General features: G+C 34.1%; 17 protein-coding genes, 4 long non-coding RNA genes and 2 pseudogenes across 37 annotated transcripts; 15 read left to right on the top strand and 8 right to left on the bottom strand.

Annotated features, from left to right (window-relative positions):
* Positions 1–4,740: 4,740 nt before the first annotated feature.
* On the bottom strand, positions 4,741–6,258 carry LOC106394884 (transcription factor SCREAM2). Of its 2 annotated transcripts, none has more exons than XM_048755200.1 (4): positions 5,987–6,258; positions 5,534–5,665; positions 5,259–5,429; positions 4,741–4,916 (listed from the first exon to the last, which is right to left on the bottom strand). In XM_048755200.1, exons 1-4 carry the CDS (start codon positions 6,062–6,064, stop codon positions 4,815–4,817), a joined length of 483 nt encoding a protein of 160 aa, XP_048611157.1. In that variant the 5' UTR covers positions 6,065–6,258; the 3' UTR covers positions 4,741–4,814. The 2 variants fall into 2 exon arrangements, with proteins under 2 accessions (XP_048611157.1, XP_048611158.1); XM_048755201.1 differs by having other exon boundaries at positions 4,741–4,913.
* Positions 6,259–9,615: 3,357 nt separating this feature from the next.
* LOC125586233 lies at positions 9,616–11,816 on the top strand. The gene is made up of 3 exons (XM_048756090.1): positions 9,616–9,882; positions 9,931–10,158; positions 11,697–11,816. The coding sequence occupies exons 1-3, from the start codon at positions 9,616–9,618 to the stop codon at positions 11,814–11,816; spliced, it is 615 nt and encodes a 204-aa protein (XP_048612047.1).
* A 12,484-nt stretch (positions 11,817–24,300) lies between these two features.
* LOC125585684 lies at positions 24,301–26,200 on the top strand. The gene is made up of 4 exons (XR_007322677.1): positions 24,301–24,994; positions 25,170–25,286; positions 25,377–25,429; positions 25,541–26,200. It is a non-coding gene; the product is annotated as an uncharacterized LOC125585684 (long non-coding RNA).
* A 2,085-nt stretch (positions 26,201–28,285) lies between these two features.
* Positions 28,286–30,539, bottom strand: LOC106447527 (transcription factor SCREAM2-like). Of its 2 annotated transcripts, none has more exons than XM_013889467.3 (4): positions 29,607–30,539; positions 29,148–29,279; positions 28,873–29,043; positions 28,286–28,530 (listed from the first exon to the last, which is right to left on the bottom strand). In XM_013889467.3, the coding sequence occupies exons 1-4, from the start codon at positions 29,682–29,684 to the stop codon at positions 28,429–28,431; spliced, it is 483 nt and encodes a 160-aa protein (XP_013744921.2). In that variant the 5' UTR covers positions 29,685–30,539; the 3' UTR covers positions 28,286–28,428. The 2 variants fall into 2 exon arrangements, with proteins under 2 accessions (XP_013744921.2, XP_013744923.2); XM_013889469.3 differs by having other exon boundaries at positions 28,286–28,527.
* An 8,476-nt stretch (positions 30,540–39,015) lies between these two features.
* On the top strand, positions 39,016–41,359 carry LOC106391594 (ribosome biogenesis protein NOP53-like). 3 transcript variants are annotated; one of them, XM_048755197.1, is made up of 10 exons: positions 39,016–39,291; positions 39,525–39,700; positions 39,798–39,849; positions 39,949–39,974; positions 40,048–40,131; positions 40,212–40,450; positions 40,532–40,654; positions 40,712–40,901; positions 41,007–41,086; positions 41,177–41,359. In XM_048755197.1, the coding sequence occupies exons 1-10, from the start codon at positions 39,123–39,125 to the stop codon at positions 41,181–41,183; spliced, it is 1,146 nt and encodes a 381-aa protein (XP_048611154.1). In that variant the 5' UTR covers positions 39,016–39,122; the 3' UTR covers positions 41,184–41,359. The 3 variants fall into 3 exon arrangements, with proteins under 3 accessions (XP_048611154.1, XP_048611153.1, XP_048611155.1); XM_048755196.1 differs by having other exon boundaries at positions 39,023–39,291; positions 40,532–40,901; XM_048755198.1 differs by lacking the exon at positions 41,177–41,359 and having other exon boundaries at positions 39,023–39,291; positions 41,007–41,090.
* Positions 41,360–41,756: 397 nt separating this feature from the next.
* LOC111197884 (amino acid transporter AVT6D-like) lies at positions 41,757–44,163 on the bottom strand. Of its 2 annotated transcripts, XR_007322676.1 has the most exons (6): positions 43,664–44,163; positions 43,031–43,183; positions 42,740–42,946; positions 42,200–42,665; positions 41,855–42,117; positions 41,757–41,824 (listed from the first exon to the last, which is right to left on the bottom strand). XR_007322676.1 is itself a non-coding variant. In XM_013832274.3 (5 exons), exons 1-5 carry the CDS (start codon positions 44,034–44,036, stop codon positions 41,949–41,951), a joined length of 1,368 nt encoding a protein of 455 aa, XP_013687728.2. In that variant the 5' UTR covers positions 44,037–44,163; the 3' UTR covers positions 41,757–41,948. The 2 variants fall into 2 exon arrangements, 1 of the variants encoding a protein (XP_013687728.2); XM_013832274.3 differs by having other exon boundaries at positions 41,757–42,117.
* A 2,207-nt stretch (positions 44,164–46,370) lies between these two features.
* On the top strand, positions 46,371–47,285 carry LOC106394109 (cytosolic sulfotransferase 18-like). The gene has a single exon (XM_013834712.2). It carries the CDS (start codon positions 46,371–46,373, stop codon positions 47,283–47,285), a length of 915 nt encoding a protein of 304 aa, XP_013690166.2.
* A 1,286-nt stretch (positions 47,286–48,571) lies between these two features.
* LOC125585681 lies at positions 48,572–50,535 on the bottom strand. 4 transcript variants are annotated; one of them, XR_007322673.1, is made up of 6 exons: positions 50,042–50,535; positions 49,796–49,941; positions 49,540–49,691; positions 49,305–49,451; positions 49,066–49,125; positions 48,572–48,983 (listed from the first exon to the last, which is right to left on the bottom strand). It is a non-coding gene; the product is annotated as an uncharacterized LOC125585681 (long non-coding RNA). The 4 variants fall into 4 exon arrangements; XR_007322675.1 differs by having other exon boundaries at positions 49,066–49,217; positions 49,540–49,686; positions 50,042–50,493; XR_007322672.1 differs by having other exon boundaries at positions 49,540–49,686; positions 50,042–50,467.
* Positions 50,536–51,189: 654 nt separating this feature from the next.
* Positions 51,190–55,135, top strand: LOC106447533 (annotated as a pseudogene).
* Positions 55,136–56,527: 1,392 nt separating this feature from the next.
* LOC106391587 (protein RETICULATA-RELATED 5, chloroplastic) lies at positions 56,528–60,925 on the bottom strand. Its single transcript, XM_013832272.3, has 7 exons — positions 60,151–60,925; positions 59,484–59,613; positions 58,842–59,372; positions 58,392–58,499; positions 57,758–58,306; positions 56,915–57,028; positions 56,528–56,832 (listed from the first exon to the last, which is right to left on the bottom strand). Exons 1-7 carry the CDS (start codon positions 60,765–60,767, stop codon positions 56,671–56,673), a joined length of 2,211 nt encoding a protein of 736 aa, XP_013687726.2. The 5' UTR covers positions 60,768–60,925; the 3' UTR covers positions 56,528–56,670.
* Positions 60,926–61,573: 648 nt separating this feature from the next.
* Positions 61,574–62,322, top strand: LOC106394107 (annotated as a pseudogene).
* A 5,813-nt stretch (positions 62,323–68,135) lies between these two features.
* Positions 68,136–70,941, top strand: LOC106395888 (laccase-5-like). Its single transcript, XM_013836214.3, has 6 exons — positions 68,136–68,494; positions 68,598–68,749; positions 68,831–69,075; positions 69,158–69,286; positions 69,481–70,431; positions 70,542–70,941. Exons 1-6 carry the CDS (start codon positions 68,393–68,395, stop codon positions 70,670–70,672), a joined length of 1,710 nt encoding a protein of 569 aa, XP_013691668.2. The 5' UTR covers positions 68,136–68,392; the 3' UTR covers positions 70,673–70,941.
* Positions 70,942–74,473: 3,532 nt separating this feature from the next.
* LOC106392375 (dehydration-responsive element-binding protein 2C-like) lies at positions 74,474–76,400 on the top strand. The gene is made up of 2 exons (XM_013833195.3): positions 74,474–74,645; positions 75,470–76,400. The coding sequence occupies exons 1-2, from the start codon at positions 74,623–74,625 to the stop codon at positions 76,260–76,262; spliced, it is 816 nt and encodes a 271-aa protein (XP_013688649.2). The 5' UTR covers positions 74,474–74,622; the 3' UTR covers positions 76,263–76,400.
* A 4,576-nt stretch (positions 76,401–80,976) lies between these two features.
* LOC106391643 (abscisic acid receptor PYL6-like) lies at positions 80,977–82,922 on the top strand. The gene is made up of 2 exons (XM_013832337.3): positions 80,977–81,796; positions 82,672–82,922. Coding segments are annotated over exons 1-2 (612 nt in total). The 5' UTR covers positions 80,977–81,185; the 3' UTR covers positions 82,673–82,922.
* A 1,516-nt stretch (positions 82,923–84,438) lies between these two features.
* On the bottom strand, positions 84,439–86,814 carry LOC106394679 (protein trichome birefringence-like 33). The gene is made up of 6 exons (XM_013835250.3): positions 86,408–86,814; positions 86,091–86,313; positions 85,839–86,010; positions 85,534–85,733; positions 85,276–85,434; positions 84,439–85,069 (listed from the first exon to the last, which is right to left on the bottom strand). Exons 1-6 carry the CDS (start codon positions 86,601–86,603, stop codon positions 84,730–84,732), a joined length of 1,290 nt encoding a protein of 429 aa, XP_013690704.2. The 5' UTR covers positions 86,604–86,814; the 3' UTR covers positions 84,439–84,729.
* Positions 86,815–87,539: 725 nt separating this feature from the next.
* Positions 87,540–89,717, bottom strand: LOC106448958 (exopolygalacturonase-like). The gene is made up of 4 exons (XM_048755188.1): positions 89,028–89,717; positions 88,624–88,935; positions 87,951–88,469; positions 87,540–87,848 (listed from the first exon to the last, which is right to left on the bottom strand). The coding sequence occupies exons 1-4, from the start codon at positions 89,169–89,171 to the stop codon at positions 87,609–87,611; spliced, it is 1,215 nt and encodes a 404-aa protein (XP_048611145.1). The 5' UTR covers positions 89,172–89,717; the 3' UTR covers positions 87,540–87,608.
* A 4,871-nt stretch (positions 89,718–94,588) lies between these two features.
* Positions 94,589–109,556, top strand: LOC125585680. Its single transcript, XR_007322671.1, has 4 exons — positions 94,589–104,524; positions 104,601–106,140; positions 107,197–108,888; positions 109,183–109,556. It is a non-coding gene; the product is annotated as an uncharacterized LOC125585680 (long non-coding RNA).
* Positions 109,557–109,658: 102 nt separating this feature from the next.
* Positions 109,659–114,036, top strand: LOC125585678 (WUSCHEL-related homeobox 14-like). 7 transcript variants are annotated; one of them, XM_048755194.1, is made up of 8 exons: positions 109,659–111,138; positions 111,600–112,420; positions 112,553–112,629; positions 113,100–113,147; positions 113,221–113,294; positions 113,368–113,400; positions 113,472–113,570; positions 113,684–114,036. In XM_048755194.1, the coding sequence occupies exons 1-2, from the start codon at positions 110,982–110,984 to the stop codon at positions 112,157–112,159; spliced, it is 717 nt and encodes a 238-aa protein (XP_048611151.1). In that variant the 5' UTR covers positions 109,659–110,981; the 3' UTR covers positions 112,160–112,420; positions 112,553–112,629; positions 113,100–113,147; positions 113,221–113,294; positions 113,368–113,400; positions 113,472–113,570; positions 113,684–114,036. The 7 variants fall into 7 exon arrangements, 6 of the variants coding, with proteins under 6 accessions (XP_048611151.1, XP_048611147.1, XP_048611148.1 ...); XM_048755190.1 differs by having other exon boundaries at positions 112,553–112,658; positions 113,368–113,570; XM_048755191.1 differs by having other exon boundaries at positions 112,553–113,147.
* Positions 114,037–114,138: 102 nt separating this feature from the next.
* On the bottom strand, positions 114,139–115,350 carry LOC125585679. Its single transcript, XR_007322670.1, has 4 exons — positions 114,793–115,350; positions 114,661–114,729; positions 114,476–114,569; positions 114,139–114,369 (listed from the first exon to the last, which is right to left on the bottom strand). It is a non-coding gene; the product is annotated as an uncharacterized LOC125585679 (long non-coding RNA).
* A 167-nt stretch (positions 115,351–115,517) lies between these two features.
* On the top strand, positions 115,518–118,029 carry LOC125585677 (factor of DNA methylation 3-like). 3 transcript variants are annotated; one of them, XR_007322668.1, is made up of 5 exons: positions 115,518–116,036; positions 116,109–116,224; positions 116,439–116,672; positions 116,741–116,833; positions 116,925–118,029. XR_007322668.1 is itself a non-coding variant. In XM_048755187.1 (2 exons), exon 2 carries the CDS (start codon positions 116,951–116,953, stop codon positions 117,485–117,487), a length of 537 nt encoding a protein of 178 aa, XP_048611144.1. In that variant the 5' UTR covers positions 116,237–116,833; positions 116,925–116,950; the 3' UTR covers positions 117,488–118,029. The 3 variants fall into 3 exon arrangements, 1 of the variants encoding a protein (XP_048611144.1); XR_007322667.1 differs by having other exon boundaries at positions 116,439–116,833; XM_048755187.1 differs by lacking the exons at positions 115,518–116,036; positions 116,109–116,224 and having other exon boundaries at positions 116,237–116,833.
* Positions 118,030–121,390: 3,361 nt separating this feature from the next.
* LOC125585676 lies at positions 121,391–123,193 on the top strand. Its single transcript, XM_048755186.1, has 2 exons — positions 121,391–122,349; positions 122,787–123,193. Exons 1-2 carry the CDS (start codon positions 122,124–122,126, stop codon positions 122,903–122,905), a joined length of 345 nt encoding a protein of 114 aa, XP_048611143.1. The 5' UTR covers positions 121,391–122,123; the 3' UTR covers positions 122,906–123,193.
* A 565-nt stretch (positions 123,194–123,758) lies between these two features.
* On the top strand, positions 123,759–124,871 carry LOC125585675. The gene is made up of 2 exons (XM_048755185.1): positions 123,759–123,893; positions 124,007–124,871. Exons 1-2 carry the CDS (start codon positions 123,786–123,788, stop codon positions 124,313–124,315), a joined length of 417 nt encoding a protein of 138 aa, XP_048611142.1. The 5' UTR covers positions 123,759–123,785; the 3' UTR covers positions 124,316–124,871.
* Positions 124,872–129,431: 4,560 nt separating this feature from the next.
* On the top strand, positions 129,432–131,657 carry LOC125586232. Its single transcript, XM_048756089.1, has 2 exons — positions 129,432–129,862; positions 130,061–131,657. Exons 1-2 carry the CDS (start codon positions 129,432–129,434, stop codon positions 131,655–131,657), a joined length of 2,028 nt encoding a protein of 675 aa, XP_048612046.1.
* The last annotated feature ends 9,770 nt before the right edge of the window (positions 131,658–141,427 follow it).

The raw sequence follows: 141,427 nt of genomic DNA, 5'->3' as shown, positions 1-141,427 counted from the left end.
AGAGAGTAAATGATCAAAAATGAGTGCACTAGGGTTAAGGATACGTTTGAAAACGATTTGACAAGCTTGCTCGTTGGCTACATATTGCAACTTGCTGAGGGTTGAAACATGATCTTGAGGTAACTTTAGCTTACCTATAAAGATATCTATGAGAAGGACATTGAGAAAAATTCAAGGGTTCAAATACGTATAACCACTAATAAGAAAAGATTCTTTATCACTTCATATTATACTCTTTACTTCTCTTGACCACAACATAGTCAGTGGCAAAGTGGTACATACTGTTAAAACTATTAAGGATAATGTTTCCTACAGATTACTCAACTCGACAGGACCTTGTTGGTTCCACCATTCCAAAATTCCTAAGCTTTCTATTATTATGATTTATGGCTCAGCTTCTGCCCTTTCACGTCTATCTACCACCATATACGCAAAGTTGGGCATGCGTGTATTAATGGGCCAATTAAACAGAGGCTATCACGAAATTTTGCTTGTGGACCATTGTCTTGTCTTTTTTAGGATGAGAAAAAAAGGAAATTTTTCTTACTCTATAATTCTAGGTTGAAAATATCTGTGTCAAGTAGAATCTGTCCCATACTTTTGCAATTTCTTGAATATGGCATCGGAGGAAAGAGCTGATCTCGACCGTGGTCCTTCAACTATATCTTCTACACATAGAGTTCTGTTAGTGACATTGTTTTGTGTAAAACGAAAGATGAGACTACCAATTAGCATTATTTTATAAGGAGGATACGGCATCAGTGAAGTCAATAATGATTAGTTTGTGTACTGTTTTTCCTTACATGCTGAACATACAATGAAGTCAATGTTAATTTGCAACGGTATGTTCAACTATTTTTACATTTTAGAGTCGGAAAGAATTCATAACACTGAAAAGTTTATCCACAAAATGTAACCTTACTCATTACATCAAAATAACTAACATGAGCATTGCTTTGTCTCTCAGCGTCGTTGATGGGCAGATCCATATTGTTTTGGGGCACATGACTGCAATAACTCTTGTATATATGACCCATCTTAACAAAATCTGAAGAAATAAGCAAACTTTCTGATACAAAACAAAATATATATTATATGCATATAAACATTCATAGATCTTATTACAAACCATGAAACATGTCGTCAAACTAAAACGTTTGTTTATTTGACCACTATCTGTATCAGAAAACTAATGTAGTTAAAAAACATATCAAATGAAAAAGTAACATTAACGAAATATTAGGAAAAAATCTTGTTTAAGAAAGACAAGATCCACAAATTACAATGTTTCTGTAAAAATATTGCTTACTAACCACCACTAAGAACATATATCTCATAAACATGCATAACGAGGAAACTCAATAATTACTAAATTATAACAAAAGAAACTCATTTTGGTTTATACACGATATACAAGAACGTAAAAATTATAGAGAGCTTAAAAACCCATAACCATGAAATTATATTTAAAAATCAACAAAGGGTTTTGACAATTAGATGTAATAGTAGAGTGAGAAAGAAATAAACCTCATGAGGACTAATGGTGAAGGAATAAAGGATGCATCACTTCCTAGTGAAATGCATGACAAATATTCAATTATTTTATTTACAAAGAGCACCAACTAATGACTTGCGTGCATACAACATGTGATCCAATGTTGAAAGGTCAATGGATGACTTGTGAGCAGTTTTAGTGCAGATTATGAAGGCTATGTAGTATGCACGTTCAATCCACTTGTTTAATTTGAAATTTCACATATTTTATTATAGACTCGAAGATTTGAAAATTCAGATTTGTCAATCATAAGACTATCTAAAGAGATAATTTTTTAAAATTATCAAAACACAAATAATCTCATGTAAACCTCAGTGTAGCCGATAACCAGGTTCCGTAGCTTCCAAGTCAAGATCCTTGAGAGTCCAACCGCGATCCTCCATTTTCTTCTTTTCCTCCTCATGTTTTCTTCGCCGAGTTTTCTTTCTTTTCCCGTCCGAATCTTTGTTTCTTCTACAAGTCGAGGATGTTATGTAATTGGACCCATGTATTTTCTCTTTTGGGCTCATTTTATTACATTTAATTTTTAAGTTATTTAATATTTTTAAAAAGGCGTTGATTGCTGTCACAAAGCCAGAAATTTCTTCTAATTCCTTCATCCTCAAGCTGTAGATGAAATTACCCATCAACACTTCAAAACAGTCAGAAACAACACCAACCAAACCCCAAGCGTGCGACTTGTGCTGTCTCATCAAAAAGGGTCAATTAATGACTTGTGTGCATACAATATTTGATCCAATGTTGAAGGTCAACAGATGACTTGTGTGGAATGTTTGTGCATATGATGAAGACATGTTGTATGTGTAGTTCAATCCATTTGTTTAATTTGAATTTCACATATTTGATTATAGATTCGAATATCTGAAAGTAATCCATTAGGTTTCAGATAACCCATACAGTTCATTTTAATGATATTCTAGATAATCCTTTTTGAAAACGGATATAATAAATCTAAAACCTAGAAAAATAGTTTTAAAACTCGTTTTCGATTTCCCGAAACTCTTAGAAAATATTTTATTATTATTTTAATCCTTCAGTGACTTCAAAAGAAGTCAGTTTCTAGCTAGTAAAAGTATCAGTGACTTTAAATGAATCAGACAAGTAAGCTAGTCATGAATCCGATACCGTGTTTGACAATAAAAGGACAACTATTATTTGAAAAGAACATTCACTACTGACTTGAGATAAGTCTCATGAACCAACACACTTGGAAACCATTATTTGAATTGAACTCTTTCTACCTAGATTCTGCTTTCAGAATCAAGACAACAGTTGGGAACAAGATTTTGCTCTAAGATTACTGAATTTCTGAAATGAAGTGGAAAGTAACACTCATTGGGAATAAGAATCTATCTGTTTTCAAATTGTCTCAGCAAAGGCAATAGTAAGCAACTCTTGGTCTGCAAACAAACGCCTACTCCTTGGTCTTGTTACGCGTCTAAGACCTCTAGGTACACACTCCCTAAGCAACAACACTCTTTTCCAAAGCAGATGACATTTTTATGACCACTTCCTCTAATTATTCCAACTGGTTCATCTCCAACTTGTCAAAAGCACAATCATCGATCACACCCATGCATTTGAATTATAGAGTTGAATTAATAAATGTAATTAACTATAGATTTGAATTTTATTTTTAATTATAACAAAATCTGTTGAGAAAAATCTAACAAAATCCCACTAAACTTTTTAATTATGTTTTATTAGATAATAAATTAATTAATTTCGTAAGTAATAATATAATATTAATTAATATTTTATTATAGTCTGTATTATATTATTATAAAAGTACTATCTCCAAAATTATATTAAATTGGTAAGTTAACCTATTTAATTTTTTAAAACTCTTTCATTTAAATTAATTATCATTTATTAAGCGGGTTAAAATTTGTTAATTACATAATATTTTATACCAAAATAAAGTTATTAACATATGTTGAAATTTTATTTTTACAGCTATATATTTTTCAAAGATCATATGTTGAAGAAGATTCTTAATTTCATTATTTCAAATTATATATTAATTGTACCAAACTCAAAAATGCAATAACAATTTAAAAAAGATAAAATACAAAAAATAAATTAATATTAATAAAAGAATAAGAAAACTAAACAATAAGATTTAAGAGTTATACAATACATAATACTAGAATATAAATCATATATTCTAAAAATTTATGATAATATCAAAGTTTATAAAATGAAAAAAATACTTAACCGAATTTCTTTCTTTTATTTTTGTTATTCTAAAATCCAAGCAACATAATAGTATTAAATTAATTATAGAAAAGGTTAATTGCACCAAATTTTGTGTGATAGCTGGCTTTGGATCTGCACAATACGAAAACATAGTGTTTACTGGTTGGATGAAGTGTCAGCTGTATGTTAATTATTACTAACTCATTTAATTTAATTTATTTTCGTGGTTTCCTTAGCGTATCGTAATAATCAATCCAGCTTATTCATGACCATATTCATGCAAACAATGTTGGGTGGTAATGTGGTTAGTTTAAATTTTAAACATCCCTAGACTATATTTGCAAAATAATTTTGCCACATGTATTTTCTACAATCAATTTCACAAAATAAATATGACATGACTACTGAAATTGATGACATGGCTTCGGAAAAAAATATGACATAGATAATTTTATTTAATGTTGATTTATATTTTTGGCAAATATTTTTACCTTGTTAATTGTTCATGCTAATTTAAATCAAATTATCAAAAGCCTGCTTTTGTCAACAATCAGATTATCAGACCTAGCTAATCATCCAAAAAAAGTTTGTTGTTTATGATTTTTTTTTAATAAAATGTCAGACTGGAACGGGCAAATATATATGTAGGAAGTATGTATTTGTACGTGTTACTTTCCAGGTCTTCTGGAGTTATTTTGCTCACGTGAATAAAATGTGTTTGTCGTCTTCTGTGGTATAATATAAGCTATCTAATATCATCTGATCAAATCCGAAATAATAATAATAATAAAATTTTGGTCTACTAAATTCATAAAATGATGAGTGTTTTCGATTTTCTGATATTCAATTTTGAGAATACAAAATTTTAGCTGTCTCAGATGATATGTACTTTCTCCGTTCCTTAATAATAGATTTTCTAGAAAAAACGTTTATTTCAGAAAGATGTATATTTTGTGTTTTCTAGGGGACAATTCTTGGTAAATTGGTGAACATAAAATAACATAATTACTATAGAAATTGTGTTATTATATTTTGTATATTAAACATAAATAAAGGAGAATCAAAGAAAAGGTGGAACATTGGTTTCACCCCAGCTTGTGATTGCATCTGTCACTGCCTGTTTCACTGCTTCAGCATCCATTCTTTCATCATCTTCATTCTGCTGTTAGTAAAGGTGACGTAATCATTTAGATCATTTATTTATGCCAACACTCACATATAGACGTTGACAACTCATGTTTATATTTTGTATACATATGTGTTCTATGATTTATAAACTTTTCAGCAGCAATTATGACACAAGCTTTATCCATATATATGTAAGTGAAACCAGATAATATTTCATTAAAACATATGATGAAACTATCTCAAAGTGAGCTCATTTGTATTGAGTAAATCATACAAACACTATCCGAAACATATATAAATAGGCACAATAAATAACTGTAATTACGATATATCATTAATGTATACAGATATGTTTGTATGATGATTTGTTAATTACCTTGACTCCCATGGCATGCAAGCTAAAGGAGTCCGTACATGAAACCCTAGCTTCGAGAACGTCAAGCCCCATATCCTCAAAGGCTTCTAATACCGAAACAAGCATGCCTGGCTGATTCTCCCCTGAGAAAACTTTTATCATAAAACCCTTTTCTAGGGTTTCGACTTTTACCTATAAATAAATTGACCATTCAAAACCTCGTAGTGAATCTCTCATATCACTTGCACACTTATGTATATAATGGTTCCAAAGTATATATTTGTGATTGCTTATACCATTGGTGTGGTGGGATCCGTGGGTTCGCTTGAAGATTGCTCTGCGGCAGTGTCCTCCTTGAATCTTTCGACTTTTTTCTTAAGGTTTTGGATATATTTCGATGCATCCATTATAATCGATGTTTCGCTTTGCTGTCATCAAAAACATGTGTGCACGGACATATATTAATAGCATATAAATCATCCCAAAATTATTATTAGAGGTTTAGCAGAAAAAAAAAGAGAGAGAGAAAAAAAAAAAACAGTCTTCAATCCACACGATCATGACTACCCCCCCATATATCTCGTTTCCAATTATATGTTCTTCTATATACACTTGGAAGAGGATAAAGTGATCACCCAAAAACATAAAAGCATACAAGAACAGTAGATCCATTTTGGATTCAAATACCCAAATGGTAGAAAATGATTGCTTTTATAATAAAAAAGGAAGAAGAGGTTGAATATAATTACAGCATGAGAATTAGTGGCTGAACGAAGCAGTTGAAACTTCTCTTGTAAAGAACCTCTATTTTGTTCCCTCGAAACCATTCTTATATTTATAAACCTCTTTAGAGCTTTCTTGATTTATTTGTATTATCTTCTATTTAGAGGAACTATGTGTGTATCTGCAATATATATATGATAAGGAGGAAGCAGAGGACTTAGACTAAATTGTTTATAGGATCCTCTCCCCTCTCACATGTCTGCATTAGTCTTTCTTGATCGCTACAAAATATTACATACGGACAACTCCGATTTGTATCTCGTGAATTACTTCCTTGCCTCTATGTCCTAATATACGAAATTCTATTTAATATTCGACCCTGTTTTTTTTCTTATATTTATGCATTTCGTATATTGATTAATTTCAAAAATATTCATATGATCATTTACATACGTACAAATACAAATATACGTGTCCATACCTTTACCTACCAATACTAATATTGTAAACTAATTACTATGTTTTTATTGACTGTAATTTCTCGCTGTGATAAAATACGTTATCTTAGCACCATAAAAAGTTTTACATTATTTATGTCTTTTTTCCTTTTTTTTTTTTGATAAGAATGTGAATTTCATTAATCAAAATGAGTGAGTTTGTACTAATACAAAAAATAAAAGCGGGAAGCAAACCCAAGCCAAAAAAAAATAAAAACAGGGGACAGCTTAAAAGCAAAAAATTTGTCTAAAGAGATTATGGGCAGCCGTTATTCATGTTTCAACCATAAGCTTATTAGGTGTTTGAATTTCCTTCGATGCTTCCTTGCCAAAATGACGTTCCTAATCTGTCTGTCGATCTCTTTAAAGGTTACTTGCAGTGGTGTTGATGTCCCATTGTGAAGTCTTTGATTTCTCTCGCGCCAAATTCTGTAAAAAATCGCTTGAACGGTAATCTTGCGCAGAGTAAGAGGACAGTGACTGACCCTTATACCAATCCAAGTGATAAGAGCTTCCCAAGTGTGGAACAGAACAGGTCTGTATCCTAACCTTTTTTCCTCTTTGTTTCGATACTATTCTAACGCGTCCAAGCAAAATCACGATAATTGACTACAACTATAGACAGCTTTGAACTTTTGGAAACGGATAAAGATATATAATGGGAAAACTCCATATTTATACTTAATGATACGATATCGATATACTATTCCAATCGCTGTAGTAAATAATAGTATAAAATGGACTTTGTCAATCTATTATTGCTGGTCATTCAGCTATAAGTTATAAATCAAAGAAATTGCAGTCATTCATTTCTTTTTGAACATCATATATTGATCTATCTAGAATAAATTTCGTAAGTATCAAAAAGACATCACCACATCTCTTTTGGATCCAGTTTCTAGTCAATAAACGAATTATAGTATGCAAGTGCTGTTGTGGATAAGCTTCAATAAGATAGCTTAGGATGCAAGTTATTCATTAAGAAAAGTAGAATAACTTATAGATTAGGATAAAAGTTAAGTTTCCTAATCTCTATTGTAATAGGACAAGCTAAGAGCTCCTATATAAAGAGATCTATAATGTAAGTTGATCTCATAAGTTAAGAATAAGAAATAAAACGAAGGAACTGTTTTATACTCTGTTTCGCATACACATACGATCTTTGGCGACTTTATTTGGTATCAGAGCTTGAGGTTAGATTGTGTGATTGCGACTCGAAGAATCAATGGCTGAAGAGAAAGCATTGATAGACACGAAGACGCTGGGACGAAGAGATGGGATTCCCGGGACTGTTGTCTGTCCAATGCTAACTTCAACCAATTACACAGTTTGGGCAATGAGAATAAAAGTTCTACTTCGCGTCCATAAGGTATGGGAAGCAATCGAACCAGGAACAGATAAAGAAGAGAAGAATGATTATGCTACGGTACTTCTCTTTCAATCCGTCCAGAGAATCTAATATTTCAAATCGGTGAACAGAGCTCTCCTAAAGATATGTGGGAAGCTTTGAAAACAATAAATCTTGGCGCAGATCGTGTAAGAGAAGCTCGGCTGCAGACCTTGATGAACGATTTCAAACGTCTAAAGATGTCTGAATCGGAATCAATAGATACCTTCTCAGGCAAGTTATCTGAACTTGCATCGAAATCGGCCTCGTTAGGACAGAGTATTGAAGAACCTAAACTTGTAAGAAAATTCTTAAATAGTCTGCCTAGATCAAAGTACATCATGTTGGTGGCCTCGCTGGAACAGATGTTAGACTTAAATACAATCAAGTATGAGGATGTTGTTGGAAGAATTAAAGCATATGAAGAACATATCAGAGAAGATACAACAAGCGACCAACAAAACAAATTGCTGTTCTCAAGTTCAGAAGGATCTAACGATCAGAACTCGAGAGGACAAGGAAGAGGTAATTATAGTGGACGTGGCAGAGGCAACAGAGGAAGAGGACGCGGCAGAGGCAACTCCGGAGAGTGGAACAAAGAGAAGAGAGACTACTCTCAGATCACCTGCTTCAACTGCAAGAAAAATGGTCACTTCAAGTCTGTTTGTCCAGAGAAGAAAGAAGATAATCAAGAGCTCAACAAAACTGAAACAGAAGTTGCTGATACTGTGCTCTATATGCATGAGGTTGTTTTTCTGAACGAGGAGAAAGTCATACCTAGAGCACTCGAGACAAGCAAGAAAGAGGAAGGAATATGATACTTAGATAATGGAGCGAGTAATCATATGACGGGTGAAAGAGGTTATTTCTCTGAACTGAATCAAAATATTAAAGGTAAAGTGAAGTTCGGAGACGGCTCATGTGTGGATATAGATGGAAAGGGATCGATTTGTTTGAAGCTAAAACAGAGGAGCAAAGACTTCTTACTGATATCTACTATATTCCGGATTTGAGAAGTAACATTCTCAGCTTGGGACAGGCAACAGAGCAAGGCTGTGATGTTAGGATGAAGGATGATTACCTAACTTTGAGAGATTCAAACGGAAGACTTCTCACCAAAGTTCTAAGAACTTCTAATAGACTCTACAAGGTTCCACTTAAAGTCGGTACACCTAATTGTCTTCTCGCGAAGATAAAAGAAGAACCGTGGAGTTGGCATGCGCGCCTTGGTCACATTAGCTTCAAGACAATACAAGCTATGGCAGCAAAGAACATGGTTCATGGACTACCTGAAATCAAAGAAGAGAATCAGTTGTGTGACTCGTGTTTGGTCGGTAAACAAACTAGGCATAGCTTTCCTAAAGCAACGTCCTATAGGTCAACTAATGCACTAGAGCTACTGCACGCAGACCTCTGTGATCCAATCTCACCCGCCACACCAGCACACAACCGCTACATATTCGTTATAATTGATGATTGCACGAGATATATGTGGACTATTTTGTTGAAGGAAAAGAGCGAAGCTTTCGACAAGTTCAAAGATTTCAAAAGCCTCGTTGAGAAAGAAGTAAACAAAACAGTAGGAACGCTCCGTACAGACAGGGGAGGGGAGTTCACATCAAGAGAGTTTCAGGAGTTTTGTAACAGAAGTGGGATCAAACGTCATCTAACGGCACCGTACACTCCTCAACAGAATGGCGTAGTAGAAGGAGAAACCGCACCCTCATGAAGATGACTCGAAGCATGTTAAAGCAACAAGGTTCCAAACTACATGTGGGGAGAAGCGGTTCGACATGCTACTTATGTTATTAACAGAGTCCCCACGCGAGCACTTAAAGATAGTACTCCATACGAAAGCTTGAGAGGAAGAAAGCCAAGTACAGCTCACATTAGAGTTTTTGGGTGTGTTGCACACGCAAAGATTGACTCTCATCGTCTGAAGAAACTAGACGATCGATCACAGGTTCTTGTTCATCTAGGAATTGAGCCTGGCTCAAAAGCATATCGGCTCTATAATCCTACAACGAAGGCAATTATGGTAAGTCGAGATGTTATTTTTGATGAAAGAACTTGTTGGAATTGGAAGGGAGTTGATAAAGAAGCCAACACAAACTCTGGTATGTTCAGTATGACTTGGGGAACTACACTTGATGAAGGTATGGTCCGTTTACAGATGGTAACCATCAGAGAAGAACCTCTGACGCAGAGTCAGATCATCAAGAAGAAGAACCAGCGACTACACATGTCGAAGAAGTCAATGAAGAAGCAACAACTCAAGAATCAAGACACTCAACTCGACAGAGAAACAAACCAGGTTATCTTGATGACTATATATTATTTGCTGAAGTGGAATGTGAGTTGTTACTTCTCTCGATCAACGAAGAGCCAAGAAATTTCCATGAAGCAAAGGGAAATAAGAGATGGACGAATGCATGTGAAGATGAGATTGACTCCATCAATAAAAACAACACATGGGAGCTCGTAGAGGTTTGCCAGCAAGGAGGTCAAATCATTGGCTCAAGTGGTTTTCAAAGTTAACAGAAATGATCATTAATGGTTTATTTTCTTACGTATTAGGAAAAACATGACCTATCAACGACATCTTGAGTCTAACTCTCGATTTGATTTTAATTCATAAGTGACATATCTCAAACTGATCAACTTGACTCAATTTGTTAAAAATACATACCATTGGAAAAAAACGATCATTGGTTTATTTTCTGAATAGTTCCACTTGAAAAACGATCATTGGTTTATTTTCCTACGTATTAGGAAAAATGATTCTGACTGCTTGAAAATTTACACGTCCGACTTATGAACCACCATTATGAAACATTAGTTATTATATCAGCTCAAGATTGAAATTTTATGAAGACCACGCCCTTTATAGACGCCGTTACTTCACAAGTGATTCATGTTATTGTTATGTCGTTAACTTCACTTGATCTGTATGCTAAGAGTACTAGTTATACATTTATTTTTTATGTTTTTGCTAAAAACTATTAATTTATTTCCTTTTCTTGTTTAACATCTTGATTAATAGACTGTTTATTACATTAGTTTTGCTAATCTTTTTTTCTTTTCCAGGTAAACAGTTGATACCTAGTCTCAATTCAATCAGGTGACAAAATAATCATGACATTACAGTACACATATTTATCTCTTGCTGTTTATTCTTCATATTATCTAGTCAATGTTTTACTAACCTCGAATATCCTGATTTATAGAATGATTCATACCAAACTTCAAAGAGAAGTTTAGACAATAGATGGATCTTTTTTTAGATATTCAAATAAAGTTTAAAACGTGGTTTATATTCGCGTGGTAGGTTTAGTATCGTGGAGTTGCTTCGAGTCCCAATACATCAATGTTAATGACGACTTATTAATTAAACTCCAAGATATAATATATTGGATGAACCATACATGGGAGAGCTACTCGCACCATTTGCAAGCTTGTCCATATAGTATTTTTGTGTTCTTGGAATATGTCTGATCCGGAAGTTAGGGAATAAAGTCTTACTGCGTCTAAATTCTTTATATAATTTTTGTTATATTTTCTCAGTTTTTACATTTTTAATTTATACATATATAATGTTGATGTGAAAAACACATCAAACTCATATATTTACAAAAAAATAAAATGCTAATTTTGAAAATTTAAGTTACTAATTTTTAGATAATATTATAAAATTTTGATTTTGGATTTCTAATGGTAAAGCCTCTCAACTATGTTTACTTAATGTAAAAACTCCTAAACTAAAGATTTACCGATAGTATTGGTAATTATGACATGTTAGGGTTTACTTCATTAAATAAAGTTAGTTTTTGAGTTTTTATGTTAAATACTTAGGGTCTGACTGGTTCAAACGCAGCAGTTGTGGTTGCGGTTACGGGAGTTTGTGGATGCGGGTGGTTGCAGTTCCCAGCGATTTTAAGAGATTTTACGACTGGTTCGGTGGTTAGAAATTAATGCGTTTGCGGGATACTTATGACTGGTTAACTACCAAATACAACAGCAGTTAAATAATAAATTAACAATATTTATATTTTATATAATTATAAAAAATATCAAAAATTATAATATTATAATAAATATGAAAATTATATTTAGAAAGTTATTGTTTTACATTTTTAATATTATAGAAAATATTTTATGTATATGTATGTGTGTAGCAACTCTGTTCCTCTGGCCTCTGGTCTGGACCAGCAATGAGCACAAAGCAAGCCAAGATCTCTTGGGAGAATGTTTGCAGACCAAAAGCGGAAGGGGGCTTAGGACTACGGTCCTCACCGAAACAAACCGAGTCTGCTGTCTTAAGCTCATATGGCGCATATTGTCGCAAACCACTCTATGGGTCAAGAGTTACCTGATACGTAAAGGATTTTTCGGGGATATTAATGAAAAAACTTCGCTTGGCTCTTAGACCTCAAGCCTTTGATCAGAAAGGTATTCTAGTTTTGTAAGAAATAACTACATTTGTAAATGTCTTTTAACGGCATTCTGAAACAACAGATGAATATCTCATCAGTGCTGTCAAACAGCCGTCATGGTGATGTAAAAACCCATTAATTGTCATGCAGAAATACAAACTGTACTTTCGTTTAATTTAGTAAATATGCAATTCTGCACCAAACATATCATTTTGGGTGTAAATGTTAAAAACATTACCATTCCCTTACTGCCTAACATTAACTGCTACGTATATACATATTTATACATGTATACATATTTCAATTTATGAATATGAGTAAATATTCACGGACCTTATCGGATCGTACGTCCAGAACTCGACAAACACACACATCTCTAGTACTTTATCATGACGAAACAAAACAATTTTTTCTTGAAGTAAATATAAAAATATATGGGAGGAAAATCAGAAACATACCATTATTAAGGGAAAATAAGTCTTTAGAAATGGTGAGTATAAAATTCAAGAACACCCAGTGTCGTAGAAATTTGGGACAAATTAAACTTATAAACTTTTAGTGTAAAAAAAAAGAAAACTATAGATTGTATAGGAGTTCTCATTGTATAACGTAACTGCATAGATAACTTTGATTTTTTTCTTGAACGTTGCGAAAGCGTTACTATATAGTTTAGCTAATTTAAATCGAAATTTATCACTCATAATAAAAGAAAGAAGAAGAGATTGTAGAAATACCAGGACGTAGATGAGAGAGGAGGCAGTAAAAGTCCAGAAGCAGCCGATGTATGAGTCGGCGATGTAAGCTCCAGCGATCGGGGTGATCCAAACGGCACCAGACCAATTATTCACATTTCTAACCGAAGAGATAGTATAGTGTCTTCGTGTAGTCTTGTTGTCAAATAATTCACCAAGTTCGAAGCTATTCCGTAAAACGCCATCCGCTCAAACGCTTCATACCCTTCTCATACACATGTGAGACCAATGTTCTAAAAATCGCTAGGCGGTAACTAGGCGCTTTATAGAGGACTAGCGACTAGGCGGATTATTCGGGGCCTAGGCGAGGCCTAGGCGTTAGTAAATTATTGATTTATTTTATATATTTTATACATTTGTATAACATATTTTAGTTTTTAAGTTTAATTATAAAATTATTATGATGAATTATCAAAATTAGATATACAAAACATAAGAAAATAGACAAATTTGTAGATTTGTAATAATATTATTGCTTTATTTAACATATATAGACAATTTTAGATCGATTTTAACCAATTTTAACCGATTTAGAACAGTTTAAACCAATTTGAACATATAAATCGGTATAAATCGGATTTTAAGAAAATCGTTTCGGATAGGACCGAGTTGCTGCCTAGGCCCCCGCCTAGACCGATTTTTAGAACCCTGTGTGAGACTATATAAAGATTGTGAATAAATTAAACTGAAGCGATTAATATGTTCTTTAGTCCATTAAACTCATTTTAGCTGGTATAATAGGATGAGAATAGTGACTTGAGATTACTAAAGTACCGAGGAGGAATGAGCAAGCCTTCCAGCGGCCGGTCTTGGATGCGAGGACGGGACGGCCGTAGAGGTCGACGGTGCCATCTTGTGTGTAGACATTATCATCCTCCATTAATTTTATTAATTTTTTGTAAAAGTTTGATAATTTTGGGATATTATTGGAAATATTGTGAGGATTAAAAGAGCTATGAGAAGTCAGGTCTGTGAAGATAGACATGGTGTTTCTTCTTTTTTTATTAATGAGGATTTGAAGAAAAATAATTGAAAGACAAGGTTTTAAAGATAGCTTGGCTTAGCTCTTTTTTTTTTTTCTTCAACGCCAGCGCTAGATTTTTTTGTTTCCTTTTCATTAATGCCGTCATCATCATCATCTTGGTCATGTAATCACCACCATCATCATCACAATATAAACCTTTGGATGGTATATACAATATTTAATTGGTCCATTCTATATTATACGTTAAATATAGTAGAAAATACAAAATAAAAGTCATATATATTGAGCCGAAAATTTCTGGTCAGCAACAGGTTGCGATGATGACATTTTTTTGGTTCTATTGACAAAGATCATTCAATAAACCTATGCCATCCTGTCTCTAAAGAAAAAGGAAACAAACTCAATAAACCATATGATTTCATTCTTTTCCTTGTACAAAAGAACTACCTAAATTTATTTGCTTTCGATGCTTATATAAAAGGTTTAAAGGAACAAAATAAAGAACTTCATTTTCTCTTTACATATTAATAAAATTAATTTTAAAAGTTATCTAAAGATAAACTTGATATATATTTGTTTCGCCTATCTTGTTTCATTCATATTCATTTTAGTTTTCCATTTTATACTAGCTCTTTAGTTGTTTTGTACGTGATTTTTTTTTTTTAAATTCGGATTTAAGTAAATGGAAAAGATAGGAGGAATTATTTTCCCTCACTAAATTAAATTTTCAAGATAAATGATGCTATATTGGTGCGAGTTGTTGGGAAAATTACCCAATATCGATGAGATGAAGATGAGATTGGACAACTAAAAGATTTAAGAAGAAGACTCTTTATAATTTTGGAAAGGGTTTACAAAGATTTTATTTTGAGAACTCTCTCTTACAAATGTTTTCTCTCTTTGTTTTCTTGATTCTTGGATGATGTTACAAAGGGACTCTACACTCTTATTTATACTAGTGGAGGGTAACTACAAGCTAATTCTAGAGACTTCTCCATCTTCTTTTCTTAAACACTTCAACACACTTCTACACACTTCTCAATCCACACTCTTCTTCTCCTTCTAGATATTTCTTCTTCTTGGACTAAGGCTTGATTTGTTTTGGGCTTAAGGAGGGAATTCCAACAAATCTCCCCCTTCCCGATTTAGCCCGAAACAATTGCCATACCCGTGCCTTTGCAGCAATCTTCAAACTTCTTGATCGGTAATATCTTGGTCATAAAGTCTGACCAGTTTTCATTGGTGTGTACTTTGTTGAGATGTAGAAGCTTCTCTTCAAGAACTTCTCGAATCCAATGAATCCGAATGTCGATATGCTTCGAGCGAGAGTGAAAGCTTGGATTCTTTGCTAGGTGAATGGTGCTTTGATTGTCACATAGCACAACATACTTATCTTGATTTACTCCCAACTCAAGTAAGAAGTTCTTCATCCATAACATCTCCTTGCACGCTTCCGTTGCTGCGATATACTCTGCTTCTGTGGTGGATAAGGCAACACACTTTTGTAGCTTCGATTGCCAGGAAACAGCTCCCCCTGCAAAGGTAGTCACATATCCTGATATTGACTTTCTTGAGTCTTTATCACCAGCCCAATCTGCATCAGTATAACCGCTTAACTCTAATTTTCCATTGCCAAAACATAGACACTTTTTCGTTGTGCCTCTTAGATAGCGTAGAATCCACTTAACTGCTTTCCAATGCTCCTTTCCTGGGTTTGCTAGAAAGCGACTCACAACTCCTACTGCATAGGCTATGTCCGGTCTGGTGCACACCATAGCATACATGAGACTGCCTACTGCTGATGCATATGGGGTAGTCTTCATTTCTTCTTTCTCTTTCTCACTTGTTGGACTTTGCTCCGAACTTAACTTGAAATGTCCACCAAGTGGAGTGTTCACTGGCTCTGCCTTATTCATGTTGAATCTCTCCAACACCCTTTCAACATATCGTTCTTGGGATAACCACAAAAGCTTCTTTGGTCTATCCCGAGTGATCTTCATTCCAAGAATCTGTCTCGCTTGCCCCAGATCTTTCATCGCAAAGGACTCTCCTAAGTCTTTCTTCAATGCGGCTATTTTGTTGCGATCTTGGCCCACAATCAACATATCATCAACATAGAGTAATAATATGAGAAAGTCGCCGCTTTCGTACCTCTTTATAAAAACGCAATGATCGTTCTTGGTTTTCTTGAAGTTGTGATCCACCATGAAGGAGTCAAACTTCTTGTACCATTGTCTTGGGGCTTGCTTGAGGCCATAAAGACTTTTCTTTAGTCGGCACACCAAGTCTTCTTTTCCTGGAACCTTGAATCCTTCAGGTTGCTCCATATAGATCTCCTCCTCGAGTTCACCATGTAGAAAGGCCGTCTTAACATCGAGTTGTTCAATCTCTAAGTCTAGAACCGCTGCTAGACCAAGAACCACTCGGATAGAGGACATCTTCACCACTGGAGAGAATATTTCTTCGAAATCTATACCTTTCTTCTGATTGAATCCTTTCACAACCAATCGGGCTTTGTATCTTGGATTTAAGCTTCTCTCCTCATACTTCAACCTGTACACCCACTTGTTCTTCAAGGCTCTCTTTCCTTTTGGTAGCTTCACTAGCTCGTAAGTGTGATTATCATGCAAAGATTGCATTTCATCTTGCATGGCTTCAACCCATTCATTTCTATGAGTGTCTTCTATGGCCTCCTCATAGCTTTGAGGCTCCCCCTCATCTGTAAGATTAACATACTCATCTCGATAATATCTTACAGATGGTCTTGTCTCTCTTCCAGACCTTCTTGGTTCATGTTCTTCATCAGGCTCCAATTGATCTTCTTCTTCACTTTCATCACCATTTGGATCCATGATAGGAATATCTTCTTCTGGATTAGCGCCATCTCCAATCGCTTGTTCATGATCTTGGGGATTATGAGCTTCTTCTTTCCTTACAACCCTTAGCTTTGGTCTCTTTGAATTATTGATGTCTTCGATTGTTTGATCTTCGAAAAAAACAACATCTCTGCTCCGGATAACTTTTCTGTTAACCGGATCCCAAAGCCGATAGCCGAATTCGTCTTTTGGTGATCCAAGATAAATGCACTCTTTAGTCTTAGAGTCTAGCTTGGCTCGTTCATCTTTAGGGATATGGACGAATGCTCTGCAACCGAACACCTTCAAATGGTTGTAAGAGACCTTCTTACCCGACCAAACTTCCTCCGGGACATCGCCTTCCAAAGGAACTGATGGTGTAAGATTTATGACGTCCACTGCAGTCTTTATGGCTTCTCCCCAAAATGGTTTGGGTAGTTTAGCGTGAGAGAGCATGCACCGAACTCTTTCTGTGATCGTTCGATTCATTCTTTCAGCTAGCCCGTTCAGTTGTGGCGTCTTTGGTGGTTTCTTCTCCATTCTAATTCCATGAGCTTTGCAAAACGTTTCAAAGGGACCTCGATACTCACCACCATTATCAGATCGAACGCACTTGAGTTTTTGACCCGTACTTCGCTCTTCTTGGGCTACAAATTCCTTGAAAGCATCAAGAACTTGATCTTTTGACTTCAAAAGGTATACCCATACCTTCCTTGAATGGTCATCAATAAAGGTGACGAAATATGATGCCCCTCCATTGGATTTCTCGGACATGGAGCATACGTCAGTATGCACAAGATCAAGAATATGCTTTCTTCCCATAGGCGTAGATGATCTTCGGAAAGCGACCCTATGTTGTTTTCCGGCTAAGCAATCATGACATGGTGAGAGAGAAATACCTTTCATATCAGGAAGAAGTTTCTTCTGAGAAAGTATATTTAAACCTTTCTCACTCATATGCCCGAGTCTTTGGTGCCATATATCCATGTCATCACTTGCGACATTTACTTCTTCCTTGCAAAGCTTGGCTTGAGTCACGTATGAGCCTTCTTTTCTTCCTCGAGCCATGATCAGACTCCCTTTGATTAGCTTCCATTTGCCACTGCCAAAGTGATTGTCCAAGCCGGCATCATCGAGCTTTCCAGTTGATATGAGATTGAGTCGCATGTCGGGAACATGTCTCACATCCTTGAGAACTATCTTACATCCAGTGTTTGATGTAAGAATAACATCCCCCTTTCCAACAATTTTGCTTCTTCCTTGATTTCCCATTTGAACATTACCAAAGTCACCACTTTGATAGGTTGTGAAGAAGCTTCTATGAGGGGTGACGTGAAAAGAAGCACCAGAATCAACGATCCATGAGCTATCATCAGAGCTAAGATTACATTCTCCAACGAGATATAATTCTTCACTCTGGTCTTCCACAATGGTGGTAGTCTTGTCTTCATGCTTCTTTGTAGGATTGAACTGGTCTGGTTTGATATTACCGGCTTGTTTGTCTTTCTTGAAAAACCGACATTTCGACTTCATGTGACCCGGTTTGCCACAGTAATAGCAAGTAACTCTCGGACGTGACTTAGATCTTCCTCGAGACTGGTCTCGTCCTCTGCTTCGGTTTTGACCACGAGTCTCTTCTCTACCTGGTCTATCAACAATGTTAGCTTCTGAATAAGAGCTCGAACCTCGCTCCTTCCTGCGAACTTCTTCGTTTAGAAGGCTATCAGTGACGGTATCCATGGTAAGCTTTCCCTACGGTGCTGAATTGCTTAGAGTGACAACTAGTGTGTCCCAACTCTCCGGTAGTGAACTAAGGAGTAAAAGGGCTTGCATTTCGTCTTCAACCTTCATATCAACTTTGTTAAGCTGATTTACGATCCCCTTGAAATTGTTCAAGTGCTCCATCATGCTTTGGCCATCCTTGTACTCCAACTTTACCAATCGTCGAGCAAGAAGAGCTTTGTTTCGAGGTGTTTTCTTTTGAATCATGGATTCAAGTTTTGTACATAATTCAAAAGCATTTGTGTAGGTAGAAACATGTTCAAAGAGAGATCGGTCAATGTACTTACGGATTACAGCAACCGCCTTTCGGTTTAGTATTTCCCATGTTTTGTCATCCTTTCCTTCCGGCTTCTCCTTCATGATGATGGATTCATGCAAATCCTTACAATAAAGGTGATCTTCCATCATCGGTTTCCAATAAGAGTAGTTGTCCGTCGTGAGTTTGAACATGTCACCTTCAACGGTAACGGTAGCCTCCATCTTGAATCTCACGGGTCTTGATGTTATGTTTGAGCCTAGCTCTGATACCACTTGTTGGGAAAATTACCCAATATCGATGAGATGAAGATGGGATTGGACAACTAAAAGATTTAAGAAGAAGACTCTTTATAATTTTGGAAAGGGTTTACAAAGATTTTGTTTTGAGAACTCTCTCTTACAAATGTTTTCTCTTTTTGTTTTCTTGATTCTTGGATGATGTTACAAAGGGACTCTACACTCTTATTTATACTAGTGGAGGGTAACTACAAGCTAATTCTAGAGACTTCTCCATTTTCTTTTCTTAAACACTTCAACACACTTCAACACACTTCTCAATCCACACTCTTCTTCTCCTTCTAGATATTTCTTTTTCTTGGACTAAGGCTTGATTTGTTTTGGGCTTTAGGAGGGAATTCCAACACGAGTTATGTATTCTACGTGTTCCAAGTTGCTTATGAGCTTCTTTAGCCTCATCAGAAATACAACCAACGATCTTAGTACCGCACGTGCACCATCTTAAGAGGACTCACATGGAAATGTGATCTATGCATAACATGGGTTGGATTTGTACGAGATACAAATAAACATATAGCTTCGATATTTTATTTTTTTAAATAATGGAACTAACAAAAAATGAATGTTGAGATAATGAATTCGGGTTTTAAGTCTTGTTTGATACTATCGCCTAAAACTGTTTCCTACGAAGTCTCATTGCAAAACGAGTATGTATGAACTTTTTACTTGCTGATACCTTGAATTGAAAGTAAATTTTCTGAGACATTCCCATCCTGTTTGAAACATGAACGAAAAACTTGCAGTGAAAATCAAAAGCAACTGACTGTGGTCCAAAGACGCATTTGATACATCCAATGGAATTGGAACGATAGAGAGCGTGGTCCAAAAAGCTGTTGATTGATGGCCCTCTGTCTTCACAAAGAGAGAAAGGGAAAAATGCATAGAGCTTGATGAGGTATTCTCAATAAATGCATCTAACACCTTAAGATCATTTGGTAAACCTTACATTCTTTTTTTGAAACACTGTATACCTTACATTTACATCATAAATTTTTTAAGTGAATTCTAGCAACAAATTCCCTATTTACCATTTACCTGAATCTGATAGCTGGAGCTGAGCTTAATTCCAAATTTACCATTTACCTGAATCTGATAGCTAGAAGCTTAGAACTGACCTTAAATAGTTATAGTCTACTTAATAGTATTTCAAATAGGTGATAAATATGTTCAAATAATCCCAAAATTGTTTGCAAAATGACGAATATGGTTTGGTTATTTGATGACCTCAGATATTATGGAGCAAGAGATGCTGAGAACAACACGTAATAAACATAGCTAAAGAAGGAAAGATTTCAAAAATGGTTCTAACCATTTTAAAATTTGACTTTACCGTAAAAAAACTGCACACTATACAATGACATTGGGTCCAAAATCCAAATCATGAAACCATGTGATTTTTTGGATGCGATAACTTTACTTCTCTTTCTTTTCCTCAATGGTACCACTATCTTATGTGGGTTGTAAATCTTGTGAAGAATATCTATATATTGTAATAAATTATTTTTAGCAAAAATGTTTATGAGAATTACGTAAATTAGGTTTGTAAAACAGAACATAAACTCTTCATAATTCCTTAAATTCAACATTTCCGACAATACTGAATCTTTCCATGACGTTTTCCGGTCCCGTGGGAATCTTATGTGGTCGCTATTTACTGCGACTGTCGTGAACAATCCACGAAAACAAGTCCAGAAACACACGAGGAAAACGAGAGACGTTTTGGTAGCATTTGATCAAGAGTTGTGATAATAGAGCAAACAGTACAAAAGAGAGTAAATGATCAAAAATGAGTGCACTAGGGTTAAGGATACGTTTGAAAACGATTTGACAAGCTTGCTCGTTGGCTACATATTGCAACTTGCTGAGGGTTGAAACATGATCTTGAGGTAACTTTAGCTTACCTATAAAGATATCTATGAGAAGGACATTGAGAAAAATTCAAGGGTTCAAATACGTATAACCACTAATAAGAAAAGATTCTTTATCACTTCATATTATACTCTTTACTTCTCTTGACCACAACATAGTCAGTGGCAAAGTGGTACATACTGTTAAAACTATTAAGGATAATGTTTCCTACAGATTACTCAACTCGACAGGACCTTGTTGGTTCCACCATTCCAAAATTCCTAAGCTTTCTATTATTATGATTTATGGCTCAGCTTCTGCCCTTTCACGTCTATCTACCACCATATACGCAAAGTTGGGCATGCGTGTATTAATGGGCCAATTAAACAGAGGCTATCACGAAATTTTGCTTGTGGACCATTGTCTTGTCTTTTTTAGGATGAGAAAAAAAGGAAATTTTTCTTACTCTATAATTCTAGGTTGAAAATATCTGTGTCAAGTAGAATCTGTCCCATACTTTTGCAATTTCTTGAATATGGCATCGGAGGAAAGAGCTGATCTCGACCGTGGTCCTTCAACTATATCTTCTACACATAGAGTTCTGTTAGTGACATTGTTTTGTGTAAAACGAAAGATGAGACTACCAATTAGCATTATTTTATAAGGAGGATACGGCATCAGTGAAGTCAATAATGATTAGTTTGTGTACTGTTTTTCCTTACATGCTGAACATACAATGAAGTCAATGTTAATTTGCAACGGTATGTTCAACTATTTTTACATTTTAGAGTCGGAAAGAATTCATAACACTGAAAAGTTTATCCACAAAATGTAACCTTACTCATTACATCAAAATAACTAACATGAGCATTGCTTTGTCTCTCAGCGTCGTTGATGGGCAGATCCATATTGTTTTGGGGCACATGACTGCAATAACTCTTGTATATATGACCCATCTTAACAAAATCTGAAGAAATAAGCAAACTTTCTGATACAAAACAAAATATATATTATATGCATATAAACATTCATAGATCTTATTACAAACCATGAAACATGTCGTCAAACTAAAACGTTTGTTTATTTGACCACTATCTGTATCAGAAAACTAATGTAGTTAAAAAACATATCAAATGAAAAAGTAACATTAACGAAATATTAGGAAAAAATCTTGTTTAAGAAAGACAAGATCCACAAATTACAATGTTTCTGTAAAAATATTGCTTACTAACCACCACTAAGAACATATATCTCATAAACATGCATAACGAGGAAACTCAATAATTACTAAATTATAACAAAAGAAACTCATTTTGGTTTATACACGATATACAAGAACGTAAAAATTATAGAGAGCTTAAAAACCCATAACCATGAAATTATATTTAAAAATCAACAAAGGGTTTTGACAATTAGATGTAATAGTAGAGTGAGAAAGAAATAAACCTCATGAGGACTAATGGTGAAGGAATAAAGGATGCATCACTTCCTAGTGAAATGCATGACAAATATTCAATTATTTTATTTACAAAGAGCACCAACTAATGACTTGCGTGCATACAACATGTGATCCAATGTTGAAAGGTCAATGGATGACTTGTGAGCAGTTTTAGTGCAGATTATGAAGGCTATGTAGTATGCACGTTCAATCCACTTGTTTAATTTGAAATTTCACATATTTTATTATAGACTCGAAGATTTGAAAATTCAGATTTGTCAATCATAAGACTATCTAAAGAGATAATTTTTTAAAATTATCAAAACACAAATAATCTCATGTAAACCTCAGTGTAGCCGATAACCAGGTTCCGTAGCTTCCAAGTCAAGATCCTTGAGAGTCCAACCGCGATCCTCCATTTTCTTCTTTTCCTCCTCATGTTTTCTTCGCCGAGTTTTCTTTCTTTTCCCGTCCGAATCTTTGTTTCTTCTACAAGTCGAGGATGTTATGTAATTGGACCCATGTATTTTCTCTTTTGGGCTCATTTTATTACATTTAATTTTTAAGTTATTTAATATTTTTAAAAAGGCGTTGATTGCTGTCACAAAGCCAGAAATTTCTTCTAATTCCTTCATCCTCAAGCTGTAGATGAAATTACCCATCAACACTTCAAAACAGTCAGAAACAACACCAACCAAACCCCAAGCGTGCGACTTGTGCTGTCTCATCAAAAAGGGTCAATTAATGACTTGTGTGCATACAATATTTGATCCAATGTTGAAGGTCAACAGATGACTTGTGTGGAATGTTTGTGCATATGATGAAGACATGTTGTATGTGTAGTTCAATCCATTTGTTTAATTTGAATTTCACATATTTGATTATAGATTCGAATATCTGAAAGTAATCCATTAGGTTTCAGATAACCCATACAGTTCATTTTAATGATATTCTAGATAATCCTTTTTGAAAACGGATATAATAAATCTAAAACCTAGAAAAATAGTTTTAAAACTCGTTTTCGATTTCCCGAAACTCTTAGAAAATATTTTATTATTATTTTAATCCTTCAGTGACTTCAAAAGAAGTCAGTTTCTAGCTAGTAAAAGTCTCAGTGACTTTAAATGAATCAGACAAGTAAGCTAGTCATGAATCCGATACCGTGTTTGACAATAAAAGGACAACTATTATTTGAAAAGAACATTCACTACTGACTTGAGATAAGTCTCATGAACCAACACACTTGGAAACCATTATTTGAATTGAACTCTTTCTACCTAGATTCTGCTTTCAGAATCAAGACAACAGTTGGGAACAAGATTTTGCTCTAAGATTACTGAATTTCTGAAATGAAGTGGAAAGTAACACTCATTGGGAATAAGAATCTATCTGTTTTCAAATTGTCTCAGCAAAGGCAATAGTAAGCAACTCTTGGTCTGCAAACAAACGCCTACTCCTTGGTCTTGTTACGCGTCTAAGACCTCTAGGTACACACTCCCTAAGCAACAACACTCTTTTCCAAAGCAGATGACATTTTTATGACCACTTCCTCTAATTATTCCAACTGGTTCATCTCCAACTTGTCAAAAGCACAATCATCGATCACACCCATGCATTTGAATTATAGAGTTGAATTAATAAATGTAATTAACTATAGATTTGAATTTTATTTTTAATTATAACAAAATCTGTTGAGAAAAATCTAACAAAATCCCACTAAACTTTTTAATTATGTTTTATTAGATAATAAATTAATTAATTTCGTAAGTAATAATATAATATTAATTAATATTTTATTATAGTCTGTATTATATCCTACTATATAAAAGAGACTATTTTAAGAGTTTCTAAAGAATGCCACATGGGCAGAAATATTCTCCACCACTCATTTTACCATGTCATCACGTCCAAACTTAAAACATTTTATTTTCTCTTTAGCCCAATAATAAAATTCAAGACTAAATTCAACGTGACACATCAGTACTCAACTAAAACTCATTCTCCGTATATTATCTTCTCGGACTGGGCCTTTTGTTTTGGAATGGCAAAGCTTAATGTTTACAAAATCCAACTTAACCCAATATTTTCCAAGCTCGCTCAGTCTATTCTCATGCTTCGTTTACCCTATTCTTTTGACATCTCTGTAATCCTCTACAGCTTCAGATTTCTGTAACGCTTTGCCTAGATGACACTACGATGAGTTAAATTACACTACAATGAGTTAAATTACCTACCTCCTTCCCAAGAATTCAGATGAAATCCCTAAAAAAAGAAAGAGAAATATATCTCTACAGATCACGCTGCTCCAACAGAAATCTAATTTTTTTTTTGTTCTTACAACTCGATCTTCAACAATGGTGGCTTACCAAACCTTTTTCTCTAATGTTAAACCGGTCGTTGTTACAATACCGCCGTGAGGCGTCTTCTGCGGTATGGGAAGCCCGTAACATCACCAAAGGAGGGGAACTGATGGGCGTGGACATGCTTCTTCTAGATGAAAAGGTTTGTGTCCTGAAAATCTAGATAATTATGATCTTCAGTAGATAAATTTATGGAGCTTAATAGGCGTTTCCATTATTTTATGATATCCTAGACGATGAGATGTGTCTTTACTTCTCACCAGTCACACAAGCTCCAATAATGAAAAATTTCCATATTTGGAATCCGGTCATTGTAGGAGAATGTTTTCACACGTCTGCTTCGTTCCTCTTTCACACATCACAATGGTCACTCACCGTAGGTTGTGTGGCACTGACGTCAGTTGCTCCATATCCAGAAAATAAAACATCTGATGGTGTGAGAGCTTAACACATATGTCCCCAATTCTCCTCCGCAAATCCCTCGCCTAACTAATCCACTTTGTTATATGTACTCCTAATTCTAGGACTTTTGACGTTCCTAACGCCATTGCACTGCATACTGCTGAGTGGTGATCAGGTATGGATACTGCTACCAATTCAATCTCTATGCTATGAACTATGTTTTTATGAGCTGTTGCTGTGACTGAGGTTTCCTCTTGAGATTGTATTGTATCTTCACGTTTTCCAGATTATTTTTGTTCATCGTATTCCAGTAGAGAAGTGTGGTACATGTAAATTAGACATGCTATTAGCTACAATGGTGACAATAAGCTAATGGCGGATGTCAAACCACCTGAAAGAGACAAAAAGCTTGAATATTTTGGTCTGACAATGGATTTGATCGGTGGGTTTGGCAAACGGCATGAGTGTTTCTATGGAAACTTTCTCAAAAAAATCTTGCTTTGAAAGTTTCGAGAACCAAAATCAAACCAAGCATCAAAAGCTTAGCCTCTCTGATGTAAGATTCGTGCTAGGATCAATAACATTAGCTTAACTGGCAGATACCGAGACATCAAAAGCATTTGTTGCTGTAAAGCTGAGTAGTTCAGCTGATCCCAAGACACCAAGTGAATCACATGAAAGCTAAGGAAAATCAATTTTGATCACATGTTTTGATCAACTCTTAGCGTTGATGTTATTAGTAGTTGGTGAATAGACCAAACGTGAGCGTATCAGACAGTCAATAAAAAGAGAAGGAGCCAAAAGGGATGATAATAAAATTAGGGAACAAAGTGTCGTTAAGTGATAGTTCCGGTCTGTGGGATTTTCTCATTTTACGACTCATCTGATTCTCTTTGTTTTTTCCTTTCAAACTAATCTAATTTACAGTAACATGTTTTTATTTTAAGCAAAAGGCTTATGGGTACAATATGTTTTTTTTCTTATATATAGATATGGTGTACATGTGCGTGTTTGTTAAACTACTGAAACAGAGAAAGGAATACTAGCTTCGAGAATCTTATGTGTATTTCATTAATTGAGAGTACATAGTAGTAGTAAGAGTAGCATAGAGAAATCAAAGGAAGAAGGAGGTGGACTCAGTGTCCAGCAACATTTGAGTCAGAGAAAAGCTGCGGTGATGAAGATTCTGTTGAAGAGGAAACATGGATGCTTTAGTCAAACGGTAAGGCTTACAAGCCATGGATTCTTCATCAAATACAAGATCAAATTGATTCAAGTAGCCGTGTATAAAATTGGATTACAGGTTCAATATCAGAGCAGCAGCCACGGCTGAAAAGATAGTTTGTGAATGACGTTATTCCAGATACGTCTACAAGATCTCGAAAACCCATGGAAACTTCTCTTAAAGTTTTATCCTTTGTTGGTTTTATAATAGAGACATTTATTTTTGTATTTGAATGTTATTTTCTCAGCTAATCTGAGTCAGTTTCTGAGGTACTTTTGTCCCTTTGAATATATATTGATCAACTTTGCAAGAGATTAATTTACACTTTCTTAAACTAAAAAACTCTATGGTTAATTATACAACAAAAAAAAAATTTACATACAATTTATTAAACTAAAAATATCAATTAAATATAAATTTACTGTAATTAAACGTGTTATCCGCGCGGAGCGCGGACACCGGCTCTAGTTATTATAAAAGTACTATCTCCAAAATTATATTAAATTGGTAAGTTAACCTATTTAATTTTTTAAAACTCTTTCATTTAAATTAATTATCATTTATTAAGCGGGTTAAAATTTGTTAATTACATAATATTTTATACCAAAATAAAGTTATTAACATATGTTGAAATTTTATTTTTACAGCTATATATTTTTCAAAGATCATATGTTGAAGAAGATTCTTAATTTCATTATTTCAAATTATATATTAATTGTACCAAACTCAAAAATGCAATAACAATTTAAAAAAGATAAAATACAAAAAATAAATTAATATTAATAAAAGAATAAGAAAACTAAACAATAAGATTTAAGAGTTATACAATACATAATACTAGAATATAAATCATATATTCTAAAAATTTATGATAATATCAAAGTTTATAAAATGAAAAAAATACTTAACCGAATTTCTTTCTTTTATTTTTGTTATTCTAAAATCCAAGCAACATAATAGTATTAAATTAATTATAGAAAAGGTTAATTGCACCAAATTTTGTGTGATAGCTGGCTTTGGATCTGCACAATACGAAAACATAGTGTTTACTGGTTGGATGAAGTGTCAGCTGTATGTTAATTATTACTAACTCATTTAATTTAATTTATTTTCGTGGTTTCCTTAGCGTATCGTAATAATCAATCCAGCTTATTCATGACCATATTCATGCAAACAATGTTGGGTGGTAATGTGGTTAGTTTAAATTTTAAACATCCCTAGACTATATTTGCAAAATAATTTTGCCACATGTATTTTCTACAATCAATTTCACAAAATAAATATGACATGACTACTGAAATTGATGACATGGCTTCGGAAAAAAATATGACATAGATAATTTTATTTAATGTTGATTTATATTTTTGGCAAATATTTTTACCTTGTTAATTGTTCATGCTAATTTAAATCAAATTATCAAAAGCCTGCTTTTGTCAACAATCAGATTATCAGACCTAGCTAATCATCCAAAAAAAGTTTGTTGTTTATGATTTTTTTTAATAAAATGTCAGACTGGAACGGGCAAATATATATGTAGGAAGTATGTATTTGTACGTGTTACTTTCCAGGTCTTCTGGAGTTATTTTGCTCACGTGAATAAAATGTGTTTGTCGTCTTCTGTGGTATAATATAAGCTATCTAATATCATCTGATCAAATCCGAAATAATAATAATAATAAAATTTTGGTCTACTAAATTCATAAAATGATGAGTGTTTTCGATTTTCTGATATTCAATTTTGAGAATACAAAATTTTAGCTGTCTCAGATGATATGCACTTTCTCCGTTCCTCAATAATAGATTTTCTAGAAAAAACGTTTATTTCAGAAAGATGTATATTTTATGTTTTCTAGGGGACAATTCTTGGTAAATTGGTGAACATAAAATAACATAATTACTATAGAAATTGTGTTATTATATTTTGTATATTAAACATAAATAAAGGAGAATCAAAGAAAAGGTGGAACATTGGTTTCACCCCAGCTTGTGATTGCATCTGTCACTGCCTGTTTCACTGCTTCAGCATCCATTCTTTCATCATCTTCATTCTGCTGTTAGTAAAGGTGACGTAATCATTTAGATCATTTATTTATGCCAACACTCACATATAGACGTTGACAACTCATGTTTATATTTTGTATACATATGTGTTCTATGATTTATAAACTTTTCAGCAGCAATTATGACACAAGCTTTATCCATATATATGTAAGTGAAACCAGATAATATTTCATTAAAACATATGATGAAACTATCTCAAAGTGAGCTCATTTGTATTGAGTAAATCATACAAACACTATCCGAAACATATATAAATAGGCACAATAAATAACTGTAATTACGATATATCATTAATGTATACAGATATGTTTGTATGATGATTTGTTAATTACCTTGACTCCCATGGCATGCAAGCTAAAGGAGTCCGTACATGAAACCCTAGCTTCGAGAACGTCAAGCCCCATATCCTCAAAGGCTTCTAATACCGAAACAAGCATGCCTGGCTGATTCTCCCCTGAGAAAACTTTTATCATAAAACCCTTTTCTAGGGTTTCGACTTTTACCTATAAATAAATTGACCATTCAAAACCTCGTAGTGAATCTCTCATATCACTTGCACACTTATGTATATAATGGTTCCAAAGTATATATTTGTGATTGCTTATACCATTGGTGTGGTGGGATCCGTGGGTTCGCTTGAAGATTGCTCTGCGGCAGTGTCCTCCTTGAATCTTTCGACTTTTTTCTTAAGGTTTTGGATATATTTCGATGCATCCATTATAATCGATGTTTCGCTTTGCTGTCATCAAAAACATGTGTGCACGGACATATATTAATAGCATATAAATCATCCCAAAATTATTATTAGAGGTTTAGCAGAAAAAAAAAGAGAGAGAGAAAAAAAAAAACAGTCTTCAATCCACACGATCATGACTACCCCCCCCCCCCCCATATATCTCGTTTCCAATTATATGTTCTTCTATATACACTTAGAAGAGGATAAAGTGATCACCCAAAAACATAAAAGCATACAAGAACAGTAGATCCATTTTGGATTCAAATACCCAAATGGTAGAAAATGATTGCTTTTATAATAAAAAAGGAAGAAGAGGTTGAATATAATTACAGCATGAGAATTAGTGGCTGAACGAAGCAGTTGAAACTTCTCTTGTAAAGAACCTCTATTTTGTTCCCTCGAAACCATTCTTATATTTATAAGCCTCTTCCCTTCCAATAGAGCTTTCTTGATTTATTTGTATTATCTTCTATTTAGAGGAACTATGTGTATATCTGCAATATATATATGATAAGGAGGAAGCAGAGAACTTAGACTAAATTGTTTATAGGATCCTCTCCCCTCTCACATGTCTGCGTTAGTCTCTCTTGATCGCTACAAAATATTACATACGGACAACTCCGATTTGTATCTCGTGAATTACTTCCTTGCCTCTATGTCCTAATATACGAAATCTATTTAATATTCGACCCTGTTTTTTTTCTTCTTATATTTATGCATTTCGAATATTGATTAATTTACAATATCCTACTTTCTGATGTAAAGCAAAGTTTCAAATTCTTTTGAGCTTAAAACAAGCAACTTTGGTTGTACAGTATTTTTTGTTTGAATTAATTTAATATTTTTTCAAAAAATAATAATAATAATAATAATAATTTACAATATTCAATTATTCATATGATCATTTACATACGTACAAATACAAATATACGTGTCCATACCTTTACCTACCGATACTAATATTGTAAACTAATTACTATGTTTTTATTGACTGTAATTTCTCGCTGTGATAAAATACCTTATCTTAGCACCATAAAAAGTTTTACATTATTTATGTGTTTTATTTTCCTCTTTGTTTCGATACTATTCTAACGCGTCCAAGCAAAATCACGATAATTGACTACAACTATATACAGCTTTGAACTTTTGGAAACGGATAAAGATATATAACGGGAAAACTCCATATTTATACTTAATGATACGATATCGATATACTATTCCAATCGCTGTAGTAAATAATAATATAAAATGGACTTTGTCAGGTATATATCTATTATTGCTGGTCATTCATTTCTTTTTGAACATCATATATTGATCTATCTAGAATAAATTTCGTATCAAAAAGACATCACCACATCTCTTTTGGATCCAGTTTCTAGTCAATAACGAATTAAAGTATGCAAGTGCCATTTACATCTAATTCGTTATGATCATTGCAACAAGAAGAAAACCATTTGAACTTGGATTAACTAGATCCGCGGTATATATATTTATGTAGTACTTGAATAATGTTAATATGATACTTGAAGAGAGAATGATAGTTATGAAAAAAAAAGAGGATAAAGGAAATTATATGAGCTCGTGAATTCGTAATATATGGGAGAGGAACTAATATTGTGCAATTTTTTTTTAAAGAATAAGTTAAAGCTTGGGAGCATCGGGAGAATAAAAGCAAACAAAAGAATGTTAGTTGTGATTTTGGAATGCCACCAAACACTCCTCACGGGGATCTTTATGAACACAAACCCACTGATATATGATCCTGATCTCTCTTCCCCTATTCACCATCTCTCCTTGTCCTCCATATCGCTCTCTTTATTTCTTTCTCTCTCGAGAAATATATATGCGTAACGTATACATTGATCTGTGTACGTATATGGATGACTATACTCTACGTTTATATGTATGTAGTTGTGCATCACATTTTTGAACAAACACCAATGTAAAGTCACGTCTCTCAAAACACTTATCATATATACATATATATATATATATAGTTTGATGGCCAACAATTTGCCTTACGCATGTAAAGAATGATTTGATGGATCAGTTTCAAATTAAAAACTCATCTATTTCATTCAAAAAAAATAAAAACTCATCTATATATGTATGTTAGATCAATATGCTCCACCCACTAAAGTAAATATACGAAGTTGTACATGTTAGAGTTTATAAATACATGTAAGTATATAAGTTTGGATAGATTAGTATTGATAAATGATGCAGAAGATTGTCTATGTAAGAGACGGACAAACAAACGTACCCACCAATTCACATGCGTGCCACTTAATCATCACAACAAAACAACACTCTACACACAAGTCCCGTTGCTTCATCAAACCCTTTCTGTCTCACGTCTGTAGCTTAATTCGTTTAGACATCTCTTTTTTTTTTTTGTAACACAAACTTATATTATAAAAGGTTCAAAGAGAAACGTTTACAACTGAAGCATAAAGTTCCGGAGCCCTGTTCGACGGTAGAATGAAACTAGAAAACAATACAGAAAAACTAGAGATAGAACCATCTAGGGGCGAGTCACGCTCAGCGAAATGAAGAAACCCAAAGAGAAGCTTCACTTTTGTTCCCATGGCGATTGTTCGAAAGAACAATTGATAGTCGAAAACGACGTTGAAACACCTATACGAAGAGGTTGGAATGTTGATTGGCAAGAACTTTAGGTGAGAAGCTCCAGATCCGTAGACAACATTGAGAGAACTAAGTCCTATTTGACTTGATTTGGCGCTGAAACAAGTACGATCAGCTTTAAACCCAACATGGCTTACCGAATAGACTAGGTGAATCTCAAGCTCTAACTTCACCTCCAAAGAGGCGCTTGGGGAAATGAGGTTTGATGACAGAGCTGAAGGTTTAATTGGGTCCAAGACTCGAAACTCAACATTACCGTGTCGAGCCCAACAAGTTGTAACCGAAGACCTAAGCAGACAGTCATCACTCTCGTTCAACCAGAGTGTGTGTGAGCAAACATCGGATAAGAGGTAAAAAGCTTCGGGATGGATTGGTCTCCGTGTAACAACTCCAGTGTGAAAGTCGCATAGTTGTGAAGAACCGTCGATGCTTGAGACGGCGTAATGTGATGGAATCACAGCGGTGATGGAGTTAGTAAATCTGGCGAGTCCACACTCTTGCATAATAGTTCCAGCGACGAGGAGATCGGGAATGCCACAAATCCGGTTTTGCGAAGAACCGTCGATGCTTGAGACGGCATAGTGTGATAGAGACGCAATGGTGAAAACTTCGTGAGGAAATCTGGCGAAACAACACTCTTGCACAATAGGTCCGGTGGTAACTAGGAGACGAAGATCTAATCGATGTAGCTTAGCTCCATAGAAACCTTGGTGGGATGGAGCTGCCTCAATGTTGGGTGTATAATCGGTGGCATAAAGACATGTGAGGAAGCTAGCGGGAGTTGGATGGAGGCGGTGGCTGGAGTTGGTGACTCGATCCGGCGAAGGGGAGAGACGAGATAGAGGAGTGCTCTGACACAACCTCCGAACTGGCTAAAACCCAAGACGAGGTTGACAAGGAGATCTGGCTCAAGGGGCTCTGCATACGTCGGATCTAACTGAAGATTTTTCATGGAAAGCATAGATCCGCAGGTTCGAGGCTTGACTATCCCGGGATGGAACGGAAGCACGGAGAGTGTTAGCAATGGAGAGCGACCGTGGTTGGAGATGGTCTCAGGAAGTGTGGAAAGGTGGGAGCTTTTCATCACTGTTAGAAGCGGAGGCGGAGGGGGAACCTGGAGGTAGGTGGAACTGAGAACAGGGGCGGTGGTGACGGAGAAACTCGACGAGACGGCGTTGTTAGAGACGACGCTGACCACGGAACAGAGACTGAGAACCACGAAAAAGGAAGCAGAAGACGGTGAGGAGCGAGCGGTGGTGCAAATGGCCCGACGCCGGCGGCCAAAGGCCTCTCCGGCGCCGAGAGAGATGATGTGCGGCGGAGTCTCTATCGGGAGAGAGTTAGGGCGAGCGTACTAAAGTCCACTCTTCTTTTTCTCCAACTCTCGTCCACTCCGAGATCCTCTTTGGTTAGATATATTGTTGGAGATATGTACTTATGAATTAAAATCAAATCGTAGAGTTTAGTACTCAATATGTCATATAGTATTATATACAGCATATATTAGAATCTGATTTAAATGTATTTAACATTTGTGTTGTGTGATATTCTTGCAATTGCCACCATTAAGGAAAAATTAGGCAACACAAACAAAACCAAGAGTTCCAAGACTATGGTATAACTTATATACACTGTAGTTTTATATTAACACTGTAGATATTATGCCTTCCGACAATCGCCATGCTATTTGTAATCTTGTTATAGAAAATACCGATTGGAAATGAAAATGAAAATATATGTGGGAGATATATATGTAGGGTCGCTATCTACATATGAATTATAAGGGATACAAAGAATTACCTTGTCATTGATTCATTTTCGAAAAAAAATGGCTTAGAAATTATCATTTTAGCAAACAGGTAAAATATTTTTTCCCTGTTCCATATTATATATTAATATTTGTACCTTAAAATTTTGTAAAAGAGTCTCGTGTCTGCAACAGCTATATCTCTTTTGTCTTATCTCCCTCATGAATTAAACTTTCTTGCACTAAATTACTGATTTAAAACATCTCTAACCTATCTCTAAAATAGAGAAAACGATAGAGATGAGGTTTTTGCTCTAATGTCTCTCTATAAAAATGTTATATTTGCCTCTATAAATAGATGAATACTATTTTTTCTTCTATATTATGAGGTTTTTGCTCTAATGTCTTTCTATAAAAATGTTATATTTGCCTCTATAAATAGATGAATACTATTTTTTTTCTAAATATAGAAAAAAATAGCATTCATCTATTTATAGAGGCAAATATAACATTCTTCTATTATAGAGAAACACATTGGAGCAAAAATTTCATCTCTATTTTAGAGATGAGTTGGAAATGGTCTTAATATAGTTCATAAGCAAAAATCAACGAGATTCAATATTCATAGAGTAGTTCCACTTGAAAAACGATCATTGGTTTATTTTCCTACTTATTAGGAAAAATGATTCTGACTGCATGAAAATTTACACGTCCGACTTATGAACCACCATTATGAAACACTACTTATTATTATCAGCTCAAGATTGAAATTTTATGAAGACCACGCCCTCTATAGACGCCGTTACTTCACAAGCGATTCATGTTACTGTTATGTCGTTAACTTCACTTGATCTGGTATGCTAAGAGTACTAGTTATACTTTTTTTTTTTTATGTTTTTGCTAAAAACTATACATTTATTTCCTTTTTTTGTTTAAGATCTTGATTAATAGACTGTTTATTACATTATAGTTTTGCTAATCTTTTTTTCTTTTCCAGGTAAACAGTTGATACCTAGTCTCAATTCAATTAGGTGACAAAAATAATCATGACATTGCAGTACACATATTTATCTCTTGCTGTTTATTCTTCATATTATCACGTCAATGTTTTACTAACCTGGAATATCCTAGATTTATAGAATGATCCATACCAAACTTCAAAGAGAAGTTTAGACAATAGATGGATCTCTTTTTAGATATTCAAATAAAGTTTAAAACATGGTTTATATTCGCGTGGTAGGTTTAGTATCGTGGAGTTGCTTCGAGTCCCAATACATCAATTTTAATGACGACTTATTAATTAAACTAGTCCAATACATCAATGTACATGGGATTTAGATGAGACCAAACAGACAAAATAATATTGAACATATCTGAAGAAGAATTTGCAATAGTATGTTGTAGTCAGGGTTTATCAGTTTGAAGTACCCCACTTTCCTCTTGAATGTGACAAAGGAATCAAATGAGAATTAGGTCACGGGGGCGGCTTTGTGCTATCAAACATCACTCTTTTTTTGTAATATCTTTTATTTTCGATTTTTGTATAGTATTTGATCAAATAATATACATTGCTCAATCATTTCCATCCTCATATTTATACATCAGAATAATGTAGAAAATACGTATTTAACATTAAATTTATGACTAAGTATATATGCTCACAGTTACATGTCTGACGTGTGCATGTCTAGTTGTAGACTTATAAACTAATTATACGTGCGGGTACATTTTCATTTTATAAATATATAACGGATACCATCGCAAAACTTTAAAAGATATTTACATTTTAGTGTTATATATTGTGTAAATCTATAATGTTATTGGTTATGTTTCTTATTCGATATTATTAATGTATAATGATTTGTTTTAGATATTTTACTTTATTATTAATTGTTATTATATATTAATATATTTTCGAGTTTGGTAAAATAAATTCATAGTATGAAATAAAAAAATTGAGAATCTCCTTCATTTTTTCTAATTTTTACAGACTGAATACAATACATTTTAAAATTTTATTTAGTTATACTATAAAATTGATATTTTTTTAGCATAATTTATATTTCTATGTTATTTATTTTAGTATATTGTGAGATTTTATAAGTAAATACATTATAATAATATTATATTATTAATTTTGAAATCAATCGCTGCATTAATTTAAAAATATTTTAAAATTTTATTAAGATTTTGTTAGTTTTTTTTAACATATTTGTTATAAGTAAAAATAAAATTTAAATTTACAGTTAAAATTTATTTATTAATATCTATATAATTTATAAGATTTTTTAGAAATGTTATATATCAAATAGATTAACTTAAATAGTCAAATAGATGTAATTGATGAAATAGACCTAGTATGATTTTTTATGGTATTTCTTTTAATAAAGAAGATATAGAATATAATTATAAAATTTAAAAAATAGCATACACTTTTATTTTATTTTGTTTTATAATAAAATTTTATTTAAATTAATGTATAATAGTATATATTATTAATTACGAAATTAATCAATGGTACTAATTTAAATAAAATATTTTAAATTTTTAAAAAGATTTTGTTAGATTTTTTTCTCAATATTTTGTTATAACTAAAAATAAAATTTAAATTTACAGTTAAAATTGGTTTATTATTAATATCTTTATATATTGATAGACTAATATAAATAATTAAATAAATGTAATTAATGAAATGGACCTAATAAGACTAATATGACTTTCTTATGGTAGATAAAAATGGTACAAGATTAAGGGGGGCTTATTGTACTCATGATTTGAGAGAATTCTAGTTTTTGTTCAAATCTCTCTTTATTGTATCTAGAATTTATAAAACTTCTATCAAATCCACCCTACCCTTATTGGATTGATCATTTATTCAAACTCCTTCAAATCTCCCCTTATTGAAAAAGAAAGATTTCACTCCTAATATTATCAAGAATTATTAGATAATTGGTTTTATAGACAAAATTCACTAAAACAAATACCATGAGAGGTATTTCAAAATAAATAAGTAGAAAAATTGTTTTTTCTTCGTTTAATAAATTCTACGTCGTCTGTCTTCTTCATGAGCTTGTCCTCTGTTTCGAACTAAGAGAGGCATACATCGCAATCAAAAGGGGTAGTTCTTGAGACCGATGATGGAATGAAAAACAGTTATGTGTCGATGAAGGATTGGCCAACTACTGATTCGTGGAGGTGGAAAAGCTGGCCTTGAAGAGCAGTGACGTTGTCGAAGTAATCTTCTCTGTCTCTTCTCGGTGGTGTGAGGAGGAATCTGACTAACAGATTAAGGAGACCTGAGATGAAGAAGATGATCGATAGGATTATGATTATCAGGAGAATGCTTGGACTGGTTTGCTGTTGAGGTTGAAGTTTGTGTTGGATCAGATAGTTAATGGTGGTGGTTGTGGAATTGATGAAGGAGAGAGGCGATTCTGGGTTTTGATTTCTGAGAAAACCCAATTCATATTTTCCTGAGAAAATTTCATGGGTTTTGAAAGAAACAGGAAATTTGAGAGGAAGAGTCAAGCTTTGTTGTGTTTGGTTTCAGACATGGAAGCTCTCAGCGAAAGAGCGAGATAGAACTGCTCTGTTTTTGATTCTTACGAGATATTTTTCGTAAAACGAAAGAGATAGAAAGAGAGTGATGAATAAGAGCAATACATGTTGGAGACAATTGATTGATGACGGAAGATAAAAATTTCATTTAAGATTTCCAACAGTTACACCAAAAAGGACGGTTCCACTTAAATTTTCAGATTTTCCAGTGCTATAATTAGTCGTATAAATAATTTTAACTCCTGCAAAGTGTTTTATGGAGACTGGAAAAGGTGTGTATGCTTTGTTTTTGTGTCATGCGGCAAGGTCAAAAGAGAAGAGACGAGTGGAATATTTAGCTTGAGAGATATATACAACTTTTGTAAACAGAGATGAAGCTGTGAAATGATCTTTCGTAGTTTTAAGCTGTGAAATGATCTTCCGTAGTTTTGATGAAGCTGTGAAATGATATTTCGTAGTTTTTTTTTTTTTATTATTTTTTTTATTTTATTAACCAGGTGTTGACCAGCTTTCGGCCAGCCCACCACCTAGGCCCGGAGCCAGCCGGCGTCTGTACCTTCTTACGGGCCCTGGACACTCCTCCCCGCCCGAGACTCGAACTCGTGACCTCTCAGACCGAAGCCTGAGGTGTTACCAAATGATATTTCGTAGTTTCGAGATGAAACAGAGATGAGGCTGTCAAATGATCTTTTGTTTTATGTTGTTTTAAATATTAAAAATCTTATAAATCTCCAATTTTTAGAAAAAAAATCCTATCAAAATCACTCATCTAAATTCCTACCAAAAACTTCGAAATTCTTACAAATTCAATATAGGTTCCTAAGCTTTTCACAAAACTTATTTGTCGGAATCCACAAATATGGGAGAGCACACTGCACACGTTAACAATATATATCTATATAATTTATAATAGTCAGAGTAGACAATCAACAACTTAATTAGACACACATAATCATAAACGTTATATGAAATTAGATATGATTTTACACAAAATACATAATAATCACATACATTGGTTTGCATAGGCCTGGGACTTATTATCCGAGATCCGGATTCGATCCGAGATCCGCTCCGGATCCGCTCCGAAAATAGGATATCCGGAGTGCCCGGATCCGAATCTGGATAGTAAAATCTTGAATCCGTGCAAACCGGATCCGAATCTGGATAGTAAAATCTTGGATCCGTGCAAACCGAATCCGGATCCGGATATCATAATTTTTAGGTCCGGATATCCGGATCCGGATCCGTGTTTTTAAAATACATTAAATTTTTAAATTTTATTAATATTTATATTTGATATATTAATATTTATACATGAATTAATCTTATAATATTATATTTTAGATTTTACAATATTATAAACATATATAAATATATTTATAAATATTTAATTTATGTATTATATTAAAAAAATTAGTATTTTTTGTTAAAAAAATTATTTTTCATTATTTTGACGGATCCGGATCCGGATATCCGCGGATAATAGAATATCGAGACGGATATCCGAAACCCGGATATCCGGAAACCACGAATCCAGATCCGGATATTAAATCCACGGATACGACGGATCCGGATCCGGATATCCGGATCCGTCCCAGGGCTAGGTTCGCATATAGAAATTTGGATATTCATATTATTTTTTTAAAATACTTTTAATATTTAATTATCAAGAATATGTATTAGCTATTGAATGAGACTGAGAAATGTACAAGCCCATCTCATTTCTACTTAAAGCCCATAAAAGCAACCTAAGGCCCATTATGTTCTATCTAAAGCCCTATCCCTAGTATCCTCCTCTTCTTCGAAGCACCTCCTTCCTCCTCTTTCGACACCAAAACCAACCTTCACGCCGCCGAGAGAAACCAACACAGATAAAGAGAGAGAGAGAGAACGAGATGGGGAAGGGTTCTAAGAGTTCAAGAAAGGGTAAAAAAGCATGGAGAGCTAACATAAGCACCGAGGACATCGAAGACTTCTTCGAGAAAACCACCAAAGACGCTCTCTCCGGTGGAAACCTCTCCGCCGCTCCCAGCGAGGACCTCTTCCGCGTCGAGAAGTCTCACGGTTCTCTTCTTAACTCCCTCTATGTTTAAGGGTTTTGCTTAGAGTGTGTCTGCTTAGCTTCCTTTACGTTTTATGAGCAGCAAAGTATTCACCTTTACGATACATTAGAATCAGCATAGTGATGGAATCTCTCCCGTTAGAGTTTCTGAGTCGTCTTAGAGAGCAAAGGAGTAATCTTTATATGTTATAGAAAGGAAAGTTTTAAACTTTATTATGTTCTTTTTTTATATCAGACCTTCCGGTGAAGCGTAAGATTGAGAAGAGCAGAGAGAAAGTGCTTCGGTGTGACAGTGTTTTAAAGAAGAACCCATTTGTCCAGGTGGTGTCATCTTCCAAGCCCAAGTCAAAGATCAGTAAGAAGAAGAAGACAAACGCTGTAGAAAGCAAAACACCTAAACAAGCTCAAAGTGTAAGTGATAATGAGTTAGCACAGTAGCAAAAGCTCACCGGTTATTGTCTGGACATGAGGTTGATTTTCATATGATTTTTTTTTCTGTTCTTTGCAGAACGTTGATGATGATTCTGTAATGATGGACTTGTGGGGCGATGATAATAAAGGTTTGCTTAGTGAAATATTATACTTTTAGTTCGGTCTGAATCCTTTTGATTCTTTTGGATAGAGATGTTAACATATAATGTTTGGTGTAAAACTTGCAGGAGAAGATGAGAGCAACCCTAGAAAGGTAACAATGTCTCCCTGTAAATAAAATTGTTGATTTGTTTTTGAGACTGTAACACTTTTTATTGTTTGTACAGATTTGGAAAATGACTACGACTATTCCAGCAGTAGAAGTTGATCCTGCAGGATGCTCATACAACCCTACAGCTGAAAGTCACGAGGTACAAACTCTTTACTCTATAGATTAATGTCTCACTGACCTGAGCTTTATTGTCTTCTCTCATGTTCTATTGTGTTGCAGGATATGTTGGCTGAAGCAGTTGCTCAAGAAATGCAGAAAGTTTACAAAACTGAGCTAGGACCTGAGCCTGTGCCTTTGACTATCGATGGGAACAACAATATCGAAGACGAGGCGGGTCTTTTGAGTGTGTGCAATAGAATAATCAACGGAAAGAGTGCCTACTTTCTTGGTGTGGACAATGGTAGCGAAGGTGAAGAGGAAGCAGACGCTGCAAATGATGTGTCTGAAGCTGGGAACAAGTAAAACTCTCCCTCTCTCTTCTTTATTGTTGTTTTGTTTTACATTCTGCATTGGCTAAGACTTAGATTCACATACTGCAGAACCGCAAGAACAACAAAGAGAGTGACACGTGTGGTGTTGAACAAGCGAGCTAGACAAAAGGCTCTACGTAAAGAGGAGACGAAGGAGAAGCATAAAGAGAAGTTATCAAAAGAGATTGACAGGTATTTTGAATTAATGCTTCTCAAAATATTATTCTTACTATTTTTTTATTTTTGTAGCTTGCCGAAAATTATAAAAGAAATAGCTGAAGATGATAAGGAGAAGCTGAATAAAAAGATAAGACAGACCATTGCTAAGGAGGAAGTGCTTAAGATACGTCCTCCTCGTTTGGGAAAGCACAAGTATGAGGCTCCTCCTGTTCAGGTTCTCTTAACAGAAGAGATGACCGGTTCACTTCGTAAGCTGAAGGTAATATATATACGCTTGTTTCCCTGAAACAAAAAGTTTATGGTCATTGTGAGTTTTCTTGGTAGACAAGAATCTGATGAGAGATCATTCTCTTTATTTTGGAAGGCGTGTTGCACACTTGCAAGAGATCGATTCAAGAGCCTTGAGAAGAGAGGAATACTTGTTCCATCAAAGACCATTAGAAGGTAAGTTCTGATAGTAAATTGAATCGATACAGTGAAACAAAGTAGGTTAATGTTGAGTTCTTAATAAGATCATGATTATGATTTGTGCAGGAACTAGGAGTTCTTTCACTGTAACGGCTGGTTTTAAAAACAACTTTTTACTATGGTAACAGCAGCGGATACTATAATCATATATGTTGTGTTTTGACATTAAGTTTTAATCTTTGGCATTTTGCTTCAATCTTTTTTATAACAAATCAGTAATGAAATAATATTCTACTTTGTTTGGTTTTATCTCCCCTACCCCATATAAACATTTAAATTCCTTAAGTCACTATAACAGTACAGCATTAGGCGTGGGCACAAGCTGAAGCTGAGTATTTGATATTTCTTTGGTACGTTTTAAGTATTTGCTAAAATATGGTGGATTTGCAAATTACTTACACAACTGTCTAAAGCTTTTTTCTCAAAGCAAATGGTCTCATACTGTGAACAAAGTAGGTCATGTTGTGTTCTTGCTATCATATGATTTGTGCAGTATGGGAGCTAATAAATGTTGTGTTTTCACTTTTAACATTGAGTTTGTTTTTAGTCTTTGCTTCAATCATTGGATAAACATTATCTTCGGTCATAGCTGGCAAAATAAGCATTATCTTTGTTTTTAGTCTTTGCTTCAATATAGCTGGCAAAATAAGCAAAGAAATAATATTTAATCTTCTTATTTGTTTGATTCAATCTTTTCCCCCAATACAAACATACCAATTGAATGTGTTACAAAAAAAAAACAACCAATTCCTGAAGTTCTGCTATTACACCACTCATTCACAACCTATTTTACATTCATATGAAAAAATACAATGCAATCTTGAAACTCCTACCATCTTTACAGATTCTTGAAGAGACTGTGACTGCTTAAAAAATTTAATGCTTCTTCTGTTTCTGTGAAGCTGTATATGTTTGTTGAAATGGCAATGATGCTTGTGGCAACAGCAAGAGCAAACATTACTGAAGCAACAATCTTCTCTTTCAACGTTGAGATACCATTCACATTCCTTCCATTATTCCAAAAAACAGTTAATCAGATTTGAACCTGAATCAGTTAGAAGTACAGAAGACGAGCTAATAAATGTGTACCTCAAGACAATTGCAGCTGGAAAGATGAATGCTATAGAGACAGTAGAAGTTGATCCCAAGAACTGAAAGAAGTACCAAATGTCCGGTATAGCAATAGCAGCCAAGAAACAAGATATGAGCAATGGAAAAGTGAGTCCGAAGAATCTTTTATTGTCATTCACCAAAGAAACCTTCTTAGGGAACAATAGCTCGTCGAGGTTGGCTCTCAAGGAGAAGTTGAGCAGAGGAAACACAAGCATGAGGTGAATCGCGTAGCTGGCTCTAACGATGTCGTTTAGCAACGAACCTATTGAAGAACCGGAGCTTTCATCAAAGTTCATAAGAACATCAGTCATTGTTGCATCCCCAAAGAGAAGGTAACAGAAGAGACCAGTCGCTGAGTAGATCGTAGCGCATAAAATCACAGAGACTCTTGTTGCTGAAAGCACTTGTAATGGATCTTTGAGCTCGAATCCAACCGGATGGACTGCAGAAACAATTTACCATAATAACTTCAGAATCAAAGAACAGTAAAAAGAGTGTAAAGGTTCGGTTTCTTACGGTTGAAATGAAACGTAAAGGCTGTTACAATCACAGGTGAAGCAGTGAAGAGGTTGAAGAAAGACTGTCCTCCATTGTTGAGATCAGGGAAGAGTCTTGGACTCTTTGTTCTCCCTTGCACGAGTGCTACAATCGCTAGCACGGAGCTTATGATAACAAAGAATAGCGCAAGCAGAAACGAGATCGCAGAGCTTAAAGCCAATCTATCTACAGAAACATACAAAAACCATCAGAACAACAAACAACAAAAGCAAAGTCTTCTTTAAAGATTTGTGGTTTAAAAAAACGTACCAACGCGTCTGCATAAGACTAAGGGAAGGAAGAGGAAGACGAAGATGAATAACAAACTAAAGAATCTCGTGTTCCACCAATGAGAACCAAACCATCCTTGAAGAAGACCCAAATGTATAACTCCTCCCTTTTCATTACCAGAGAGAACATCACCTAAGAGAAGTAAAACAATGTTATTAATTCTCTAAATACACAACTGGAACCAGAGCTTAATAACCACTTCTGGTTACTATTTCTCTAAATCCAAAACGAAAACCGAACCGAACAGTTAACCAAATATCCCAAATATAATTTATATATTTAAAAATCTTAATTATTTCACTTTTAAATTAATAATAACTATAGTAATATAACTAAGTTATTCGATAACACAAATTATCTAAATATTTTTTTTTGGATTTAATTCGGATTTTCTGGCTTTTGTCGGATTTAAAAACCAAATCCAAACTATTTCTACTTACAAAATAGAAACCCGACCAAACTCGGTCCGAAAAATGTTTAGTTCCTAAAAGTGTCCTAAATAACCCAACCCGAATAACCCGAAACCGCAACGACCTGACCCGATTAACAAACAACAAGTCACCAAACCAATTTAATAGTTTAAGATTCGTAAGAGACTTAAAAACTTTTTACCTATGATAATAGAGAAAATGATCATTGACCCAAACGTCACCACCATCGTGATAACCTGAACAGCGACGGATCCAGGCTTCCCGAACGACTCCTTCATCACGCCGGCGTAAGTCGTCGCATCTCCGGCGACCGTGGATTTCATCAGAAACCCGGCCGACACGTTCGAGAGCCACGCTATGATCACGATTATCGATAGAGACGGGATTACGCCGAGGACTTTGAACGCGGCGGGAATCGACATGATCCCGGCTCCGACTATGCTCGTTGAGACGTTGAAGATTGCTCCGGCGAACGAGCCGTGCTTCTCCTCGGGTGGTGATGATGAGGAAGGGTCGTGGCTAGGTAATAGAGGCGCTTTAATCGCCGGGGTCATTTTTCTCTCAGCCGCCGGAGATGATTAAACAGAGAATTCGCGGCGATGAGAGGGATGATTTGATTTGATTTGATTTGATTTGTTCGAGGAGGGAGCAGGAAGAAGATGGCAACGTCAAAAGGACGTGGCATCGTTATCATATATAGCCTTTTTGTCGTGAACGCTTTCGTTTTTAGAATTTTTCAAGATATTTTGTCCAAAAAACAAAAAGAAAGATTTGTAAAATATAATGAAAACGATGTGAATACGTATCTTGGGCTGCTGCTGCTTTATAACAAATAAAGCCCATTATAGTGTATATCAAGGCCCATGTACATCATTTGTAAAATATATTGTGAGCTAGGAAGGCCCAGCATGCATGGCTAAAATATTTAGTATCTCAATCAAAAGGTTGTATTAGAATCATTTAATCAAGACTTTTTCTTGGGTTCACCCTAGAAAGTTGTCATTTTAGATCTAATATCTTTTAATTAAGGAAACAAAATAACTTACCAAATTATATTATGCTTTTAAAATAAAAAATAAAAAATTAAATAAAGAGAAATAACAATAGTTCTAAAAAAAGATTATTTAAAAAAATATTTATTTTTAAGATTTAGAGTTTAGTGTTTAAGATTTAGAATTTAGAATTTATCCAAATGTTTAGTGTTTTTCCAAGGGTTTAGGGTTTACCTAAGGGTTTAGGGTTTACCCAAGAGTTTAGGATTTACCCAAGGGTTTAAGGTTTTCCCAAGGGTTTAGGGTTTAGGATTAGAGTTTAGGGTTTAGTGTTTTGTTGACAACATGTTTAGTGTTTTTCCAAGGGTTTAGGGGTTTACCCAAAGATTTAGGGTTTACCCAAGGATTTAGGGTTTAGGATTAGAGTTTAGGGTTTAGTATTAGGGTTTAGTGTTTTGTTGACAACATTTTTTTTTTTGAATTCGTTTTTTATATATTATTTTTATTTATTTTTAAATTTTATTTTGAAAAAATAATATAATTTGACAAGTTATTTGGTTTCCTTAATTAAAAGATACTAGATTTAAAATGACAATTTTCTAGGGGGTGAACCCAAGAATAACTCTTTAATTAAACTTTGGTTTATGAATAAAGTGACATGCCTAAATTGAGTTTTTTCAAAAGTATCTCGAAGCTTTTCAATGAAAATTCAAATATAATAGTTGATTTTACTGTTCAGCTTATCATCATTGAATTTAAAAAACAATAGCCAACACCGCAAAGCCTTACTTGTTTGCTCTTGTTTGAGATTTTCATTGCATAAAATGAACAGGGCATTGCTGGAGCCACTGATGAGGAAGATGTTGCAAAGTTCTCAGATCTTGTCAAAGAATTAATTTGATAGCATGACGACAATCTTATCTGAAGCTCACAAAAAACATCGAATCAAATGGTCTATTAATTCAGCTTATACAGTTATGTTTTGCAGGATGCATGGAAGACAACATTACTTAATATTTTCATGATTACAAAAAAACATTACCGAATAATACTATCAATTTGCTATCTCTACTAGTGATATGCCTCGTCAAAGATATGATGACTGGTCATTTACACACATCTTACAGTGAAATGTTTCAATGATCCAGTAGTGTTAGTATATTTTCTGCATTTCAAGTTGAAATATTTTAACTGTATTATGTACTATGGGGGTCTTTAAAAAGACAAGGTAGGTTGGTAAAGTACACTAGATGGACCACAAATAGTGGGATTATTTAACAAAAACTGTAGATGTCAAAAAAAAAAAAAACAAAACAAAACTTTAGTAATTGAACAGAACCTCCACCAAATTTAAACCTTCTGTTTTTTCTTCCAGCAATAAGGATCTTATATGTCTGTTGAATGGTAAAGAGACGGAAATTTGACACTAATACGTTTGAGGTTTGATTTATATGATGTACGAAACTAAGTTATATTGTTCTTGGATATCTACATAATTATGACTTTATGCTTTCGCTCATTTGCACACCTAAAAAGAGTGTATTCGTGGAATGCATTTATTTTTACAAATTAGTTTCTAAATTCTTCCATAAATCTAGGATATCTCCGTGTTAAATCAATAAAATCTTGTATGAAAGAAAAAGAGAATATATTTGTATAGTGTATACGTTTTCGAATATGTTTGGTAGGAAGCATGAGGTCTCCAGATCTTTCGGGTACCATCTGGTGCCTGGTTAGGCCAAAAAACTCTTACTACGTGTTCCTATAAGCGAAAAAAACTCATGCTACGTGTTTTCTATAAGCCAAAAAATTCATGCTACGTGTTTCTTTCTAAGCAAAGCCTATATGAGTCACTGACTTGCTCAAACTTCAAATCTCAAAACACATCCTTTCTTCATGGGCACTCCACAACAACAAGAAGACAGACTCTCACCACCAGAAGCCAAGTGGTGGGTCGACGGACAACGCATTAGACACAAAGGCTTCTGGTTCAAACCAGAGTTCATCACTGCCTCTGAAGCTATAAGAGCACACTACACACCTCTTCCTTCCGACATAATCCTCGCCTCTTTCCCCAAAACCGGCACTACTTGGCTCAAAGCTCTAACCTTTTCCATTCTCAGACACAGCTCAACCATACACGACGACCGTGACCATCTGGATAACCTCAACCCCCACGAGGTCGTACCCTTTTTGGAGATCGAGTTGTTCGGTGAAAACCCATCAAAGGACACAACAAAGATCTCTTGTCCTAGAGTGTTCAACACCCATCTCCCTCTCTCGTTTTTACCGGACACTGTCATGACCTCAGGGTCCAAAGTCATTTACATAACTCGCCACCCAGCTGACACTTTCGTCTCTCTCTGGCATCTCTACAACAACAAGTTCGGGACCGAGATCTCCATCCAAGAAGCCTTTGATGACTTCTGCAAGGGGATTGTCCCGGCCGGTCCCTACTTCGAACACGTACTCGAGTTCTGGGAAGCAAGAGACCGAGACGGTGTGTTGTTCCTCACTTACGAAGAACTGAAAGGAAAACCAGAAGAGAACGTGAAGAGGATAGCAGACTTCTTGGGGTGTAAGACGATGGTGGAGAAGGTGGTGAAAGAGTGTAGCTTCGAGAATCTGAGGGGTGCAAGTAAAGAAACAGGAGAAGGAGTTCACTGGAGTGGAACTAAGTATAAGATGTTCTTTAGGAAAGGTGTGGTTGGAGATTGGAAGAATCATCTTACACAAGAGATGATGAAGGAGCTTGAAGACATTGCTGAAATGAAATGGAGAGGATCTGGTTTGGATCTCAACATTTTTTAATAATAATGCTTCATAATGATCATATAGTTTATGTTGTTGAGTGGCCATGAGTAAGCTAATTATAAGTTAACATTAGAGCAAAAGTGCCAAAACAATTCTCCTAGTGAAAAATATATATATTACAAAAGAAGTAAGCCTGAGAAAACTTGGACTCAGCAGACCACTTCTTCTTTGGCACCTTCTTATTATTCATCTTCCAACCAACTAGATTACCAAGTTACACCTGTCACACAGTCACATGTGAAACCGTAATCGTCACACAAACTCTTTTTACTGTTTGAGTAGTTCATGTTCACAGGGAAGTAACTCAAACAGACTTCTTGTCCTTCTTAACAATTATTTTATATTTTAAATGTATTTAAGTGGGGTTAATAACTCTAGTTAAGAAATTCCATTTTGAGCAGTCCAATGGGAGTTTCATAATTAGGGGTTCTTAAAAAATTTATTTATTAAATAAAACATATTAAAAGATAACATTTAAAATATAGATTTAAAAAAACATAAAAACAAAGATTAGTACAATAATCGAGAATAATTCGAAAAAAAAATCTGAGCTTGAATGGAAAAATTCTCGGGCGAATCTCTAAAATAGCACATTTCTAAGTTTATATCACAAAAATAGCACTCAAAAACTAAAATGACCAAAATAGCACCTTTCTAAGTTTATTCTTTGAAAATTTTAATTTTTTTATTTTTCAAAATTTGAAATCTTAAACCCAAAACCTCATTTCTCAACTCTAAACCCTAAACCCTAAACTCTAAACCCTAAACCTTAAATTTTAAACCCTAAACTCTAAACCCTAAACTCTAAACCATAAACCCTAAACTCTAAACCCTAAACCCTAAAATTTAAACCCTAAACCCTAAACTCTAAACCCTAAACCCTAAACCCTAAATCCTAAACCCCACCCTTTAACTCTAAACCCTAAGTTTGTGACTTTTGATAAAACATTAAGTGCTATTTTTGTGACTTTTGACCTTGAGTGCTAGTTTGGAAACAAAAACTTGATTTAGTGCTATTTTTGTCTTTTTCTCAAAATTCTCAAAGGTAATGAATGGAAAAAATCTCAAAGGTTTGATCAAAATGTTGATCAAAATTTTCATCAAGTGATCGATCCCTCAAAAATATTTTGAGAAAAAGAAACCATGAGATGATTTTTTTTATAAAACTTGTTTACAAGTCGAAGGAAACTTGTTTATAAACCTGTTTATGAAACTTGTTTTCAAAAAAGAACTTGAGAAGGAACTTGAGAGAAGATGTGTGATGAATGAAGAAGAGTGTTGTGTTGTGAATAAAAGTTTGGTATACAAAGTTTATATAGACAAGACTACAAGAGTTCAGAAGTTTATATAGACAAGACTACAAGAGTTCACAACACTACAAGAGTTCACAAGTTTATATAGACACAAAGCTTTACAAGTCCGTGACTGATGACTACAAGAGTTTGCAAGACTACAAGACTACAAGAGTTAGTACGTAAGCATTGCACAAGTGATTACTACACAAGTCTGTGACTGATGACTGATGACTGATGACTGATGACTTTACACTCTTCTTGACCTGAAAAAATGAGAACATGACACCCTCTATTCTCTCTCAAAGTGACAAGCCATGTGACCACAAAGAGCTTTAGAAGAAGTGACACCTTTACCACATTCTCTGTGAACTTCCTCTCTTTGAACTGCTCCATCTTCTATCTTAAAGACAAAAGATCAAACCACTATATAAGCACAGATCAGAAGAATGGAAAACTAGTGAGAACCCATTTATTTAAATTACCTCAAATCTTGGAAGAACACAATGAACTAGAGAATCATCAAGCTCAAAGCTTGATACTTTCTGCCAGAGATCAGGTTTTAGCTCAAAGCTTGATACGTAAACGTTATACAAAAGAGAAATAACTTGTTTCCAAGTAATTTACACACTCATCACTAAGAAAAATACAAACAAACAAACACGAATTGTTGATACTCCATATACAACGGAGACAGAAGTGAAGTAGCTTGACAGAAATTTACCTTACAAAATGAGCTTTGGTAGTTTGATTTTACCGTCGTGGTTCGTTCATAGACTTTCCTTCAAACAACTCATCCACCAATCTCTCAAGATGTTCAGCTGTATACTTTATGTATCTCTGAGAATTCTTACCACTCTCAACCAGAGGCCTACAATTTAAATCTCTTTAAGGTTTACATCTTGACACTAAAAATATGTTGAAAAGCTTTTGCAGGTAAGAGAGAAAAAGGATTTTACCCAAAGCGTTTGAGGAATGATCTATAAGCAGGCAATAATACTTCAGCAACAGCAAGTCTTAGTGACTCTCTTAGCTCTGTGTCTGGAACCGTCCATTGTGATTGTCTCTGATGCAACTCATCAAATTGCATATTGAACATCTTGAACCTGCTCTATTTTTTTCAATATTCTTTAATCATTCATATATAAACATTTTTAGGTAATTAATATATAAACATTTTACAATAACTGTGTTTTTGGTTGGATGAAGGCTTACCTCTCTTTTGGGGAAAACAGATTCAGGAATGTGTACACAGGTTTTAGAAGTAATCATAACAAAGTTTCGTGAGGCACCTTCATCCTTTGCCATATCAAGGAAGGCCTGGAGCTCCAAAGCCCTTCGGTAATACATCATGCCTCGCACTAGTTTATCAAAATCAGTCACAACATGTATATAGCAAGGACAATATCACAGAGCTAAAACGTGAAGCAGAGTTTGTCTAATGAAAAAACTACCACATACCAGTTTTGGTCAGTGTTTGGCCTCTGTAAGATGCCAGCAGACGAAGCTCTTCTTCCAAGTCTTCTCACGTGACAGTTTTCACCATTTTCACTATCAGCCCTGGGAAGCACATACCCCTTCTCCTTCTCCGACGGCTTCTCAAACAATCCATAGATCCTGCTCAAAAGCCGACTTAGTCCACACCACAAGTCGCAGCGATTGCAGACACAATCTTCGTCGGAGCGTCAGACACGATCTTGGTCTGGCGGAGAATCGGAGAAGACGGAGAAAAACAAGAGAAAAGAAAAAAAAGAAAAATAAATGCCTTTCGTCTCAACGATCGGTAATGGCTTTTTAATTTTATTTTGATTTAATTAAATCTCTCAATAACTTAAAAACCCATACTAAGAAATTCCTATAATCATGGTCTAATGTGATAAATATTGGTATGGGCTTAAAGGAATTAGTATGGGCTTAGCAAGAAACCTGTACTTGAGTTTCTGAAAGAAAAAAAGAGGTTGGCCCAAGCCTCGTCTTCACATGAGTAATTGAGTGCATCATCTGAGTCTCAAATGGTGGGGACGAGATCATTTGTATCCATCCATTCACAGACTTGAATGCTCACTTATTGGCAGCCAACTATTTCTAATCTACAACAATATCTCAATCTCAAAGGGATAAACATCATTTCATGTGGTCTTGAGTTACAATATCCTGAAAAAGATAAAACACTTTGAAAATTCCTGTAAGAAATTAGAAGAATAAAAAAGGGCAAATCTCCAAAATAGCACATTTCTAAGTTTATATCACAAAAATAGCACTCAAAAACTAAAATGACCAAAATAACACTTTTCTAAGTTTATCCTTTGAAAATTTTAATTTTTTTATTTTTCAAAATTTGAAATCTTATCCCCAAAACCTCATTTCTCAACTCTAAACCCTAAACCCTTAAACCCTAAACTCTAAACCCTAAACCCTAAACCCTAAACCATAAACCCTAAACCCTAAACTCTAAACCCTAAACTCTAAACCCCACCCTTTAACTCTAAACCCTAAGTTTGTGACTTTTGATAAAACATTAAGTGCTATTTTTGTGACTTTTGACCTTGAGTGCTAGTTTGGGAACATAAACTTGATTTAGTGCTATTTTTGTCTTTTTCTCAATAAAAAACCCTGAAAGAAATCAGTAGCTCAGAAGAGAAAAGCTTCGTATCATGGAAGAAATAAAGATACCATTTCACGAACATCTTGTCAGACCTTGTACTCGCTTTCTAAAGGCCATATGGTGTGGTGCATGCGGCGAAAATCAATACCGCATATACGGAGGCTACCGCTGCAATGAGCTTGGCTGTGATGAAGCGTTCCATAATGAATGCGCTGAAGCCTTACCTGAAATCATCAACTCTTTTCATCCCGAGCACCCTCTCACACTGATCCAGGATGATGATTTGCATAATGCTTGCAGTTTATGTCAACAAAGGTTCATACTTGGGTACAGCTGTTCAATATGCGACTTCCAGATAGATATGAAGTGTGTGAGGATACCACCCCCACTTGTTATTTCTGAAAATTCATGCCTACACGAGCATCCACTCAAACTATCATATGGAGAGCCGTCAGACAGCTTGGAATACGATTGCGCAGTGTGTGGCTTTAACATTGGCTATAAACATAAATATTATTACAGATGTCATCAGTGCAAATTTGCCATCCATCTTCGATGTGTCGATAAAGCTCCAGGAGCATACCACACTTCCCATCCCGAGCACCCACTCAAGTCAATTAGTTCTCCACCTGATTATGCCGACAAAAAATGCCTTCTTTGCGGGGATGAGTTTGACGACAGCAAGCCCTGGCATTTGGAAGATAAAAAACTGCACCATTGTGATGTTTGTAATTTCAGCATATGCAGAGGTTGTAAGACAAACCCACCACCAGTTTGTGTGGTAAGCTCGACGACACATGAACATCAACTTCATCTTGTCCCAAGACGCATGGACTTCACTTGCAATGCTTGTGGGGCGTTAGGTGACCGAAGCTCTTATTTTTGTCTTCAGTGCAATTTCATGATTCATCGAGAATGCATCGATCTACCACGCGTTATAAACATCAACCGCCATGATCACCGCATCTCTTACACTCGCCGCCTGGGACATGGAGAGTCTCCATGGAAATGTGGAGTTTGCCGTAAGAAAGTGGATGGGTTCTACGGGGCTTATACTTGCTCCAAATGTTCTACTTTTGTTGTTCACGCAAGATGCGCAACGAGAAAAGATGTTTGGGATAATGTGGAGCTGGAAGGGATGCCCGAAGAAGAAGTGATTGCGCCATTCGAGGTGGTTGATGATAGCACAATAAGACATTTCAGCCATGATCATAATTTATATATCAACAAAGATGGCCAGATTCTACATGAAAACATAGTTTGTGAAGCATGCGTCTTCCAAATTGGTTCAGAATCGTTCTACAGTTGCAGGAAATGCGACTTTATTCTCCACGAAAAATGTGCTAACCTTCCTCGTAAGAAACGTCATGTGTGCCACAACCAGCCATTCACACTAAACACAGTTTCTCGCTCTGAAGAATGTTTTCTTTGTGATAAACGATTCTCCGGCTTCAGGTACGAATCTAATGTGTCATTCCAAATTACGCTAGATGTCCGATGCTGTTCAATTTCAGAACCATTTGTACATGAAAGCCATCCACATCCGTTGTACCATGTATCAGATTCAACGGGTTATATGGTTAGACGAATGCTTAGCTGTGATAAGCTTAGCTGTGATGAGTGTGACTTTAGCTTGGAGTTCAAGGACGCTGTTTTGCCGAAAAAAGTAATGCGGAACAGGTATGATGATCATCCTCTTTTCTTGTCTTACGGTGAAAGCAATGTGAATGGAGAATATTATTGGTGTGAAGCATGTGAAGCAAAACTGGACCCAAAGAAATGGTTCTATACATGTAATGATTGTGGGATCACACTGCATGTTCCCTGCGTTGTGGGAGACTTCTCATACATCAAGCATGGTACAAAAGTAAGCTATGAAGAATAGCGTCATTCTTTTGAAGTGTGTTATGTATCCAACACCTCTATTTGTAGACCATTTTGCTTTGAGTGTGGTTCTCGATGCATGCTCCCTTCCATTCTTAAGGTTTTCATGTCCGGAGGTTCTGTATACATTTGTTCTGAAAAATGTTTAGGTAAAGACTGGAAGCATTAACGGAATGGGCCACGCTATGATGAATAAACACTTTGTAGTCATTTTATTCGAATGAATATTATAAATTAAGTTACTCTTAGTAAGGCTACCATCTTAGTACTAAACAGATTACCTTGAGAGGAATGCCACAAGCAATGAGTTTAACTCGCGGCAGTAAGTTAAGAGAGGCTCATACTCTTGCCAACGTTGAGCAGGCCAATGCGACACATACGACTTCAATGCCTCTCCGTCCATCCTGCATCCAATCCAAGAATTGGAGTTAATATGCTGAGTAAGCATGGACAGGACATTTGTAACTGAACCTAAGATCCGAACCAAAGAGAACTCAAATCCAGTATCCGATTCGAACAATAAAAATATCCTAATGGATCTTGTGGGGTGGTATTTTGGGATATCGGATATTATTTGAAACAAACCCGTATCCAAATGGATATTCGAAAAACAACCTGGAAATTCGAATTAGTATCCAAAACGAGTTTATGAAACCAAAATAAATAATTCAAATACTAATCCCATGTTCATTTTGATCTAGCAGTAAAAAAACTGATTCCGAAGTATTATTAGTAACCCGAAATGAACTTGAATCCCGAAGTACTATTATAAAACCTATCCGAACTCAAAGTATTATTAACCAAACTCAGTCCAAACATATGTATACCCCGAATGAAGCCGACTAGGCTGACCCGGAAACACAAAAAATTCAATCCCGACCTAAACGGGTATCAAAACGACCTAAACGGGTATCAAAACGCTCATGCCTAACACAGAGAAAAGCAAGAAAATAGCTTTTTGCATGCACGTGCGAGGAACTAGACTCAAACCTCTTATCCATGTATTGGTTCAACTGCTCCTGCAGATCAACAGGGAACGCTTCCAACGCAAGAGATAACTGACGCTCACTCTCAACGACCCCTTCCTCAAGTTCCTCACGATCTCAAGCTCCAAGTCTTTATCGTCTCTAGTAGGCAACTACTCCGCCTCACCTAAGTACACAATCCTCGCGTTCAGAAGCTTCTCCCACACTCTGTTGTAACAATTGTGAGAAGAAACAGATGCGGAAACAGATGAATAAAAACGATGTAAAAACGACACAGAGATTTAACGTGGTTCACCAACTTGGCTACATCCACGGGCAAAGAGAGATCTTATTATTGGAGGCGATATTGAGTTTACAGAGTACAAGTTTAGGGTTACTTCGAATACAAGATATATATAGTAACATCTCGTATCTAAAATCAGATGTAACATCTATAATAACTTGATGCAACGCTCTTGATGCAACCGAGTCGGTATGATGTACGTGATGTAACATCCATCGCCTAGATGTAACATCCAGATTCAAGGCATATCAACACACTTTCTTCTTATCTTTCCCAACTGCCATCGGTTCACCTAGCGCCGTCGCGTCGTAGATCCTAGACGTTATCTCCTCTACAGGCGGAGGAGGAGAAATTTGAACGCGGTAATAGACATGATCCGGCGAAGGAGCCGTGCTTCTCGTTCTCCGATGATGATGAAGGTTCTTGGTTAGGTAAGAGAGGCGCTTTAATCGCCGGAGTCATTTTTCTCTCAGCCGCCGGAGATAATTAGCGGAAAATTTGCGGCCATGAGAGGGATGATTTGATTTGATTTGTTCGAGGAGGGAGCAGGAAGAAGATGGCATCGTTATCATAGCCTTTTGTCGTGAACGCTTTCGTTTTTAGACTTTTGCGAGATATTATTTTGTCCAAAAAACAAAAAGAAAGATGTGCAAAATACAATAAAAACGTATAGCTGTGTGTATAAAGTCCCATGTACATCTTTTGTAGATATATATTGTGAGCTAGGAAGGCTCAGCATGCATGGCTGCAAGATGTTATGAGCATCTCAATCAATAAATATTTTTTTGGTTAATTAATTACATTATTTGTGGGTAGTGTACACTTTTCCGAATGTGTTTGGTGCTCCTACTATGTACGTGTTCCGACGAGCCAAGAAACATCATGCTACTTGTTTCTTTCTAAGCAAAGCTTCTATAAGTCATGACTTACTGAAACTTCAAACTTCAAATCTCAAACACACATCCCTTTCTTCATGGACACTCCACAACAACAAGAAGACAGAATCTCACCACCAGAAACGACGGAAATGCGACTTTATTCTCCACGAAAAATGTGCTAACCTTCCTCGTAAGAAACGTCATGTGTGCTCCAACCTACCATTCACACTAAACACAGTTTCTCGCTTAGGAATTTGTTGTCTTTGTGGTAAACGATTCTCCGGCTTCCGGTACGAATCTTATAACTCATCCCGAAAGACTACGCTAGATGTACAATGCGGTTCAATTTCAGAACCATTTGTACACGAAAGCCATCCACATCCGTTGTACTATGTATCAAGTTCATCATCGCTGTTTGAGAAAAAAAAGCTTAGCTGTGATGAGTGTGACTTTAGCTTGGAATTCAAGGACGCTCTTTTGCCAAAAAAAGTAATGGGGAACAGGTATGATGATCATCCTCTTTTCTTGTCTTACGGTGAAAGCAATGTGAGTGGAGAATATTGGTGTGAAGCATGTGAAGCAAAACTGGACCCAAAGGAATGGTTCTATACATGTAATGATTGTGGGATCACACTTCATGTTCCATGCGTTGTGGGAGACTACTCATACATCAAGCATGGCACAGAAGTAAGATTATATATAGAAGGGCTTGATCAATTACATAAAGCGTGTTCTGTATCCAACACCTCCATTTGTAGACCATTTTGCGTTTGGTGTGCTTCTCGATGCATGCTCCCTTCCATTCTTGAGGTTCCCATGTCCGAAGATTTTGTATACCTTTGTTCTATAAAATGTTATGGTAAATATGAGAGTCATGGATAATGGGACACGATATGATGAAGAACCACTTTGTAACTATTTCATTCAAATGTATATTAGCAAGTACAAGTCTACATGTGCCCGAGAGGAACAAACACAATGCAAAACTATCTCCAAGAAGCTCAAATTCTTGAATTCATCTGTTAGGTTTTGACTTAAGAATCATCAAAGCAGGTTCTGAAGTTAACGCATGAAACTAAGCATCGCTTAGAATGTAGAAGTCAATGTCTCATACGTCTCGACGAGACCCCAATCTGCGGCTACAAATGTGCCGGTATAGTCTTCTAGTGTTTCTGCATCCAGATCGCCCTAACTACTCTTCTGCCTTTCACATGTTGTCTTTGTAAGAATATGAGATAATTTGATGAAAATATCGAAGAACAATGAACAAGGATGAAAATCTCCTAACAATATCGATCTTGAAGATCAATATTAAATTTAAGAAAATATATTCATTAATGAATCATTATTTCACAGAAGCTATGATACAAAAATACAACTCAAATGAAGATACATCAAAAGCTTTTATACACATTTTACCAGTTTGATACCTAGTAGAAATAGCCGCATAAAAATCATTGGTTCTTGAGATCATCCATAGTTGCCTCTTCTGTAGTAGTAGTACTATATTCCACAATCTCCACTGTAGGTTGGCTCAAAGCCTCTGGGATTTGATTGGAAGCCGTGGCACCTTTTTGAGCTTGCAGACCCGTAGAGCGTGCAAGATCAATCCATTGCTGCATTTGTACGAAAAAAATGGAATGAATATAAGAAAAAAAATCAATAAGAGATGTTGGTTAGTACAGGCCTGATTCTGACCTGAGTTCCATAGTAGGAGTTAGCTACTCTGACCACAAACGAAATCATGTTTACAAGTAGTGGTTGAGAAGAAAGCTCGTCAGAGATGCGATGCTCTATTAGACCAGCAATTATCTGCAAAATTGAGGTTAAGTTTGATGTTAGACTCAAACATTCAAAGCATAATGTCATTCATCAAAAGGCCTTTCATGGCTTAAGATGCAAAGGCATAATATATTCATGTGGTCATTAAACATGGACGTTTGGTTTCCGGTTTGTTTTTCGGTAATCATTTTGGTTTATACATATTAATTTTAGAATATTTGGTAATTTTAAAATTAAATACGTTAATTAATAGAGAAATTCTATAGGATATTTTTTTAGTTTTTTGTCACAAAAATATCCAAGTAGAAAAATGACCTCCTTAAGTTTTGAGTATAATGTTTCAAAAATAAAATTAAAATTTTCTGAATAAAAAGAAGCTATTTTGGTTATTTTCCTTTTTAAGGACTATTTTTGTGATAAAAACTTAAAAAAAAAAGCTATTTAAGAGAATTGCCCTAATTAATATTTTTGGTTCTCAGTTCGCTTTTGGTTTTTCGGTTCCAAAGATAAAAGAACGGTTCGGATATTTGTGAACACTATCCGATTTTGGGTTCTGTTTTTTCAGTTTGGTTCCGGTTTGGTTTTGAGTTTTCGGTTTATCTGCCAAGGCGTAGGTCATATAGTAAGTTTTACTACTGTTAAATTTTAGGTTTGGTTGCGGTTTGGTTTTGGATTCTCAGTCTATATGCCCTACAGTAAGTTTTACTACTGTTCATTAATTACTAAGTGGATAAGTAAAGCAGTGTGAATCAGCTTTACCTGGTAACGAATATTTGAAGATGTCCCCAGATAACCACCATAGACAACGGCCGTCTTCAGCATAGGAGACCTCTTTGTTTGCTCAGAAACAGCCAACTCCGGTTTAATAAACTTCCTTATCGCATACAAAGCATTTGAAGATCCCACAGCTGCAAAACTGGAAACAACACCAACACCAGCAAGCTTCAATCCACCGACAATAACCGAAGCAATCCTAAGATTCAGAGTCCAGTCTTTTCCACCAAGACTTTTCTGAAACGCATTGTCGGGTATGGATCCTAGGAGGCCTCTTAGTGCATCTATGCTGTTTGGTCTAGCTGTCTCATCAGCGTACGAGAGAAAAGACAAGGTTGGTGCAGGCAGCCAAACTGTGAAGAAATCAACAACTGATGCTCTTACGCTATCGGTTATAACGTAGTCTAGTTCCTCGAAGAAGTTTTCTTTCCGCTTCTCGTATTGAGCTACAAGTGTTGTTGTTATTGATATAGCTTCTTCAATTGCTAATCTGTTTAGGAACTTGGGATCTGCTAACAGCCTTTCTCGGAAACCCTGTAACAGAGAGGATCATTATAAAAAAACAAAAGATAAAAGTCTCACTAAACTACTTAAAGAATATCTTCTAAAATGGATGTACCTGGAACCTCTGTGTAAGCTCTGCAATAAGAGGATATTGCTCCAGATCAAAGAAGTTCTGTAGAATCTCAGGTGACACCAGACCAAGGTCTAATCCCTTTTGAATGTCCTGAAAAAACAATGGAAACGGTTATCTCATGATAAACTAATGACATAAAAAAGTAAAGTGAGAGGAAAAAAAAAAATTTAACTCTAGAGTCAACTCTAAAAGCTATAATGTTCTAAAAATCGTTAGGCGGTAGTTAGGCATTTTATAGAGAATTAGTGCATAGTCGGGCATATAGGCGCCGCCTAGACCAATTATTTTAAAATTGTTATAGAAAATTATTTCGCTTATTACCGATTTGCCGACTAAACCGATTTTTAGAACATTGCTAAAAACAATATCAGATGCAGTAAATAACAATCACACAGAGACTCTAGCTTATTAAAGAAATCACAGAAACTCTACCTGAGGAAGAGCATCACGGCTCCTACCAGCAGCATTCATCACCCGAGCAATCTCTGCCCTATCAAAGCAGTTTCTGCTGCATGGTCTAGCCGCAGAATACCACAAGAAATCAGCAACTGGAGATTCACCTTCTTTCCTCAGAAACTGTCTTTCAGGATCAAGCAACACAACAAGTTGACTCTTCTTAGGAATCTTCCTTGACACCCTAGCAGGCAACCCTGTTCCTCTTGAACCATACTCGACATGGTTGGCCCCTGTCACCACTAACAGAAGACCAGTCCCACCTCCGTCCGCAACTGCTTGTAAGATAACTTGTGACATTGTATGGTCTTCAACGACTCTGGCTTGGGCGGAGAGATAAGAGCTTGGTCCAAACGGAACAATCTGTGTGAGGGGGTTCATGTTGAGTGAAGAGCTGCGTGAGAAGGGAGTAAACCCTGAGATGAACCCTGAACCCGCAGGAGGAGTGTATAGTCTACGTTCAGATTCTGAAAGACCGCGGATACCCTCAGCTTGTACAGTTCTTAAAACCTGCATCAAGTTAATGACATGAGTATAGAAGATGCATATTCTTAGAAAGGCTACTACCATCTTAATAGTAATATATATATTTTTTAACACATCTTTATAGTAATATATTACCTTGAGAGGAGTGCCACAAGCAATGAGTTTAACTGAGTTATCACGACAATAAGTTAAGAGAGGCTCATACTCTTGCCAACGCTGAGCAGGCCAATGTGACACATACGACTTCAATGCCTCTCCGTCCATCCTGGAACCAATCCAAGAACTGGAGTTAATATACAGAGTAAGCATGGACATGACATTTGTAACTGAACCTAAGATCCTAACCAAAAAACTCAAATCTGTATCCGATCCGAGATGTAAAAGTATCCGAATGGATCTTGTGGGGTGGTATTTTGAATATCGGAATATTATCCGAAACCAAAATACCCGAAAAACAACCCTAAAATACGAATTAGTAGCCAAAATGAGTAAAACTAAAATATGTATTTTAATTACTAATTTCATGTATATTTTGGTCTAACCATAAAACTACCAGATCCCCAAGTATTATTAATTGAATCCGAAATGAACTTGAATCCAAAATGGATCTTAGTAAGTACTATAAAACCTATTCGAACTAACTCAAAGTATTATTAACCAAACTCAGTCCAAACATATATATCCCCCGAATGAAGCCGACTAGGCCGAACTCGGAAACACGAAAACCCCAACTTAACCGGATACCAAAACGCCCAGGCCTAACACATAAAAAAATTGCAAGTGCCAGGAACTAGACTCAAACCTCTTATCCATGTATTGATTCAACTGATCCTGCAAATCAACAGGGAACGCTTCCAACGCTAGAGATAACTGCCGCTCGCTCTCAACGCATCTCTTCCTCAAATTCCTCACGATCTCGAGCTCCAAGTCTTTATCGTCTCTCGTAGGCACCTGCTCCGCCTCACCTAAGTACACAATCCTCGCGTTCAGAAGCTTCTCCCACACTCTCTTCTTGTCTTTCCCAACTGCCATCGGCTCACCTAGCGCCGTCGCGTCATATATTCTAGATGTTATCTCCTCTATAAGCGGCGGCGGAGGAGGAGGAGGAGGAGGAGGGGGAGTAGCTGGTGGTTCCGGCGAAGCATCCGCCGGCACGATGGAAGAGATATCCCCCGCGGCGGAGGAAACAGACGGCCATAAGGAAATAGCGGCGGCGAGAAGAGGTGGTGCGACGAGAATTGCGCGGCGAGAGGATGTGACTCGGTAGGAGAGAGTGATGACGTTTGCGAGATTCTTTTTATTCTTCTTGTGGTGGTGGTTGGAGGATGTGAAGGTGATCGGAAGGTGGCCGCGGAATCTCGGAGCCGTGAAGGAGGGAGAAGATTGAGAAGCGAAGAGCCCATTGGTCGTGGGCTTCATTTTTGGTACACGTCAGCTTATTGCTTCGCTAGAACTGAGAGAAGAATAGACATCACACGACAGTAGTTTAGTTTAGTTTGATTGTCCATCTCGCATGAAAAGACGTGGCTCTGGTTTTTTCATCGTATTAAATTTTTTTAAAATCGCATCCATTTTTCTGTATAATTTGTTTTTGTTAGGTCTATCAATTTTATAACCAGAAAAAAAATTATGGACAATGTTGAAGAAAAATTGTGTAGATAATAATGACAACGAGAAAGAAACTATGGAATATATGCCGTTATATTATTCTTATACTCGAAGATATTATTTTCCACTATAAACTATATATACGATTGAAACAATTATGAACAAAACTGGTCATAGATATCTTTACAATTTTTAAAATAATATACATAAATATGATGGTGTTTAAATTATTAAAAGATGTATATGTTCAAATTTGTGCTAAAATTTTTAGTCTTCAAAATCTTAGGACTGGCTATTTAAACGAATATAACAAAATCATACTCTAAAAAATGCAGGAAACTAAATCTAACTCGATATGTTTTTATAATGGCAATTTCATATTTTTGTTTTTTTTGACAATTTCATATTATTTTTATGATGGATCAAAATGTGAAAATATATTTGTATTTTGTATGATTTCATTTTCTAATAATGATTTAATGTTAACAGAATTACCCATTAGTCTAATGTTCATTTGAACTTTTCATAATGGGCTGTTCCAACAATATTAGGCCCATAACGTTTAGGCCTTACTTACAATAACACGGTTTTGCCTCCACTTCAGTTTCCACAGACACACTCCACCGACACCAATGTCTTCTCCGGCGACTCTCCCCGTCACCAACCAGCAAGCCACCCAACCCCACCCCCACCCCCACCCCTTCCGCACATTCCTCTCCCGCCTCTCCTCCTCCCTCGGCGACAGCCTCTCTCAGCGCCGCCCATGGACGGAACTCGCCGATCGAAACTCATTCGCTAGAGACCCGACTCTCTCACCGACTCCTTCTCCCGGATCCGCAAGAACCTCTCCTACTTCAAAGTCAACTACTCCGCCATCATCTCCCTCGTCCTCGCGTTCTCCCTCCTCTCCCACCCTTTCTCTCTCCTCGTCCTCCTCTCTCTCCTCGCCGCGTGGATATTCCTCTACCTCTTCCGGTCTTCGGACCGGCCTCTGGTTGTGTTCGGACGTAGCTTCTCGGATCGCGAGACGTTGCTTGGTCTTGTCGTGACGACGGTTGTGGTTGTGTTTATGACGAGTGTTGGGTCTTTGTTGACTTCGGCGTTGACTGTTGGTGTGGCGATCGTTTGCTTGCACGGTACGTTTAGGGTTCCGGATGATTTGTTCTTGGATGAGCAAGAGCCTGCTGCTAATGCTGGGTTGCTCTCGTTCATTGGTAACTCTACTTCTGCTGCTGCTTCAGTTGTAGCGGGACGAGTTTGAGTTCGTTCATAGTTGTAAACTCTGTTTATGGGTTTAGGGTTTTGAGTGTAGATTCGATCTAAAGATGTAACCTTTATATCAATTTGAAACTCGGTTGTTGTTTGAGTTCTTTTGCATTTAGAAAGCTTTTTACAGATAAAGATTGTTTTTAAGTGAAAAGAGTTTAGATTGGAGATGAGGAAGAGAATGGGAGATTGTAGATTCGAAATTGCTGCATTGTGTACTCATACTTGTTAGGTGATCTTGTTCTGTCTTATTGTCTCTTGCTTTCATCGTCGAGTTCTCATACACTGGTGTGAATTTCACTCAGCACATTAGTTAAGCGTCCTTAGGACTGATTGATTATGTGAGTTGAGGGACTTCAGGTAACTAATTTACTCTGAAACTGATACATTCTAATACATTCGGTATGGTTTTATGTTACTGGACAAGCATTTAAACGGCTATTAACTGATAAAACCTATGAAGAGTTGCTTGTTTCGTCTCTAGCAAGTAACAAGTTTTGGAAACCAGATACAAGTATTGTAGAGAAGCGAATCCAGTTTTGCCGAATACAATGTTTTCCTGTTCCAACTCCTGTTCAAAGATTCTCATATATATATATATATATATAGAGAGAGAGAGAGAGAGAAGTATTGCTTCTATTGTCCATTTCCAATACTCGATCAGCATCGGCAAGAAAATAGTATGTTATTTGATTTGAGAGCATTACAAAGACAGCATTGAAAGAAAGTTTTCATTCCTCGTATCTTGAAAATTTCGTACTTAGCAGCCATGACAAACTTAAAAAAAAAAAAAAAAAATACATGTATGACTGACAACTGTATGATCAAATTTTAATTCGAAACCAAGCAGAGAAGTAGTTAAATGTTACTATATATTTGTTCTTCAACGATTTAGGTCTGTAAATATTGTAACTAGTCATAAATTCAGAGCCGTGCTCAATGTAAAAATTTGAAGCATTGGCTTAAGGCATCCAATTTTCTCAGAACAATAAGGGGTATTTTTTTAGTTTTCTCTATTCAATTAATAAGAATACAAATGAAATGAAATGTTTAAAGAATTTTTTATGATAATTAGAATAAAGAAAACAAGAGTATATTATAAAATTATAGTTTTCATACTTAAGAAACCAAAATTGTATATAATAATTTTAAATGTAATATAATAAATAAAAACTGGTCATATCATATAAAAGATTGTATGATTTGACTATTTTATACTTATTTAAGAACATTCATATAAAATATTAAAGACATATTTTTTATTTTAATAGAATTGGTTAATCGATTGAAATTTTAAAGTTTAACTTTTCTTTGAAAAAGTAAAGACTAATGTTTTGTTTAGTTGATTAGTTTTATTTATTTCTACTATATGTACTAACTATAGTAACATTTTGTAATTAAATGTAGGCATTTTATTTTTAATCGCTTAGGGCAGTTCCGAAGGCTCGTATCACTAACCAATCCACTATTTGATTCTTCCACAAGGTAACTTTCTTGTGAGTAATCAAATGTATGCCCAAGCCAAAAATTGATTCACTAGATTTACATGTTTGGCCAATCTGAGATACATATAAGTCACAGGTTTGAGGTTTTGTTTGGGGCTCAGTCTAAAACACTCGGCTACCAAAAACAAACTGAATATCTGAATAATTTTAGGTCACCTCTCCTGAACTGTTTTTCTTTTTGGGGTCCAAGTCACTGAGTTGATTCTTCCTTGGATATATCTTATAGGTAACCTGTTTTCTTAGTCTTCGCTACATGATATATATTACTCGTGGAATGAGTTCTGTTGAAATCTTTTTTTTCAAAGAATATCATCCCACTTGTAACGAGAGGTTAGATTATTCGACCCAAAAATGTGAACATAGTCAGGGTTCGTGCTTCGTACCCACTTTTGACTAATGAAGTTGAGATTTTAAAGAAACCAAATATCAAACCAGCTTTCATGCTATTAGTACAATTAATCAAGACATATTCAAAAGTGTTCATGTATGCTATCATCTATTATCAATTTTAAATTTCATTTCAAAGAACATAAAGATCTTTAAGTTCTTCTGAGAAGTTAGAACAATAATTAAATTAAATATGTGTCCTTTTTGTTAGCTTCTCAAATGATATAGTTGGAAAAGATACGATATTTTTTGTGTACTAATAAAAACTCTTCTTCTGTTTTGAAAAATGGTTTAATCAGAAAAACACAAAATCAAGACAAATAAACCCGGTTGACATGGAACTTAATTACAGATGAAAGGTCAGTTTCACTCTGTTAACAACATGTGATGTCATTTTCAAAGATCTAGCACATCGAGGTTAAAGATACCAAAGAAGAGAATACTAACTAACTCCACCAAACACAATTACTAATTTATTGTTCACCAATCAATGTCTCCAATATTTTTCTCGTGTTACTTCTTCCTTTCTCAGCAACATTATGTTTACTTTTTCTATTTGTTACCTTTCGATCGGATTGTTATTGTCAAAGATATTTACGTAACGATACACAGTTTTGTCTGTTCAAAATCAAGTAGTCTTTAATTCTTTTAAGATAAAGTTATCACAAAATGCAAATTTCTTGAAAACATGCTAAACTGGTTTTTTTTTCTTTGTTTATTGTAATTCGATAGATATATTTAACCGAAATTTAGACTCATCGTGCGTGTAATATAACAACCATGCGTGGTTTGCATAAACCAAAGAGAAACATCGAAATAATTAAAGAATAGTTTCAACACAACACGATCAAATTACTAGAACTATACCATTACTAAAGATCGCTATACATTCTTTATAATTTGTAGAATGATGTTTGCTGAGAAGAAAAAATATTTTCTTCTCTTTTACATATAAATGTAAACAAACACATTTTGGTTTTGAAAAATTATGCTTTTGATATGATCTCAAGTATGCTCTAATAAATCCATTCAAAAGTATTCATGAAAAACAATATATTTCTGATAAAATCTCCAGTATGCTCTAATAAATGAGTCCATACAACATTACCAAAAAAGGAGTCCTTACAAAAAAATCATATAAAAACTGCATTAGATGGTATTTATATATGCACTAAAAATTTAGAGTCGCTTTTGTTAAAAATAAAAGGAAACTCTTTACAACAAAACATATACGTGTAGAACTAGCTAGAATCGGTTAAGAAAAGGTATTGTTGATAAGACAGGAATATAGTGTTTTAAAAACAAGTGGTTTAATAGGCAGTTAGACAAATCATTTTGTTTACCTCAAATTTTTTTTTTGGTAAAACCTCAAAATATTTTTTCTTTTGAACATTAACAAAAAACAATAATCATCTTTACTTAAGCTTGAAGACATTTTTTTTGGTTTTCAATTTAATAACAATTTTATTTTTGGTTATAATAATAATATAAAACTTTTAACGCAATTATGTTACGGTTGAATTATAACTCATTGTAATTTCTTATTATATATTTCTTTTATGTATCATGATATAAATGGGAATGTTTCTCAACATTTACCCAAATACTTATTTGTCTTGAGAATTGTATAACATTCGCATACTATGTACCATGATATAAAACTAACTTACAATAGACAAAATAAGTCAAACGAGTAGATAAAGAACATGATTCATATTTTCTTTACTACTTCTATACTAGGATAAGAAATTGCTAAAGTTATTTAAGAAATATCGTACGAAAAATAAAATTTATATTCTTGATTGAATTAATATTTTTTTGTTAATTACATAATTTGTTTACTGATGAGCTGATTTCATTTTTAAAAATATTTTAGGTCAAAAAATCATTTATTGCATAAGAACCAAACGTTTAGGCCAAAAAATCTCAGGCCTACTATTTGGTTACAATAAAACTATGTCATCTTGGTGTTATATCATTATTTACCAATTTAAAAGTTAATTATGGTTATGAGAAGTTTACGTTCACGTGCCAATACTATCTATCTTCATTTTTGTTTGTCATTTTTTTTTAATTTTCATTATTGCTCGATATAAATATTAATTTTTGAGTTTATTCTCATTTCGTCCTTTTGTTTTGGCATGAAATTTAAAAAATATTTAAGATTTAAAATTATTAAAGAGATATATACTTAGACTAAGATTCGCACCTTGTGCAGAAGAAATATTTTATATTTATTACTTTTATTTATTTTTGCATATTATGAAATAATAAAATAACAATTATATATCAAATAACTAAAAAATCAGTTACTATTATATGTAATAAATTAGTGTACACATATAAATCAAACGACCGCTCATATTTATTTGCAATTTTAGGGTAAATAAATCAAAATAATTAATCTTATATATCGCATATGATGTATAATTAAATTTAAATGATTTTAACATAAACATATAGTATACTTATAATATGAATATTTATTAAATGAGGTTTCTACTCATATGATTATATGATTCTTTGCATATTTGTGTAACAAAATTTAACACTAACGAATTTTTTTTAATGTGGAATGTTTACTGGTTTCAATAATTTATAATCATTTTTAAAAAAAACAATGAAGATTTCAAAATTAAAATATTAACTTTTCAATATATGTTCAATGTAAATATTAATATATAAGTATGTATTTTCATATGATGTATAATTTAATTTAAACCATATGAAATATATATTAACATAAACACATATTAAATAAAATTATGTATTCATATGATTTTATAATCATTGTATCTTATTATAGAAAAAAATTAAACTTTGATCACAAAAAATTATGTGAGATTTTTACCACTTTTAACAATTTATACTCGTTTTGAAAAATTCAAAATACAGCATATACAAAAAAAATCTAAATTTTTATTATATGATTAATGTAATTGTGTAATTTATTTTAATAATAAATAATTAAACAAAAATGATTAAAAATAATTAAATTGGTAGAAAATCTTTATTATTTAAAATCATTAATTGTCATATATATCTTAGTCATATTAGGTAATTCCGTAGGTTTTATTTAAGGAAATAATATATAATAAATTTCAATTTGATAAATAAATAATTCATAATGAACATACTATATAATATAACATTTTCTAGCAATTTAATTTTGGACTAACAAATATCTCAATTGATTCTCAAATCGTCACGTAAACAAAATTGACATTCTAATTAAATGACACCTAAACAAGATTTTTTTTTAATTAATACAAACTTGAGGTTACAATTTTTTTAATGTTTATCAATTAATATATAGGGGATTTGATGCAATCTTGCTGTGACTCAGCCCCTCCTTGTTTCAGATTTTGAATTTGAACTAAAACTATAAGCTTCTCAACAAACATAACCTTAAACACTATCTTTAACCTATCTACTCTATTTAATTAGATCAAAAGAATGTCAAAGACTTCTATAACAAAATTTTGAAATGACAAAAAGTGTATAAAATACAGTATGTCTTGGAAACAGCTTAATTCGTCTTTGTTTAGGTATTATATCGTTGGATGTAGGTGACCATATAAGGAAAAAAAAGTACTACGTACTTCCAAATTCTATTTATACGCGGCTTCCTTCTTTATTTTGTTTTAGGATCAATATTACATAAAAAAACATTTTAATTTGCAGCGACGTTATTCAAAAGCAAAATGTTTCAGTGCATGCAGGTTAATTGCGTAAGCCTGTTAAGTTTGATCTTTAGATAAAGTTCACAACATTACATACTCAGATTTTGTTGGCAACCTATTGTACACATCTCCAAATATAACGATCCATTTAATAGGCTCCAAAACATTAATCTATTAATATAATGCGTTTATACTATGTTCGTAGCAATTATGGTATATTACATCCAAAGTCAATAGAAAAAGCGTGTTAAGCAAGAATTCAAGAGACGTAATCACCTTTCCAATTTTTCTTAACTCGGTCATTTTTTTTCCTAGGGCCCCAGTGGGTGCAACTACTCTCCTAGTGTTGAACCAAGTTTTGGCCTTCGATTAAATCAAAACCAAATTCTCCAACCGCATAACAACATTTTTAAAACATAAATTCAATTAATCTACAAAAAATACAATAAACTTCCAAAAAGTTTAAAAATTTATTGCATTTGTCTCCCTATATAACTCCATTCTGATTCCCATCACAACGTGCATTATCTCTTCTTTCATACACTTCATATCTCTAAACCACTGGGTGTAACAGAAGTTTATAAGACTCTCATCAATGGAGATCATCAAGAGCTTCTTCTGTTTCATATCTTTCGCGGTCCTTCTTCTCTTCACTTCCATGGCAGAAGCCAACAGAGCACACCACCACGAGTTCATCGTACGGTCCCATTTCAGTTGTTCAAACGTTTTAAATTTATAATGTAATTATGTAAATGAGATGTATGCTTACACACATATATATAATCATGTTATATATGCAGATACAAGCAACGAAGGTGAAGAGACTATGTGAAACACACAACAGCATTACGGTGAACGGAATGTTTCCCGGTCCACAACTTGTAATCAATAACGGTGACACTCTCGTTGTCAAAGTCATTAACCGGGCCCGGTACAACGTCACAATCCACTGGTAAAAATACGATTAAACCAAACAAACGTACCGTTTATAAATGCGCCGTTGGTTTACTGATACTGAAACGCGTGGATGCAGGCACGGTGTGAGACAAATGAGAACCGGTTGGGCTGACGGACCAGAATTTGTGACTCAATGTCCGATCAGACCGGGATCAAGCTACACGTACCGGTTTACAATTCAAGGACAAGAAGGTACACTCTGGTGGCATGCTCATAGTTCGTGGCTTAGAGCCACAGTCTACGGTTCACTTCTTATCCTTCCTCCGGCTGGTTCGTCTTACCCATTCCCAAACCCTCACCGCAACGTCCCACTCCTTCTCGGTAAAATTTAATTCATAATCATGCATGCTTAAAAAAAATAAATAATAATAATAATTTTTATTTTTGTAAATATTTTTTTAAGGTGAGTGGTGGGACGGTAATCCGGTTGATGTGTTGAGAGAAGCTACACGAACCGGAGCTGCTCCAAATATCTCCGACGCTTACACCATCAATGGTCAACCTGGTGATCTCTATAAATGCTCTTCTCAAGGTCTTACTCCTTTTCTTACTTCAAATTAATTTTAATTATCTCTATGACTAAAGTAAAGAAAAAGATCCAAATTCATACGTTATTTTTTCCCAACTGTCATAACTGAATTTTATCTATTTTATTCAAGTATATTTCTAAGAAAAAGACCCAGATAAGTATATACTAGTAGTTTTAATAATATTTTTCTTATGCAGATACGACAATAGTACCCATAAGTGTTGGTGAGACCATACTACTACGTGTAATAAATGCGGCACTTAACCAACCGCTATTTTTCACGGTGGCTAACCACAAGTTCACCGTAGTCGGAGCTGACGCGTCTTACCTAAAACCCTTCACCACCAACGCCATTGTTCTCGGCCCTGGCCAAACCACCGACGTCCTCATAACCGGTGACCAACCACCAAACCACTATTACATGGCCGCAAGAGCTTACCAAAGCGCCCAAAACGCACCGTTTGGCAACACAACCACAACCGCAATCCTCCAATACAAATCCGCACCTTGCTGCGGCGGCGCTAAACCCATCATGCCTCTCCTTCCTGCCTACAACGACACAAACACAGCCACTCGCTTCAGCCAAAGCTTCCGGTCACTAAAACGTGCCGAGGTCCCGCCAGAACTCGACGAGAATCTCTTTATAACCATCGGACTTGGTCTCAACAACTGTCCTAAGAATTTTAGGTCAAGAAGATGCCAAGGTCCTAACGGCACACGCTTCACTGCATCTATGAACAATGTTTCGTTTGCTCTACCTAGTAACTACTCTCTCCTTCAAGCTCACCACCATAGTATTCCCGGAGTCTTCACAACCGATTTTCCGGCGAGGCCACCGGTGAAATTTGATTACACCGGTAGCAACATAAGTCGATCTTTATATCAACCTGTGAGAGGGACTAAGCTATACAAGCTCAAGTATGGATCAAGGGTTCAGATTGTTCTTCAGGACACTGGTATAGTAACTCCTGAGAACCATCCTATTCATCTACACGGCTATGATTTCTACATTGTTGCTGAGGGTTTCGGTAACTTCAACCCCAAGAAAGATACCGCGAAATTCAACCTTGAAGATCCACCTCTTAGAAACACCGTTGGTGTACCTGTTAATGGCTGGGCCGTCATCAGATTCGTGGCAGATAACCCTGGTATACAAACATTAATTTACCAAAATAATACTAGTTTAAATTATATGTTAAGAGTAATTATTCAACATGATTAATGAAATTAATTGTGTGTGTGCAAATGATTGAAACAGGGGTTTGGATAATGCATTGTCATCTAGATGCACATATATCTTGGGGACTAGCCATGGCTTTCTTGGTTGAGAACGGGAGTGGACTATTAGAGACAATGGAAGAGCCTCCGGCTGATTTGCCAGTGTGTTAATTAGGAGCTCAAGCTTCCTTTTGTAGCATAAACACATAATAGTTTTCATTTCATTTTCAATTGTTGTTCCTTTTTTGGTTATAGATACACTTGGTCTACTCCTGAGTAGCTTTATTTTTCTCGATTATTGATGTATTCTTTGAGATTATAGTACCTAATCAATGCTAAGATTATCATCATGAAAGTTGATTATTAGTGTTTTTTTGTCTTTATGGTTAGTTGAATCATTCATTCCATCTTTCGAACAAAAATTGTTTTACCAAGGGAATGAATTTATTGAGTGAAATGGTTGTTGAGCTCAAATTATATTTGTTTCCATACATAAGTCTGGAGATTGAGTTATCACAAAAGACTTCTTGGCGTGATATAGACAAATCGAGGGTTCAACCAATTGCTGAATATTGATGTTCTAAAAGATAAAAATTCGGTAGCCTACTTTCGTTTTCGTTTCAATGTCTTCTTAATATGAACTAATTGAATCAACTACGTACCTCGTATTTGATAAGTGAAATGAAAATGGAACTAAGAAAAAGTGGCGTGGAGCTCTAAGTTGTTAGTTGAGCAACACAAAGTGATTTCCGACGCGGATGAATCATGGTTTCGACATCAATAGAAGAAAAAAAAGTTGTCATGACTTTGTTGATTTTTGAGTAAACAGTGGGAAAAGATAACACACTAACAAATATAATCATTCTTACACATGTTGCCATCATTAATTTATCGGATTATTGAGTAGCTAGGAAATTACTCATTTTACACACACACACACAAAAGGAAACTACGTACGTATAATATTTTTGGAAAAACTCCAATTGTCACTTTTATGAAGACAAAAAGCTGCTTAACGAAAAATTAAGATAAGTGCGAAAAAAAATACTAATTAAACATTTTTTGTCATTCGGGGATGTGGAGCACATAAAATTATGGTTGACCGGCGGAATGTGTATGCGCACCACGCAATCATGCTGCACATAAAATTGTGTGTACTTTTTATCAGAATATATCTCGTTACGAATTAGTGAAGAAATTTTTACCATCTGTGTTATCAATTTCACTCAAAGACACATTGTGCTACAATACACTTTCTCATGCTCTCTTTACTAATATAACCCTCAACTAAAGACATGTTTATTTAGTTTGTAAAACCCACCCAATCCAACCAGATCAATCTAGTTAACCAAAAACATCTTGCTTCCTTTTCTTTTACTTTTTACAACCCACAACTACTTTTATTTTTTCCCTTTTCACATTTTTGATTTATCTTCTTCAACCCTAGATGAACCCTAACCTCATGCTCCGGCGTCTTCTCCTCGATCCAGAAAGATGATCTGAAATTGAATTCAAATCAGACCTCCCCCAACCCTTCTCTCTTCGATTTTCTGATTCTCCTCTCTGAATCCCCCTCTCTGTTTCACCATATCATCGTCTCGCCTTCTGCTTGTCGCCCCAGAAGTTCTTTAGCGTTCCGGTCCAAATCAAACCTCCCCAAACCCTTGTCTCTTTGATTTCCTGTCTCTCCACTCCGGATTTGCATCTCTGTTTCACCATATCATCGTCTCAGAAGTTCTTGAGATTTTTACGTTTCTCGGCCCAGAAAAGACTCATACTTGCGGTGCGAGCGTTTCATACATGTCACACTAACCACACCCACTTAACCACAACAACACTTTTACGACATACACACCCTAAACAAACAGGTCCACAACAAAACACAACCCACAATATTGTTATGCTAACCACGTCCATCCTAACATTGGCCTCAAAGTAGCCCCTACATTCAAATGACTAGCACCTACCACAACCAAATCATGTCGTCCACGCAAAACAAAGCTTAAGCAAACCATCTACAACCACAACCCTGTCATCCATGACACTTCACCCACCTACCACAACCAAAACCATAATCATGTCGTCCACGCAAAACAAAGCTTAAGCAAACCAAAACATCTACAACCACAACCTTGGCCTCAAAGTAGCACCTACCACAACCATAATCATGTCGTCCACGCAACCATAATCATGTCGTCCACGCAAAACAAAGCTTAAGCAAACCAAAACATCTACAACCACAACCCTATCATCCATGACACTTCACCCACCTAATCTCAAACCCCTGGCCTCAAAGTAGCACCCCTGGCCTCAAAGTAGCACCTACCACAACCATAATCATGTCGTCCACGCAAAACAAAGCTTAAGCAAACCAAAACATCTACAACCACAACTCTGTCATCCATGACACTTCACCCACCTAATCTCAAACCCCTTGCCTCAACCACAGTCATCCAACCACAACCATGTCCTTCAACCATAACCCTGTCATCCAACCACAACCTTGTCATCCATGACACTTCATCCATGACACTTCACCCACATAACCCCTGGCTTCAAAGTAGCACCTACCACAACTATAATCATATTGTCCACGCAAAACAAAGCTTAAGCAAACCAAAACATTTACAACCACAACCATGTTATCCATGACACTTCACTCACCTAATCTCAAACCCAAAGCAAAGAGTTGTCGAAGAAGACGCATTTATTACGGTAGCTATTAATTACAAGCCAAAACAATAAGGCTTTTCTGAGCCATTAGATCGTTTTTAAAAAAAATGATCTGACGGACAGGATAGAAACACTCAAACCAAGACAACTGCTTTTACTTTTTTCCTTGTTTCATTTATTCCAACGAGATTTGTGATCTGGTTTGGTTCCTTAAAGGGAACATGCTCTTCCCATTCACGTTTGTTTATAAGCCAAGGGTTTTTTGGGCAGCAACAAAGACACCTGTCCCAACTTTGTGTGTTATAACCACAAAGTGTCTTTAAGAGTGAACAAAAGACACAATGTGTCTCTCAGCGTAAACAACTCATTAGTGAAATGTCCATATATACTCGGATGCATGGAATTATTCAACACAGGGACTTTAACGTACGCCTAGAGGAACTTTAGGGATTTCTAATTTCACTCAATATTTTATTTCAAAGTAAAATAAAATAAATTATTAATATAATAATTTTTTTTATTTTTGTACACTGCTCTATTTTTTGCTTCATAAATAAAATATTTTTACATAGTTACGTTGAAAACCATAAGCTGCACATATGTTTATATGTTAGCATATAATAATTACACATACATGCATGATATAAATAAAGTAATAATAAAAATACATTTCCATAAAGAGATTCGTCTTTTGCTAAAGAGTTGAGAATGTCTCTTTAGTCTTTACCTTATTAAACCATTGAGAGTGTATTTTAACGTTCTAGTTATTCAAACTATTAAAGTTTGATAGTTTGGGGTCGTGCATTCAGAAAATTAAGTTTATGTGGGACAAAATCTATAAGATATAATGTTCTCTAAACTTGTAACGTTATAATCCCATAGTTGTCAGTCAAACTATGGATTTAAAAAAAATATAAGATAGTGGTACTTAATAAATTAATTAATGAAACACTAATCCATAGTTGCGAGCCAAAAGAAACGATAATCCATACTTATTTATTTTTTTAAAGAGTAATCAATACTTGGACATCAAAACTGTGGACTTAAGCCCATGCATAGCTCCCTGATTTTAAAAAGAAAACATTGACTTAAATCTTTTGATTAGTCAAAGCATACATATCCAAAGAGTGGCATAAATAGAAACTCTGAGGGTAAAATAGTAACTACGTACAAAACAAGACTTAGGCCCAAAGCAAAAAGAAAGGGCTGGATAAGCCGGAATCAGAATCGGGAAAGTTCGAGCGACACGTCAGCACCGAAATATCTGAAATATCAGACAAATAAATAATAAATAGAGCGCTTTTCCATAATTTACAGAAACAAATCGTCTTCTTTGCTACGACAAGAGGAAACTACTCGTTACTCTATTTTTCTCCCTCTCCGGATTGCTTCCGACGCAAGTTCAATCGGAACCCTCTCCTCTTCTCTTTCCTCGTTCAAGTTCTTACATGCCGTCGAAGATTGTTATCAGGTTTGTTTTGATTCTCTATAGCTTTTAGTTGTTTTTTTTCTTTTTGAGTGTATCGCCATGTTTGTCTAGTACGTGGAAGGAAGCTGGTGTTTTCAGATTAGGGTTTCTAGGGTTCTTTGTGAACGTTAACTTGGAGCTAAAGTTTCCAACTTTCGTCATATAAAAGGTTGAGGTTTGTGCAAATGGGTCTTCATTTGTTGTTAGGATCCTTGTAAAGGAGATGACTTTAGCTGAAAAGATCGTAACTTTCTTAAGTTTCCTACCTGAGGTTCTTTGGGTTTCGAAGGAAACCTACTTAGTGATCCTTATGGATACTCTGCTTCTGGGTTTACTCTTGTTCTAGTTTGTGCAAATGGGTCTTGTAAAGGAGAAGACTTTAGCTTAAAAGATCGTAACTTTCTTTAGTTTCTTACCTGAAATAAGACTTATGTTCTTCACTAGACATGGGGTTCTCTGGGTTTCGAAAGAATCTTACTTAGTGATCCTCTGTACTGATATGGGATACGCTGCTTTTGAGTTTACTCTGTTCTAGTTTGTGCAAAATGGGTCTTGTAAAGGAGAAGACTTTAGCTGAAAAGATCGTAACTTTTTTAAGTTTCTTCCCTGAAACAGCACTAGACATGAGGTTCTCTGGGTTTCGAAGGAATCCTACTTAGTGATCCTCTGCTTCTGGGTTTGCTCTGTTCTTATGTTTTTGTTCGTGGTGATGAGTTCTCTTTTGGGTCTACTTGTAGCTACTTTGATTTGATTACATTCATGAGGTTGAAAAAATTGTTTCTTGGAAAGTACTAATCTTTGCTTCTGTGCCTTTTTGATTCTCTTAGGAAAAGGAAGTCAAGAGAAGGTGCCACAAGTGTAGCTGAGACTCTAAACAAATGGAGAGAGTATATTGAACAAACCCAAGCTGCTTCTTCAAACAATGATGGTGGTCTCAAGCCAAGAAAGGCTCCTCCAAAGGGTTCTAGAAAGGGTTGTATGAAAGGCAAGGGAGGACCTGAGAACGGGATTTGGAACTACAGAGGAGTTAGACAGAGGACTTGGGGGAAATGGGTTGCTGAGATCCGTCAGCCATGTCGTGGTGCTAGGTTGTGGCTAGGTACTTTCCCTAGCTCTTATGAAGCTGCGTTGGCTTACGACGAGGCTGCTAAAGCTATGTACGGTGAGTCAGCTAGGCTCAATCTTCCTGACATCTCGAATGTCTCTTCTTCTGCTGCCGCTGGCTCAGTTACTACATTGTCAAATGAATCTGAAGTTTGTGCACTTGAGGATACAAATGTGAAAGAAGAGGATGGTAGCGATGAATATGGTTTCTTGAAAAGCTCTCAGTGTGTTAAAGAGGAGATGAGTGTACTTGACTCAGCTGATACTTTTGGAAATGGCAATGAACATGAACCATGGGACTTTTGTGTGCACGAGATGTTTGATGTGGATGAGGTGATGGGTTTGTTGGACGAGATCAATGTGTCTGGTCAAGAGACAACGCTGAGTCAAGATGCTAGCTTGCTAGGGAGCCTCAACCACACAGAGACTGCTCATCCTGGAGTTGATTATGGATATCCAATAGTGCAGCCGAGTGAAAGAAACAACACAAGTTGTGTTGGATTAGACCGTTACTGATACTTACTGATGTTAATGGTTTGAGGCGTACTAAATCTACTTTAGTTAAATGTAGGACAAGTTCGGTTATGATTCCTTCCTTCTTTTCTGTGAATACATGCAAAGTTTCAGTCTTTGGATACATATGAAAGTTTCAAAGTTTTGGTCTTGGATACATATACAAGTTATAAAGTCTAACATGATATATGAACTTTGCATGTTATTGATTGGTTGGTTGCTTCTGTAACTATATTGACTCATCTAGTTTTCATCTTAGCCTCCTAGGGAATGGATAGGGACTAATGTGACATTGTGTAATGAATAGATTGACTTTTGCAAATTCGATTAAAAAAGGAAAAAGATCTCTCAGATTGATTTGCTTGGCTGAATCTAGTTGTTTACTTAGAAAATGGATAAATCAGGAGTGGAGTATTTGGTCTGCAGAATTTAGGAAGGTTGTCTTGTCTGAGATTGCATAAGCAATGAGGTAAGAAAGAAAAAGTAAATATATTTTATCTATATTTTCTACAAAAAGGGCAAATTGTATATTTGAAAGTGCAAATTAGACACTATTTGTATATTATTAAAAGGGGTTTAATTATTATCTCGTTTTCCTTGCCTGAATCTTGAAGATCTTAAAAGCATGTTGAAAAATAAAGAAAACAAGTTGGCAAACTGTTAATTTAATTATCCAAACAATTGGAAGATACATGATTTGGCTATTGCTCCTCCACAATTTTCTCTTTGAAAATGTGTCACTCTTCTGCATAAGAATGAGATGCACTCCTTCAAAGTTGAGTGTTTCTTTGATTTTTTTTGCTTTTTGTCAACACAATTTTATAATTGTGGAATTAATTGTAACTGGAGATTTTTATTCATATTATTATATTAGCATCTAATTGGAGAATCATTTTCTTAAAAACATACAGAGACAAACAAGGCCAGTTTTATATCAAAACTTATGTCATCATAACTAGTTGAAAAAAGAAATGGAACAAAATAAAAATCGCATATAATAAATAAATTAATACAAATATATCTTCAACTCGTAGTTAAAATTAGGGGAAAATAAATGTCGTCAAATTATTGAGTAGACTTATAATCTTCTAACGAACATCGAAAGAAATAGAACATACGAATGCCTTTGGAAATTCATATAGTCTTGCGCTATTAATGTAGAGTATATATGTGTACTTCAGTTTAACATGTACATGAACTTGAGATTCGTTGTTGCAATTTGCATGGTTTACATTAATGCCATTAAACTGCTTGATCCAACCAGAAGCATCCTCCGTCTGCCACTAATCAAAGAAATGTGACTACGTTTTCAGTTTTGTTTTTGTTCTGAAAGTTACAATTTACATTGATAAAATAAGTTATAATATACAATTGAAATTGTAATAACTAAAAGAGGAAAATCTATAATCAAATTTTTTCTTTTCCGTAAAAACAAGAAGGAAGACGTACGTAATATGAAAACTAGTCCATCAATGATCTTTCATCTCCGCAAAGTTTAGATTTATTTTGTTTTTAATTTCATTTCTTATCGATCGAATATTTCCTCATCATACTGAATACACTGTATATTCACTGAAATGGTATCAGTATGATTGAAGTCTCCTTACCATCATGCTAGAGCAGGAGAAACAAATCGTGAGTCTTAATTGTCAAAGACATGAACAGACTCATTCACATTGTGCTGTATATACATAGCAGAAGATGTATATGTCTTGTTTCCCTCATACGACAATGCTTTCAAAATTCGTCTGACGCATTGGTTTGAGATTGAATGAAGAACTCATACTTCATCATCGTTATCTTTAGCTGCTTCGTGCCCTTCTTTCAACACTCATCATGACACCATCTTTGCTCTCAGAATCTCTAATTTAAAATTTTATTTTTTCTTTTAAAATGAAATAAAAATAAGTATATAGTAAAAATGCTCAAACTGTATTTTATTTTCCACTTCATGATAGAGTAATAAACAAATAAAAAATCAATTGTTCTATTTATGAAGTAAATCTCATTATAGAGTGAGAAATATAATACGGTTAGAGTATTTTTTACTTCATACTTATTTTTATTATATTTTGAAAAGAAAAAATAATGTTGGGTTAGAGATGTCCTCGGTAACAAAAAAAAAAAAAAAAAAATTTGTAGCATCATTTAGTTTATGATAAAAAACAAGAGGAAAACTTGAATTTATTTCGGTGAATTTTTGTTTTTGAATATTTTTTACTTATTACGGCTAGGGTACAAATTTTAATTTTCATGGATGTAATCATGTAAATAGAGAACGGGCGTATACTTTGTTAGAAGCTTCCCCCCCATCAACTTGTGATTGTGATGAATGAAGGATTCTTTTTTTTTTGCTAGTGTGTTCAGTAATATGTTACTTAACCCGAAAGCATATAAGATGAGCAAGCTTGACATCGAGGACAGTGCAAAACTGCAAATTAGTTATAAACTTTTCTTCTTATTCTATAAAACGTTAGGTTCAATTAGTAAAGCAAATTGCTCGCTTATTCGTATTAATCTCACAAGTAGGACTAGTTGCAAATATGTATAGTTGTACTTGTGTAGTTGTTGGAACCCCAATGCATTAAGTAACCCTTTATTATTTTCCAAATTGTATTTTGTTATTATGCCGACCACTCAAATTCAAGAGTCCAATATTCATTACACTTTGATTGGAATATAAGTTTGTGGAAGAAAACACACCAAAGAAATAGTATAGTCTAATTCGAAAAAATTTCCTGACTTTATGCTGGTTACTTTTAGCAACTACTTGGTTGATTTTCATCCAACTCGTCTAATAATGTTATTACTTTGTTGAAAACGAATTTGATTAATACTTTCTTAGTACTATCAAAACGATCAAGTTGATTACAAGATGATGAATAATAATTATAATGGACCCATGACACGCTATTTTCACCAACTAGGAATATTCAGTGTTATAGTAATTTTTTGCCAGGTTAAAATTTATCGGTGCAGTCAGAAGATTCTACTGAAATCCAAAACCCACCGATCGAGAGACATCCCAGTAATCGCACCAAAAAAAAAAAAGAAGTAGAGCCTTAACCAACTATAGTGTATACCATTCAAATCATTAAGTTCTCTTAGTAGGTGATAGATATCCGTACATGCGGATCTTGGACATTATTGGACAGAAGTTATAAATGACTCTCAATATGGTAACTAAATGTTTTAAGATGTTGTGGAATTAGCTCCATTGATATGCAAGTATAGACACATGGTGGGAAATTTATGATTAACTGATCATGTGCAGTGTTTCGTTTCTGAATTACAGTAGCATCGCTTCCCTGAATATATTGAATGTTGTTGTTGATCTCTTTTCCTCCAGCTTCTTCCAAGAGTGCTTGGTTACTAACTAGGTATATTTTGTTTTCCACAATGTATTGAATGTTGTTAAAACAAACAATAATGAAGTAATATTTATACAGTGTTTTATAGAGTTTTATTTCTTTTACTTCTGATATAATTTGGGGTCTTGGTTATTAACTAGGTAAATTTTGGGGTTGCTATAGCAAAAAAGAAAGTATTTGAAATGCAACTAGATTTTTATCCACGTTTTAAAGTGCAAAACTATTTCTACAAAATTAATTTAATAAAAATAAATATTTAATTTTATTTAGTTAAATTTGTTTGCCAGTTAGGTTATTATTTATTGATGATAAAATATTTATTTTAGTTTAAGCTAAAATTTTTGATTTAAAAAAATAAAATATTCACAAATTTGTTGGATTTTATAATTAATTATAATACTTAGTTGTTAAACCTTTTCAATAATCTAAATAATATAGTACTTTTATTTTCGTTTCTAAAATTAAAGGTAATCAATACTTATTGATAATGTTTTTAATAAAAATATGAATTTAATTAGTTGTTAAGAAATAAAAATTTGAAACATAATAAATAAAAAATACTTTAAACTAACATATATCATTTAATGGTAGAATAATCTCATGTGTAATAATTATCTATTTTTTTTTTCTTTTTCTCAGCCATTAATTATCTAATTTGTAAGTAAGGATCAAACTATTCTTAACAAAAAATTAGTGACGGTTGAAAAATCTATGGCATTTCTTATAATATATCACATGAATGCATTGTTATTTCTGTATGATATTTTATTTTAATAAAATAAGTTATATCAAGAATTTAGGCTGTGATCATGTTTTGTTGACTACATAATACATATACAATTAGTAGGGGTTATTGGTTGTTGTATTTTAATGGATTTGAAAATCCGAACTAAATCTAGTGTTATTGGTTCTATGATTTTCAAATCTGTATTAAAATCATGTGTTATTGGTTTAATGATTCATAAATTCTGTATCAAATCAAGTGTTATTCAATCATACGGATTTACTAATATATTTGATTTTATAATGGATTTGAATGGATTTGTTTGGATTTCTTAGTTAAAAATACAAAGACTCAAATCCGAGGGAAAACCTCCGGATTTGCATATTTTACTTGGATTTATAAATACTATATGGATTTCTAAATCAATCAAAATATATAAATCAATAACACCTCCTTAAACTCCGCAGTAAATAACCAAGTAAAATCAAAACTCAAATAAATAACCGGTTATGCTTATCGAGAGCCAGTCATATATTCATCATGGGGCACCGAGCCGGTTCTGTGAAAATACACTTCAAACAAATCCCAAGTGGACAGCCGACGAACCCACACAAGGTAACTTCTCTCTCTCTTCTTGCTTCATAAATCTATTGTCCACATATACTTGCATTTTAATAATATTCTTACACCCTCCTCCTTATATAATTACATATATATCTACATATAAATTTCTCATTACACATTTCATAAGACCTCACGAAGCAAACCAATTCTATTTTTTTTCTGTAAGAGAGAGAGAGATATAGCCAGAGAATAATACTTGTTTTTGATATGCCAACATCTCTACAATTTCAGAGACCTTCCACCGCCGCGGAATCAGCCAACCTCCACCACAAACAGCTTCAGAAAATGAGCCTCACGCGCGGCATGGCTGACGTCCCGGAGCACGTGGAGCTTTCCCACACGCACGTTGTGGAACCCTCTCAGTGCTTCTCCGTCGTGGTTCAGGACGTGGACGCTCCGGCTTCCGCCGTATGGTCGATCCTCAGCCGCTTCGAACACCCTCAAGCCTATAAACACTTTGTGAGGAGCTGTCACGTGGCTGCCGGAGACGGTCGAGAGGTTGGCTCCGTGAGGGAGGTCAGAGTCGTCTCTGGTCTCCCCGCGGCGTTCAGCTTAGAGCGCCTTGAGATCATGGACGATGATCGCCACGTCATGAGCTTCAGCGTCGTGGGTGGGGACCACAGGCTTCAGAACTACAGATCGGTCACGACGGTGCACGAGTCGTCGGACAACAACAAGAAGACACGTGTCGTTGAGTCATACGTCGTTGACGTGCCGGCTGGTAACGATAAGGATGAGACTTGCAGCTTCGCCGACACCATTGTACGTTGCAACTTGCAATCGTTGGCTAAACTCGCCGAGAACCCGCCTAGAATCTAGTAATTACATTTCCGTTTGAACTTTTTAATTTGATCTTTATCTTCTAATATATTCTATATTTCAAGATTTTATCTTCTTTTTTAGGTTCTAGATTATTTAATTATCGTCGGGGATTTTTCGAAACTACAAAAATGAATGGTTTTTGGTTTTTCGAAGTTAGGGTTTTAGGGTTTGTTAAGTGTTCGTTTCGACGATACTTTTGTTCACCCTTAAGATCGTTACTTCTTGAGCTCTTGTGTAAATACAATCTCGTAGTTTTTAAATAAACAAGACATTGTTTGTTTAGGTTTTTATCTTCCTAGTGTTCTTCTTGCCAGTTACTTTAAATATGTATGATCTTTGTTTAATCATGTAACAATATAATGTTCAGTTACTGACTATTGTTTCTATATTTTCGATATTATGATCTCTAGTTTGAATCTGATAATTTTTAACGTACGGCAATTATATACCAACAATGTGTTTAAGATAGTATTGGATTAATTACTAATATCGTCCATACATATATTACATATACAATATGAAGAGATCTGAACATTTGTGGGCAATCAGAAAACCCATGTGCTGCTTCATATGATTTGCTTTTTCTTTATCTTAAGAGAGAAATTAAAGTATAACTATACATAATTTTGCACTCTTTAAATTGAAGAAACAGCAGATTTTTTAAAAATTTAACAAACAATAGAGTTACTTGCTGTTTTTAGTTTAACTGATCTTCAGTTATATATCAGAGCTTTCAACCTTGATGGAATAACATCGACTTACGATACACTCGAACCAATGTGCAGTTTAAATTGAGTTTTATTGCATTCAATTATATATTTGACAAAATTTTAATTAAATGGATTGGCTAAATTTAATTTAATGGTGACAGGTAAAATCTGGCAGGCAGATAATGAGTTCACAGCATTGTTTTTTCCCCTAAGTCGAAACTAAAAACTTGCTAATAATTTATCGTTTCATCGACAAACTTTCCTATTAATATGTAAATGATTTGTTTTTATCTAAAAATAAATTTAAATTAATTGTACTTTTATCCAAAGTGATAAAATTCCTTGGTCCTTTTTCATTTTTGGGATGTGTGAACCGTTACAATAATTCAAATGTCAAAATTATTACTTTTCAGATTTCCTTGTCCTATATATTATCTTATGAATGAAAATGTAAAATATAGAACATAAATAACTAAATATTCTCCTTGTTTAATACAAAGAATCCAATGAACAAGATGAAAAGACTTTCATCCTTTCAAAGTTTCCAAAAGCAAAATGCGCAAGTTACTTTGTAATTAACTAGTAAGATTTCGAGACTTGTGAAACCAAATTCAACATTGAATACATATATATAAATGTATAGGAACGTACGTAAAATGCAAGTTGGGTGTAATAAAATCCAACTTGTTATAGAAAAAAACAAAGGCATGCAAGTTGCAGGAAAAAAGTTGCTACTATTCTCTAACACCTTTTAAATATATTCCATAAATAAATTAAATTTAAAATAAGGAACAAATTGATTATATATATGATTATTAATCTATTATCATAATGAGTACGAAATATATGTAAGCATTGTCGTGGAAGGAAGGAATTGCAAGTTGAGCTGCAAGTTGGCAAGGAGGCCTATTAATGTTTTTCTTCTTTTGGTCGTTTGTAAAATGACATTTAAACCCACCTACCTTTCATATTTTTGTTTATGATTTACCTATTTTGTATACATATTTTTCTTATAATATATCGTTTTTCAAAACTTTATTTCATATTGTTATTTTACTTAAATATAATAACTATACATTTCACTCGGTGTGAATATGAAATTCTGACCAATCCAAGAGTGATACGTTTTTTTTTTTTTTTTTGATAAAAGAGTGATACGTTTTTTGGGGTTTTGTATGCCAATGTGGCATGTTGCATATAAAGTACTACTATTTAATTATTCTTTATCGTTCAAATAAATATAAACATGCACAAAAGATTTTGATAACGTATATACCTAGCTGTGATATATAAATGCGTTCTTTTAAAAAAGCAGCGGGGATAGTTCATGTTTTCATATAGTCCTAGCTGGATTATCTAAACACTTTAACTCATTAAAATAACAAATAAACTTTAAATTAAAATGCAACTATATATTTAGTCATTTTTATTTGTATGAGTGTGTCTGAGAAAAGGCAAACCAAACTCAATATATAACACGAAGCCTCCCCAAAAGAAAAAGTTTCAAAAGACAAACCAAATCAAAACCACTTTCGCATAAAATTTATGAGAACAAACTATTTTTTTATTGAAACATTTATAAATCATGGCAAGACTACATTATAAACAAACGAAGAGTTGACTGTCATATAAACTAGTTTTTAACCTATGTTTTAGCTTCTAATACAATGCGAGTTAGTTTTAGATGCATTTCCGTGTGAGAGTAATGTAACTCATGAGTTGGAGTAAACCGTAAATCCGTTCGATTTTTGCAACAAACTAAATTATTATCGTTTGTCTTGACTCTTGAGGAACATATATTTACGTATTAGATCTAATTAGAAAATTTAGGGCCGGATTACTCGTCAGGATTACTTCCATGGAGAAGTAATAGAATCTCGGTCCAGACACTTCTGATTAAATAAGAAAACGCAAAAAAAATGATGCGATGAGAATCAGAGCCAAAGAACCGCTTTGCTAGCTAGTTCTCCGTTTGTTTATTTCTCTTTAAAACTATAAATAATGGGCTAATTATAACTATCATAATCAAATGTGTAATGCTATGAACACCAAAAGTTTACACTAAAGACCACTTCTTCGTTTTGGCCTCATACCTCAGAGGCCACAACAAGAGGAGCTCATTCCAAAACGGTATCGTTTCTCTGAATGGATAAAACGGTGTCGTTTCTCTCAATGGAGATACGATGTCGTTTCTCTCGGTGGAGAAAACGTTTTCATTTTCAAGGATAGAAAAGTTCAGCAAAGAGGAGCTCATTCCAAGTATCTTGAAGGCCAGGCAAGCACCAATGTACACAATCCGCATAGCTCGTCGGATTCTCTAGCTGCTCCGCCGTCAGTGGACTCCATTGCTTCTTGTATATCGATGTGTGCGCATCTCTCCGATAGTTCGACATTTGCGTTATGTTTAGTAACGTTATCGGTGTTTTCGATCTCCCAAACACTTCTCCAATCACTTTCATTATGCTTTTCCGACAATCTGATCCCCAGTAGTTTGGATCTTCTATAAGTGTTGTCTGATTGTAGCAGTTCTGACCTGGCTCACCTCCCCAATCTATGCCCCTAAAAAACATCATAAAACAAAACAAAAAAACCCTGACCAATTAGTTTCTTGCTACGAAAGTAACAATAAATTTATTAATTTCGTAAGTAAATTAAGCAGTTCATGGAGTTTATAGCAGAACATCTTGTATAATAAAAGTGGATTAACAATCTTTTGCATTATTTATTAGCTAAATTTCTCTATTAGAACGGTCAAAGTCACTAACTTGGCATGAGTTGGAGACATGCTTGTGAAGAAAACCCTAGTTTTCTTACGATCCATATTGTTCTTCACCCATCTCAACATACTCTTCATCCCCATTCTGTACGCATCTTCAGTCGGTACCTCTGCGATAACCTTCTCCTTATCATCAAACGATCCTTGCCTATATATATACACACAACCCCATGAAACCATATAAAAAAACCATTGTTATGTGATTAATATGTATAGTTATATGATTTGAAGTTATAAAAATGGTTACAAGATGTTCATCTTCAAGCCAGTCATCCACCAAAGATAAGTGTTGAAAACGATTATATCAGCGCCTTTCCAGTGACGACCATGTTTGTTAATTGAGCCTTTCCTCACAACCCTATCTGATATTCTATGAACTATTGCATCGTCTGAATTAGACTCTAGAAGAAACGGTGCCCAGTAGAACTCAATCGTCGCGTTATACTCCTGAACATAGAGATAATAACTCTTTAAATTAGGTGAAAATATTGCAAAACATAGACAAAAAAAAAAAAGAAAGTGATGACTTAGGTTTTAAGTAGATAGAGTTACCTTGGCAGTGAAGACAGTGAGGGAACCAAAAGTTTTAATGGATTTCTGGTCTTCAGGGATGATACGATGAAGAAGACAAATCATCGATACAAACATTCCACGGTTTAGTGAGTCTCCTACGTACATCATCCTCTTCCCTCTCAGTGTCTCTAGCATTAGCGTGGCGTTGAATCTATGAAACAGAGTTATACATGCAACAGAGTAAACAGAGGAAACCTAGTGAATAAAGTGAGAGAGAGAGAGTAAGATTACGAGGGGAGATCGCAGTGGTTGGGTTGCCACCGCCAGAGCTGGTAGTCTTTGTCGGGACGACCATGTTCTTGACATGTAAGCTGAGGTTGAATGTACGGACACTCCCATTCTTGATACGGTGGTCGGGAGACTTCGTCTCTCACCCACTTGCCACTAAACACGTCACAGTTTTCCTCTGTTTTACCGATAGCAAACGCGAGCTTCTGTGGTTTCTTATTCTTTTCTTGAAACCCCAAAAAGTCGAAAGGAAAGACAATCTCAATGTCTAGTTTCCAACAAGAACTCAAAACAAAATTTTCAGTGGAAAAATTGGTTACCAGTTGCTTGAGAGGGCCGTAGGGAAAAAGTGGGCTCAAGCTGGCCAAAGATGCACATGAAGTCTTCTCCATAGAGAACAGAGACGAAGAAGATGAAGATTAAGAGTGTGAAGAGGTAAGGAGAGAGACGGTGTTTTCTAGGAAGTGAAGGAGCAAGGGAAGAAGAGGTAAAGGAGATTGGTGATGAAGGTTTCATGTTTAGGATTTGAAGAACAGTGAGTAGAATGGAGTGTTTTAAATGTGATTTCAGTATTCAAAATGTTAAGAAATGAACACTTTGGGGTTTTGATGATCTCATTCTACTCAAACCTGCAAATAATATGTGGAAGGAGGAAGCCAAAATAACTTATACTGGAATTGCTTCAAGAAAAAACTAAAGATGTGTAATGTACAATGATTAGGTCATTTATAATATGGTTATGATTATATTTGGCGAAGAAAATTTGTGAATTAGCCAAATAATAATAATGATACTTAGGGTAATGAGTAGGTAAATGTTGACGCAAGAGAGTGGTTGTCTTGTCTCCTAACTGATGCTTTGTTTCCGTAAGATATAATTCATTTATATCTAACTGACAAATTAGCAAGGTTTTCTTAGCTAAATAATATGGCTTCTTTATCTTATAATATGATGATTGATGGAGGTGAGGAAGATAACTACACTTGGCTTTGAAGCTAAGTGTCCTTGAGATGTTTTCATACATTGATGGACTTGTAAAGATGACATATCATTGTCTTCACTTTAGTCCTCCATATTTTTTCTGTTGCTTAGAAAACAATATAAGACATACTGGATGGTTACTTTTCACTTACTAGATATACATATATGTATTGGCAGACAGTCCAATATGAAAGGAAATGTGGAATTAGTTGAGAATTTGTTGGGCTTTCAAGCTCAAGTCGTTGGCTCTCACTGTTCGTTTTTGTACACACTCTTCACCCAACCAACCACTAAGCCACCGTTTGTCTAAATTGTACATAGTACGGAACACATATATACAAGTATCAAATACGACACACGGTCATTTTCCACACAAATTCTTTCTTTTTTTTGGTAAACTAAATGTATATAGAGATTAGCATATAGGATTCATGAAATTCGATTCTACGTACATAAGCACCAAATGGGATATGTACCCAAGTATGAATATTTTATTTTGGTAAACTATATGAATATATCAAATACAACACACAGTCATTATTACCATGGACCGTTCAGACAATGCTGAGGAACCATCTTGCCATGTGCAGAACCGTGAACATTCTCACATACCGCAGTGGAAGGACCCTTGGCTCCCTTGTGCTCTAGGTTTATGTCAACTAGCTCAACGTTCTTGCACGGAAAGCTCTTGCTACATTTTAGTTTCACCGCCACTTTGTTCTTCGAAGTTCCATATATGTTCGTTAACTTAAGGTCTTGGATCTGTACGTGGGACTCTCCCTGAAAGAATAATGAAACCCAACTTTTAATTATTTTCATTTAGTTTCTTATTGTGCTAAATCAAAAAAAGAAGAAAGTTTGTTTCTTGCGTGAAAAGTTAACCTTCTTTTTACAGGGTGGATAAGGACAATACTTCTGATCGATGTTGATCGGGTTTCCAACATTAATCATCTGAATATTCTCGTACAAGAGGTGAGAAACAACGATCTGAGAAATTGAAGATTCCCAAGTCTTGATCCGAATACCATCACTTGTGCCGTTAAAAACCGTGTCTCTTACGGTTAGGCCATTAACATCCTTCTCGTCTTTGCCCTTCCCTAAGCTTCCAACACTGATCCCATGTCCGGGACCACACTTGACATTAGAGATATCCATGTCAGTAACTCCGGAAAGAATGGCGATACAGTCGTCTCCCGTTCCGATGTGTGTGTCGGAGATGTGAATGTTACTACAGAACCCGAACTTAAGCCCGTCGGTGTTAGGGCTGTCGCCAGGAGCTTTTATAGTGACTCCGGTAATGTTGAACTGATGGACGGAGAAGAAGTCGAAGTGTCCCATTTTGCTGTTGAGTGATGTTATCCCGTTGATTCTCGAGTTATTCACAAATGCAAATCCCATGTTCTAGGAGAATAATCAAATCTATTAAAATACTACTCAGACTTGGATATAAGATATAGTTGTGTGGTTAATTAGTGCCTCCTTCAAAACTATATTTTTCAAATAACGTTTTGTATACTAAATTATAGGAATGTATAAAATGATTAAGAAATGATACCATAGCTAGTATAGGACAGCTGGGGTTTTTGGAGCAGTCATTGAGTTTCCATGACTCTTTCCCTTGGCCGTCTAGTGTACCAGCACCAGAGATTAGGAGATTGTTAATGTACCTGAAGTTGATCCACGTTTTATTTTTAATGTCTCCGGGGTTTGAAGGAGCCAATAAAGTTCCATCTATAATGAATTCAATCTGATTTATGCATGGCCCCTCGAACACCACCGCACCACCGAGATAGAATGTTCCATTTGGTACGTAGATTTTACTACTTCCACTCCTTGCGCATGCGCTTTTCCATATACTTGTGAACGTCTACGTACGTGTTAAGAAACAAAAACAAAATAATTATTAAAAAAAAAAATTTCGTACGTAAAATATTCCTTTTATATCGGCTTTAAACATACATTGACGTTATCAGTTTTGTCGTCGGGTTTGGCACCATAGCGTCGGACATTGAAAACCTTCGGTCCGTTGGTCGAACGACATGCAACGCTGACGAACAAGAAAGACAAACACAAAGCCTTAAACGCAGAAGCAATCCAAGCCATCTTCTTATTTTTTTCTATGGTATATGAAAATTAAATAAGAATTTTGTGTTGTTTATAAATGGTTTCTGTAAGACACAGTGAGAAGTGTCGGCTTAATGTATCGCTTATATAGAGTGAATAAATTCCTATGAAGAGTCAGAAGGAACTTGAATCTTGTTACTAACTGTCGGCTAAAGTTAATGGACACCTAACATTCTTCTTCTTCTTTTTTAACGACAATGGACACCCAACATTCTTGGTAGTTAATTTTGTAGACTCTAATTTTGATGAGGTTTAGTTTAATATCCTTGCCTAATATAATGGAGCAATATGCACTTTACTATATATGGATGCATGGAAGCATGGAGGGTCTAGGATTAATTTTGACTAGAGGACAAACTTTTTCATCATATTTTGTTTTTAAGTTGGGTCATTTATATAAGTTTCATACTGATTATTAAGATAAATAAATAAATAAAAAGTAGACGGGGCACGTGCCACATACGTTCTTCTCTATCCTTTGCTCAGAAGATGGGCTTAACCGCTTAAGCATTAGTTTAATGGCATTTAAAGCTGAGATTTTCCAAGATACCACAAGACCACATATGTCTCTTTTTCTATGTGTATGTGAATGCTATTTGAGGATAATGAAAAAAGCTATAATATTAAGGTTTCAGATGTACCAACCATGTAACCATTTAGCAAATTGTGTAATCGGTTAAACATATATGTCTCTTAGCCGCTTAAGCATTAGTTTAATGGCATTTGAAGCTGAGATTTCCCAAGATACCACAAGACCACATATGTCTCTTTTTCTATGTGTATGTGAATGCTATTTGAGGATAATGAAAAAGCTATAATATTAAGGTTTCAGATGTACCAACCATGTAACCATTTAGCAAATTGAGTAATCGGTTAAACATATATGTCTCTTAACCGCTTAAGCATTAGTTTAATGGCATTTGAAGCTGAGATTTCCCAAGATACCACAAGACCACATATGTCTCTTTTTTCTATGTGTATGTGAATGCTATTTGAGGATAATGAAAAAAGCTATAATATTAAGGTTTCAGATGTACCAACCATGTAACCATTTAGCAAATTGTGTAATTTATATCTTATTTTAAAATAATTTAAATTTAAAACACATATATGTATATAAGTTATCCAGAAAATAAAAACATATTTTAAAAAATATAATCTTAATATTATGTTGTTATCCGAAAGATTAATCACAAAAAATTAAAATTAAGAAATTCAAAGATAAAACAGCAAGTTTTGTAATTTTTAATTAATAAATATAGTAATTAATATTTAATATGATTATGCTCATATGCATAGACAAAACACCTAATACGAAACTGGCATCATTATTATATCCAAAATGCTTCAGTCCATAAAGCTAAACACAGCTTTTGCATATTTATGAAATTTGTTTGTGTGTAACTTATCTTACATGTCACTCAAATATGAAACACTGTAACCAAGTTGCTTTGGTCTAGTGGTATAGGAGCTCCAGCTGGAGTGTCCGCCCCTAGGTTCGAGCCTTGGCCACTGCGGAATTTACATATGGGCTGCAACATTCGAGACCGAAGACCGTTAGACGGTGAGCCACATGGTGACGCCCTGGCAGCGTCCATGCTCACTTCGGTCTCTAGTCGGGACCACTTCGGTGGGGTCAGGATACTCGGTTAGCGAAAAAAAATATGAAACACTGTAATTTCTCGTTTATCTGTTTGTTTCTTTTCTAAATGGGTATTAAATAAATTTTGAATCTGTAACTTATTGGAATTTGGGATATGTAAGCTTTTGAAATCACCACTCTTTTATTCGATTTGTGTTTCTGACCCCCATATTAATAAGAAAAGATCCCAACGAACCAGGTGTGGAGGAATTGGAATGAAGATCAACGTCTAGAGATAGTAGACACGGCCATAGATTCTTCATCACCAACGTTCGGGCCACGTGAAATCTTAAGATGCTTGCAAATTGGCCTCTTGTGTGTTCAAGAACATGTAGAGGATAGACCAATGATTGATGTCGTCAGTAGTTTTGATGCTCGGAAGTGAAGGAGTGTCGATTCCTTGACCTAAACAGACAGGTTACTGTGTAGCCAGCGGAAATTCTCTTGATACTCGGCGTGAAGATGAAGCTTTCACAGTAAAAAAAATCACCATGTCAATCATTGACGCTCGGTGATATGATAATATTTCATTCAGCAATATTATAAACCATCTAAATACCAGAAAATTCCTCTACCTAAATAATATGTTTTTATTATGTTCTTTTGTAAGGGCAAGAGCTAGGAAACCCCAAACATTATTCCCATAAATAAAAGCAGTAAGAGAGGCATAAAGAGCTTATGTTTAGTTGATGATGGGTCGATAATGACGATCTGTATGTTTATTTCATATCTTCACCACGGTATGTTCATATGATAAAACATACCGCGGTGAAGGTTGTGCTTTATGATACTGAAAAGTCGCCTCCAACATTGACTCTGCCATTACTGCCCTCTCCTCCATCTCAACAAGCCCAGCAACAGCTTCCTCATATTTTTCCTAACACCATTGTTTTGGTTAAAATGGAATAGTAGTCAAAGCAAAAACCATCCATTTAACTGAAGCACTTCGGCAGCATGTCTCTGCGCTGCTGCATCCTGCTCAGCAGCTCTCCCAGCATCTTCCGTTACCTTATGTTCTTGCTCCATCCCCATTAACACCTTCATTATTCTCAAGTGTTCAGCATACATTGAATTTGCGCTAGAAGAGAGCACAAATTAATCTGAAATGCAAACCTGTATCATAGCAGCTTCTCGATCCTTCTTATCAGAAACAAGCTTTCGAAGCTCTGTCCCCCCTTGCTCTAACTGCTCAATCTACCCCCAAAAAAATACAAGGAGCAAGCATTGTCCTTATTCATGAGTCAATGGTATGGATGAGTTCTTATTTTGATTTTGCATGACCCGAAGAGATATGACTTTTGAAAGTCAGTGGTATGGATGAGTTCTTCGAACCACTATGGTGACCAATGTTCAAGAAATCGTTAGACGGTAACTAGTCGTTTTATAGAAGACTAACGCCTAGGCGGATTATTCGGTGCGAGACCTAGGCGTTAACAAATTATTAATTTATTCTATATATATTTTACATTTATATGAGATATTTTAGTTTTTGATTTTTAATTATAAAATTATTGTGATGAATTATTAAAATAGATATACAAAACAAAATAAATTAGAAAGTTTTGTGGATTTATACTAATATTATTGTTTAATTTAACATATTTAGACCAATTTAGATTGATTTTAACCAATTTTAACCGATTTAAGATAACTTAAACCGATATGAATCATATAAATCGGTATAAATTGGATTTTTCAAAAAATCATTTCGAATAAGACCGAGTTGCGGGCCTAGGCGCCGCCTAGTGACTGATTCTACATTTTACAACGTGAAAAGCTTGATTCAATCTGAATGAAATTGAAGTTTTGGTTTAATCCCAAACTGATCATCAAACAAAAGCAAAAGGGTCGATCCAAACTTTACAATATGGGCCGTCAGATATTGGCCCATGTAAAACCTAACCAACTTCCTTTTCCGCAAACACACAAAACGGCCCCGTTTAGCTTCGCGTCTCTGCCGTTTAACCCGCTGCTTTGCGTTTCTTCCTCCCCCTTGCTCGTCTCAAGATCAAAGTCGGGAGAATCGAGCCCGTGATGATCCTGCGTGTGGATAAAGAGAAAGGTTACATTGATCTGAGCAAACGTAGAGTCAGCGAGGAAGATATTCAGACTTGCGAAGAGAGGTATAACGAGAGCAAACTCGGATGGGCGTTCGGATACCCGTTCGGTTCGGATCAGGTAATTCAGATTTTCGGGTATTTCGGTATAGAGGTATAGAATCCGTTCGGTTATTTCTGTACTTTTGATCTGGTTCGGTTATTCCGGATCGGGTTTCAGATATTTAGATTTTGAAAAAAAAATTCATTTCTCAGATTTATTGTATTTAAAAATATAACTTTCACTTAACTAAATTTTTATTTTTAATAGATTGAATGGTTAATAGATTTGGACATATCATTTTGAAACTAAAAAAGACATTAATTTCGTTATTGTTTTTAAATTTTAGATGTAACTTTTTGTTAATTCTTGAAATAAAAAGTCTCACATGCATTTTAAGTGAGTAGCAAATTATTTTCTCCGTAATTCTATGCATATCGTTTGAACTTAAAGTATGTGTAGTATCAATATAAATATTTTATATAAAATGCGAGATGTAAACTAGAAATATATGATTAATTATACATATGTTCGGTTATCTTCGGATATCCATTCGGGTTTGGATATTACCCGTTCGGATTCAGATATCCAATCTCTCCTAATTTAATACCCGTTCAGATTCAGATATCCAATCTCTCCTAATTTAATACCCGTTCGGATATTTTGCTATTTCGTTTCGGATTTCTGTTCGGGTGCGGCTTCGAATATGGCTAAAGTTCCCACCCCTATAATCATGACAGCATAGATAAATAAAGAACTGAATGGTATTTTTATGTAATATTTTTAGAATAAAATTTTTTTTAGTCCCATTATATGGTATTTCTTTAAAACTATTGACGTAGAAAACTAAGAATGTGAAAAAATGGGGAGTAAATGCAGTGGAGAAGCCTATCTAGGGTCTTGAGTTATTGTCCCATATTCACGTGTTACAACTTCGCCGCCTTCCTTCACGTATTCGAATTTGACGTAAGTGATACGTGAGAGATCTTGCCCAACACACACTTTTTTTAAGTATTATTAATTATGCTATTAGAACGATGATAAATATTACATAGACGATTCTACAGCCGAAAATTCCATCATCGTATAAGAATGGACGTCTGATTGCATCACTCCAAGCCGTCCTATGAGATCCATGTTCGATGATACGCCATGCACCATGCTGAAGATCTCTTGTAACATTTTTTCTCCATAATCTGCATAATTTGGATTTTCTGGAGTTGAAGTATTAATGAACCCTTAATCAAACCACTGGACTAAGGGGCCTTCCACAGCACACACTTTCTTATGAAGAGATATATTAGACCGATATATATATATATATATATATATGTATAATTGTAAATCTACGCATACATTAGTAAGAAAAACTGAAAATTCATTATATTATGAGAAACTATTTATTTGGTTCAGTTTTAAATTATACAAAAAAAAAATTACTTAAAAATAGATTTTGTCTAAAATAATCATAAAACAGAATTTAAACTCGATATACATATTTCAAATCAAAATAATAGTTTAAAATTGATTTATATCAAAAGTTGATTCAAAAATATACATATATTAAAAAAATAATTTTTACTACAATATTTTCCAAAAACCATTATAAAAAATGTTTTCAATATATAAGAAAAAAAAATACAAAACCCAAATTCAAATATATCTATTTTATTTAAACTGAAGTATAAAATATTATTTTCCTATTTTAAGTGGTTTCTTAAAGATTTTCATTCATTTTTAACCAATTCGGACCATTTCATTTATTACAATTTCTAATTAATTCGACATCATTTATTACAAAGTACTAAACATAACTTACCTATTTTAAAATGTTTTATTATATCTTCTTTTTTCACCTTTCGTAACTATTTCATTAATTGTATTTACTATAATAATTCACATCATTTATTTTACATGTTAACCATAATAGTTTTATAGGTTTGAATGAAATTTTTTACTCGTGACAAAAATTCAAGCAGGTTAACGAATCATTTTTATTTGTTCACTGAACCAGTTATATGTGCATCCAAGTACACATTAATTCGAGTATGGATAGTTTTTTGATATCGAGTTTTTATGGGTCTTAAAATTAAGCTCCATTCGAATATTATAAATTTTTGAATGGGGTTCGAATCGAAAATATCTAAATAATTTGCATGTTTAAAAATGTAATTAAATAATTTATATAAAAAAATTAAAACATGTGCGGGCGCGCAGGTCAAACTCTAATATTACTTAAGTTTCTTACACATTTTCATGTAGGATCTTCTCTGCAACGTAAGGTGCATACAGTTTGGCCTCTTGTATGTTCAAGGACATGTAGAGGATAGAACAATGATGTCGTCAATAGTTTTGATGCTCGGAAGTAAAGCAGCATTGATTACTCACCCTAAGCAGCAAGGATATTGTCTCGGCAGCGGAACTTCTCTTGATACTTATTCTTCTATTTGGAGTAAACGGCATGACGATGAATCTTTCACATTGAACCAAATCACCATGTCGACTCTCGGTGATATGATAATATATATTCATCATCTGATACTCCCTCGTTCTGGGTTCGTTATTTCAAATTAATTCACTTTCAGCAATATTATAAACCATCTCAACACTAGAAACTTCCTCTACCTAAATATTATGTTTTTATTATGTTTTTGTAAGGTCAAGAACTAGGAAACCCCAAACATTATTCCCATAACATTTAGTTTTAAGTCCGTATAAAGCAATAATATCCAAAAGTACAAGAAACTAACAAAAGCATCAGTAACGGAAAATAAATAAAAGCCGAGGAGAGACATAAAAAGCTTATGTTTAGTTGATGATGGATCCATAATGACCCATGTTTCCTCTTTTCATAACACCGCCAATATATCACAGACAATGCAATTATGCAAATTATAGGAATTGCCCATCTATTCACCCAAAAAAAAACATAATTAGATAAGCACAGAGGTTGAAAGAAGTTTAGTCAGGACCAGTGGCGGAACCAGACCACACGTCTAGGTGGGTTAAATTTTCATTATTACCATATATTATATGGGTCAATAAGCTAAATATTACATTTTCCGGTTTTTGTGCTTAAATATAAGTAAGAAATATTTCAACATAAAATTCATCAGGGTCAAGTGACCCACGTCCCAAAGAGTTGGCTCCGCCACTGGTCAGGACTTGTCTTACCTATCCAAGTCGAGAACAGGATTATACACAACAGTTTCCCAAGTCCCAACGATGAAATGCCAGAAGACTGGGTTTAGAAAAGAGATTCTACTGTCCAGAACATCCTTGTGTATGTATCCAAGAATATAAAGAGTATCCATGCGCCGCCATTTTTAACAAAATGAACTTTATAATGAACCGTCCCACCACTACCATTACTAGAGAGAGCACAACCAGCCAGTTGAACAGCCTGTTATTGTATTCTTTGATGAACAATGACTGTGCCTTCCCCATCATCTGCACACAAGCTGTTCTTTCCAAATCTGATTTTGGTGTGTGTATATTATTACCTTGGTTAACCTTTGCTCATAGTTTTGTTTCGATGGACCGCCACATTGTTTTTCAGAACTTTGGTTGCAGTACATGAAACCTGCATTGAATTTAGCCATGGAAGGGAGTCGGAGAGCTTGTAAGTGGTCCATGTCGTCTTCACACTTTGTATATTGTGCCTCATAGAGCTTTGTCTATTGGTTGTTTTTATGCATATATCGAGAAATCTAAAATTTTTGAAAAAGAGTTTTGGTCAAATTAGATCCTTTTATATCGGAATTTTAGAAGATACATAGCTTAAATTAGATATGTTTCAGTTTTTTAACATCTATAAATGTACTTCTATTTCTTTGTAATTTTAAAACACATCTAGTTCATTATCTAAGATGAAAAATGTTTTTCAACCTTTGCTTATTGGTCTCTTTATGGTCACAGTTCTTATGTTCAGTTGGTATTTATATTTATAATTTTATTATTATATTCAATAATCATTTAAAATTAAAGTTATTCTGACATCATATTATTTTATGTACTGATATAATTTTTATATTGAATGCTACAATTGGGTTTAGAAATTTTTTCCAGAATAATCAATGATTAAGAAAGAAGATGTTCATACTTTAAGTTTTTTTCCCCTATAAATATGCAATATGTTTTTCCAAAAACATTAATTTCTATTAAATATGAAAACTAAAGTTTTGTTTTAACTATCTATATATAATAGCAAACCAAATTTTGTTCTCCTGTGACATCATCTTTTTTATAGGAAAAAAAAAGACCGATCCAATGGTCAGATTTTCTTTTCTTTAATGATCTAATGGACATAAATCACTTTCGTTGATGTCATCAAAAAATTATATTTGGTAACCTTTTATTGATCAGTTATTTTTTAAACAAGACAACCTTTAAAAGCCATACCTTTTCATTATCTAAACAACACATCTTTTGACAATTATACCTTTAATATTTTTTTGAAAAATTATATTTCTAAACAACACATCCCTTGATAAACATACCTTTTCATTATTTAAACAATACATACCTCTAGAGTAGGATTCTATGTACCCTTCCATGATCTATATATTGAAGTTTTACAGCAGAATTATTTTACCCTTTCATGATCTTTTACATGTCTTTTACAGCAGAATTATTTTTACATCGTGTTACTCATTTTTTTCAAATTTTTAATTTCTGTTAAGGTATGTTTTTGGTATCTTCTTCTAGACTTATTGATTTATGTTGACGACCGAATAATGATGGTTGGATTTTTAGTGGATATGTATATATAGAATATAGGTCACATGTTACATGTAAGAGGGTATTTTTGAAAAATGATGCATTGTCGAAGAAGGACACATCCTTTGGTATCATAACCAATTTAGATTTGTTTAATTCACAGAAGTAAGTTATGAACATATACGGTATTATCCTTTTTGAAGAGTGTTCATAATTTGTTTTCATGATACGGTAACTGAAAGAAATTATTAGATTGAAGTGCCCTAATGATCTGCCATTTCTTAAGGAAATAAAAAGATTATTGTTGCATGCATAAGGGTGTGTTCATGATCTATGCGCATATATATGGCAATGATAAACGTAGAATACAATAATTATTTATGTTGGATTAGATTACATAACAAACATTGTTTACGTAAGATATTTGCTGGAACAATTAGTTAAAACAATTCTATTCTTTTTCTTGTCGAGCAATTCTAGACTGTTGTTTGTTCGTTGTTTTTTCTTTTCGACAAGATGAAAAATTAATATTGTTCATGTGATGAAAAGTCACCAATGAATTTAACATTTTTTACCAAAAAAAAAGTCACCAATGAGTGGTTTGCATGAAAACAATTTTCTGAAAAACTTTTGTAACGGCTATCAGTATATTGGTGAAAAGTCACAATTAATATTATGGAAAGTTCATGTCCATATTTTCTTTTATGTAAAGTCACCATTCGAAATATTCAAAAGTGACAGATAAAAGAATGATCATATAACAAATTTGGAAATAAATCTTATTCGAAGTAACGGTTATTGACGATTCATTGAGCGATTGTCACCACCACCAGTTTCTCGTGTGATCTCCGGCCGGCGTCGGCTCCTACGTTGGCTTTACTTTTCATCTCTTTTGTTTGTTTGTATATAGTCTTTGTTTTCTAATAAATCTGAGCAATGAATTTGAGATTTCTTTCACAATTTCTCGTTCTTTGTCTCTCTCTCTTTATGAGAGTCTCTCTCCGACCTTATTTCGGCAAGGTTCCATGATGTATTGCGTCGGTTTCACTCCGCTGATATGCTCTGCACGCAGCCGCGGTTGTTTCCATTTTGAAACTTTTCAATCTCAACACCCACAGTTATGTCGGGATTGTGATTTACATCTCCCAAATTTGAGATCTGGTTTTCATCCATGGGTTTGGGATCCGGGAATATTTGGTTTTGATGTTAGAGATCGTGAAGTGGAATGGATGAAAGAGGTGCGTTGTTTCGTTGGAATCCATGGAAGAGTGCAAGTCTATTTCGGAGTACCTCGGATAAAGGACATGCGTAACATGGATGACAATACCAAAAATCATGAGCCTTGGCCCTGTTTTATGTTTTCACGTGGACGACAAGATTATGCAACTGCAAGCCGCTTTTGAAAGGATTATTTCATTGGAAATGTTCTATGATGGTGTTTATTATCTTTGGAAACAATTATGAGAGAGAGAAAATTGAAGAGACAGCAAGTCAGTCTACGACAACTTGGAATCAAATTGTCAATCCACTAAAAATGGTGAGGCTATTGAAGAGTAAGTGGAAGTCATCAAAGATCAAAAGAAGAAGGATGATGTTGCCAAAGGTATTCACAATTTATATTTTGATACAATATATTTGGTATCAAAATATTTAGCGGAACTCTTGTAGAAGAAGGCAATACATAGAAGAAGATGTACTCTCTTTCTTGTATGGCGATATCCATACAATCGTTGACAATTGGCCTTGTGAAATTTTATTTCTTACGGTTGAATCAATAAATTGGATTATAAACCGAAGAATATATATAGATCTAAATTGTAGCAAGACCAGTGTAATACAACAAAGAGAAATGGTGTTCATAATGGGACAAAGAATCAGAGATCGTAAATGTAGTTGGATGTTCTCAGCATTTTACTTTTGTAATTTGTTGTTTTTCATAAATATGTATGTATTTGTGAATATGTTTATTATCTGATTAATAAATTTATGTTGCTAAAAAAATAAAAATAAAAATAAAAATAAAAAAAGAATGAACATATAATATTAGTTTTTAGTTATTTGATAAACTGTCATGGTTTATGAAAAGATTTAAATGATTAAATAATAATTAATTATAAGGTTAAAGTGTTCAATAAAGTTTCATGAACACATAGTCGTATAATATTTTATTTATTAAAATATTATTAATAAATATGAATTTAATTTTGAAGAATGCCTTTTTTTTTTAAAAAAAAGTTAATTTAAAATATATTGTAAACAACAAATATTTAGTCAATCAATCTTTTTCAGTACTTTCGACAAACCATACTAAATCATTATAATCACCACATCTCATTAGATGTGTTTTTGCTTATTATTTATCTGATTATTGTCTCATTATTAAGTAGAAAAATTTAATGTCATCATTTTCTATATAAAATTTTTGAAGGACAATTCTCTCAAATAGCATTTTAAAGTTTTTGTCATCAAAATAGCCCTAAAAATATTAAAAATCATCAAAATAATCTTATTTACCACCCTATGTTTTTTTTGAAACACACAACCCTATATTTTTAATCTTAATAAATATTAACTAAATTATGATTTATACCTTTCTTTGGTTTTAAAAATTTAAAATATCTTTGTCTTCTTGAATCTACCCCAATAATAATGATTAAATATTAGAACTTTTCTGCTTTATTTTAATTTTCTTGTAACGAATACCAAAAACATAAAGAAAAATAATATGAAAACCCTTTGAAAAACAATATTATAACTATTACACTTTGCTGAAATAATTAACTGAAAAAAGTAAAAATAACAAAGTTTAACAAACTATTATGTCCGGATTTGGAACGATTCATTTAAGATTCAGATCAGTTCGAGCCTATAGTAAAATACCGGTAAAATATCTATAATTTATGTGTATCATGTCAAGGTATTTAAGACCAGAAAAAGATTCAAGGTACCCAAACTTCATCAAAATTTAGCCAAAACTCATCATATATTTAAAATTTTGCAAAATGACCAAAAACAATTTATTAAAAATTGAAATTAAAACTTTTCTAACTCTAAATTTTACACTTCAGATTTTCTATTACTTGAAAATGTTATTAAAATAATATTAAATATGATGAAAAAAGATTCTAAATTAGAAAATAATTATTTTAATTTCAGTGACCAAATTTATAACAAATCAATAGTTTCTTTTAGACACTGCATTAAAAAAAGTACTTCATCGTATTTCATGTATTGAAAATTTGCATTTTTATGTATATCATTTTCTTTTTAAATAATTATATATATAATTATTAGTTTAAATTATATTTAAAATTTAATATTGTTTTCCCCCGCAAACTGCAGGGGTCCAAACCCTAGTTATAATAACAGGAGCAATGACGATTGCTCAAAAAGGAGGACCACCACCTCCTTGTGCACTCATATACAGGCCGAAAAATGGAAAATGTAATAGGGACATTTGTCAAGCTGAATGTACCAGAGAAAGGAATGGAACTGGTACATGCATGGGCCCGCAACTGGCGGATTGCGCATGCATATATCAAAGACATAAAAATAATAAGTGTTTACCTTGATTTTTTTTATCTACATTGGAACTCAAATAATATTTATAATAATACACGCCTTTATCAGAGAAAAAATAATAATATTATTAATTGTTATTAGTGTTTGTGGCATAATAAATTGTATTATGTTACCAAATATAAATATAAATAACAAAGATTAATATGTCGTTCGTCTTTTAACTTTTTTTTCTTAAATTGTATTATGTTACCAAATATAAATATAAATAACAAAGATTAATATGTCGTTCGTCTTTTAACTTTTTTTTCTTCGGTAGCGTGAATTAACAAATATTATATTATAATTAGTACTCATTTCATATAAATTTGAAAGAAAAAATAATATTTTTTTTAATTTTTACCGTGTAGGAATCTCACCGAGAAAAATGATTTTATTATGTTTTTTAAAATAAAAATATTTTATATTTTAGTTAGTGAAGGTTTAAACTTAAAAGTACCGGTGAATATCCAACACGAAACTATTTAAATCCCAATGGAAGTACACAATTATATTTCATTGTAAGACGAATAAAGTTTTGAGAAATTTCTTGAAATACGCTAAGTTGGATACAAATTAATCAAAAATACAATTTATCGAAAAATATTATAATATTTGGGTTTTAAAGTTTAGTGAGTATTGTTTAGAAATTATTATTTAGAGGGTGAGGTTGAGTTTATAAAATTTTATAAAATTTCTTAAAACATTTATAAATGATTTATGAGAGTTAATTTTTTTTTATTTTCATAATAAACATAAGTTATTTATTAAAATTATTATCATTTAAATGTAAATTTGAAAAGTAATATCAAGGTAAAGTTAGAATTTCCTCTAAATTTTTAATCTAGTGTATATATGAAAACATGCATGTGACCTCTTTAAAAATTGATTTATATGTTACTACTATATCATACATTAGTTTTTTATTTTTTTAATATCCATCACATCTCTATATTATTATATGCAAAGTGATTTTTCACATTCTACCTGTGATGTTAAAAGTTAAAGTGATTAATATTGTTTACACTTTTAATGAATAGTTATGGAAAACATATTAGGTCAATTAGTTTTAATGAAACATGTGAAAGTACTTTATCATACATACAATAAGTAAAAGGGGAATAAGATCAATAGCTAGGGTGTCCACGTCAGCAATTAAAATCATCCAATGGGGTTGGTTCTTTCCTCCACGTCAAACCGAAATTGGGTTGATTTTGGGCTGTTAATTTTTTTCGATCCGTGAAAAGGTAAGAAGCCCAAATCTGGGAAAAACTTATAATGTCGACATCTCATCTCGTCGCTCTTTAGTAACCCTAAAACGGCCAGGCATGAATCTCTTCGACATCTCATCTCTTCGCCCTTTCCCCTTCTTCTTTTAACTAAGATGCTTGACCATTTGCTGTGCCTCTTTGGATATCACGATCTATTCAAACTCCGATCAAAGCAAGTGTATCGGTTTCAGTTTTCACTTTGATTTCCTTGAAGCCCTAACTAGAAATCTGACAATAGATCCACTGTACAATCCTCCTTCCATGGAAACCCTTTCCTGTGTTTGTGCTCAATTCCAAGATGGGAGGCCAATGAGTATTCTTTGAAGCTTATTCAGATGATGAAGCATACACTGGCAGATAGTATGTCTTCATGATGTATCCCTTTCTTTGGTATTTTCTTTTGCTTTATTTTAAAAATCTTTTGAATTTCAGTTATATAATCCTTATTCGTTATGCTAATGGTATTAGGGGATTTTTTGGAACCAATGTATTACATTTAGCTGACGTGCTTTTGTAATATCAACGAGATTAAGATTGAAGAAGTAAAGTACATCAATCTTACATTGTCGGCGGTAGCTATATTAGTTAATGTCGGTTTGGTTTTCTTTCTGATTCGATCTCATACATTAAACTCACAAACAAAATTAACTTGGTTTGGTTTGTAGTTGGGAATGGGATTGATTAGGTTTTGGACAGTCCAAGGAAGTGGGGACATCGTTGATAAAGACAGCAAGAAATGCGTGTCAACGTGTTCAAGTTCATTGCATTTTTCATAAGAGACTATATGCGTATACATATACAATGTACATGTTCTTTCTCAAATATATTATGCATTTTGGATCAAAGTAAACGCATTATCTACTTTTATAGATGTTGCTTGATTGTCAATTTCAAACCACCCAAGTAGATTAGGCGCTTCTGATAAGCTTTCAGACTCTCTTTGTATCTTACAGCTATTGATGGAAACTCATTAGTCTTCATGATTCTGTTTTTTTGGAAGATTACAAGCTGAGGAATCTCATGAGGATTTTAAGATGTTGCGTTGAACTGATGGAAAAGATGTTGATATAAAATTTTCTACCAAACAAGCGTGTACATTTTCATATTCGGTAGGTGCTTACTTTTTTGTATCCTGTTTCAAGTTTCTTTTACGAAAAAAATAGTGACTTTAATTTCTTTCCCTATTATCAATTAGATGTAGAGCATAGACCCTTTGGATTGCCCAAAACCGATATACATAATCCAAGGGAAAGGAAGAGGGAAGGCTCCAACCGTAGAGGATATGAGTCGTGAGGATCAGAAAGAAGTCTGAGGCAGATCTCAGCGCTAATTCTTATCTACTATCCCAGGGGACAAAGCTTGCTTATGGTTCTTTTGATCAAACGGTGCGTATTTGGACCATTGAACCTCACACTGATCTAATATCTCTGTCTTACGCTTAATTATAAACGTTTGTTTCTTTGTGATTTTACAACTGCGAAAATTTATATATGTTTTTGCTATTAGTGTAGTTTCCATTGAGTTTTTGAGGCATATTGCATAAATGTTGGTCTTGATGACCTTTTATTAATCTAACAGATGACAAAAAAAAAACTAGAATCACTTTCAGCGTAACATCAATGAACTCTCATATTAAACAAACCCGTGATTATTTATTCTATTATTAAGAAAAGCAATCTGATACAAGATTGATAGATTAATTATCATTATATTTAAAAATAATATGAGTTTCTCAGCAACTGATGCATTTGTTTCAAGTGGTCTCTCTGCAATAGGTAGCAAGTATATCAACATACGTATAGTTTGATGTTCGTTACTTTGTTTTACTTATCTCTTTTAGTGTTTCTATACCTGATTTTGTTTTTTTTACTGAGATTTTTTGACAATTTAAGAATGAAACTGAGATGTGTGTCTGATATATATGACAGGGAAACCTGGTTACGATTATCAAAGCTTTATAAGATTATGTTCATAGCAAAGCTTAAGCTTGGAATCTACTCTGATGCTGAGTATATGTATATACACAACTGCCACTCATTATTATGGTAATGCAAGTGAAAAGCAGAGTTATTAAGATTTTTGATCTATCCACTAACAATTTTAACAATACCTCTCATTTAGGTTCATAAGAGATCAGAGATCGCTGGTGATATAGATTGGTGCCAGTTTCATCTTTTGCGACGTATCTCCTTGATGTTTGAATGATCATATTGATACATATAAGCCGAAGGAGGGAACATACGACTTGGTAGCAACCAGAGATATCTCATTACAGAACAAGTTCCATACAGAAGGAATGGAATCTATAGAGATAACTACTCTAGAAGATGAGAACGAGATAAAAATCGTTCTTGCTGAGTCCAAGGAAAGGAAGCCAGCGAGGAAATGGTGGAGCTACTGAAGCAGTTGCAGCAAGCAACTCAAGAAGCTGATGAAGCGAGATCATCCTGGCCTTGCTTGTGAAAAGCTGCGAATGTTTTGAGAAGAGGCAAAGGAAGAAAAGGCTCGACCAGGTACAATTGAGAGCAGTTTATTTGCAGCTAAGAAGAAATTGAGGCTGCTAAAGATTTTTAGAGGTTGGCATTAGCTGCTGCCATCAAGGTTTTCGAGAGCGAACATGCTTTCAAGTAAAACAATGTTGATTGTCCGTCAAGCCTAACACTGTCACTAACAGAGTAATATGAGCTTAGCAAGTGTACTCATGAGGCTTAAGAAAAAGCCAACACAAGGGTTGCAGAAATTCTGAGATCGAGGTAGCCAAAGAAACAAAGAAAATAAGCAAAGAGAGGTTGGAATAAATAAACAAAGATAGGGTTTGGGAAAATGGAGACACTCGCAGAAGCAACTAAGTAGGCTAAGAAGGCTAAAGAAAGAAGTTTGGTGTAGAGCAAGAGGCAAAAAATGGAGGAAGAACATGTAGTAAAGAGAAAGATTGGTGATAATTGAGCGAACATTGAGAATATTCAAAGGAAGGTCTTATGGGACGAAGCTGCTGCAATGTTTCGGGTACATTACCGGAAAAAAAACAGTAGCTTAAAAATTCAAAGGATACCAAAATAGAAATAAAGGAATAACAATCATAAACAAATTTCGTTAACTTCTTATCTTTTTTTGCTTAATGTACATTTTAATATTAAGAAAAAGCTAATTTTGAGTTCTATTTTAAAACTTTTACAATTATTTATATAAAATTATAATATGCACATTATATATGAAATAAGAGTTTAAATTAAATTACATTTTTTGAAAATAGCCCGGGACCGTCTCTAGTTCACATAAAAGAAAAAAAGATATGCATCAATATTAAATACAAAAAAAAAACAAATAGGGCCATGATATTCATTTATTCACGGGAATATCGATGATAAAATAACCACAAGCTCTCTACGAGCATTAACCAATGTATCAATCGTGTCCATCCACGTGTCAACGATTCACAGCCTCATCATCATCACTCCATCGGTCTTCTTCTTCATCATCCTTGTCCAGTTTTCTGGCGAAAGCATCTCAACGGTCAAAAATGCTTCTCAAGATGGTTTCTTCGTCTTCCGCTGCTCGTGAGTTTCCATGGCGGAATCAAGGACGTTTCTCCTGTGGAAAATCTGAAAAACTCTCCGTCTCTGTAAGCGGCGTCGTTTTCCTTCGCGTATTCGAATTTGACGTAAGTGATATGCCCAACACACACTTTCTTACGAAGAGATATATTAGACCGATATATATATATATATATATATATAATTGTAAATCTAGGCATATGTTTGTAATGAAAATTGAAAATTCATTATATCAGGAGAAACTATCTATTTGGTTCAGTTTTAAAATATACAAAAATAACCCAATATAATTACCTAAAACATATTTTGTTTAAAATAATCATAAAATAAATTTAAATTTGATATACATATTTCAAATCAAAATAATAGTTTAAAATTGATTTATATCAAAAGTTGATTCAAAAATATACATATATTAAAAAAATGATTTTTACTAAAATATTTTCCAAAAACCACTATAAAAAATGTTTTCAATATATATAAAAAGAAAATACAAAGCCCAAATTCAAATATATCTATTCTATTTAAACTGAAGTACAAAATATTATTTTCCTATTTTTTTAAGTGGTTTCTTAAAGATTTTCATTCATTTTTAACCGAACCACTTCATTTATTACATTTTCTAATTAATTCGACATCATTTATTACAAAGTACTAAACATAACTTACCTATTTTAAAATGTTTTATTATATTTTCCTTTTTCACCTTTCATAATTATTTCATTAATTGTATATACTATAAATTCAAATCATTTATTTTACATGTTAACCATAATAGTTTTATAGGTTTGAATGAAATTTTTTACTCGTGACAAAAATTCAAACAGGTTAACAAATAATTTTTATTTGTTCACAGAACCAGTTATATATGCATCCAAGTACAAATTCGAGTATGAATAGTTTTTTGATATCGAGTTTTTATGGGTGTTAAAATTAAGCTCTATTCGAATATTATAAATTTTTGAATGGGGTTCGAATCGAATACTTCCTGATCCAGATATGTTCTTGTCAACCTAAAAATATCTAAATAATCTATATGTTTAAAAATGTAATTAAATAATTTATATAAAAAAATTTAAACATGTGTGGGTGCGCGAGTCAAGCCCTAGTATTACTTAAGTTTCTTACACATTTTCAATCTATGATCTTCTCTCCAACATAAGGTGCATACAGTTTGGCCTCTTGTATGTTCAAGGACATGTAGAGGATAGAACAATGATGTCGTCAATAGTTTTGATGCTCGGAAGTAAAGCAGCATTGATTACTCACCCTAAGCAGCAAGGTTATTGTCTCGGCAGCGGAACTTCTCTTGATACTCATTCTTCTATTTGGAGTAAACGGCATGACGATGAATCTTTCACATTGATCCAAATCACCATGTCGACTCTCGGTGATATGATAATATATATTCATCATCTGATACTCCCTCGTTCTGGGTTCGTTATTTCAAATTAATTCACTTTCAGCAATATTATAAACCATCTCAACACTAGAAACTTCCTCTACCTAAATATTATGTTTTTATTATGTTTTTGTAAGGCCAAGAGCTAGATACCCCGAACATTATTCCCATAACATTTAGTTTTAAGTCCGTATAAAGCAATAATATCCAAAAGTACAAGAAACTAACAAAAGCATCAGTAACGGAAAATAAATAAAAGCTGAGGAGAGACATAAAAAGCTTATGTTTAGTTGATGATGGATCGATAATTACCCATGTTTCCTCTTTTCATAACACCGCCAATATATTACAGACAATGCAATTATGCAAATTATAGGAATTGCCCATCTATTCACCAAAAAAAAACATAATTAGATAAGCACAGAGGTTGAGAGAAGTTTAGTCAGGACCAGTGGCGGAACCAGACCACACGTCTAGGTGGGTTAAATTTTCATTATTACCATATATTATATGGGTCAATAAGCTAAATATTACAATATTTTCCGTTTTTTGTACTTAAATATAAGTAAGAAATATTTCAACATAAAATTCATCAGGGTCAAATGACCCACGTCCCAAAGAGTTGGCTCCGCCACTGGTCAGGACTTGTTGTTACCTATCCAAGTCGAGAACAGGACTATACACAACAGTTTTCCAAGTTCCAACGATGAAATGCCAGACTGGGTTGTATAAAAGAGATTCTACTGTCCAGAACATCTTTGTGTATGTATCCAAGAATATAAAGAGTATCCATGCACCGCCATTCTAAACAAAATGAACTTTATAACGCAACCAGCCAGTTGAACAGCCTGTTATTGTATTCTTTGATGAACAATGACTGTGCCTTCCACATCATCTGCCCACAAGCATAATTAACCGTTTAATGTAAAATTCTCACATACGTGTTCTTTCCGAATCTGATCTCGGTGTGTGCATATTATTACCTTGGTTAACCTCTGCTCATAGTTTTTTTTCGATGGACCGACACATAGTTTTTCAGAACTTTGGTTGCAGTACATGAAACCTGCATTTAGCCATGGAAGGAGTCGGAGAGCTTCTAAGTGGTCCATGTCGTCTTCACACTTTGTATATGCCTCACAGAGCTTTGACGATTGGTTGTTTTTATGTATATATCGAGAAATATTTTAAATACATTAAAAATGACCAATTCAACTTTTTTATCTATAAAAAAATCTAAATTTTTGAAAAAGAGTTTTGGTCAAATTAGATACTTTTATATCGGAATTTTAGAAGATACATAGCTTAAATTAGATATGTTTCAATTTTTTATTCGTCTATAAATATACTTCTCTTTCTTTGTAATTTTAAAACACCTCTAGCTCATTATCTAAGATGAAAAATTCTTTTCAACCTTTGCTTATTGGTCTCTTTATGATCACAGTTATTCTGTTCGGTTGGTATTTATATTTACAATTTTATTATTATATTCAAAAATCATTTAAAATTAAAGTTATTCTGATATCATATTATATTATTTTATGTACTGATATAATTTTTATATGGAATTCTATAATTTTGGGTTTAGAAAAATTTTCCAGAATAATCAATGATTAAGAAAGAAGATGTTCATACTTTAAGTTTTTTTTCCCCTATAAATATGCAAAAAATTCTCTAAGCATATGTTTAACCAAAAACATTAATTTCTGTTTAAATACGAAGACTAAAGTTTTAACTATTATAATAACAGGAGTAATGACGATTGCTCAAAAAAGAGGACCACCACATAAATTTTATCCTTGTTCAGTCAAATACCAATCGAAAAATGGAGACTGTACTAAGGACGATTGTAAAGCTGAATGTACCAGAAAAAAAAATGGGATTGGTTCATGCATTGGCCCGCCGGGGAGGAGGTGGTGCGCATGCGTGTATCAAAAACAGAAAAATAATAAGTGTTACCCTAACACTTGATTTATTTTATCTACGTTGGAACTCAAATAATATTTATAATAATACACGCCTTTGTGAGAGGAAAAATAATAATATTATTAACTGTTGTTAGTGTTTGTGGCATAATAAATTTTATTATGTTACCAAATATAAATATAAATAACAAATATTAATAGGTCGTTCGTCTTTTAACATTTTTTTCTTCGGCAGCGTGAATTAACAAATATTATATTATAATTAGTACTTATTTCATATAAATTTGAAAGAAAAAATAAGATTTTTTTTAAAAAAATTTACCATGTTGGAATCTCACCGTGAAAAATAATTTTTTTTATGTTTTTTCTAATAAAAATATTTTATATTTTAGTTAGTAAAGGTTTAAACTTAAAAGTACCGGTTAATATCCAACACGAAACTAGTTAAATCCCAATGGAAGTACACAATTATATTTCATTGTAAGATGAATAAAGTTTTGAGAATTTTTTTGAAATACCTTAAGTTGGATACAATTAATAAAAAAATACAATTTATCGAAAAATATTATAATATTTGGGTTTTAAAGTTTAGTGAGTATTGTTTAGAAATTATTATTTAGAGGGTGTGGTTGAGTTTATAAATTTTTATAAAATTTTATAAAACATTTATAAATGATGCATGAGAGTTAATTTTGTTTTATTTTCATAATAAACATAAGGTATTTATTAAAATGATTATCATTTAAATGTAAATTTGAAAAGTAATATCAAGGTAAAGTTAGAATTTCCTCTAAAATTTTAATCTAGTGTATATATGAAAACATGCATGTAACCTCTTTCAAAATTGATTTATATGTTACTACTATATCATACATTAGTTTTTTTAATTTTTTAAATATCCATCACATCTATATTATTATATGCAAAGTGATTTTTCACATTTTAGCTACGATGTTAAAAGTTAAAGTGATTAATATTGTTTATAAATAGTTATGGAAAAAAAAATATGCATCAATATTAAATACAAAAAAAAACAAATAGGGCCATGATATTCATTTATTCACGGGAATATCAATGATAAAATAACCACGAGCTCTCCACGCGAATTAACCAATGTATCAATCGTGTCCATCCACGTGTCAACGATCCACAGCCTCATCATCATCGACTCCATCGGTCTTCTTCTTCATCATTCTTGTCCAGTTTTCTGTAAACTCGATGAAAGTATTGAAATTCTAACACTAAACTGTCAACACAGCTGACTCTAACCGATCCTTTAGTTATTATGATCTTCGTTTTCACCCCTTTTAGCATCTAATATTATAATCTAGAATCGGATCGATGTTTACACGATCATGTAATTTGAATTTAATATTATGATCAATTATAATGCAACTGTATCTCGGAATAACCTCTACTAAACTCTTAACTGAGATCAATCAAATGGGATAAATTGATCTTTAGTCTACACTCTAGAGCTCTTTCCTAAAACGTGTTTACTTTCAACGATGATAAATAAATTAAAGATTGATTTGATAAACTAAAAAGGATATATAAATTATTTTCTCATATTGTTTTCTTCGTATAACAAAGGAATTGGAGAAAGCGAAGTGGGGAAAGAGAGATGGATGGAGGGAGCCAAAACGGTGCTTATGATGGTAGAGTTATGACGGAGGAGCAAATGGAGATTCTCAGTAAGCAGATCGCCATTTACGCCGCCATTTGTAGGCAGCTCGTTTCCCTCCACGAGTCTTTCTCTTCTAAACTTCCCCTCTCATCAGGTACTACGTGAAAACATCGTGACCAAACTTACCGAGATGTTAATAACTTTCGGTTAAGAAGGCGAAAACTGCGTCTGCATTTGTAATACGTTTACGTCATACGAAATCAAAACGCTTTTCTCAATGTCCACTGCAACCTTAACTCAAGGTTGAACGTGTGTCCTTTAGTTTAGGCATTAATAGACGTTAGTTTCTTTAAATTATATTTACCTTCCTAACGTAAAACATATAGATCATCAATATTGTTTATTATATATCCACATATTAGTATCTATATTTCAAAAAGAGGATTAACATTTTTATACGTTTTAACCAATATTTTCTATTTGATTTGGGTATAATCGCCGCAAGAGCGGTCTAGTGGCTAACCGTACGGTTAGGATAATACATATTTGTACCCCGAAGAAACTTATAGCTCACATTAATGTATTTTATGACAATGATTTGAGGAAATACACTAGGAGTGGATCCAACCGGAGGTGGATACTTTGATTCGATGGGGGCTTCGCCAAGCACTTATAAAATATCTCATCGGCATCGTTGGACTCCGACATCGATGCAACTTCAGATTCTCGAAAGCATTTACGAGGAAGGAAGCGGAACACCAAAACCACAGAGGATTGAAGAGATCACGTTGGAGCTGTCTCAACACGGACAGGTCATGGACAAAAATGTATACAACTGGTTTCAAAACCGACGAGCTCGGTCCAAACGAAAGCAGCCTCAGGCTATGACAACGACGACTGTTCAGACCGTTGATGCGGTGGCGGCAACAGAGGAGAGGAGTTATGGAGATTCTGGAGGGTTTGTGTCTTATGATCATATCCTCTTTCCGAGTACTGACTTTGGTAAAATCTTAAAATATAATTTGAGCTTTTCCCGTATGATTTTAATCATCCACGGTCTCATCATCAGCACTCCATCGGTCTTCTTCTTCATCCTTGTCCAGTTTTCTGGCGAAAGCATCTCAACAGTAAAACATGCTTCTCAAGACGGTTTCTTCGTCTTCCGCTGCTCGTGAGTTTCCATGGCGGAATCAAGGACGTTTCTCCTGTGGAAAATCTGAAAAACTCTCCGTCTCTGTAAGCGGCGTCGTTTGAGGAGGTTAAGAAGGAGCTCGATCCCGTCCCTACAAGCTCCACGTCTCGCTCGCTCGTCAAAAGTACTCTGACGAGTGAAAGAACTTATCATTTATGAATCAGAAAGTGTAGAGAGATAAGAAGTTAGAAACTTTTCAAAAAAATAAATGAAAAACATTTCTTCAGGTGGAAGCAATCTCAGAGTATGTAGCTCAACTACGAAGAGTCGGCATGAACATTTTTATATACATCATTTGATTCATCCTGTGCACTTCATGCTTCAGTCTCGGTTTCTAATTTGTATCTTTTGGAATGTTTGTGGGTTTGGTCTTCAGGGACATGGCATTTCAATCAGATGCTTCTGGAACAGTAAAAGCTGCTTCGAGGGATTATGGTCGTGTTTACTCTTGTGGTGTTTACTCTATGAAGCTCACTAGCAATGTAGCTTACTTTGAGTTTGAGTAGATAAAAATTGAATCTTTAGTGATATTGATTATGTAGAGTAGCTAGATTTCTGTATTCATAGTAGCTTACATTGAGATGCCAAAATAAAATAAAATATATATAGTAGCTTACATTTATTTTGAGAAAATAAAACTGAATCTTTTGTGATATTGATTATGCAAATGTGTAGAGTGTCTACCTTTGTGGAATCATCATAGTAGCTAGCTTGTATTGATTTGAGTAAGTTAAAGTCGAATATTTACTTAATGGTATATGGGTTAGTGTAAAGTAGCGACCTTTGTGTAGTCATGTCATGCTAGCTTACATTTATTTGAGTTAATAAAAATTGAATCTTTAGTGATATTGATTATGAAAATAAATGTATATAGTGTAAAGTAGCTACCTTTATGTACAATGATTTGAGTTTTGCTATTGCAGGAGTTGTATGTGAACATTGGGTACCGGAAACATAGTCATGCTTTTGAGGTAAAGAGTTTTGTGAGTTGAGCCTTTGTTGTATTCATGTAGATATTTGTTACTTAGTTTTGTTTTTGTTCAGGCCTTCAAGATCCTGATTCTGTGTTGGGTTCACTCACACATGAGATCAAAGAAGTTGGGCCTGATGGGCAGGAGGTATATACTTTGTTCTCTGGCTTCGTTTTAGTTGTTGGTAATGGTCCTGATCTTGGGATATTTCTATTTGTAGGTGACTAAAGTTGTACCTGCTGTTACGGAAGAAGTGACAATCTCTTATTTTGAAGCTATATATTGTATTTAATCTTGTCAGTTGTCTAATAACATAATAAACAGGACCAAGGGATTGAAATTCTAACGGAAGCCATAGCAGCTTGCACCGAGACAATTGATCAACACAAGGGCAAGCTCGTCGTTAAGGAGACACCTAGAGCTGTGAGTATCTTCTTCTTTAGTTGTTGAACCATCCCAAGTTGCATATTACAAGAACTAGCTTTCCTTTATTTGTGTAGTCTTAAAAATTGGTTTCATCTAATGTGTTTTGACAGGTGAGTGAACGAAGAGGACAGAACACATGGCTAAGCTAAGAATGGACGATGAAGAAATCAGCGGTGATGAAGAAGAGGACACAGGGATGGGTGAAGTTGACATTGAAGGTGCCGGAATCGTTGAGTAGGATTCTTCGCTGGTTTCATAGTTTTCCGACCAACATGAGTATTTTTGCTATAAATTAGAAATCTCCAAGAGGTTGTGTGTGTTTTTTTTTCTTTTGTCCACAGACATGTTGTTTTTCACCCGTTGAGGGGTTTATATACTCGTATGTATGGTTTTATAAAGTTTTGACTATTACTGCATCATGAGTTTAAACCTGATTGGATTTGACTAGTGACTAATCTATCAATACACCAGTTTGATCCCTTCCAAGATGCAGATAATCTGTTACCTGAGATCTTAAACCGAGCCTGGTAGATTCAAAATTTTAAAGGCTTTTTACCATCCGAACTGTATAAAGGAGCTATTTAAGTTCCATAACTTGGGTAGTAATTGTATGATAACAAAAGAAATATACAATATTCACAATGTAATAGTAATATGAATGTTCAAAGCCCAAGAGAAAAGAAAATCAAGTTAACAGCAGATAAAATCACAAACCCAGCCATGGACCCTGCTTCCTCTGCATGTTCAGGTACTAACTTAGCCATTATCTCCACGGGCACGCGCACACCTTTAAGCTCTGCTTTCACACACAACACATTTAAAAAAAAAAGAAAAAAAAAACACCATGAGTTTTAAGTCACTTGGGCAACAATTTGGAAGACAAGGAAGAATGTAGTTAGTACCATGAGGCTTGAAGTTGAATACTGGTGGAAGGAAAGAAACGTGCATTAGGGGATCTCTAAGCTCATCAAAGAACGGGTGGACCAATGTATCGAGCTAAGTGGCAAGATCACAAAAGTTTCAAGAAAATAAAAATAAGAGAGATATTGCAAGAAGAAGGAAAGTGAGAGAAGTTGCAAATACTCACAACGGAGACTGGGACAGTATTGAATGCATTTGATATATTTCTTCCCTTTGTTGGTGGTGTTCCCAAAACCTACTCAATACACGAACAAAGTCAAGTATAATCATTACACAACAGATACTAAGTGTATGGTACCTTAATGATCTATACAAGTTGATTAACGCCCATGAACAAAAAGATACAGGTTAGGACGACAGACAAGAAGACATTATAGTTGGTGTAAGTAACACATAATTAAGGAGGAGACCCCCATCTCACTAAGCATCTTAATGAAGTTACACTGCTGGCCAATATTAACAGTTAACACCACCTTATAAATAAATCAGTCGTGTAGCTAATAATTAACACAAGGACTAAATCCATGTCCTGAATCGCTTCCTCAACTCTATTAGCCTTACACCAGAGTTGGTTCGTTTCCTCTAGTCCAATGATCATGTTTAATCTTCCCATAAATCGTTAGAAGAAAATTTCCGAAACTTGTCGTTATACTTTGAATGTATCGAATGAGACAACACCACCATAACGTGTAAGATATAAAACACCGCATGCTATGTTTTTTTTTGTTTTTGTTTTTTTTTTCAAGAACACTGCATGCTATGTTGTTTTTGTTTTTTTTTTCGCATGCTATGTTGGGAACTAATAACGTGTAGATATAAAAGTAGATGACGAATGATACAAGTTTGTGGAAATGAATTAATTGATGGGAAGAAAGTCACTTAACAAATATTGATATGTCGCTTGCATGTGCTAGGTTCATGAGAATAGTTTAATTTCGAAATTTCTTGCGAAAGGAAGTAACTTAAGATCTTAAGTTTATAAATATAATCTACAATACTAAAAGCTGGATATGGTGAGCAGGGAGTGTGCCACGTCATCACAAAAAATTAACCAATAAGAAAAATCTTTTCTGTCACGTCATTTATATTTAGCCAATTCTTTAAAAAAATCGGGCTTCATATATGGCCCAAATAAAAAACACTTAAGAAACCCTAATCTTCTAAAACATCGGTCTACTAACTCATTCCTTTCAATCGTCTTCTCAGTTTCATCTTCTTCCATCTCCGTTACCCATCCTCCTCTGTAATTAATCGTTTCCTTTCACCTCCCTCTCTTCATTTTTTATAAACTCTTTCTTCTTATCTTACTACCAATCTAAGCTCGAAAACCTCCTCTCAGTAAACTTAAGCCATGGCAATGAAACCCAACTGAAAGTCACCTGTTTTAACCGGAAATTCTCATGTCGCTTTGTATTCCACATCCCACCACGTCCATTTCGATCCGAATTAAAATTTCGACTCATACATTTCTATGGGAGTCAAAAAAACGCAGCAAAAGGAGGGATCTTTATTGGACTGGAGATGCTCATTATTGACGAACAGGTTTGTGATTTTAACCAAAAAATTTCGTCCCCTAATCAGTATTATAAACCCTGAATTATTTATCTCCCACAGGACAAGTTGATTCAGTGTTATTGATGACGTTCTTTACTCCATCAACCAACTCCAATCAAAGATTCTTCATTCAATTAATATTCTACACGAAGCAGTGGAAATCCATCTATAAAAAAGTGAGCCTTCATCGTTGAACATCATCCTCCCAAAAATAATTTCAGAAGAAAACTTGAGTTTATATTTTTTTTTCTTTATTAATTAATTTAGAAAGCTTGAGTTTAGATGATTTTTATTTTGTTTATTGATTTAGCAAGCTTGAGTTTAGATCATGTTAGATGGTTTTGGTTTTGTTTAATGATTTTGTTTTCGTTTGTTGGTACGACGTGGTAGGGAGCAGAGTGAGATGATATTCAGCAGATGAGGAACACTCATGATTATTTCATTAAGTTTGTTGGAAGCATGGCATCGACCTTTTGGACACAAAGACGTAGCGTACAGTTCAACTGATACTCTCAAGTGGTGTGCATAACCATTCATAAAGGCATCAACTTCAGAGGAGACATGAATGTATAGTTACCAACTATTAGTTGGGGATCCCAGCTTTGTTCAATCCCAATTCCTAAGGTACTGGTTCACATTGTAAATTAATTGCTACCGTTTTATATTTTCTAGAAATTTTTCTACGGATACAGACTCTAAGCGCTCAAAAGCCTTGGCATCATTCACTGGCGATATTCCTCTAGCTTATGATGATCAATTCGAGAAACCTGTGTGGTCTTGGAAAGGTAACTAATGAGATCCCATCTCTCTATTTTCATTACAAAGTATCATGTTAGCATATTACTAATAGAAGTTGTATCTGTGTTTGGGGTTAAGGTATTTTGGTTAATATACCAACAAAGATGAGACATGATGGTTTGTGTTGTACTGGGGAGAGCGGACCACAGCTTAAGGATGAATTGATCAGAAGAGGATTCAACCCTATTAGAGTTCGTACCGTGTGGGACTGTTTCGGTCATTCAGGAACCGGGATAGTTGAGTTTAACAGACACTGGAATGGACTTAACGATGCTTTGCTGTTCAAGAAGGCTTATCAAGAAGATGGTCATGGTAAAAAAGATTGGCTGAGTGGTGGTGGTGCTGCTGACTCTAGCCTTTACGCATGGCTTGCCAATACTGATGATTGTTATAGGGCTGCTAACTATATAGGAGAGTACTTGGGGAAGATGGGTGACCTCAAAAGTATTTCTAGGTTTGCAGAAGAAGAGGCTAGGAAAGATCATAAGCTTGTGGTGCGTCTGAACGTAATCTCTGAGAACATACAGAGTCGGTTGAGGATGCTAGATGAAAAAATCTCAAAGACTTCGATTAAACTTAAATGTGAGACTGAAGAAAAAGATAAGATTCTCCACGGTTACAATCAAGGTGTAACCCTATAGCTATGTAGTAGATATGTGTATTGCTTTTGCTTATATTCATGTTACATTTTCTATTTTTGCATCTGAAGATCTCACGGGAAGACAACAAAGATCGACTGCTCATTTCAATAGAATCTTTGCTGATCTTGGAAAATTTTCTTCTTTTCTCTTACCAAATTTAACTTGAGAGAAATTATATAAAATATACTGAAAATCATAATAATTATTAATATATAATAAAAACATAATTTGTAAGCATAATAAATAAGAAAACAAAAACATACAAAAAATGAAAATTTAGTTAAAGTAGGTTGAATTTAAATAAATTTTAGTCATCATCTAAATTAATTGAAAATACATAATATAATCCAAAAATATATAAAATTTATGAATAAAAAGAGAAAATTAATAAGAACAAAAAAAGATAAATCAATTTACGTTATCATTTTTCGCGTTTCATCAGGCCAATACAAATAAAAATTACTAACTCACCGAATTTTATTTCATCTTATGTTCACCAAGTTAAATTTAGAGAATTAATAAAATAATAATGAAAAACTATAGCCGAAAATTAATACATAATGAAAAAGTGAAAAAATAAGTTTGAAAAAAATTATATAATATAATTAAACAATACAGTTTGAGTTACTATACATAATGCTCTAAAGTATAGCTCAGTATTTTTGAACTACTAAGTTACAACGCATCATAAAACTTAGGATTGATGAAAGATATGTAAACTCTATTATGAAATTCCTCTATTTTAGAGGAAAAAATAGGAAAATACATTGGAGATGGTCTTAGATAAAATAGGAAAACTCTATAATAGATATGGATTTGTCTCCAATGTATTCCTCTATTTCTTCCTCTAAAAAGAATATTCTTGATATATTCTTTTCTAATTTTACAAATAGTACCTTTTATTTGTGAAAGTTGAAAACCAACCCAATTTAGTATAACATTCATAAAACTATGATATTATTTACACTGAATATTTTTATAGAAACTATTATGTAAATAAAAATATGATTACATATTTATATAAATAGTACATTTTCACTAAATATATTTATTTTGGTTTTAATTGTTAAAGTAAAAAGTTAAAAGATCATTTTGTAAATAAAAAAGTATGCTTCTATAATAGAGGAATGCTATTTCTTCCTCTAAATATAGAGCTGAAAATAGCAATCTATATTTTAAAGAGAAAATAGAGTAGGGTTGGAGTGATTTTACTTCTAAATGCTATTATAGAGACAAATATAGAGGTGGGTTGGAGATGCTATAAGGCATGGCCGACGTAAATTATCGACGTTGAGATTTCAGCTTTTCTAATTCTTACTATTCTAATGTTTCAATATAAATTTGAATATTCCCTTTGCTTTATAATATAATGGTTTAAAAGTATTTATTGTTTCACTATATAAATTGTTTTAATATTTCAATGTAACTTTATACTTATTGGATATTGGGTGGCCAATTAAATTATGTAAATTACTATGTAATTGATTAAATTTATATATTAAATGACAGTTTTCTAAAGTAATAACTTTTAAATATTATAAATTTTAACTAAAACTTGAGGATATAAGCTTCAAATAGAGTGTCCATGTAAGCGATAATAATCGACCAATGAAAAACTATAGTTTTTACCATGTCACCTCCTCTATTTGTTTTTACAAAATGATCCTTTAATGTTTTACTTAAAATATTATAACCGAAAATATTTTTTTAGTGAAATATATTATTTATCTAAATATTATATTTTTTTATTTACATAGTAGTTTGTAAAGAAATATTAAGTGTAAATAATATCATAATTTTATAAAATACTAAAATAAATTGGGCTGGTTTTCAACTTTCACAAATAAAAAATATTATTTGTAAAGTTAGAAGAGAGTATATCAAGAATATTCCATTTAGGAGAGAAAATAGAAAAATATATCGGAGACAAATCCATCTCTATTATGAAATTCCTCTATTTCAGAGAAAAAAATAGAGGAATACATTGGAGATGGTCTAAGGCATGGCCGACGTAAATGATCGACGTTGAGATTTCAGTTTTTCTGATTCTTACTACTCTAATGTTTCAATATAATTTGAATATTCTATTTGTTTTATAATATAATGGTTTAAAAGTATTTTTTATTTCATTATATAAATTGTTTTTATATTTCAATGCAACTTTATATTTATTGGATATTGTGTGGACAATTAAATTATGTATATATTACTGTGTAATTGATTAAATTTTTATATTAAATGACAGTTTTCTAAAGTAATAACTTTTATATATTACAGAATTTAATTAAACTGATTACATTTTGAAACAGATAAAGCAATATATAAACTAACTCTATATAGATATGATGACAAAATTTTAAAATGGTCTTACCTTGAATTTCTCTCATTCTATGCATTACTAATTGGAAGGAGATAATCAACATCTAATATTATGTTACTCTGAGTATATTAGAAATGGTTGAACCATAAACTAATTAAGAATGATGCAAGAAAGACATAAAGATGTATTTCCAGTTATCACAAATATAGAATCAATTGACAACAACTTAATTAGGACAACAGAGAAGAGTTTTCATACCTTCTAATATTATAATATCGCACTATATTAGTAGCTAAATCAGTTTTCTCTAGCACAAATACTCACTCCATTCTTGGAGTTTAAGTTTTTCTATCTGATTATATTAGTAGTTTGATTCCAAAAATAAGAAACGGTCGAACTGTACATTCCAAAAATCAACCGAAGACTTTTAAGGTATATGAAACAAAAATTAGAAATAGCAATTCTCTACAATCAAAGAATATGGCAATAAAATTGTAAAATATAAAATAAAACAAAAAAATATACACAGAAAGAAAGATTTAGTAAATTAAAATCATAATATAATTTCCATAATTGATAGTGCTCAGTTACACTAAAAAGTCTAAATTTTGCAACATACATAGTTTTATTTACATCTTTAAACCTATTATCTAATTAAAATGATTCTAAAAAAAGTGTCAGCATGAAGAGTTAGAAAATATACCATAAAAAAAATAAATCCTAACGCTAAACATACATTATCACTGATCACTAAAAAATCACGTTAGTAGTAATAAAAATGAAATGACAACACATTTTTTAAAACCATATAACGGCACGCAACAAGGTGTTATTAACTATACAAACTACAAATTAAATATGCTCAACGAAAACACACATAAAAATGAGATATCATATTTGGATATATTTAAATAAATAATTTTAAATATATTATATTCCTGATAATTTTCAAATTACTTAAAAAGAAACTAAATTATCAAAAAATTAATATACAATAAAACTATAGAAATATTTTTTAACGTCAAAATAATAAATGAATAAAAATATTTTCTGTTAATAAAATATATTTTAAATTTTGAAGACTTCTAATTCATGTAATATTACAAAATTCAAAATTTGTTTATTACAATTAATATTTACCATTAGATGTATTAAAGTAATATTTTAGATCGATATTTAATTGTCAGTTTTCAACTATTACACGTAAAAAAATATTATTAAGTACGCTTTTTTTTTTTGAAAAGGGGCTTTGATATTTTAAATAGGTTATTGGAGTACTTTTTTTTGTGAATTTATTCGAGATGAGATTCCGATCTTTTAAACTAAGATAATTTATGTTCTGTACATAATTATATATTTTTTTACATAACTTTGAAATCTCGGACTTGATTCTTCATATTTTATTAGTTAATTTTGTTATATATAATAGAAATACTTACTTCAAACTAAAAATATAAAAAAAAAATTAAAAATTAGTTATATATAATTTAATATACAAAAATTCACATACAAATAAAAATGATAAATATAACATATTTAAATATATTATCCGCGCGTAGCGCGGAGAAATGATCTAGTCACAATACTAAAAGCCCTATTTCCTCAAAATATAAGCTTCCACGTCACCTATAATAATCAGCCACTCTAAACATGTGGTTTCTGGCTGGGCTTCGATTGTTTTTCAATGGGTTTGTTTCGTTTTTCGGTCTGGGCTAATGGGCTTCGTCTGGTTTGTGTTACGGCTTACTCCTTGAGTTAAACCTAGATCTACGGAGGCAAGTCGCGAGTCTCTCCATCTCTTCCCCATGTCTCTTCGTCTTCTCCTCTGTGTTTTGATCATCCCATTCTTCGCGATCGGTTTCTTTCAATCAATTCCGCCATCAATTTCTTTTTTATGGTTTCTTTTCATCTTCCCCCTTTCCTCTTTCTTTATATATTGTTTCTTCCCCCGTGTAAAAATCAAAATCCTAGAAACTCAATCGATGGCGATGAAACCACATGGTAAGTCGATTGTGTCCTCCGATAACGACGAAAAAGTCGTCTTCTTCAGAGATCTCTCGCTGGGTCCCCACGAAGCTCAGTTGCGGTTTTGGCTCATCCATTTCTGGGAGGCTTGGAATCCGCTAAAGAAGACGCTTATTGGCATGGAGATGCTACTCATCGACGAACAGGTTATAGTAATTAACCATTTTTTATCATTTCGAAAGAAGTTTATGCTTATTGTTCTTCACTTACATATTTTGGTTTCTCTTATGTTGTTATTCGCAGGGAACTATTATTCAAGGATTCATTTCCCCAGGGTGTATCGAAAAATATATGCCTGAGATGAAGCGAGGATCTGTTTACAAACTCAACAACTTCTACGGATCCAGAAACAAATCAGTGTTTCGGGTTGATGATCATACCGTTACAGTGTCGTTCTCATGGAACTCGGAGTTGACGGTTCTTCTAGACTGTCCCACTCATTTTGATGCAGACAGTTTCCGGTTCCATTCATATGAAGAGTTTCAAGCTAACTGCGACCTCAAAGGAGACCTCTACGGTAAGCTCTGTGATTCCCAACGTTATTTTTTAGTTGAGTTGCTTGATAATTAGAATGTTGCTTAGATACGTAGATCTGAAATTGGTTGAATTAATTTTTTGGGTTTGTTCAGTATTCTCTGAACTCGGTCCTTGGACTTTATTAGTTTTTTTTATATCCGTAGAAGAAATATATGCTTAAAAAAATAAAATTATAAATACCTGTTGCTTTCATATTAGTATATTTAGCTTTGTATATTGAGAGACATGTGAAGCTCTTGCGAGGGTACAGAGTTATTAGCATACCTTTTATAAATAAAGATATCTGTCGAGTACGTAAAAATTTGGATTATTAGAATTGCTTAGATTCTTTTAAACTTAAAGTTTAAATATTTTTTGCTGTGATTCATTAAGTTGATGAATTTTAATTTAGATGTAACTATTATGATTTTTATCTAGATGTTGTTGGCCACATGAAGTTGGTTAATGGTCAGAGTATCGTTGAGGCACCAGTTCTTGACGAAGTGGAGATAGCAAAAGCTAGGCGTGTTCTGATTCACGTCCAATCACACGAGTAGGTGTACATTATTTTTTGGAAACTACTTCTCTTTACTCCTATTAACTATTTATTATCATTTTTTCAGTGGACCGGTCATGAAGCTATACCTTTGGGATCAGGCTGCAAGAGACTTCTGCAAAAAGTTCAAGTCGTACTAGGGCACACCCACTGTGTTACTGGTCACGACCGTTAACACGAAGACTCTCGGAGGTTCTGATTTTTATCTATACTATAGGTTTCTTACAGTTATATATCAGCATTTTGTGTTATTTAATGGGTTTTTCCATTTGACAACAGGTACTCTGGCCTTGACCTCAATGTCCTCTTCGCGTGTGTTTATGGACTACGATGTCCAACCTACCATAGATTACTTCAGTTGGTAAGCGTATATGTGTTTTGCTTTTACTCTTTTACTCAATGAAGTGCTCGCGTTGCCTCGCTGTGTTGACTGACTAAATCAATTATTTTTACTCTGTCTCAAGTTGGGCTCTAATCCCGATATTGCTGAGCAGGTTAATGCAGAGGTAGTCACCAAACGTGAGACAATGACTATACGGGAAATATTCTCCTACATCGAGCAGGAATCTGCAAAGGTAAACTCAATATATATAACTTCAATCACTAAGAGAAATTTATATTCTTATGCAAATTCGCAGGACGCCTTCTTTGAGTGCACGGCTACGATAGATGACGTCGTGCATGGTTCTTCTTGGTACTACATTGCCTGAAGTGGGTGCCATTCTAAGGTTAGCAAAGGTCCAACTTCGTTGATCTGTACAAACAAGAAATGTGGAAAGGTTAACGTATCTGGTGTTCCACAGTAAGAATTCTAACCTGAACTTCAATTATTTTTTATTGGTATTAGGTTCTCATTCTTTCATAACAGGTACCTGTCAAAGATGTCCGTTTATGACAACAGTGAGCAAGCTGTCTTTGTGCTACTTGGTGAAGCTGGTCGTGAGCTGACTGGGAAGCCAGCATCAGAGTTAGTCAGAAGCTATTTTGAGGTAACTTTATATAGGTATATAAGCTCTGAAACGTTTTGGGTAGATGTTGTTTTCTTTTCATCATGCTAAGCTCTTAAACGTATAAGCCTGGCCCTGTTTTGATTGAATGTCAGGCTAATGGGAACGAAGGAGTTAACCTTGAGGCGCCTGTTCCGGAAGCTCTAATCAGCACCATCGGTCAGAAGCATAAGTTTTGTGTCAAAGTTATAGAGCATAACTTTTCAGGTAAGACCCGATCTCTTACCGTGACCAAAATCCTCCCACTAGACACTTCACCAGCCACAGTGTCTTCGGAAGATAACCAGACTACTGCGACGTCTAAGGAGACATCCGAAAACCGTGTGGATTCAGCAGATGGGAGTAAGAGAACCTGTGACAGTTCTGAGCTGGAGAGAGCTAAACGCCCTAAGTGTGGGAACTAGGGTTCTCGTGACACTTCTCAGAGATTGCAACTTCTATTCAGTTTACGTGTTTATCTCCTTTACAATTGCATGCATGGTTTTTTTTTTAATGTCTTTGAATTATGAGAGTTTTTTCCTGGACTATGGTTTCTCTCATTTTGAATTATCAGAGTTTTTTTAAGAATCATTTGTTATCAAATATCAGAGTGTTTAAATAATTTGGGTCAACATGCTATTTTTTACTTATTTTCATTTGATTGACTTAAATCCAACGAATAGTATGAATATATTCCCATATCGCAAATCCATAAGGTTTATAACAAACCCATCTGGTCCGTAAATACATTAGGATTTACTTACTAAAATTAGAAAATAACGTTAATGTCAAACACAATTATTAAATGTGTTTTCCTTCACTAACGTAAAAAATATTCCCATATCTCAATCACTTTAGTATCTTTCCTAAACCTTTCTACTAAAGAATTAAACAAAACCTTTTCTACTTCCATCTCCATATTTGATTATCAAAACGCTCTGTAACATTTTTCTTCCCCTTCTCTGTTCTTCCTTAGGTCCTTTTACAGTTGTATACAAAGCTCGCCAAACGACTCTGTAAGTGTAACAAATTTTTACAAACAAACGGTATACGAATATTAATCCACCCCTATAGTTAACAATTTATTTGCTTCTCAGGATAAAGTTACACAAAAATGGAGAACACACCTCGAACACCCCCTTTGGAAACTGCAGGTACAAAAATACATACTTTTGCATATAGTATTGTATTTACCAAACGGAATTGAGAATAGTTCTTATAGCTTTAAAACAGAACACGTATAAAACAAAACCACAACTCTTGGTTTAGCATGTCTCCCAATATACTTAAGCTAGATATATTAATATGGAGATAACAGGTATCTAAAGTTTTATATTCTTTTACATCGCAAATTATTTTTATTAAATAATAACATTTCAATCTTTATTTATAAAAGGTAGGCTAATAACTCTGTACCCTCGCAAGAGCTTCACATGTCTCTCAATATACTAAGCTAAATATACTAATATGAAAACAACAGGTATTTATAATTTTATTTTTTTAAAGCATATATTTGTTCCAACTATATAAAAAAACTAATATATAAGTTGAGAAAATGACAGATATTACTCATAGCATATTTTAATATTATGCTTTTAATTTACAACTTTTAATGATGTTTTGAAAAAAAAACTTTGGGGAAAAAAAACAAAAAATAAAAACATTTCGTATTTGAAAACATATAATCCAAAAAAATTTTAAAACATATTTTTTCCTCCTATATTTTTTCTGTTATTTTTAATTTTTTTTTAAAAAAAATTTAAATATATCTTGGGTATTAATGTCATTTACCTATTAAATGAAACATTTTAGTAATTTTCCTCCTTATGATATAATTTAATGACCAAAACTTGAAAATTGTCTATTTATAAGAAAAACCCAATTCAAAATGAGATAAAAAATTTATAATACAATTATGATTGACATATTATATATTTGTCGATCACATTGTAGAATAATTATATATAGCCTATAAAATTTAGAACTGGATTACAGATGGGATCCAACTGTTCTCCACAAATCTGTTAAAACTTTGTAAGGTTAGTAATCAATTATTAAAAAAACATAAATTATATTCGTGGACTTATTTGTATACTATAGAAAGCACTGTATTTTACTATCATTTTATTAACGACATATAACATAACCTAGAATTCTCATATATGACTATTTCTTTTTTTTTATAAGAGTTAGTATTAATAAGAAAAGAACATGTATATGGTTTGATAAACATAAGATAATTTTTTTTTAAATAATAGCATGGTAAAAAAATAAAAAAAACTCTCTATATAGTAAATAAACTAAAACTAATATTTTCTGTATTATTACTGTCTTATATTTTATACAAACTCACTCAATTTTTAGTTATTTTTTATTTTATACATATAATATAAGCTGGAGTTCGCATATATTATTATTCCATTTTAATAAGAGTTAGTGTAAATAAGGGGAAAAGCATGTATATGGTTTGATAAACATAAGATAAAACTCTTTTAATAAAAACATGGTAAGAAAAGTAATAATATGTATGTATATAGCCAATGAATTTCTTCTTCTTTGTATGAATGATATGTGTTTTGCTTGCACTCGCGAGGCTAATAATTTTCAAACTTATACATATATAATCAATTAAAAAACCATTAGAATAAATAATTTTTATTTTTATGAAATATTTACTAATTAGCTAAATATTAATTTTTAATACAAGATGAACTTTTTAAAATAATTTTCTGCCCTATCTATTATTGCATTATCTGCACTATCTACCTTTCTGCACGATCTATTACCGTCATAATTATCATATTTTTTCCTCAGTTTTTTACCTATTTTTATTTTTTACAATTTTTAGATTTTATTATTTTTTTTATTTTCTAATTTTTTCTAGTTTTAAAAGTTTTTCATATATCTAGAGTATTAGTTTTATTTTACTCTTTTTATTTTTTGTTGCCCTCACCGAGGCTTGCAAAATGATCTGAACCGTGACATTCTTCTAGATATATTTTTATAACGATGAGTATAAAATATACCTTAAACTTTATTTGTGATATGTTGTTTTCCCATTACTTTACAGAAAATAGTATATAGATATATTATAACACCTTCCTAAACTCTATTCGTCCAGAAACTTCTACCGGAATCACACAAAAAAGAAAAAGAGGTCGCCCACTCAGAGCACGCAACAAACCCAAAGGTGTGTCATTACTCTCAAGATATATTATTTTGTACTCCACAAACATATTATTTTAAATTATGATTATATTTTGTAGTCAATCAGATATGCAATCCACCGACGTTCAAACCCAAATATTATGATTGTAAGTTTAAAAGAATTATAATAATATATTCTTCATCAGTATCTATTGATAAACTAATTGAGTTATCTAAATTAATCGTACAGGCGGCTGTGATAAATGCGACCTTTACGGTATAAAATCTGATAAACCTATAAGCATTATTGTTCCTCAATGTCTTATGCTTATATTCTCTTAAATGGATCGCTTACCATTTAACCAGTGAGACACAAAAACGCACGAGGGATGAAAAAAGACATCTTGCTATCCAAACGAACGTTATCCCTGCCGCAAGGTAACTATCTCTGTCAACCACAAAACATTAAAGAAACGATTACAAAGCCTTATTTATTCATCTGCATATGTAATACGCATAGGTTTACATGCTCCACGAGAATCCCATCGCATACACCCAACAAGAACTAGGAAGAAAGGTACATATTTAAAACTACTATTTAAAATCAGTGTCGAGAATGATCACGATAATTAAGAAACCAAATTCGATCAATGTAAGATAATTCTGATGAAAACTTTGGTTGCCAAGCGGATTTCTAAAATCATAAAAGAATTTTTACTTTATGTGTTTTTTCAAAATGGCTTCTGAGCCTACAAAATACAGGAAATCATATATATATTATATCTCCTTATAAAATATTAAACACTTTTTACTATAAAAATACTAACCACAATATGTCTTAACAAATTGAAACACGTTTAACCATGAATAAAGGCTCCACATCTAAATCCGAAGATAACCCCATCGTAGAATGCACAAAATATGGTGCATTAATGTGGACTTCAGAGAGTACTGGTAAAGACTCCAGAACAGGTGAACTAACCTTCACAATTTTCTGTAACCATGGCCAAATAAAGCTTCCACCGATAAATCAACCCCCACCCCTGTTAGAAGAACTTCTTCAGTATAGGTGGTTTCGAGACGCTATTCGAGTCTATAATTCGGTACTGGCTTTCACCTCCATTGGAATGAAGATGGATTATAGTGTGGTGAATGCTCCCGGACCTTACACTGTACGGATTCATGGTCAAACCCACCATAGAATTGGCTCGCTTATACCAAGACAAGGCCGTCCCCCTGAATATCTGCAGCTTTATATATTTGATACTGGCAACGAAGTCAGAAACCGTTTAAACGCGATGGGCCAAACCTCAACCAAAGGTAATCTTGATGAGACAACCTTGGCGTGCCTCATCGAGATGATTGACGAGAATAACTGTTTAGCTAAGCTTTTCCGACGGGCACGTGACTAATACGAAGGCAGCGGGCAAGAGTTTAATATAAGGTTGCTCTCAGATAAAGGAAAAGGTAAAGAATATGATCTTCCGAGTACGAGTGAGGTCGCAGGCCTTATCGTAGGGGATATGTCATCAACAATTGAAGTACGAGATATAGTCGTTCAATTCCAATCTGACACTTTGCAGCAGATACGTGACGACCACCCTCTGTACATGAGCCTCCAATATCCTCTTCTCTTTCCATATGGTGAGTATGGATTTCACCCCGAGATCTCATTACATCTCGAAACAGGCACCTCGAGAACAAGGCAATTCCTGACGATACGCCAGTACTACGCTGCTCAGATACAGACACGTCTTAACCAGGGGATGACATTGGTTAAAGGGGGTCGTCTCCTCCATCAATATGTTGTGGACGTTTTTACGGAAATCGAAGAAGACCGGCTAAGGTGAGCCAGGAATAATCAAGATGTTTTACGAGCCGAGCTCTATAGTAATGTACTCGATGCTGTTAGCAAGGGTGACGCTGATGCTAAAATCATTGGACAAAGGTTCTTACTGCCGCCAAGTTTCACCGGCGGGCCTCGATACTTAGTTGAGAAATACCATGATGCGATGGCTATCTGCAGAGAATATGAGAACCCGGATTTGTTTATCACAATGACGGCCAATCCTAACTGGAGAGAGATTAAGGAACATCTTGAGATATACAGTGGAGACTCTCCCAATGATAGACCAGCCATCAAATGTCGGGTCTTTAAAATGAAGTTAGATCAGCTACTGAAGGATTTCAAAAAATGAACTTTCTTCAAGCCATACATAGCAGCTCTCCACAGAATAGAGTTTCAAAAAAATAGGCCTCCCTCATGCACATATATTATTTTGGTTTGGAAAGTCTTCCAGAACACCAAGTTCAGAAGAAGTAGATGAGATTATTTCAGCCAAGCTCTCAAACAAAGAAGAAGACTCATAAGCTTATAATTTAGTGACAAAACACATGATCCATGGTCCATGTGGTGTCATTAATCCGAAGTCACCGTGTATGGAAAATAATGTGTGCACAAAGAAGTATCCTCGGCCGTATAATGACAACACTTCGATTGACAAATCAGGGTATGTGTTATATCGTCGCCGCCGGAATGAAAATGAGTCTGTGGTTAAAAATGGGGCAAATTTAAACAACACGTTTGTTGTACCTCATAACATTAATCTCCTAAAGAAGTACGAGGCTCATATTAATGTGGAATGGTGTAATCGTACAAGTGCAGTGAAGTACTTATTCAAGTACATAACCAAGGGTGTTGACAGAGCATCCGCAGTTATTGAAAAAGGAAATACGGCAACTACCTCTGACACCGTGGCTTCTGGAGAACCAAAGGAAAAAGTGATTAAGCAACGGAATGAGATCCAAGAATACATCGAAGCTCGGTATTTATCAGCTTGTGAGTCCATGTGGCGAACTTTCGTATTTCACATACACAAAAGAAAGCCGTCCGTTGAGAAGCTTATCATTCACTTAAAAGGCGAGCATAACATCACCATTAAATAAACTGACAACCTCGGCCGCGTAATCCGCAAACCATATATTGAGAAGACAATGTTTACCGAATTGATGGTATTATGCAGAAGGTCAGAATTTGCACGCACATTAACTTATGTGCAAATACCAGAATATTTCGTATGGAACAACAATTCCAAAGTCTGGACTGAACGTAAGAAAAGAAAAACCATTGGGCGAATTGTGGCTGTCCATCCATCAGCAGGTGATCGATACTATCTGAGGATCCTCATTAATAAGATTAAGGATCCTAGAAGTTACGACGAGCTGAAAACTTTCAACGACGTGAAATACCCTGACTTCAAATCAGTTTGTCACGCACGAGGCTATTTGGACGATGATGTTGAATGGCTCGAGAGTATGTCGGAGGGTGCTAGAACAGCCACCCCATACCAACTCCGCGATATGTTTGTCACATTCCTAAACACTTGCTTCGTTGCAAGCCCCAAAGGACTATGGGAGCACTCATGGAAATCAATGAGCGAGGACATACTTCACAAGAGACAAAGGATCTTAGGCCACACAAATCTGGAACTGGATGATGAGACCCTAGAGCAATACACGTTAATCGAAGTGGAAAAGTTGATGCGCATGCAAGACCATTCTTTAAATGATATTAAAGAGATGTCAAAGATCAAACCTGTTTTGCTAAAAGAATTGGGGAACAGTTTGTGGAACCAAGAAATGGATTACGATGTTGCCGAGGAAACACTCAGACATGTCAGTCAGTACAACTTACTTAACGCCCAGCAGCGTGCGATTTACGAATCAGTATTAGACTCTATCGATAAAAAGGATGGCAAACTATTCTTTATACATGGCGCATGGGGCACAGGAAAAACCTTCCTCTATCAAACCATTATATCCAGACTTCGCTCGAGGAAACAAATCGTTCTCCCGGTAGCTTCTTCAGGAATAGCCGCATTGCTCCTACCAAACGGAAGAACAGCTCATTCTCGCTTTAATATTCCTTTGAAGCTCGATGAAGATAAGCTCTGCAATATCAAACCAGGTACGATGCTCGTGGAACTCATTGAGAAAACGGACCTCATAATTTGGGATGAGGCACCTATGACGCACAAGCATGCCTTCGAAGCATTAGACAAAACTTTGAAGGACATAATGTCTATGAAAAATCCACACGCAAAGGAACAAACTTTTGGCGGAAAAATTGTTTTGTTAGGTGGTGATTTTAGACAGATCCTTCCGGTAGTTCCACAAGGGAGTAGCGCTGATACTGTCTTAGCTTCGATAAGTCATTCATATCTACGGAATACCTGCCACAAGTTCCCTCTGATGACAAATATGCGAGTCAACCAGGACGAAAAAGAGTTCTCTGATTGGCTTCTCAAATTCGGTGAAGGTCGTCCACAATCAGAACAAGAAGATGAGGATGATGGCTACCAAGACCAAATCTTAACCGTCGACCCCTCATTGGTCCAAGAAACTAAGGATGAGTCATTAAAGCAAGTTGTCGATGCTGCGTATGGTGATGTCAACCAAATAGAGGCCTCCCAAAGTTCCTACACTGATAAAGCTATCCTTACACCCCGAAATGATACAGTCGATGAAATCAATGCGTATATAATCTCGCAAACCGACGGAGAGTCAAAAGACTACTACAGTTACGATAGCTTTGAGGTTTCGGAAACTCAATCTAACTAAAATGATACACTATACGCCATTGAGTATCTCAACTCCATGGAGTTTCCAGGATTGCCTTCCCATAAACTCACACTCAAAGTTGGGGCTCCGATTATGCTTCTGCGAAACATAAATCAAACAAAAGGATTATGTAATGGTACCCGTATGATCCTAACCCACATAGGTGAAAGAGTGCTTAAGGCAGATATAATTACTGGCTCACACATTGGAAATGAAGTTTTGATCCCAAGAATAGTCCTCTTGCATGGGGATACAAAACTACCGTTCACTTTACGTCGACGACAATTCCCTATCAGATTGTGTTATGCAATGACAATCAACAAAAGCCAGGGCCAAAGCTTAAAAGATGTCATCCTATATCTTCCTAGACCGGTCTTCGCACATGGTCAACTGTATGTGGCCCTCTCACGTGTAACAAGCAAAGCAGGACTAAAAATCATCAAAGGCGAAGACTCACACAAACAAAAAGTGAAGAACATAGTCTACAAAGAAATCTTCAACCGCCTACGTTCCCATGAGAGTAAGTAAAATTGAAAACTCAGAATCTAATTGACGGTTTCTAAAGTGGTTATCTATCTAATAATTCACATTTACCTGCTATACAGTACTCGAGGTACCACCACAAACGAATCAGAACTAAAACTCCTACCCTGATGATGGAAACCTGACTACTTACAAGTACGTCTCCCTACTCTACTAACTAATTATTTGATTCGTAACACTAATCAATGTTCACTGATTTATTTAAAAATAAATTTCAGGTTCCCCACCACAAAAAACTCCTTCACATCCATCACCCTCTTTGTCGAAAGTCCACCATCTTACTTATGATTTTTTCTTCTATGTTTTAAGACTTTGACATTTACTCTTAATAATGATAATGACAATTTTGCTTCTAAACATAATTTATAACAAACATAAATTTTGAAGAGATCAAGGTTATTATCTTTGTTTGATATGTGGGTTGTATTTCTGGTTCATATATGCAAGAGTTGAGTTTCTACAGCAAATACATATAACTGATTGACTATACCTTGAACAACCAAAAAAGTTTAACGAATCAATTAAATAACAACTAAAACATTTGCATAACGCAAAATTGATATCAAGACAGCAAATGACACCATTCAACTATTTTAAAATTTACATAACAGCTTTCTATGTCTATTAAAAAAGCACACTCAAGTACTCTATTCCCCTACAAAAATCGATTGCTCAAAACATTATATTATTCAAACATACTAATGTGTAAACTGACTTTTTTTCCACTGTTTCGTTAAATGTCATGCGTTGCAAATAAATTTTATAAAAAATAACCCGGGTGTAGCTCGGGACCGCCTCTAGTAATAATAATAATAAAAAGAAAAAAAGAAAGAAAGAAAGAAAGAAAGAAAAAAAGAAAGATGAAAGGTGTACAAAACATTTACAACGATGCTTACAGCGTCTCGTCCTTGCTCGTATTTTTTGTCCTGATTCTGTTTCGTCCGGCACTCTCGATCAGTGCCACCAATAGATTGTCGTCTTCAGAGTCTCTCGCAATCTCAAGCAACAGAACACTTGTATCTCCCGGCGGAGCCTTCGAGCTTGGTTTCTTCAAACCCTCGGCACTTCCGCGTTGGTATCTCGGAATACGGTATACCAAAGTCTCAGAGAAGAGCTACGCATGGGTCGCCAACAGAGACAACCCTCTCTCTACATCCATTGGGGCCCTCGAAATCTCTGGCAACAATCTTGTCCTGCTAGATCAGTTCAATAAAACTAAGGTTAGTATATGACTTTGGAGATTCAAATAATGCCTGAACTTTTATATTTATCTCCTCATTATTCCTCTGATCACTTCATATGTAATTGTTTTCAATATATAAGAAAAAAAAAATACAAAACCCAAATTCAAATATATCTATTTTATTTAAACTAAAGTATAAAATATTATTTTCCTATTTTAAGTGGTTTCTTAAAGATTTTCATTCATTTTTAACCAATTCGGACTATTTCATTTATTACAATTTCTAATTAATTCGACATCATTTATTACAAAGTACTAAACATAACTTACCTATTTTAAAATGTTTTATTATATCTTCCTTTTTCACCTTTCATAACTATTTCATTAATTGTATTTACTATAATAATTCACATCATTTATTTTACATGTTAACCATAATAGTTCTATAGGTTTGAATGAAATTTTTTACTCGTGACAAAAATTCAAGCAGGTTAACGAATCATTTTTATTTGTTCACAGAACCAGTTATATGTGCATCCAAGTACACATTAATTCGAGTATGAATAGTTTTTTGATATCGAGTTTTTATGGGTCTTAAAATTAAGTTCCATTCGAATATTATAAATTTTTGAATGGGGTTCGAATCGAAAATATCTAAATAATTTGCATGTTTAAAAATGTAATTAAATAATTTATATAAAAAAATTAAAACATGTGTGGGCGCGCAGGTCAAACTCTAATATTACTTAAGTTTCTTACACATTTTCATGTAGGATCTTCTCTGCAACGTAAGGTGCATACAGTTTGGCCTCTTGTATGTTCAAGGACATGTAGAGGATAGAACAATGATGTCGTCAATAGTTTTGATGCTCGGAAGTAAAGCAGCATTGATTACTCACCCTAAGCAGCAAGGTTATTGTCTCGGCAGCGGAACTTCTCTTGATACTTATTCTTCTATTTGGAGTAAACGGCATGACGATGAATCTTTCACATTGAACCAAATCACCATGTCGACTCTCGGTGATATGATAATATATATTCATCATCTGATACTCCCTCGTTCTGGGTTCGTTATTTCAAATTAACTCACTTTCAGCAATATTATAAACCATCTCAACACTAGAAACTTCCTCTACCTAAATATTATGTTTTTATTATGTTTTTGTAAGGTCAAGAACTAGGAAACCCCAAACATTATTCCCATAACATTTAGTTTTAAGTCCGTATAAAGCAATAATATCCAAAAGTACAAGAAACTAACAAAAGCATCAGTAACGGAAAATAAATAAAAGCTGAGGAGAGACATAAAAAGCTTATGTTTAGTTGATGATGGATCCATAATGACCCATGTTTCCTCTTTTCATAACACCGCCAATATATCACAGACAATGCAATTATGCAAATTATAGGAATTGCCCATCTATTCACCAAAAAAAAAACATAATTAGATAAGCACAGAGGTTGAAAGAAGTTTAGTCAGGACCAGTGGCGGAACCAGACCACACGTCTAGGTGGGTTAAATTTTCATTATTACCATATATTATATGGGTCAATAAGCTAAATATTACAATATTTTCCGTTTTTTGTGCTTAAATATAAGTAAGAAATATTTCAACATAAAATTCATCAGGGTCAAGTGACCCACGTCCCAAAGAGTTGGCTCCGCCACTGGTCAGGACTTGTCGTTACCTATCCAAGTCGAGAACATGACTATACACAACAGTTTCCCAAGTCCCAACGATGAAATGTCAGACTGGGTTGTAGAAAAGAGATTCTACTGTCCAGAACATCCTTGTGTATGTATCCAAGAATATAAAGAGTATCCATGCGCCGCCATTTTTAACAAAATGAACTTTATAATGAACCGTCCCACCACTACCATTACTAGAGAGAGCGCAACCAGCCAGTTGAACAGCCTGTTATTGTATTCTTAGATGAACAATGACTGTGCATTCCCCATCATCTGCACACAAGCTGTTCTTTCCAAATCTGATCTCGGTGTGTGTATATTATTACCTTAGTTAACCTTTGCTCATAGTTTTGTTTCGATGGACCGCCACATTATTTTTCAGAACTTTGGTTGCAGTACATGAAACCTGCATTGAAGTTGGCCATGGAAGGGAGTCGGAGAGCTTGTAAGTGGTCCATATCGTCTTCACACTTTGTATATTGCGCCTCATAGAGCTTTGACGATTTGTTGTTTTTATGTATATATCGAGAAATATTTTTAAATACATTAAAAATGACCAATTCAATTTTTTATCTATAAAAAAAATCTAAATTTTTGAAAAAGAGTTTTGGTCAAATTAGATCATTTTATATCGGAATTTTAGAAGATACATAACTTAAATTAGATATGTTTCAATTTTTTATTCATTTATAAATGTACTTCTATTTCTTTGTAATTTTAAAACACCTGTAGTTCATTATCTAAGATGAAAAATGATTTTCAACCTTCGCTTATTGGTCTCTTTATGGTCACAGTTCTTCTGTTCGGTTGGTATTTATGTTTACAATTTTATTATTATATTCAATAATCATTTAAAATTAAAGTTATTCTGATATCATATTATTTTATGTACTGATATAATTTTTATATTGAATGCTACAATTGGGTTTAGAAATTTTTTCCAGAATAATCAATGATTAAGAAAGAAGATGTTCATACTTTAAGTTTTTTTCCCCTATAAATATGCAATATGTTTTTCCAAAAACATTAATTTCTATTAAATATGAAAACTAAAGTTTTGTTTTAACTATTATAATAACAGGAGCAATGACGATTGCTCAAAAAGGAGGACCACCACCTCCTTGTGCACTCATATACAGGCCGAAAAATGGAAAATGTAATAGGGACATTTGTCAAGCTGAATGTACCAGAGAAAGGAATGGAACTGGTACATGCATGGGCCCGCAACTGGCGGATTGCGCATGCATATATCAAAGACATAAAAATAATAAGTGTTTACCTTGATTTTTTTTATCTACATTGGAACTCAAATAATATTTATAATAATACACGCCTTTATCAGAGAAAAAATAATAATATTATTAATTGTTATTAGTGTTTGTGGCATAATAAATTGTATTATGTTACCAAATATAAATATAAATAACAAAGATTAATATGTCGTTCGTCTTTTAACCTTTTTTTCTTCGGTAGCGTGAATTAACAAATATTATATTATAATTAGTACTCATTTCATATAAATTTGAAAGAAAAAATAATATTTTTTTTTTAATTTTTACCGTGTAGGAATCTCACCGAGAAAAATGATTTTATTATGTTTTTTAAAATAAAAATATTTTATATTTTAGTTAGTGAAGGTTTAAACTTAAAAGTACCGGTGAATATCCAACACAAAACTATTTAAATCCCAATGGAAGTACACAATTATATTTCATTGTAAGACGAATAAAGTTTTGAGAAATTTCTTGAAATACGCTAAGTTGGATACAAATTAATCAAAAATACAATTTATCGAAAAATATTATAATATTTGGGTTTTAAAGTTTAGTGAGTATTGTTTAGAAATTATTATTTAGAGGGTGAGGTTGAGTTTATAAAATTTTATAAAATTTCTTAAAACATTTATAAATGATTTATGAGAGTTAATTTTGTTTTATTTTCATAATAAACATAAGTTATTTATTAAAATGATTATCATTTAAATGTAAATTTGAAAAGTAATATCAAGGTAAAGTTAGAATTTCCTCTAAATTTTTAATCTAGTGTATATATGAAAACATGCATGTGACCTCTTTAAAAATTGATTTATATGTTACTACTATATCATACATTAGTTTTTTATTTTTTTAATATCCATCACATCTCTATATTATTATATGCAAAGTGATTTTTCACATTCTACCTGTGATGTTAAAAGTTAAAGTGATTAATATTGTTTACACTTTTAATGAATAGTTATGGAAAACATATTAGGTCAATTAGTTTTAATGAAACATGTGAAAGTACTTTATCATACATACAATAAGTAAAAGGGGAATAAGATCAATAGATAGGGTGTCCACGTCAGCAATTAAAATCATCCAATGGGGTTGGTTCTTTCCTCCACGTCAAACCGAAATTGGGTTGATTTTGGGCTGTTAATTTTTTTCGATCCGTGAAAAGGGAAGAAGCCCAAATCTGGGAAAAACTTATAATGTCGACATCTCATCTCGTCGCTCTTTAGTAACCCTAAAACGGCCAGGCATGAATCTCTTCGACATCTCATCTCTTCGCCCTTTCCCCTTCTTCTTTTAACTAAGATGCTTGACCATTTGCTGTGCCTCTTTGGATATCACGATCTATTCAAACTCCGATCAAAGCAAGTGTATCGGTTTCAGTTTTCACTTTGATTTCCTTGAAGCCCTAACTAGAAATCTGACAATAGATCCACTGTACAATCCTCCTTCCATGGAAACCCTTTCCTGTGTTTGTGCTCAATTCCAAGATGGGAGGCCAATGAGTATTCTTTGAAGCTTATTCAGATGATGAAGCTTACGCTGGCAGATAGTATGTCTTCATGATGTATCCCTTTCTTTGGTATTTTCTTTTGCTTTATTTTAAAAATCTTTTGAATTTCAGTTATATAATCCTTATTCGTTATGCTAATGGTATTAGGGGATTTTTTGGAACCAATGTATTACATTTAGCTGACGTGCTTTTGTAATATCAACGAGATTAAGATTGAAGAAGTAAAGTACATCAATCTTACATTGTCGGCGGTAGCTATATTAGTTAATGTCGGTTTGGTTTTCTTTCTGATTCGATCTCATACATTAAACTCACAAACAAAATTAACTTGGTTTGGTTTGTAGTTGGGAATGGGATTGATTAGGTTTTGGACAGTCCAAGGAAGTGGGGACATCGTTGATAAAGACAGCAAGAAATGCGTGTCAACGTGTTCAAGTTCATTGCATTTTTCATAAGAGACTATATGCGTATACATATACAATGTACATGTTCTTTCTCAAATATATTGTGCATTTTGGATCAAAGTAAACGCATTATCTACTTTTATAGATGTTGCTTGATTGTCAATTTCAAACCACCCAAGTAGATTAGGCGCTTCTGATAAGCTTTCAGACTCTCTTTGTATCTTACAGCTATTGATGGAAACTCATTAGTCTTCATGATTCTGTTTTTTTGGAAGATTACAAGCTGAGGAATCTCATGAGGATTTTAAGATGTTGCGTTGAACTGATGGAAAAGATGTTGATATAAAATTTTCTACCAAACAAGCGTGTACATTTTCATATTCGGTAGGTGCTTACTTTTTTGTATCCTGTTTCAAGTTTCTTTTACGAAAAAACAGTGACTTTAATTTCTTTCCCTATTGTCAATTAGATGTAGAGCATAGACCCTTTGGATTGCCCAAAACGGATATACATAATCCAAGGGAAAGGAAGAGGGAAGGCTTCAACCGTAGAGGATATGAGTCGTGAGGATCAGAAAGAAGTCTGAGGCAGATCTCAGCGCTAATTCTTATCTACTATCCCAGGGGACAAAGCCTGCTTATGATTCTTTTGATCAAACGGTGCGTATTTGGAACATTGAACCTCACACTGATCTAATATCTCTGTCTTACGCTTAATTATAAACGTTTGTTTCTTTGTGATTTTACAACTGCGAAAATTTATATATGTTTTTGCTATTAGTGTAGTTTCCATTGAGTTTTTGAGGCATATTGCATAAATGTTGGTCGTGATGACCTTTTATTAATCTAACAGATGACAAAAAAAAAACTAGAATCACTTTCAGCGTAACATCAATGAACTCTCATATTAAACAAACCCATGATTATTTATTCTATTATTAAGAAAAGCAATCTGATACAAAATTGATAGATTAATTATCATTATATTTAAAAATAATATGAGTTTCTCAGCAACTGATGCATTTGTTTCAAGTGGTCTCTCTGCAATAGGTAGCAAGTATATCAACATACGTATAGTTTGATGTTCGTTACTTTGTTTTACTTATCTCTTTTAGTGTTTCTATACCTGATTTTGTTTTTTTTTACTGAGATGTTTTGACAATTTAAGAATGAAACTGAGATCTGTTACTGATATATCTGACAGGAAAACCTGGTTACGATTATCAAAGCTTTATTAGATTATGTTCATAGCAAAGCTTAAGCTTGGAATCTACTCTGATGCTGAGTATATGTATATACACAACTGCCACTCATTATTATGGTAATGCAAGTGAAAAGCAGAGTTATTAAGCTTTTTGATCTATCCACTAACAATTTTAACAATACCTCTCATTTAGGTTCATAAGAGATCAGAGATCGTTGGTGATATAGATTGGTGCCAGATTCATCTTTTGCGACGTATCTCCTTGATGTTTGAATGATCATATTGAAACATATAAGCCGAAGGAGGGAACATACGACTTGGTAGTAACCAGAGATATCTCATTACAGAACAAGTTCCATACAGAAGGAATGGAATCTATAGAGATAACTACTCTAGAAGATGAGAACGAGATAAAAATCGTTCTTGCTGAGTCCAAGGAAAGGAAGCCAGCGAGGAAATGGTGGAGCTACTGAAGCAGTTGCAGCAAGCAACTCAAGAAGCTGATGAAGCGAGATCATTCTGGCCTTGCTTGTGAAAAGCTGCGAATGTTTTGAGAAGAGGCAAAGGAAGAAAAGGCTCGACCAGGTACAATTGAGAGCAGTTTATTTGCAGCTAAGAAGAAATTGAGGCTGCTAAAGATTTTTAGAGGTTGGCATTAGCTGCTGCCATCAAGGTTTTCGAGAGCGAACATGCTTTCAAGTAAAACAATGTTGATTGTCCATCAAGCCTAACACTGTCACTAACAGAGTAATATGAGCTTAGCAAGTGTACTCATGAGGCTTAAGAAAAAGCCAACACAAGGGTTGCAGAAATTCTGAGATCGAGGTAGCCAAAGAAACAGAGAAAATAAGCAAAGAGAGGTTGGAATAAATAAACAAGGATAGGGTTTGGGAAAATGGAGACACTCGCAGAAGCAACTAAGTAGGCTAAGAAGGCTAAAGAAAGAAGTTTGGTGTAGAGCAAAAGGCAAAAAATGGAGGAAGAACATGTAGTAAAGAGAAAGATTGGTGATAATTGAGCGAACATTGAGAATATTCAAAGGAATGTCTTATGGGACGAAGCTGCTGCAATGTTTCGGGTACATTACCGGAAAAAAAAACAGTAGCTTAAAAATTCAAAGGATACCAAAATAGAAATAAAGGAATAACAATCATAAACAAATTTCGTTAACTTCTTATCTTTTTTTGCTTAATGTACATTTTAATATTAAGAAAAAGCTAATTTTGAGTTCTATTTTAAAAATTTTACAATTCTTTATATAAAATTATAATATGCACATTATATATGAAATAAGAGTTTAAATTAAATTACATTTTTTGAAAATAGCCCGGGACCGTCTCTAGTTCACATAAAAGAAAAAAAGATATGCATCAATATTAAATACAAAAAAAAACAAATAGGGCCATGATATTCATTTATTCACGGGAATATCGATGATAAAATAACCACAAGCTCTCCACGAGCATTAACCAATGTATCAATCGTGTCCATCCACGTGTCAAGGATTCACAGCCTCATCATCATCACTCCATCGGTCTTCTTCTTCATCATCCTTGTCCAGTTTTCTGGCGAAAGCATCTCAACGGTCAAAAATGCTTCTCAAGACGGTTTCTTCGTCTTCCGCTGCTAGTGAGTTTCCATGGCGGAATCAAGGACGTTTCTCCTGTGGAAAATCTGAAAAACTCTCCGTCTCTGTAAGCGGCGTCGTTTTCCTTCGCGTATTCGAATTTGACGTAAGTTAGAACTTAAAGCTACTTAAGAAAAGGGTAGAATGATGAGAACAATCATTGTATGCATGAATTGCTCCTTTTCTTAGATAAATTTTGCATAATGATCTTGCTCATATTCTTGAGTGTGAGCCACTATAAATGATGCAATTGAAACCCATTTTTCTTCACACTAGACCACTCTTTCTCACCAAACCAAATGATTGAGATCAACTATCCATTTGCAAGAATTC

Source organism: Brassica napus, chromosome C4, assembly GCF_020379485.1.
Source record: "Brassica napus cultivar Da-Ae chromosome C4, Da-Ae, whole genome shotgun sequence".
NCBI lineage: Eukaryota > Viridiplantae > Streptophyta > Magnoliopsida > Brassicales > Brassicaceae > Brassica > Brassica napus.
The sequence above is the reverse complement of the archived record's forward strand: the minus strand, read 5'-3'. Positions and strand labels throughout refer to the sequence as shown.

Bases quoted from the DNA above. Each gene is read 5' to 3' on its own strand.
- LOC106391594 (XM_048755196.1), top strand. From the start codon at position 39,123: ATGGGGAAGGGTTCTAAGAGTTCAAGAAAGGGTAAAAAAGCATGGAGA. The intron at 39,292-39,524 runs GTTCTCTTCTTA...TTTTTATATCAG, and splicing joins CCGCGTCGAGAAGTCTCACG to ACCTTCCGGTGAAGCGTAAG. The intron at 39,701-39,797 runs GTAAGTGATAAT...TGTTCTTTGCAG, and splicing joins CACCTAAACAAGCTCAAAGT to AACGTTGATGATGATTCTGT.
- LOC125586233 (XM_048756090.1), top strand. From the start codon at position 9,616: ATGTGGGGAGAAGCGGTTCGACATGCTACTTATGTTATTAACAGAGTC. The intron at 9,883-9,930 runs GTAAGTCGAGAT...TGGAATTGGAAG, and splicing joins CTACAACGAAGGCAATTATG to GGAGTTGATAAAGAAGCCAA. The intron at 10,159-11,696 runs GTTATCTTGATG...TTAAATACTTAG, and splicing joins TCGACAGAGAAACAAACCAG to GGTCTGACTGGTTCAAACGC.
- LOC106391587 (XM_013832272.3), bottom strand. From the start codon at position 60,767: ATGAAGCCCACGACCAATGGGCTCTTCGCTTCTCAATCTTCTCCCTCC. The intron at 58,500-58,841 runs GTAGAGTTTCTG...TTGTTTTTTCAG, and splicing joins GCCGTGATGCTCTTCCTCAG to GACATTCAAAAGGGATTAGA. The intron at 56,833-56,914 runs GTCAGAATCAGG...GTACAAATGCAG, and splicing joins ACTCCTACTATGGAACTCAG to CAATGGATTGATCTTGCACG.
- LOC125585676 (XM_048755186.1), top strand. From the start codon at position 122,124: ATGCCTGAGATGAAGCGAGGATCTGTTTACAAACTCAACAACTTCTAC. The intron at 122,350-122,786 runs GTAAGCTCTGTG...ATTTTTATCTAG, and splicing joins CCTCAAAGGAGACCTCTACG to ATGTTGTTGGCCACATGAAG.
- LOC125585678 (XM_048755194.1), top strand. From the start codon at position 110,982: ATGGATGGAGGGAGCCAAAACGGTGCTTATGATGGTAGAGTTATGACG. The intron at 111,139-111,599 runs GTACTACGTGAA...GAAATACACTAG, and splicing joins TAAACTTCCCCTCTCATCAG to GAGTGGATCCAACCGGAGGT.
- LOC106395888 (XM_013836214.3), top strand. From the start codon at position 68,393: ATGGAGATCATCAAGAGCTTCTTCTGTTTCATATCTTTCGCGGTCCTT. The intron at 68,495-68,597 runs GTACGGTCCCAT...TTATATATGCAG, and splicing joins CACACCACCACGAGTTCATC to ATACAAGCAACGAAGGTGAA. The intron at 69,076-69,157 runs GTAAAATTTAAT...TATTTTTTTAAG, and splicing joins CAACGTCCCACTCCTTCTCG to GTGAGTGGTGGGACGGTAAT.
- LOC111197884 (XM_013832274.3), bottom strand. From the start codon at position 44,036: ATGACCCCGGCGATTAAAGCGCCTCTATTACCTAGCCACGACCCTTCC. The intron at 42,947-43,030 runs GTACGTTTTTTT...ATGTTTCTGTAG, and splicing joins AGTCTTATGCAGACGCGTTG to ATAGATTGGCTTTAAGCTCT. The intron at 42,666-42,739 runs GTAAGAAACCGA...TTGTTTCTGCAG, and splicing joins CTTTACGTTTCATTTCAACC to TCCATCCGGTTGGATTCGAG.
- LOC125585675 (XM_048755185.1), top strand. From the start codon at position 123,786: ATGTCCGTTTATGACAACAGTGAGCAAGCTGTCTTTGTGCTACTTGGT. The intron at 123,894-124,006 runs GTAACTTTATAT...ATTGAATGTCAG, and splicing joins TAGTCAGAAGCTATTTTGAG to GCTAATGGGAACGAAGGAGT.
- LOC106391643 (XM_013832337.3), top strand. From the start codon at position 81,186: ATGCCAACATCTCTACAATTTCAGAGACCTTCCACCGCCGCGGAATCA.
- LOC125585677 (XM_048755187.1), top strand. From the start codon at position 116,951: ATGAGACATGATGGTTTGTGTTGTACTGGGGAGAGCGGACCACAGCTT.
- LOC106447527 (XM_013889467.3), bottom strand. From the start codon at position 29,684: ATGGTTTCGAGGGAACAAAATAGAGGTTCTTTACAAGAGAAGTTTCAA. The intron at 29,280-29,606 runs GTAATTATATTC...TTTTGATGACAG, and splicing joins CAGCCACTAATTCTCATGCT to CAAAGCGAAACATCGATTAT. The intron at 29,044-29,147 runs GTATAAGCAATC...ATTTATTTATAG, and splicing joins CGGATCCCACCACACCAATG to GTAAAAGTCGAAACCCTAGA.
- LOC106394109 (XM_013834712.2), top strand. From the start codon at position 46,371: ATGGGCACTCCACAACAACAAGAAGACAGACTCTCACCACCAGAAGCC.
- LOC106394679 (XM_013835250.3), bottom strand. From the start codon at position 86,603: ATGAAACCTTCATCACCAATCTCCTTTACCTCTTCTTCCCTTGCTCCT. The intron at 85,734-85,838 runs GTAACTCTATCT...CTCTATGTTCAG, and splicing joins TCACTGTCTTCACTGCCAAG to GAGTATAACGCGACGATTGA. The intron at 85,435-85,533 runs GTAACCATTTTT...GTATATATATAG, and splicing joins GGCTTGAAGATGAACATCTT to GCAAGGATCGTTTGATGATA.
- LOC106448958 (XM_048755188.1), bottom strand. From the start codon at position 89,171: ATGGCTTGGATTGCTTCTGCGTTTAAGGCTTTGTGTTTGTCTTTCTTG. The intron at 88,936-89,027 runs GTATGTTTAAAG...ACACGTACGTAG, and splicing joins ACAAAACTGATAACGTCAAT to ACGTTCACAAGTATATGGAA. The intron at 88,470-88,623 runs GTATCATTTCTT...TTATTCTCCTAG, and splicing joins GCTGTCCTATACTAGCTATG to AACATGGGATTTGCATTTGT.
- LOC125586232 (XM_048756089.1), top strand. From the start codon at position 129,432: ATGATCCATGGTCCATGTGGTGTCATTAATCCGAAGTCACCGTGTATG. The intron at 129,863-130,060 runs GTATTTATCAGC...GGTATTATGCAG, and splicing joins CAAGAATACATCGAAGCTCG to AAGGTCAGAATTTGCACGCA.
- LOC106394884 (XM_048755200.1), bottom strand. From the start codon at position 6,064: ATGGTTTCGAGGGAACAAAATAGAGGTTCTTTACAAGAGAAGTTTCAA. The intron at 5,666-5,986 runs GTAATTATATTC...TTTTGATGACAG, and splicing joins CAGCCACTAATTCTCATGCT to CAAAGCGAAACATCGATTAT. The intron at 5,430-5,533 runs GTATAAGCAATC...ATTTATTTATAG, and splicing joins CGGATCCCACCACACCAATG to GTAAAAGTCGAAACCCTAGA.
- LOC106392375 (XM_013833195.3), top strand. From the start codon at position 74,623: ATGCCGTCGAAGATTGTTATCAG. The intron at 74,646-75,469 runs GTTTGTTTTGAT...TGATTCTCTTAG, and splicing joins CCGTCGAAGATTGTTATCAG to GAAAAGGAAGTCAAGAGAAG.